At 48.5% G+C, this 138,246-nt stretch overlaps 9 protein-coding genes across 10 annotated transcripts in view; 4 read left to right on the top strand and 5 right to left on the bottom strand.

Annotated features, from left to right (window-relative positions):
* The window catches only part of VPS18 (VPS18 core subunit of CORVET and HOPS complexes), an 8,562-nt gene extending 756 nt beyond the window's left edge, over positions 1-7,806 (bottom strand). Inside the window, exons 1-5 of the mRNA XM_060096634.1 lie at positions 7,358-7,806; positions 6,214-6,355; positions 3,952-4,043; positions 1,946-3,816; positions 1-1,134 (exon numbers count right to left, since the gene is read on the bottom strand). The exon at positions 1-1,134 is cut by the window's left edge and continues 756 nt beyond it. Of these exons, the coding sequence (XP_059952617.1) occupies positions 409-1,134; positions 1,946-3,816; positions 3,952-4,043; positions 6,214-6,355; positions 7,358-7,448 (2,922 nt within the window). The 5' untranslated portion in view covers positions 7,449-7,806 and the 3' untranslated portion in view covers positions 1-408. The remainder of the gene's footprint in view (positions 1,135-1,945; positions 3,817-3,951; positions 4,044-6,213; positions 6,356-7,357) is intronic.
* Positions 7,807-28,803: 20,997 nt separating this feature from the next.
* On the top strand, positions 28,804-30,855 carry RHOV (ras homolog family member V). Its single transcript, XM_060096635.1, has 3 exons — positions 28,804-29,097; positions 29,296-29,354; positions 29,553-30,855. The coding sequence occupies exons 1-3, from the start codon at positions 28,890-28,892 to the stop codon at positions 29,994-29,996; spliced, it is 711 nt and encodes a 236-aa protein (XP_059952618.1). The 5' UTR covers positions 28,804-28,889; the 3' UTR covers positions 29,997-30,855.
* A 13,560-nt stretch (positions 30,856-44,415) lies between these two features.
* On the bottom strand, positions 44,416-54,050 carry SPINT1 (serine peptidase inhibitor, Kunitz type 1). The gene is made up of 10 exons (XM_060098304.1): positions 53,591-54,050; positions 48,021-48,148; positions 47,651-47,789; positions 47,371-47,541; positions 47,169-47,195; positions 46,704-46,829; positions 46,540-46,590; positions 45,335-45,505; positions 45,062-45,109; positions 44,416-44,627 (listed from the first exon to the last, which is right to left on the bottom strand). The coding sequence occupies exons 1-10, from the start codon at positions 54,048-54,050 to the stop codon at positions 44,416-44,418; spliced, it is 1,533 nt and encodes a 510-aa protein (XP_059954287.1).
* Positions 54,051-61,781: 7,731 nt separating this feature from the next.
* On the top strand, positions 61,782-62,294 carry LOC132489384 (large ribosomal subunit protein uL11-like). Its single transcript, XM_060098303.1, has one exon. It carries the CDS (start codon positions 61,797-61,799, stop codon positions 62,292-62,294), a length of 498 nt encoding a protein of 165 aa, XP_059954286.1. The 5' UTR covers positions 61,782-61,796.
* A 6,705-nt stretch (positions 62,295-68,999) lies between these two features.
* On the top strand, positions 69,000-77,009 carry PPP1R14D (protein phosphatase 1 regulatory inhibitor subunit 14D). Its single transcript, XM_060098301.1, has 4 exons — positions 69,000-69,248; positions 76,430-76,513; positions 76,717-76,749; positions 76,944-77,009. The coding sequence occupies exons 1-4, from the start codon at positions 69,000-69,002 to the stop codon at positions 77,007-77,009; spliced, it is 432 nt and encodes a 143-aa protein (XP_059954284.1).
* A 1,132-nt stretch (positions 77,010-78,141) lies between these two features.
* Positions 78,142-84,996, bottom strand: ZFYVE19 (zinc finger FYVE-type containing 19). The gene is made up of 11 exons (XM_060096624.1): positions 84,849-84,996; positions 83,250-83,371; positions 83,027-83,080; positions 82,524-82,642; positions 82,282-82,427; positions 81,826-81,934; positions 79,842-80,051; positions 79,330-79,409; positions 78,920-79,018; positions 78,657-78,784; positions 78,142-78,574 (listed from the first exon to the last, which is right to left on the bottom strand). Exons 1-11 carry the CDS (start codon positions 84,900-84,902, stop codon positions 78,496-78,498), a joined length of 1,200 nt encoding a protein of 399 aa, XP_059952607.1. The 5' UTR covers positions 84,903-84,996; the 3' UTR covers positions 78,142-78,495.
* Positions 84,997-85,155: 159 nt separating this feature from the next.
* DNAJC17 (DnaJ heat shock protein family (Hsp40) member C17) lies at positions 85,156-124,132 on the top strand. Of its 2 annotated transcripts, XM_060096625.1 has the most exons (12): positions 85,156-85,355; positions 113,468-113,537; positions 113,836-113,894; positions 114,120-114,207; positions 115,947-116,038; positions 116,279-116,375; positions 116,977-117,020; positions 117,446-117,523; positions 118,057-118,137; positions 118,240-118,401; positions 118,625-118,735; positions 123,935-124,132. In XM_060096625.1, exons 1-12 carry the CDS (start codon positions 85,278-85,280, stop codon positions 124,055-124,057), a joined length of 1,083 nt encoding a protein of 360 aa, XP_059952608.1. In that variant the 5' UTR covers positions 85,156-85,277; the 3' UTR covers positions 124,058-124,132. The 2 variants fall into 2 exon arrangements, with proteins under 2 accessions (XP_059952608.1, XP_059952609.1); XM_060096626.1 differs by lacking the exon at positions 118,240-118,401 and having other exon boundaries at positions 85,160-85,355; positions 123,935-124,131.
* C4H15orf62 (chromosome 4 C15orf62 homolog) lies at positions 120,406-123,984 on the bottom strand. Its single transcript, XM_060096627.1, has one exon. It carries the CDS (start codon positions 121,613-121,615, stop codon positions 121,088-121,090), a length of 528 nt encoding a protein of 175 aa, XP_059952610.1. The 5' UTR covers positions 121,616-123,984; the 3' UTR covers positions 120,406-121,087.
* A 1-nt stretch (position 124,133) lies between the features above and the next one.
* GCHFR (GTP cyclohydrolase I feedback regulator) lies at positions 124,134-128,065 on the bottom strand. The gene is made up of 3 exons (XM_060096628.1): positions 127,918-128,065; positions 126,046-126,140; positions 124,134-124,815 (listed from the first exon to the last, which is right to left on the bottom strand). Exons 1-3 carry the CDS (start codon positions 127,951-127,953, stop codon positions 124,692-124,694), a joined length of 255 nt encoding a protein of 84 aa, XP_059952611.1. The 5' UTR covers positions 127,954-128,065; the 3' UTR covers positions 124,134-124,691.
* Positions 128,066-138,246: the final 10,181 nt, after the last annotated feature.

Raw genomic sequence — 138,246 nt, 5'->3', positions numbered from 1 at the left:
AGGCCTTCTGAGGAAGAAGAGCCACAGAGTGAAAAGGAATAATGGTAGGTAGTGCTCCGGAAAGAGAACATGATGTGTGTGAGGAGGGAAAAGGAAGAAAGAGCTGTTAGACGCAGGGGGGATGGTAATGGGGTCAGAATTCTGACTTCTCCAGGCTAAGGCCCTCTGCTGGGAAGCAGGCTGACGGCCTGGCAAAACAGCAGCTCTAAGGCAGCCCTGAAGAACAGCACAGGCAGCTGGCAGAATGCACTCATAGCTCACCCCTCGAGGACAACAGCTATAATTCCGCTCCCCCCACCACAGTCCCAGCCCAGCAGCCTCCAGGAGACCAAGGACAGATGACGCTGTGGCCTTCCCAAGAAGGGACAGCCCCCAACTGCCTGCCCACCTATCGGGGTTGACACATTCCTACAACCAACTGAGGTGCTCCTCCTCGTAGCGCTGAGGGTCGATGAAGGGCCGGTCAATAGAGCGGATCATCAGCTCCCCACAGTACACGCACTCAGCGGCCACCAGTTCATCCAGGTCAGCCTTGAGCTGTTCCCGGCTGGGCCCCCCGGTGGCAGTGCCCCCCTCGGCCTCCTTAGCCCGGGCAGAGCCCTTGGCAGGGGGTGGAGCGGCGCCCAGCTTTCGCTGTAGCTCCTCGAGCCGAGCCTGCTTGTAGGCCGGCAGGCCAGGCCGCACGGCCTGCAGCAGGCAGTCAGCGTGGAACATGTGGCCACAGAGGAAGAGGTAAAAAGGGCGGTTGAGCAGGGGGAAGTCGCAGGTGGCACATTTGTCCTGGGGCTCCACGGTGCCATAGCGGCCCCGCAGCTCCTGCAGGTCTCGCCGGATGCGCTGGGCGCTGGCCGTGGCCTCTTCCATCTCCCGCTGCAGCTCTTGGATGTGGTGGTTGTAAGCCTTCAGCGAGCTGCAGATCGCCTCCTTGAAGTGGTCGATGGTGACGAAGTCAGGGAAGAAAGGCAGCACGTCCTCGATCTTGAGCAGGGGGCAGCTGGCCAGGCAGGCCATGGCCGTCTGCACATCCTCCTCCTCCTGCACCACATGCCGAGCAATCTTCAGCCACAGCTTCTTGCGCAGCTCCTCATCTTCCTCGGGCAGGTCAGCACACTGCTTGGCCAGGTCCACGTCCACCTGTGGGGAGGCTGAGAGCGTTAGGGTCAGGCCCCACTCAGGACAGGGTCTGTGGGAAAGACAGAGGCCCAGCACTCCTGGCAGCAAGTGAGACGGGGCTTCTCGGGGCTGGGAAGGAACCTGTCTCAGTAATGGGCCTGCCTCTGTCAGAGCTACGCAAAGGCTACTTATGATGGTGGGCCTGCAATTTTAGTGAATTTACAAATCACCTGGGGAGCATATCCAAAATACAGATTTCTGGGCCCCACCCACAGACATTTTGATTTAGTAAGTCCTGGGTTCAGACCCAGGAATTCCATTTCTTTTTTGGCCTCGCTGCGTGGCTTGCGGGATCTTAGTTCCCCGACCAGGGATCAAACCCACGCCCTTGGTAGTGAAAGTGCAGAGTCCTAACCACTGGACCGCCAGGGAATTCCCTCGAATTTTAAATAGCACTTCACACAATCCTACACAGGTGACAATTCATGATTTGAGCAATGCAACTCAGCACTTTCCCCTTCTGCAATTGTGGCTAGCAGGTATGCAGAACTTACCTGTGAGGGAAGTACTATAACATCATCCCCATTTTGCGTCTGAATAATCTGAGGCAAAGAGAGGTTCAGAAACCAGCCTGAGGTCACACAGCTTAGTAAGAGGCAGAACCAGAATTCAAACCCTGACTTGAGTCTGTGTTCTTAACCTCTATACTACAGTTCCTCTCTGGGAGAGAAGCCAGCACCCCCTAGCCACAGTGTCCCTCCGACCCTTCAGCACCTGAAGCTACTGCTCTCCAGGCCCCTCTCCTGGACAGGGTCAAGGCTCATTGGCTCACCTGCAGGGCCAGGTCCACAGCCTCCTCATACAGCTCCAGGACCTTGTAGACGTGGACGCAAGCATGGTGGTGGCCATGCTCAGCACAGAGCCGCAGCGCGTACTTGAGGTCATAATGCACCCGGTGCGGGCTGGCCCCGGCCTGCTCGAGGTAGGCCAGCAGCGAGGCTGGCTGGCCTCGGGCATAGAGCGACAGCAGGTAATTGTGAATGGCCTGCTCAGTCTCACCCAGCACGTTCACGCAGAACTCCATGTAGCGGATGGCCTGGCTCACCTGCTGGGCCTCGCCACCCTGGCTATAGTTCACCAGGGCAGGGATGAGCTGCCGGGCATCCAGCCGGCTGCCCAGCTCAATCCAGGCGTCCACCAGCTGGCGAGGGATGTGACGGATGAGGATGGGTGAGAACTTGTAGAAGAGCTGGGGGTCGCGGTGGCGGGCCAGCACGGCCAGGGCCTCCTCGTAGGCCTCATGCTGGCAGTGGTATGCCACCACGCGCTCGTAGTCCTGCATGATCACAGCGAAGTATACCATGTGCTCTGTGTCCCCGTGGCTGGCGAGCAGCTCGTGGATGGAGGCCCGGCTGGCGAAGAGCCACTCCTTGTGGCGGGGGCTGCTTAGGAAGGCGCGGAAACGCTCCCGGGTTTCCCGGTAGAGGTTCAGGGCCTCAGGGTCACCCTGCAGGGCCCCGAGTCGGCTCAGGTAAAGCTCTGTCAGCCAGGCAGTAAGCAGCGTGGCCTGGGTGCGCTCGGCAGGCTTCAAACTGGCCAGTTTTCGCTGCAGGAACTCGGCCAGCGCCTCTTCCTGGTGGGCCTCCAAGAACTTGAGGGCAATCTCCTCAAAGTAGCTCTGAGTCAGGGCGTAGCAGCGGGCACTCTCCAGGTAACGATGCTGGCGGAAGCAGAAGTCGGCCTCCCGGGCCAGGACCGTGTCCAGGCAGTCAGGCCGCTCTCGACAATACTCTTTGGCCAGGTCAAAGCGGTTCATGTCCAGGTAGGTGCGCCAGACATCCCGGGCCTCCCGCTGTACCTGGTAGCGGAAGACGGCCCGCTCGGTGTGGGCCCACAGGTGGCCCGTGGAGGAGTCCTTCACCATGTGCTTCAGCGGCCCAAACTTCTCCAGGAAGTGGTCCCGCAGCACCACCTGCCCCGTCAGCGTGCACACCGCCTCCACCCGGTCCGCCAGCAGCAGCAGGAAGTGGAACTGGGTCAGGACGATGGCCAGGGGTGGGCTGGCCCCAGGACCCACCCCCTCTGGGTACTCCCAGACCCGCTCCTCGCTCAGCAGGGAGTCGGGACGCCCGCAGTCCAACGAGCCATACAACACACCATCCCCCATCATCCAGGCGAAGGCCCGGGGCGCAGAGCGCAACTTGGGGGTGTAGAAGGCCAACTCACTGTAGCCCAGACTGCTGGGGAACTCACGGAATGGGGGTGGGTGGTCAGTGTAGGCAGCAAAGAGCCCCGAGAAGCCCTGGGCCTCAGCTCCCTCGGCTGCTCGGCCTATGAACTGGAAGAGGCGCTGGCGAGTGGTGGCGATGACAAAGCCACGCCCTTCAGGGCCCCGCTCCGCCTCGAGGGAGCACACAGGTGCTGGGCCCCCTTCTTCGTTTAGCACATACAACGGACGGAAGTAGAGATCCGGGGCAGGGCCGAAAAGCCCACCCTCGCTGGCCGAGAGCTCTGCTTCAAAGATCTGGCCTTGGGCAGTGCCGACCAGGATGGGGCCTGTGCTGCTCTCGGTACCCAGGGCCTTGTTCCAGCCCACACTCTCCACCAGCTGCCCCTTCCAGCGTGCCAGGGGCCGAACTTTCTGTCCATTACGGTTCACGTAGAGGACCTCAGTGCTGCTCAGAGCGATCAGCAGGTGAGAGCCTGGAGTGGGGGAGAGCATGGCACCCTAGAGGATGCTGCCATTCCCACCCTCAGATCCCACCCACCCAGGCAGTGACCTACCCTCAACACCCCCCACCCCCTACCCCCCCATCTCAGAACTCTACCACCACTTACCAGCAGGGTCCAGGAACATCTTGTGAACTTTGGCATCATCCTTGCGCCCCAGCTCCACGTGGTTGGGTTCATTGGCTTTGCCTAAGTCGATGCTGTTGGGACAAGAGTCACAGCCTCACTCCAGAGAAGGGCAGACCCTTCTGTTGAATCACAGACCTCTTTATAATCTGATGAAAGGCACAGCCTTTCTTCCCTGAAATCTACACAGACACACAAAATTCTGAATACAATCCCAAGGGAACTCTGAAACACACGTGGGGTCCTCCTTAAGAACGCTCGGCTCTGAGAACACCCCCACTTCATTCTGAGAAGTCACTAAGCAGAAGTCTTTTCCTTCTGCTCAACATACCTCCAGTGCATCTAGGAAGATAGGCAGGGGTATCCCAGAATGCTGGGGTAAAAAGGGAACAACCAGTAGTAGCTAATGCTTACTGAGCACTTTCTATATACCAAGCACCATGCCAAGAGCTTGAGCTAGTATGACCTCAATTAACCTTCACAATAACCTTGAGGGGTGCTCCCTTAAGATTATTTCCTATTTAAGGTATTTCCCTTACTAAAGTCTTTTCAAATTACATGCTCATTCTAACTAAAGAATCAATACAACAGTGTATGAAGAAAAAGTTAATGATTTTCTTCCCAAACTCCTATTATTCCCAACGGAAAAAAACTGATGTTAACATCTTTCTCCATGTTCATAATATAAACAAGCTTATTTTATCAGTTTTTACAAAAATAGTTTCACATTGTATACATGTGTGTGTATGCATATTAATTATAATTTGCTTTTCTCACTTAATGATATTTCATGAACATCCCACTGGGTCAACAGATACAGCTAACTCATTGTTTTAATAACTGCATAATATTCCCTTTTATGGGTGAACTATAACTTAATCATTTTCCTATTGATGGATATGCAGCTTGGGTCCAGTTTTTCCTACCACAAATACTGCTGGAATCAACATCCTTGTATCTATACCTTTGCAAACTGGTACTTTTCTTTCTATGGTATGTATTCCCCAAAGTGGGATTGCCAGGTCAAAGTTATAGATATTTCAGTGTTTAACAGACATTGCCAGATTATTTTTCCAAAAGATGGTGGCAATTTATACTCTTTCCAGCAATGTATGAGAGTCCATCTCTGTGTATCTTCACCAGCATCATATATTACTGTTTAAAATTTTTGCTAATCTGATAGGTTAAAAAAAATGGTATCTTACTGTGATTTTGATTTGCATTTCCCACAGGTTGAAAATTATTTTCAGATGTTTACTGGAAAATTTGGAGTTCCTCTTCTGTGAACTGCTTGTTTATCTTGTTTACCCTCCCTTTTCTACTGAACTGTCTTTTTTCGGTTTTTTTTTTGGCTGCACCTCACAGCTTATGGGATCTTAGTTCCCCAACCAGGGACTGAACCTGGGCCCCAGCAGTGAAAGCGTCGAGTTCTAACCACTGGGCCACAGGGAATTCCCTGGACTGTCTTTTTCTTATTAATTTCTAAGGGCTTTTTAAGGAACAGGAATGTAAATCTTCAGTCATATGTGGAAAAACATTATTTTCCCACCATCTTTTGTCCTGACCTGCTTCATATGCTTTTTTATTTTTATTTTGTCATAACAGCAATCACTACGTGGTCAAATCTATCTACCTTTTCCCTTGTGGATTCTGGATTTTCTAGCTTGAGTAAGAAGGTCTCTCTTCAGCCCAAGAACATAGAAATTTATTAAATATTCTTTTAATATTCACACTATTTTTTATATTCAAATAATTATTCCACTTAGAATTCATTTTTATGATACAGAGATTTAGCTGTGTTTCATCCCAGATGATTATTCTGGATAAACAATTTTGCTGACACCTTTGTCATATATTAGTTCCATTTACTTATACTATTTATTTCCAGTTTTATTGAGATATTTTATTTCCATTTATAGTGGATTTATTTCAGGACTCTAGACCGTTCCGCTTATCTACATGACTAACTTGTGGGTTGGTACTGTCTTTAACAGATGAAGGGACGTGTTCAGAAAGACTGGGTGACTTGCTCAAGATTCCATCCCTGTTAAGTGGGAGAGCTGAGCTCAGAGTCCAGGTCCACTATGCTACACTGGTTCTCTTTAGGAAGGGATAGGATATTTCCTGAAAATTCGAAATCCACTGTTTAACCTGCCCTGAGTGGAAAAACGGCCCGGTCAGTCAGTAGTTCCAAAATACCACCAATCCACTCCCTACTCCTAAACCTTTTGGGTCCTCACTTACCGGAGTAGTGTATCCTTGCCCAGGCTCATGCAGAGCTGATTGCAGGAGACGACAAGACTGGTGATACGCTCAGAAGGGGTAAAGTCAATGCGCTGCCTCGTGAAAATGGGCACTTCCTTCTCTAGCTGGGCATTCACATATCCTAGGTGAGGAGCCAAGGAAAGGTTAGCTATGGAACAGAGGGAGGAAGGGCAACATATTCCTCTCCACCCTCCCAACATATTGCTACCCCGGGACCTTGGTTAGCCAACACTTGAATACCAATATATCAAGCAGTTTGCTAATCACCGCTACATTAGTCCTAGGCTACATTAGGGGTTCTGGGCTCTTCCCACATCTCTGAAAGCAGTGAGGGGTTGATTCTTTGAACCCCTGGGATGCTGTTACACCATGATATACCTGCTCCCAGTGGTAATGGGGTCGGCGGGGAAGGGTTGGGTGTTCTCCCTTATCAATCTTTGGCCAAGCCATCCCAGCTCAAGTAAAGCAGTCTAGTTCCGCTCTCTCCCCTCCTCCTTGCCCATGCAATAATACTCTCAGTGAGTCTCCAGAAGAATGAGGGCGGAGGGATCCTTGGGGAATGCTTCCAATCAGTTGGTTAACAAACTGCTGCAAAAATTTCCCCTCAATGCCCAGCTGCACACAGCTCTAGCAAAAGCCTAAAGTACTTCATCTTCCCCTGTTCAGTGACAAAGTTCCCTCTAGGACCATCCCTCCTGCCCCTACGACACTCCCATTTCACCAGTTCTTTGCCCACTCTCTTCCTCTCACCTCCAGAAGGGGCCTGGTGGGGAAAACACTGAATCAGATGAAGCCTATTCTCATCTGAGCCTATTCTCATCTGAGCCTATTCTCAGTTTTCCCAACTGCGGCCCTCTAAGCAAGACACTTCCTTATCTGAGTCCCAGTTCCCTCTTAGAAGGACTCTAGTGGCAGGGCCTAGATCACGCGGCTGCTCTTGCTGCTCTTTCAATCTTCGACCATCCACCAGCTGGGGGCCATAAGAGCCTGAGGAGAATCAAGGGCCTAGACCCAGACTGCACGTCCAGGAGGTGAACCCGAGCTCCTGGAGCCACCCCCTCCGCTCCTCTCTTGCAGATGCCAGGAGAGCTAAGAGGTGCAGCGGCGCCCTCACTTCCCTTACCCGAGTGGGGGATGCCGACGCTGGGGCAGCCGGGCTGCAAGACGGCCGAGCGGGAGAGGGAGTCCTCGTATTCATCCAGGATAGACGCCATGGTGCCCGGCCTGTGGGTCCTCCGTCTTGGGCCCAGGGATTACAACAGGGCTCCCCCCAGGGACCCCCGTCTCCCCGGATTGGAAGCTGCGACCCCCCAGCCTCGACAGGGATCTGACAGATCCTGGCAAGCCGCCGCCGCCGCCGACTCCTCCTCTTTAAAATCCTGAGGATCTTCTCACTCTCGCCTTATAGATCGAGAAGACCGGAGAGCTCTCCCCCTTGAATCTGGCGCAGTACTGCACCCAACTCCCGCCCCCAGGAGATCACCGGCTCACCCTAGCCGATCTCAGGTGACTCCAACCTCGCCCGAGCAGCTCAGCTGACTCCCGCCCCCGGGACGCGCGCCTATAACGTAACTTCCGGGTTCTCAGAAGCCCACGTTTGCTCCAGCAGGAACTTCGCGAGGCCGGCCCCTGGGAGGTGCGGTGAGGACTGCGGCGGGAGGGCGGGGCCGGGGTGGTGGTGGTGTGGGGGGCTGGGCAAGGCCTATCCCGCTCTCGAGGGGAGTCGGGTGGGGGAGCGTTGCACATGTCCGAGCTGTAGACAAGCTGGGTAGTGGGCGGGCCCCGTTGAACACAAGCCCCTCCCTTCTGGACCCTACTGCGGTTCCAGGCTTTGACACCAGGAGGCAATCCCAGCTCTCTCAAACCCCCTTCCCCCACCCGCCCAGCACAATCCAGCCCCAGACAAGGAGCGGGTCCCCAGCACCTTTCAGGCCCAGACTTCCCTCCCTCAGAAGACTGCTCAGCCTCTCTGTCCAGCTCCCGCTCCCACCTTTTAAAACAGCCTGTTGGGGACTTCCCTGGTAGCGCAGTGGTTAAGAATCTGCCTGCCAAAGCAGGGGACACAGGTTCGATCCCTGGTCCGGCAAGATCCCACATGCCACGGAGCAACTAAGCCCATGCGCCACAACTACTGAGCCTGCCCTCTAGAGCCCGTGCTCTGCAACAAAGGAAGCCAACACAATAAGAAGCTTGCGCACTGCAAGGAAGAGTAGCCCCCACTTGCTGCAACTAGAGAAAGCCCGTGCACAGCAACGAAGACCCAGTGCTGCCAAAATTTTTTTTTAAATAAAATAAATAAAAATTTTGGGCCTCCCTGGTGGCGCAAGTGGTTGAGAGTCCGCCTGCCGATGCAGGGGATACGGGTTCGTGCCCCGGTCTGGGAGGATCCCATATGCCGCGGAGCGGCTGGGCCCGTGAGCCATGGCCGCTGGGCCTGCGCGTCCGGAGCCTGTGCTCCGCAACGGGGGAGGCCACAACAGTGAGAGGCCCGCATACCGCAAAAAAAAAAAAAAATAATAATAATAATAATAATAATAATAAAAATAAAAATAAATAAAAATTTAAAAAAAACAGCCCGTTGCCCTAGGTCCCCAAGAGAACCTCCCATTCTTCAATCTAATCGCCATCTTAATCCTACCTTCACAAGGCACTGACCTCTCTTCTCCCACATCCAGGGGCCCACCAGTTCCAGAAAGTGGCAGAGCTGGTGGCTTGGCCAGCAGGAAGCCATGCTTGTGACATGTACCCAGGAACATGGCCACAGCGCTGTGGGAGCACGCAGGAGCGGGTAAGAAATGCCTGAAAAGCCTGGCAGGAATGAGAGACAAGAGATGTTGGAGGCGGGTGGGGAATCCAGAGAGGCGGAACAGTGAGGGTTTGGGTGCAACTGCTGTTGGGTTTCCCTCTTCCACCGGCCTAGGCGACCCAGACGGAGTCTGTTCCCTTCTGGGGCCCATGGGTCTTGCTACCTTGCTAAAGTGAAGGCTCTAGGCCAGGGTCACCGGTGTCCTGGCTTTAACGGGTAGCCCAAGAGTAATGACTAAGCGCGCCTGCTGTATTCTCAAAAGCGTCCAGGTGTGCACCGTACATTGTGTGGTTATGCTTCTCTTGCCGAACTTTCCTGATAGGCGCAGAGGGCTGGACCCTCACCAGCCCTCACCGAAGGCTCTCTGGGCCTGCAGTGGCCCCGGCCTGGTTCGCCGTCCAACATAACTCCTCGCTGCTCCCGGGTCGGCTTCTCCCGCCCGAAACCTTCGGCCACGACGCGGCTGTACCGCCAGGGGCGCTGCGCGGCAGGCTAGGTCCCAAGAGGGAGGGTGCCCGAGCTGGGAGGTAGGGAGAAGGTTTCCGCCCTGGGAATAGTGATCCCAGCTTGGGAGCTGCTCGTGCTTAAGGCTCCACCCCAGATAACCTGCCGGCTGCATTTAGGGAAATACAAATAGGTCCAGACAGAGGTCAAATAACCAGAAATACCTTTGCTGAGTTACCCACGATGTGCCAAGCGCCACAGTAAGTTCCTAATATTCATTGTTATTTCCTCTTACCTTCACACTAATGCTGTGAAATAGGCACTGCTCTTTTCCCCACATTATGAAACCGGGAACTGAAATTCAGCATGGTGGAGCAATTTGTCCAAGGTCATGTGGCCAGGAAGTGGGGAAGCCAGGAGGCAATATTCAAATCCAAGCAGATGCCGAAGGGTTCACCACCACACTTTCCATGATGCCAGTACAAGCTGAGGGAAGGGGTATACAACTGGATCCTCAGGTCTGGACTGTGCAGAGAGAGTGTCCCCCTGCATGGAGTGGTTAGCATAGGAGGGGTGTCTCAGGGACACAGAATCCTTCCAGCCACCTCCTCACTGTCCCCAGAGTCTCCCTCTTGGTTCCACTGCTCTCTGAGATGTATGGGGTGGGGCCTAAGTGGGCCTTGCTTGCTACGGATTCAGTACATACTCTCTGTTGAGTTGATTACAGCAGTTTCCCCACACATACTCATTCTTTAATGTTAGGCTGGACTTTGGAGTAAGAGTCAGAGACCAGCCTTCTTATTCCTGCCCAGTCACTCAGTAGCTGTGACACTGTGTGCATTTGATGCTCTTAGCTTTGGTCTCCTCATCTACGGAAATAGATATAAGCATACCTAGTAGGTCTGTGTTGAAGAGTAAATGAGGTGATCTAAGTGAAAGCTCCTTGTGATAGCACAATCCAGCATAGAGCATGTGCTCAGTAAACTCTAAATGTGGCTTTAATCTGACAGTGGACTCTCAAGTCCACCTTCTCCATGAAGCCTCTCTGGACCACAACTTCTCCCTCATAACTGCTATGGCTTTCCTTGCATCTATCTTCACTGGCACCTAATTATGAAGCATGGGCATTTTGCTTTTACATAACAGAAGCTGACTGAGGGGAATAACTCAAAGATTCCTGAGCACCAGAATACAGAGATGCCTTAGGGAACTCACAGCTGGAGATACAGATCCACCAGCTCTGACCCCTCAAAACCCATGTGGTAGTTGCCATGAGACAGGTAAGGGCTGACTGCTGGGCCAGGGAGGGAGAAGACTGGTGTATGAAAGCTGATGAATTTGAGTTAAGACTTGAAGTGCGTGTATGATTTCCAAGGGTAAAAAAGGGAAAGCATTAAGCAGGCCTCAAGAAAACCAAGAGCAAAGACCTGCAGATAGTGTGATGTTGCAGGTGGGTGTGGGGGGAGCTGGAGCATTGGGAGTAGGGCAGTGGGAGAAATGGGACCGGTTGTAGCCACATTGTGAAAGCTATTGAATGGCCATCAGAAGGTTTTGACTGGGGATGAAACCATCTGATGTGGGTTCTGGAAAGATGGGTGGAGGCTTGGGTGGAGTCCACATCAGAGAGGATGAGCTCTGAGGAGACATTTCTGAGGAAGGGTCACTGTGCTCAGTGTCAAGTTAAACACTGGGGGACGGGAGGCCAGAGAGGAGGCCAGTGCAGGACTGCTCTTGAGACACCTGGCAGATGGTGCAGTAACAACTTTGGGAGGAGGAGGAGCTGGGGGTGGGGTGGGGGTGGAGCAGGGGTCACATGCTTGAGCTCAGTCTGGATGGTTGCGCTTGAGGCCCCTGCAGGTATTTACTCCAAGAGACCCAGCACCTGTGAGGCATTCACTAACTACTTGTTTATTAAACAACTGCATGAATGAACTTTCTCATGCTTCAGTTTCTAATCTGTAAAAGGAGAAAAATCTACCTTGTAGCATTGTATTATAGGATACTATGCAAGTCACTCTGTGCCTGCCTAAAGCTAGAAAATGCTCAATACAAGTTAACTATAGTAGTAATTGTTGACTGAATGAAGACTTGGACCAAAAGAAATGATTTAATTGACTTAAGAGAGTAATTAGTTTGTTTTTTCTTTTCATTGCAAAACAGTCTACATTCTTTTTTTTTTTTTTTTTTGGCCGTGGGGCATGTGGGATCTTAGTTCCCTGACCAGGGATTGAACCCGTGCCCCTGGAGTCCTAATCACTGGATCACCAGGGAATTCCCCCAAAATAGTCTACATTCTTTATTCTACTTCAGAGTATCTGAGACTGTTTCTGACTAGGAAGCCTTAGGCTGATAGTAGATCTGTTTTTTTTTTTTTTTTTTGAAGTATAGTCAATTTACAATGTTGTGTTAGTTTCAGGTGTACAGCAAAGTGATTCCGTTATACATATTTTTTTCTCAGATTCTTTTCCCATGTATTGAGTAGAGTTCCCTGTGCTATATAGTAGGTCCTTGTTGTTTATCTATTTAATACATAGTAGTGTGTATATGTTAATCCCAAATTCCTAATTTTTCCCTCCCCCTTACATTTCCCCTTTGGTAACCATAAATTTGTTTTCTATGCCTGTGAGTCTGTTTCTGTTTTGTAAGTAAGTTCATTTGTATCATTTTTTTTAGATTCCACATATAACTGGTATCATATGATACTTGTCTTTCTCTGATTTACTTCGCTTAGTATGATAATCTCTAGGTCCATCCATGTTGCTGCAAAGTAGTTTTTTTTTAATTTATTTCTGGCTGCGTTGGGTCTTCATTGCTGTGTGGGGGCTTCCTCTAGTTGTGGCGATAGGGGACTACACTTTGTTGCGGTGCGTGGTCTTCTTATTGCAGTGGCTTCTCTTGTTGTGGAGCACGGGCTCTAGAGCGCAGCCTCAGTAGTTGTGGCACACGGGCTTAGTTGCTCCACGGCATGTGAGATCCTCCCGGACCAGGGCTCGAACCCGTGTCCCCTGCATCGGCAGGTGGATTCTTAACCACTGCGCCACCAGGGAAGCCCAGTAATTAGTTTTTTAAAAAGAGATTTTGTTGTCGTCGTCGTTGTTGTTGTTGAGACTTTCTTTTTTTAGAACGGTTTTACATTTATAGAAAAAGTGAGAAGATAATGGAGAGTTTCCATAAACTTATAAACATCTTCCATTAGTATGGAACATTTGTTAAAATTCGTGAACCAAAACTGATACATTATTTTTAACTAAAGTCCATACTTTATTCAGATTTCCTTAGTTTTTACTTAATATCTTCTTTCTGTTCCAGTATCCCATCCAGGATATGACCTTGTATTTAGTCATCATGTCTCCTTAGGCTCCTCTTGACTGTGGCAGTTTTTCAGACTTTCCTTGTTTTAGGTGACCTTGACCATTTTGAGGAACACTGGGTAGGTAGGATGCTCTCTATTGGAATTTGTCTGATATCTTTTTTTCATGATTAGACTGGGGTTAAGGGGTTTTGAGAGGTAAAGTACCATTATCATCACATCATATCAAGGGTACATATCATCAACATGACTTATCACTGTTGATGTTGACCTTGATCCCCTGACTGGGGTTTGTCAGGTTTCTCCACTGTGAAGTTACTCTTCCCCTCCTTTCCAGACTGTACTCTTTGGAAGGAAGTTACTATGCACAGACGAGACTTAAGGAGTGGAGATTTATGCTCACTTGAGGGTGAAGTACAAATCATTTGGAATTCTTCTGTGTGGGAGATTTATGAGTTTGTTTATAAATTTAATTTTTTATTTTAATCATATATATGATTAAATATATGTATGTATATGTATATATATATATATATATAGAGAGAGAGAGAGAGAGAGAGAGAGAGAGAGAGCGCTGTAAGACTTATTAAGGAAACAGAGCAGTCCTTTGCCTCATACCCAGTTAAACTCCTCATCACGTCTGTTCTTTTTTTTTTTATTTTGCGGTATGTGGGCCTCTCACTGTTGTGGCCTCTCCCGTTGTGGAGCACAGGCTCCGGATACGCAGGCTCAGCAGCCATGGCTCACTGGCCCAGCCGCTCTGCGGTATGTGGGATTCTCCCAGACCGGGGCACGAACCCGTGTCCCCTGCATCGGCAGGCAGACTCTCAACCACTGCGCCACCAGAGAAGCCCATCACGTCTGTTCTTATCTCTCTGTGCTGATCTAAGGATATTCCCAAAATGCACCCCACCCCTCCAGACACCTGAGTATTTGGTTTTAGGTGTTTGCTCCCTCCGGACTGGCTTCTTCCCTGGTACCCCTCCCCTTGCCAGGATCAGGGCCCCTCCTGGGTGCTCCCTCAGCCCTCTGTGCTGATCACCCCACATTATGATCGCCCTGCATTACAACTGCCTAGTATAACTCCTCTCTCTCTCTCTTTCTCTCTCCCTCTCTTCTCCCCCGCCATCTCCCTCTCCTCTTCCTCCATCCCCTCCTTCCCCTCCCCCCTCTTCTTCCTCCCCCTCCCACTCTCTTCCCTTCCCTCCCCCTCCCTGGGCCAACTGTGTACAGTATAAGCTCGCTGAAGGCAGTGACAGGTGATTTGCAGACCCCCTCCTGCCACAGGGCTGGCACATTGTTGGCTTCTGCTAAAATATGCTGAAGGAAAGAAGGTCCTTGGCTCACTCAGAATACCTCTTTACAACCCTTTGTAAGAGGTAAATTTCTTCTTCTTCCTGTTTGATTCCCTTCCAGATGTTTCCAGATCTACCTAAAATAGTCCCAGTTCTCAAAAAGCCTTCTCCCCTCCCTGTTACTGTCATTCCTTCTCTCACTGAGTGGCAAAGCCCTGCCCAAGGTGTGTATAGACTCAGCCTGCCCTCTTTCTTCCCACCACCTTCCAGGGTTGTGAAGACCCCAGAGAAGCCACCGGGTGAGAGGGGATAGGATACTTTTTTCACCTCTCTAGGTGGGAAATGAAGGCATTCTCAGGTCAGTGGTCCTCACACTGGGGTTCACAGGTCCCAAGGAGAGCACACCAAATAGTTTTAAGGGAATAAGTGTCCAGAGTTTCCCTGGGCCAAAAGTGACCGGCAGGAGATGGCCCCTGGGAGCAAAGTCTTATCCCCTTCCATCTCCCCTGCTCCTAGCTCTTCAGAACAAAAGTGCACCACTCACCCACCAGGATGGTGAAGTGGAAACCACCCCACCCCATGGTACATTGCTTCAGGGCATAAAAATCTGCCAGGAGCCCAGCAAAGAGTCCACTGGAATTATTGTTGGTGTTCCCACAAAGAGAATAAAGACCAGGTGACAAGAAAACATCGAATGGTTTCTAATTCGCTAATTCGAATACGATTTGAGAACCTAATCAAGCTTTAGTTAACTGAAAAAAAAAATTGCTAACAAGGACTTCCCTGGTGGTACAGTGGTTAAGAATCCACCTGCCAATGCAGGGGACACAGGTTCGAACCCTGGTCCGGGAAGATCCCACATGCCGCGGAGCAACTAAGCCCGTGTGCTACAACTGAGCCTGCGCTCTAGAGCCCGCGAGCCACAACTACTGAGCCTGTGCTCTGGAGCCCGCGAGCCACAACTACTGAAGCCCGCGAGCCACAACTACTGAAGCCAGCGCACCTAGAGCCGGTGCTCCGTAACAAGAGAAGCCACCGCAACAAGAAGCCCACGCACCGCAATGAAGAGTAGCGCCCGCTAGCCACAACTAGAGAAAGCCCCACACGCAGCAACGAAGACCCAACACAGCCAAAATAAATAAAACATCATTAAAAATAATTGCTAATATTTTTGGCATATAATTTGGAAGGGAGTCAAATAATCAAGTAACATTGCTATACCAAACCTCCTTCCATTCCCGTCTAAAGATGTATGTGAACAAGGTTTCTCTGCACTTACATTAAACAAAACAAAACAAAAAAGTAAGAGAATTGATGCTGAACTTTGTCGCATTCAAGCATTCTATCCATGAATGCATAAACTGAAAACAAAACCAAAAGAGCCTGATGCATCTCATCAAAAAATGTATTTCTGGTATAATTTTACTTTTTATGTGTAACTATATCAAAATGTGTAATATATTTATGTTTTGATGAGTTAAATAATTATAATGATAATTTAATTCAAAAGAAAACAATGTTAAGACTTAGAGCCTCAAAGTCACCAGATATATAACATTATAATGTTAAAAAATGTATATACTAATTACACCCAATTAGGATAAGGTACCAATAAAACTTTCAATCATAACATACGTTACAGTAAGATTGGGAGCACTGAAAGAGAAAATAAATAACATAAACTTCCCAACTGTTAAAGTAGAGCTTGTTCACATTATTTTAAATGGATGTGTTAGAATATCAAACTCTTTTGGTATTTTAGATTCCAATGTGTATATGTAAAAGAATGAGGTCATAGTTTTATTTAAGCGTTACTATTCACAGTATGCTACAAGTGGCGTTCTCTGCAGCTATGTGGTCTTAAGATGAAAAGTTTTAGTTGTCAGTATCTACAGTTTTATACACTTCTAGGGAGTCTGGGAGTCTTGGTGGGGTGCATGCTTTGGACCAGCACCACCTCTCCAGGAGCCCCTCCCAGGCTGGCCGTTGCCTTCCCCACCAGCACCCTCCAGGGCTGTTTCTCCAGACCCCCTTCTTCTCGATATGGAAGCTAACTCAGCCAGATGCTGCTGAACAAGTCACCTGGCCCCTCTGAACTCCTCTCATTTCCTCAACTGTAAACGGTGAGGGTAGAACTAGACCATCTCTAACAGTCTGTAGTTCTCTGAAAGCCAAACCCTTCTCACAGTCCATTTAGAGACACTTGGGGACAGCACCCAGGGAATAATGGTTTTCAGGGCACTGCCTCCAAGCCAGTTTCTGTGCTCCTTATCTATCCCTTAGTCTAGGATACATTTCAAAAGATGCCTCAGCCAGGAAGCCTTCTCTGATTATGTGAAACCCAATAAAATCTAACAACCAGCCCTCATCCTGCCTCCAACCTTTTAGATCATAAGACCTGACACACTGTAAGTACTTGGGAAGTGCCTGCTGAGTTAATGCATGACTTGACACGTTAATGTGCATTTACATCATGCCGTCACACTGCATATGTCTGAATAACACTTGCCTCTGTACTCATCCACGTGGCCTCTTGCAGAAACTGTTTTCAAACTTTTAAAAGTAATGAGATTTTTACATTAAGAACAAGAGTAACAACACAACAACAACAGTAAAATACAAACTGTTCAAAAAGACCACCAATATGTAGTGTTGTGAGGCTGTGAAGCAACTGGAACCCATTGCTGGTGGGAATATAAAATGGTGTGACCACTCACAGCCACTTAACGTGCACTGACTTTATGACCCAGCAGTTCCATACCTGGGTATTTACCTGAGAGAAAGAAAACATATGTCCACGCAAAGATTTGGACACAAATGTCTATATATAGCAGCTTTATTCATAATAGCCCCAAACTGGAAACAACTCAAATGTCTATCAATAAGAGGGACTTCCCTGGTGGCGCAGTGGTTAAGAATCTGCCTGCCAATGCAGGGGACATGGGTTCGATCCCTGATCCGGGAAGATCCCACATGCTGCAGAGCAACTAAGCCCGTGCGCCACAACTACTGAAGCCCTCGTGCCTAGAACCCATGTCCTGCAACAAGAGAAGCCACTGCAATGAGAAGCCCGCACACAGCAATGAAAACCCAATACAGCCAAAAATAAATAAATAACTTTATTTTTAAAATGTCTATCAATAAGAGAATAAACAAATACTGGTACATCCATACAATGGAATACTATTCAGCAATAAAAAAAGAACAAACTAGCCTTACATACAAAAGCATGAATGAAACTCAAAAACGGGCTGAGTGTAAGAAGACAAGAGAGTACACAGAGCATGTTTCTGTTTATTTGAAATTCTAAAACAGGCAAAAACTAAACCTTAGCGACAGAAAGCTGATCAGTGTTTGCCTAGGACCTGGCATGGGGGTGGAGGATTGACTAGAAAGGAGCAAGAAGGAACTTTTTAGGGGAGATGGAAATGTTTTGTATATTGATTGTGGTGGTGTTGATTATGTAGGTGGGTACATTGGTCAAAACTCATTAAATTATACACTTAAAATGGGTGCATTTTAGATGTAAATTATATCTCAATAGAGTTGATTGTGATATCAAATTTTAAAAAGATCTCTGCCCACGGGACTTCCCTGGTGGTCCAGTGGGTAAGACTCTGCGCTTCCAGTGCAGGGGTCCTGGGATCAATCCCTGGTTGGGGAGCTAGATCCCACATGCATGCTGCACCTAAGAGAGTCTGCATGCGGCAACTAAGAGGAATTCCACATGCCACAACTAAGAGTCCACACACCGCAACTAAAGATCCCACATGCCACAACTAAGACCTGGTGCAACCAAGATAGACAGATAAATAAATAAATAAATATTTTTTAAAAAATTAAAATTAAAAAAATCAAAAGATCTCTGCCCAAATGTCAGAATGGATATTAGAGTTTATAAGACAAAAGATAATAAAACAATAGATAACATGCTTTGTAGCCCATAATTATTCTTTTTTTTAATATATTTTTAAAATTTGAAGTATAGTTGGTTTACAATATTGGGTTAGTTTCAGGTGTACAGCAAAGTGATTCAGTTATATATATATGTTTTCTTCAGATTATTTTCCATTATAGGTTATTATAAGATATTGAATATATTTCCCTGTGCTATACAGTAAATCCTTGTTGCTTATCTATTTTATGTGTAGTAGTTTGTATCTGCTAATCCCATACGCATAATTTATCCCTCCCCCCCTTTCTTTTTGGTAACTGTAAGTTTGTTTTCTGTGTCCATAAGTCTGTTTCTGTTTTGTATATAGATTCATTTGTACTATTTTTTAGATTCCACATATAAGTGATTCCATAATAATATTTGTCTTTGTCTGACTTACTTCACCAAGTATAATATTCTCTAGGTCCATCCATTTGCTGCTGCAAATGGCAATATTTCATTCTTTTTTATGGCTGAGTAATATTCCATTTTGTGTGCGTGTATGTGTGTGCGTGTGTGTGTATACATATATCTTGTCTTCCTAAACCATGTCCGTTGATGGTGTAGCCCATGACTCTTTTCTTTTTTTCAAGATTTATTTATTTATTTAGGCTGCGCTGGGTCTTAGTTGTGGCACACTTGATCTTCGTCTCGGCATGTGAACTCTTAGTTGTGGCATGCAGGCAGGATCTAGTTCCCCGACCAGGGATCAAACCTGGGCCCCCTGCATTGGGAGCACAGAGTCTTACCTGCTGGACCACCAGGAAAGTCCCCATAGCCCACCATTCTTAAGGGGAGGACTAAAAAGGGGGTCATGGTGGAGCGACAGACAGCGTTCTGCGATCCTGGCTCTGTCTTAGCCATGAGGCCTTGGGCAAGTCACTTAACTTTAATGGAGACTCAGTTCCCTCACCTATAAAGATAATAACAATACCAGTGTATTAGAATGATGACTCTTTGTGTTCCCTATCTGGGTCACAGAAGAAAAAATTCCGAATCTACCTTATCTGACAAATTTGTATTGTTCAGTCTCAGGTGGAGCCATGACTTCATCTGAAAAAACTTGCCCTGTCCCAGAGGAAGATAATTATAACACTAGTGCACCCTTGCAGAGCATTCTCTCTGTACCGGCACTATTCTGAGCATTCTCCATAATTCATTTAATCCTCACAGCATTCTATGAAGCAGGTACTATTTTAATCAATCCCATTTTACAGACAAGGAAACGGGGGCCCAGAAAAGACAACAGTTATTAAGGGACACAACCCAGATACCAACCCAGGTGCTTTGGCCCAGAGCCCATGCTCTTAAGCATCAAGCTATCTTGTCTCTTGTTAACAAAAGCATAATTTGCAATAAAGTCAGGGAAAGGAAGTTGGTTGAGAAATACTAGCTTATACAAACTTAAATGTGAACAGAACCCAGTACCTTTCTGTCAGCACTTTTACAAAAAATAGTGAAAGGTGATTTCATGTTGGTTTGGAAAATCCTGCTCTGTTTCTAGTTTCAATTGCTGTGGTCCTTCTGAAGAGCAGGCTGGGCCTACTAACAGGAGGAAAAAGAGATCTAGTTAGGGAGACCAGCCCTCCTGGGTTTAACACTGAAAGTTCTGCGTCCCAGGATACCCCCTAGTCCTGGTCACCCTAGGCTAGCTGTTCCCCAGTGAAATAACCCCGAAGGAAAAGAAAAGCTGTGATGTGACCTGGATTGGGCTCCTGCCTCCCTCTCCAGCTCATTTCTCACCACTCTCTTCCTCGGCCAGGCTGAGCTAGTTTTAGTTCCAAAATGGACCAGACTCTTTCCCTTCTGGGCCTGATTCCTGCTGTTTCTTCAGGCTGTTTCCAAGCCCTCTTTGCTTGGTTCACACTCACTCCAAACCCAACCAGACTGATGAAATTTAGCAGGTACACACCAATGTGGCCACACCAGTTGTTAAAATATCCACTTCCAGGACTTCCCTGGTGGTCCAGTGGTTAAGAATCTGCCTTCCAATGCAGGGGACGCAGGTTCGATCCCTGGTCAGGGAACGAAGATCCCACATGCATGCCACAGCTAAGTTCACGTGCTCTAGAGCCCATGTGCTGCAACGATGTGGCCAAAAAAAAAAAAAAAATCCACTTCCCTGAGTGTGCCCCTCCCCATCACTCTTCCCCAGGAGCCAGCCACTAAAGGGTTAATATCAGGCACACTAAAGATCTTCTAAAAAGCTGCTCCAGCACAAGGACTAGCATCTCTCTGCAGCCATACCAGTTGTTAAACAATGTAAATATCATCCCTGATTAAAACTATGTAAAATGCGAATTTATATAAGCAATGCCAAGAAGAGAATTTGGATGTCATTATTAATTGAATGCTTGTTTATTGGGTCCTCTTTTTGTAAAGTTGCTAATGTTCATAATGATCCTCCTCATCATCAAAGGAAAACACATATTCTAGGGTTAACCCCAGGAAGTTGAGTGGACCTCGGTGGTCTCAGGCCCCAACTTCTATTCAACAGGAGGCTTTGGGCCAGTGGAGCCAGTCTTTGAGGAGAAGTAACTGCGGATTTGGCTGAACCCAGGGCTTGGCCATTTGGACAAGTGCTTGTGACATCAGGGAAGGTGGGGCTGCCTGCTTATCAGTCTCTTTATCATTTGGCAAATCATGCCTCACCATTCATTTATTCATTCCACAAAGAGTTAATAAGCTCCTCCTAAGTGGGATGCCACTGGACTGGGGCAGTAAGAGCCAGAAGTTGTATGAGACCCTCCCTGTTCCCAGCTGCTTGAAGTATATGATATGCACACAGGAAACACATAATGTTCTCAAAGTGAGAAAAACAGACAATGAGTTTAGAGAAGGGAGGTTAATGTAGGCTAGAGCAAGGTGGGGAAAGAGATGAGGCCTGTTTTGTTCATCCACGTGCACTCAGCACTTCCCATAGTGCCTGCCCCACAGTGGGTTCGAAAAGAACCTCATGGAATGAAGGAATGAATGAGAACAAACTATTCATAATTCTGCCATTCAGAGGTAGTCATTGACATGTTGGTACATTTCCTCTTTTTTTCTAAATATACGACAAATATATTTTTTAATTTCAGTAACTTTTAAAATTTATTTATTTTTGGCTGTGTTGGGTCTTCATTGCTGTGCGTGGGCTTTCTCTAGTTGCGGTGAGCAGGGACTACTCTTCATTGCGGTGTGCGGGCTTCCCATTGCGGTGGCTTCTCTTGTTGCAGAGCATGGGCTCTAGGTGCACAGGCTTCAGTAGTTGTGGCTCACGGGCTCTAGAGCGCAGGCTCAGTAGTTGTGGCGCACGGGCTTAGTTGCTCCGCGGCATGTGGAATCTTCCCGGACCAGGGATTGAACCCGTGTCCCCTGCACTGGCAGGTGGATTCTTAACCACTGCGCCATCAGGAAAGCCCAGTAACTTTTTTTGGTGTAAAATAACATGTTCATTGTAGAAAAAGGAGAGAAAATGATGATAAAGCAACATAATATTAATTGCTAACATGTGTTTAGTGTTCATTATATATCAGGCTTCCTACCCAGTGGCAATGACTCTCCACATTTTGGTCTGTGTCCTTCATATAGGACTCTCTTTTATTCTAACTGTACACTTTTAAGAAAAATAACTGGGCTCAAACTGTTTATATAATTCTGTATCATTTAACATTATTTTTAACATTTTCCTACATCACTGGAAGTTCTCTTAAGGATTCTTTCAGTGGCTATTTATCCCATCCTGGGGGTGTACTGTAATTAGAGGCTGTGGGATGCCAGCAGGGACTTGTACAGTCTATCTAATGACAAATAGGGATTCACTATAGGTTTTTTAGTGGGAGGGTGACAGAATAAACTTGTCTTAGGAAGATTGAGCGCACTAGAAATGGGCAAAACAAAGCCAGGGAGGCAGGTAGGAGGTGATTCTTTGGGCAAGAGATGCCAAAAGGAAGAGGGGCGTCAAGTACTCCACGAAAAGGACTGAGGACAGAGGAGGATGGAGAGGAGGGAGTCCAAGTGCATTGGGAGGTTTGGAGACTATTCGTCTCCAACCCCTTCCAATTCACTAGCTTGAGAGAATTGTGCTGCGTGGTCAGAAATAAGGAAGTTAGAAGGGGAACTCTGTTAATTAAAGGAGAGGGGAGTTCTTTTACATGAACGTTTTTAGCTGGCAACTCCTGAAGGCAGTTAAAAAAAAAAAAGAAAAGAAAAAGAAAAAAAATACTGGCCAGGGCTTGAGTGCAAAGTCTGGGCAGGAAAGAGTTGTCTGAGGGGGGCAGTAGCAGTTGGGATCAGGTAGATGGAGACGGGGTGGAGAGAAAGACAGGGAGAAGCAAAGGCTAAGTAAGGCTGGATGCGGGCGAGTGGGCAGGGCAGGGCCGAAGCCCCAGAGGCAGCCTGATCCTAGAGACAGATGGCATGGAGGGGCTGGAGGGCTGACTAGCAATATCCTGTTCCCCTGGCACCAGGAGGCTGACTCAGCCCAGGCTGCTGACTTTGCCTCCAACTCTCTCCCAGGATACAAGTACACCAAGTAGAGAAAAACCCAATTAATTAACTGGAAAGCTTGGTGAGTGTGCCGTCTAATTACTGTGTTATCATCAGTATGTTGGTAAATAAGTAGTGTTCTTCCCAGGTTTATTGAAGTATGGTGGACAAAGAAATTAAGTGTTAGATATAAAATTCTTTTTCTTGCATCCTCGTTTTATTTCAAAGCTTTCTGACCTGCCCATTGAGTCTCTGGGCTCCTTCTGAGTAGCAGGCCTGATTTGGAGGCTTTGGAGTGGAGTATGCAGAAGAAATAGAAAAAGACTACATGAGGTGCATTTCACTCACAAAGAGCCTGTGCATTGAACTTTTTGAGTAAACTCTTTCTTTTTTGTTAATCCCTTTTTCAGCAATAGGAAAATCACTGTGGTGGGGTACGGGTAGATTTCTTTTGGTTTATTCTTATTGAGCTGAGGTTTGCTGTAGGTATTCCAATGTATGCAGTAATTTTAAATAAGATATGGGCTTCACAGAAATGCCTAAGAATTTGACCATACCTGAGTGTGAACCTGTGGATTGGTGGTTCTGGGACTGTCTGCCACTTACTAGCTTCTTTGATCTTGAGGCTAGTCCCCTAACTTCTCTGGGCCCCTGTATACTCCCCCCAACACCCCTCACACACCCCAGCAATTGCACTTGGGTATCATGTGAGGTAGGGCAAACTAAAGCACTTTTACAAGTCTAAAGCTCCATATACCTTGTGTTGGACACTTTGGAAACAAAATGTTATGACTGCCGTGATTCAATGTCAGGGCCACATTTTAGTTTTGTTTTTGTTTTGTTTTGTTTTTCCGCTAATTAAAACTATTTTATTAATCTTACACTCTCCCTAAGCTAGCTAATTTTTTTTAACTCAGGGCTTAGCTTTTTGGGTTTTTTTTGATACAGTTGACATACAATATCACGTCAGTTTCAGATGTACTACATAGTGATTTGACATTTGCATATGTTATGAAATGATCACCATAAGTCTAGTAACCATCTGTTGCCACACAGTTATTCCAATATTATTGACCATATTCCTTATGCTGTATATTATATCCTCATGGCTTATTTATTTTATAACTGGAGGTTTGTACCTCTTAATCCCCTCAGTATTTCACTCCCTGCCACCCTCCTCCCTTCTGGCATCCACCTGTTTGTTCTCAGTAATTATGACTCTCTTTTTATTTTTTTTTTGTTATTTTTTAAAATATTTATTTATGTATTTATTTATTTGGCTGCACTGGGTCTTAGCTGCGGCATGTGGGATCTAGTTTCCTGACCAGGGATCGAACCCGGGCCCCCTGCATTGGGAGTGTGGAGTCTTAGCCACTGGACTACCAGGGAAGTCCCTATTTTATTTCGTTTTGTTTTGTTTTTTAGATTCTACATATAAGTGAGGTCATATGGCATTTGTCTTTCTCTGTCTGACTTATTTCACTTAGCATAATACCCTGTAGATCCATCCATGTTGTGACAAATGGCAAGGTTTCATTTTTTTATGGCTGAGTAATATTCCTTTGTACGTATATACCATATCTTTATCCATTCATCTATCAGTGGACACTTAGGTGGTTTCCATATCTTGGCTACTGTAAATAATGCTGCAATGAACATTGGAGTGCATATATCTTTTTGAATTATTGTTTTTGTTTTCTTCAGGTAAATACCCAGAAGTGAAATTGCTGGATCATATGGTAGTTCTATTTTTAATTTTGGGGGGAACCTCCATACTGTTTTCCATAGTGGCTGCATCAGTTTACAGTCCAACTGATAATTCACAAGTATTCCCTTTTCTCCCCATTCTCACCAACGTTTGTTATTTGTCGTCTTTTTGATGATAGCCATTCTGACAATTGTGCTTTTAATTTGTATCTCCCTTATGATGAGTGATGTTGAGCATCTTTCCTTGTGCCTGTTAGCCGTCCATGTGGCTTCTTCAGAAAAATGTCTATTCAGGTCCTCTGCCCATTTTTTAATCGGGTTGATTTGTTTTGTTTTTTTTCTTCGTTGAATTGTATGAGTTCTTCGTATATTTTGGATATTAACCACTTATTGAATATATTGTTTGCAAATATATTCTCCCATTCAATAGCCTGTCTTTTTGTTTTGTTGATAGTTTCTTTCGATGTGCAAAAGCTTTTTAGTTCGATGTAGTCCCATTTGTTTATTTTTGCTTTTGTTTCCCTTTCCAGGAGACAGATCCAAAAAAAATATTACTAAGACCTATGTCAAAGAGCATACTGCCCATGTTTTCTTCTAGGAGTTTTATGGTTTTAGGTCTTATATTTAAGTCTTAATCCATTGTGCGTTTATTTTGTATATGGTGTGAGAAAGTAGTCCAGTTTGATTCTTTTGCATGTAGCTGTCCAGTGTTCCCAACAGCATTTTTGAAAAGCTTGTCTTTTCCCCATTGTATATTCTTGCCTCCTTTGTTGTAGATTGATTGTATAAGCAAGGGTTTATTTCTGGGCTCTATATACTCTGTTCCATTGATCTATGTGTCTCTTTTTGTTCCAGTACCATACTTTTCTTTATTCATTTTTTTTTAATTTTTAAAATTTATTTATCATTTATTTTGGGCTGTGTTGGGTCTTTGTTGCTGCGTGCGGGCTTTCTCTAGTTGCAGCGAGTGGGGCTACTCTTTGTTGTGGTGCGCGTGCTTCTCATTGCAGTGGCTTCTCTTGTTGTGGACCACAGGCTCCAGGCACGCGGGCCTCAGTAGTTGTGGCACAGGGGCTCAGTAGTTGTGGCTCACAGGCTCCAGAGCGCAGGCTCAGTAGTTGTGGCGCACAGGCTTAGTTGCTCTGCAGCATGTGGGATCTTCCTGGACCAGGGCTTGAACCCGTGTCTCCTGCATTGGCAGGTGGATTCTTAACCACTGCCCCACCAGTGAAGCTCAGTTTTTTTGTTTTTTTGTTTTTGTTTTTTGGTTTTTTTTTTTGCATTACGTGGGCTTCTCACTGCTGTGGCCTCTCCCGTTGCGGAGCACAGGCTCTGGACGCGCAGGCTCAGCGGCCATGGCTCACGGGCCTAGCCGCTCCGCGGCATGTGGGATCTTCCCAGACCGGGGCACGAACCTGTGTCCCCTGCATCGGCAGGTGGACTCTCAACCACTGCGCCACCAGGGAAGCCCCTGTTTTTTAATACACTTTATTTTGGAACAGTTTAGATTTACAGAAAAATTGAGAAGATAGCACAGGGTTTCCCTGTATCTCACACCCAGGTTCCCCCATTATAAATATCTTACATTGTATGGTATACATTTGTCACAATTAATGAACCAGCATTGGTATATTATTATTAACTAAAGTTCATATTTTATTCAGATTTCCTTGGTTTTTACCTAATGTCCTCTTTTTCTTCCAGGATCCCACCCAGGATACCACATTACATTTAATTGTCATGTATCCTTAGGCTCCTCTTGGCTGTGACAGTTTTTCAGACTTTCCTTGTTTTTGATGATCTTGACAGTTTTGAGGAGTACTGGGCCAGCATTTTGTAGAATGTCTCTCAGTTGGAACTTTTCCGATGTTTTTCTCATCATTAGGCTGGAGTTCTTCAGAGGTAAAATGTCATTCTCATCACATCACATCAAGGGTACATACTATCAACTTGACTTATCAATTTTGATCTTAATCTTGATCAGCTGCCTGAGGGAGCGTTTGTCAAGATTCTCCACTGTAAAGTTATTTTTTTCCCCACCCTTTTCAGACTGTCCTCTTTGCAAGGAAATCACTATGCACAGCCCACAGGAGTGCTGGTTTACACTCCTCCTTGAGGGTGGAGTATCTACATACATTATTTGGAATTCTTCACAGGAGATTTGGCTATTATCCCCCATTTATTTATGTATTCAATCATTTATATCAGAATAGACTTGCAGCTATTTATTTTATACTTTGGGTTATAATCCAATACTGGTTTATTTTGTCACTCCAATTGTCCCAGATCTGGCCTTTGGAAGCTCTTTCAGTTGTCCCCTGTGTCCTCTAACTTATCTCCACCTTCCTGTTGTTTTGTTTGTTTGTTTAGCACTTCCTTACTTTCTGTGCTACAAAATGTTCCGGGCTCATCTTGTATATTTCCTACTCCAATCCTAAAATCAATCATTTCTCCAAGGAGAAAGTCAAGGCGACGTTTCAGTCTTAGCAAATGTGTATCTGACTGGAAGTTGGGACAGACAATCCATCAGGTGGGCAGGAATAAGACTCAAGCCACCCTCGGGAGGGGACTCTCCCGCAGCAGCAGCCAGAATTACAAGCCCTTAGCTGAGAAATAGATGACTCACCAGCTCCCCAGGTTGTCTCCTCCCTCCCCCTCTTGCTGACAAGACTGTCCCTAAACCAGCTCTGACAGAACAACCTAGGTTAGAAAGTGTCCCCACCCAAGGGGCCAGTGAAGAATGGCCTGTTGCAGGCCAAGTTAGGGCTTTAACCATAACCAGCTGATACCTCCCCGCCATTTGTGTATTTGTGTATTATTTGTACCCCTTCTACCTGCAGAAAGAATTAAACAGGATTACCCTCAAAGTTCAGCTACAATAAAACTATTAAAGCTTGGGTAAAAGGACAAAAGTGCTGTGAAGAAGAGCATTTGTGTGTGTGTGTTGTGTTGGGTGTGTATGTGTGTGTGTGTGTTAATTTTGTCCCAGACACCTGGGCTGAGGCAACTTCCCCAGGTTCCCTGAATAACAGATTGCTAGCACCAGAAGGACTTTAAGAAATAAATATGCTTCACCTGGCATTTTATAGCTGAGATGGAGCAAGTGACTTCTCAGGAATCGCACAGCTAATGAGCTGAAGAACTAGGAATACTGGGACACGGCTCTTGATGTCTAGGTCTTTTCAAATCCCCATTCTTGCCTCCCTTTCCAGGAGAGCAAAAATAATAGCTTTTAGACCTCCTGGGTGATACAATGGCAAGACAACACTTTAAGGCTTCTTTCACTTGCTAGATGAATAAACTTATGTGGATGTGTCTGAGAAGTCATTGGGGGCTATAATTAGGGGTTATTAGCATCCCCAGACACTTGGACATAGGGAATGTAGGATGTAGACATTGGGATGCAGAAGTGGATACTGGGGATCCTACCATCTCCCCACAGTCAAGCTTTAAATGGTTAAATCAGCAATGTTCTAGTTGTCCTCAACTTTTGACCAACATTGGGGGGAAAAAAGAAAAATAAATAAAAACCAGGGGTCCTGAGACTTTTTTCAAGATATTTAGAGATTCTGACTTAGGGATTTTTATACTACCAACTGTTTGAGAAATTGGATTATCTCTTTTCTTTAATATTCACTGCCCTATCCGCCTCCCAACACTCTCCCTTCAACAACTCATGAATGAGGTGTTTTCAATGATCTTTGTGTAGGCTGAGATCTTTGTACAGGCTTGGAATTCAGAGAAAGGATTCTGGGCCTGGTGTCACTTGGTGTGGCTGCAATAAAGAGATGAAATTAGCATCAGGCTATTTTTCACTTGCTCTCTTGGTGACCTTCTTAGGGCTACCTGGGATATCAGGTCTCTGTCTGTAAACTCCTTCTAAGGCAAGGACATGGGTGGCCCAGAACAGCGTCAGGAAATAGGTAATTACTATGTGCTTTTGATGATGATGATGAAGATAATATTAGGACTTTGGGGATTTAGAAAATATTCAATTGGAGGACTGTCCTTGAAGATCCTCCCCAGCTAGCTTCTCCAGCACCCTGAGTTCCTTTAGAGGAGCAGAGTGAAGGTGTTTAAAGCCTGCCTTCAGGCTGAGTCTAGAGGAAGCTCTTCGGTGGAAGGGGGTCGTTACATTCCTGCCTGCTGAGTTCACGCCTGAGTTTATCTTCTGCCTCTTCATGATCTCCGTATTTAAAAAAAATAATTCATTAATTAATAAAATTATCCAGACTTTTTTATACTCGTACAAACATATGTCTAGTTTTTTGTTTTAATTTGAACAAAGGTTTAATTTGAACATGCTGCATTATGTGTTCTGCAATTTGCTTCTTCCTCCTAACAATAAATGCTGGATATCTTTCTCTGCCAAGATAGATCTGCCTCATTTGGGCGAGTCTTTGTCTTCGTACCTGTGTGATTTTCCGAGCTGCCTCTCTTCCTTGGGGTGTGAGAGATTGCCTGACCTTTTGCGGTGCGCTACAGAGGGAGGTCCTGGAGGAGGCCTGGAGGGTGGGCGGGGCCCGATGTGCACGGGATATGCAGATGAGGTAGGCGGGGCCCCCATATACCCGCGGGTAGCTGCCTGCAGTTGAGCCGGGTCTCGGCAGATTCAGTCAGAGGCAGCGTGCGGACCCTGCTTTACCAAGCACAGCGGAGCCTGGTCCCCGGCTGTCCCCGGAGCGGGCCATGCCCCCGCGGGAGCTAAGCGAGGCCGAGTCGTCCCCGCTCCGGGCCCCGACCCCTCCGTCGCGGCGGGGCAGCGCGTCCCCAGAGCTGGGCATCAAGTGCGTGCTGGTGGGAGACGGCGCCGTGGGCAAGAGCAGCCTCATCGTCAGCTACACCTGCAATGGGTACCCCGCGCGCTACCGGCCCACAGCGCTGGACACCTTCTCCGGTAATTTCAACGGCCCCGGCGGCCGCGTGGCCGGGGGTGGGGTTGTGCACCGGGGGCTGGGGCTGGCGCCGGCGCCGAGGCGCGAGTGCACGGAAACCGCCGGGGAGGCTGACGGGAGCAGGCCCCGAGGTGGCGCTGGTGAGGCCTGGTGGGATCCAGGACGCTCTAACTCAGACTTCCCCTGCCCCTCCTCTGCAGTGCAAGTCCTGGTTGACGGAGCCCCGGTGCGCATTGAGCTCTGGGACACAGCGGGACAGGTGAGAGGAGTCGGGAGCGGCCTCTGCTGGTCTGGGGTGAGGTGGGCTGGAGGCTGGGAGGACCCCAGATCCATCAGGAATGGAGAAGGCCTTGGGCCCTTAGTTACGAGTCTCAGTCTCCAACCTCAGGTGACAAGCGGATTCCCGCGTCCAGGGGCAGGGAATAAGCCTACTAATGGCCTGGCCTTTCCATCCCAGGAAGACTTTGATTGCCTTCGCTCCCTCTGCTACCCGGACACGGATGTCTTCCTGGCCTGCTTCAGTGTGGTGCAGCCCAGCTCCTTCCAAAACATCACAGAGAAATGGCTGCCAGAGATCCGCACTCACAACCCCCAGGCGCCCGTGCTGCTGGTGGGCACGCAGGCCGACCTGAGGGACGATGTCAATGTACTAATTCAGCTGGACCAGGGAGGCCGGAAAGGCCCCGTGCCTCAACCCCAGGCTCAGGGCCTGGCCGAGAAGATCCGGGCCTGCTGCTACCTGGAGTGCTCTGCCTTGACGCAGAAGAACTTGAAGGAGGTGTTTGACTTGGCCATTCTCAGTGCCATTGAGCACAAAGCCCGGCTGGAGAAGAAACTGAACGCCAAAGGTGTGCGCACCCTCTCCCGCTGCCGCTGGAAGAAGTTCTTCTGCTTTGTTTGAAGAGCTGTGGCAGCAAAATGATCAGTAGGCCAATGGCCACAGACTTCTAGAACCTGGGGCACGGGGCCTTTGAGGGACCTGCTGGCAGGACCAGGTCACCCCCATGGGACTCAGTTCCCATGTGAACACTGTGGCAACACAGCCTCCAACTGCCCACTCTTACTTGCCAGGGTGAGCCTAGGGCCTGGAGGAGGGAAGGCTCTGACTTGGATTTCTTTGGATTTCTCAAGTACAGAGAAATCCCAGTACTTTGATTTTCATGGCACGATCCTAACAGTGTCAGCTGCCCCCAGGCAGTTTGGGATCCAATACCCAGTTTCTTATCATGGGCCCTCAGGTCAATCTGGCTGAATTAGGACCACTCCTGGTGGTCCCCACCCGCTCCTTGGCACAGGGGTGAGGAAGAGCCTGGGAACAGCTGAGCATCTTGAAGGGCTGGAAGGCATCCGGCCCTGAACTGGAGAGAAGTTTAGGATGGATTGGGTAAGTCAGAGGTCAGTGAGAGATTAAGAGGGATCCGAAAGTTAAGGCTTGGAGCCTTGGGACTGGAGGCAGGCTGGGGAGGAGGAGGCAGATGAGAGGGCTAGGCTTGGAAGGAAGAAGAGCAGAGAAGTGGGGCAGCTGAGGAGCAAGGCTGCCACCTGGGCTGTCCTCAACCCCCAAGGCCAGGGAGGGTAGGGCTGGTCCCTGGGAAGAGCTGGGTCTCAGTGCTCCCTAGGCACTGCCCAAACTGGCTAGGCCAGAAGTGGGGCAGGAAGTGAGAGACAAGGCCCAGCAAGAGGAGGGGGAGGAGCTGCAAATTGGAGCCTGAAGGAAGAAGGGGCTTTCTCCCAGGTCACAACCTAGAAGATAAGGCAGTGCGGAGTCTGCAAATAAAGCCTTAAGTTTCTGAAGCTGCTGTCTCTGTGTCATTTCCTGCAGGAGTCAGCACATTAGTCCCTCAAAGCCCAACAGTTTGGATAGAGGCAGGTTGGGTACCAAAGGAATGAGGCTAGCTTGAAAGGTGTGGGCTGGACTAGATGGGACAGTGTGATGAGAACTGGACTGGGGGGGCGGGTTGGGGGCTCCCCGCTTGGGGCTTAGCTGGTTCCCAGGAAAGCTAGCGTGGGAAGCAGCCTGGAAACGGGTTTCCCCAGGTGTCAGCGCCAGAGCTGCTTTCCCATGACCTCACCAGGCGGGTGGTGCCCCTCCTCTCTACTCCTCCCTTCTAGAGCACTGCGCTCAGCGCTGGACTCTGGGGCAATCCTGAGCCTTCTAACCTTCCTGCTCTGATCCTTCCAACAGTCCACAGGGCCCAGGGTCTCAGGTTGGGGTGGCCCTCTGGTTCAGACCCTGAGCATGAAGGGACCCCCACGTACAGCTTAAACCTCAACCACTGGCCAAACTTCTCGGACTTGGGTTGGTTGGACCCAGTCTTCAGCCTTAGCACTCAAAGCCCACATAAGGACCCAGTGAAGGTCAGGATGCCAGTTGTCAACAACTTAAATAGAAGATTGGTCCCAGAAATCCTTTGAGAGTGAGCATTCATTGATTGAGGACTTGGAGAGAAGCAGGGATCCAGAGAACATTCCCTGGAATTGGAGCTGGAAGGAACTTTAATGGGCACATTTGCGGGGGTGGGGGGGCACCACTTTATTTTACCCATAAGAGAGGCTCAGAGAAAAATGGTAATATCGCAAGTGAGATATAATTACTAAGTGGCTACAAGAGCACTTTGCAAACTCCAGAGTAGGTACATGGGTAAGTGTTATTCGTGTGGAGAGGTATTTCCTGGGACACCTGGAACACCTGCTAGGCAACTAATGGGCCAGGTGAGCATCTGTCCCTGCGCAGCTCCCTCTGCAGGAAGTTGTGTATGTGAGAAAGAGCATGGCTGAGGGACAGAAATCCTAGCCAAGTGAAACCTCAGATAATCCCCAAGTTTAGTTTTAGCCAAGACTGTCCAACTTCTGTCCCACCTGGGCCCACCCCTCAGAACTCCAGCCACCTGCCTCCTTTTGTCCCTTTGCCCCCTCAGGTGGAGGTGCTGAGCTGCACCATTGCAGCCAGGTCTTGATGGGGGTCTCACACCCCTGCTCTGTGGCCTGCCGTTACCTCAACCCAGCCTGACACACTCCCTTCCTGGTTCAAGTTCAGGCTCTAGCATCAACCATGACCTTAGGCAATTTTTTTTTTCCTCCTCTGTGCCTCAGTTTCCTCATTTGCAAAATGAAACACTCGGGACTCTGGATTAGAGGTTTTCAAACTGCTCCAAGGGGACTTAGAGGTGCCATGGGTCAGGGGAGGAAGCCTCATCAGGTGATCTTTGGGCCCCCCCACCTCCAACTACTTCCCTAATTCTCTGATGGTACCAGCACATCCATGTCACTATGTCTCCTCTCCTGCTGGGTCACTGGGCCTTGTCAGCCTCGCTCCTACATCTCTGACACTGCTGCTTCCCATTCCAGTCCCCCTAGTGCTGCTTCCTTATCCTCTGGCACCTCCCTGACTCAAGACTGTTACCACCTCTCATTGCCTGCAATGAACTCCCAGCTTCTCATTTCAGCACTCAGGACCTCAAATCTGACACCAACCCGGACAAGGCCAGCTTGTCCCGGTGATCCCCACTCCCTGATCCCCAATAATTTTTTACTTCTGACTCCAAGCCTTTGCTTTTGCCAAATCCTCTAGAAAGTGCCCCCACCTCCCCCCACCCCTGCAGTTCCCCAGATGCCCTGTTTCTCCTTTAACCATCTTCCAATCAATACTCCCCTTCTCCAGGAACTGTATTACTGTTCGCACTGCTCTCTTGGCACGTTGAAGGGACACCGAATTTGGTCACTTGCTCAGGCTACATCTCTCCAGCTAAACAGACAGAGAAAAAGTCCCACTCATGCCCATGTGCTCACACAGGGTCTTGAGCTCAGGCAATGTTTGCTGCTGGCCATTAAGTGCCTAAGATAAAAAAGCCAAGCAGTGTGCCCTGTAGGGGATCCTGAGGATAAAGGTCATCTCCAGGTTTGTGTCACTGAGGCCTGAAGACAGCCCTAAAGAGCAATGGCTTGCTGGAAAGGCCCTCTGAGGCACGGGGGCCCAAGCCCGTGCAGAGCAAAAGGGATTTACCTCTGGTTCCAAAACCATTGTCTCATTCTGCTTCTGTTTCTCTCTATAATGTGGCCTCTCTCTACTTTTCTGGGACTGTTTTTACCTCTTTATCTCTCTTTCATTTGCCTCTTTTCCCCTGCTTTCTCTGCTCTTGAATCTAAATTTAAAGGAACATTGATTATATTAAATGGATAAAAGTGTATGTTTCTTACATATTCAGTCTTACATTAGTGCTTATTAATGTAAATTATTTTTAATATCTCTGTAACCAACTCTTAGCTGATTTTTTAAAATGTCTATTTTCTTTTTCTATAATAAATGCTTATAGAAAAATTGGAAAATCTGAAGAACTAGAAGATTGAAAATGTACTAATAGTCTTTTTTATTTTATTTACTTATTTTTGGCTGCATTGGGTCTTCATTGCTGCACGCGGGCGCAAGCTACTCTTTGTTGCAGTGCACGGGCTTCTCATTGCAGTGGCTTCTTTTGTTGCGGAGTACGGGCTCTAGAGCGCAGGCTCAGTAGTTGTGGTGCACGGGCTTAGTTGCTCCGCGGCATGTGGGATATTCCTGGACTAGGGCTTGAACTTGTGTCCCCTGAATTGGCAGGTAGATTCTTAACCACTGCGCCACCAGGGAAGCCCAGAAATAACATTTTGATGTACCTCCTTTCAGTCTTTTCTTCTATGCATATTTTTGAAATATTTCTTGTGATTATGCTGTATATACAATTTTGTATTTGGGGGTTTTGTTTGTTTGTTTGTTTGTTTTTAAATTAATTTATTTATTTGGCTGTGTTGGGTCTTCGTTTCTGTGCATGGGCTTTCTCTAGTTGCGGCGAGCAGGGGCCACTCTTCATCGCGGTACGCGGGCCTCTCACTGTCGCGGCCTCTCTTGTTGCGGAGCACAGGCTCCGGACGCGCAGGCTCAGTAGCTGTGGTTCACAGGCTTAGTTGCTCTGCGGCATGTGGGATCTTCCCAGATCAGGGATCAAACCCGTGTCCCCTGCATTGGCAGGCAGATTCCCAACCACTGCGCCACCAGGGAAGCCCCTGGGTTTTTGTTTGTTTGTTTGTTTAAAATTTTAACAGTTTTTTCATGTCATTATTAACTCTGAGCAGAATCTGTAACCATATATGTATGTTTGTTTACTATTTCACCCTGACCATAATTTCTTCAACTAGATCCCCATTTGGGGGCATTTAGGTTGTTTTCCTTTAAATAGCTTTTTTCTTTTATAAATGAGACTATATCCACAGTTGATTATTTTTTCCACCATGAATTGGTGACCATCTACAGAAAAAAATGTCCTTCATCTTTGGCCTGGAGACAGGGCCCCCATATAATCCCAAGTGGCACTTATGAGGGAACTTGAGTTTCTGTGTCTGTGTGACTCGTGGGGGGCTCTTTCTGTTGGTGCATGACTAGTAGATTGTGGGTATTCAATAAATACTAGCTGATGACAAGGTGTGTATATATGACATATTGGTGTTCATGTACACTCCTCTGTGTCCGTTTTTGCTCTTGTGTATTTCAAGTGGGTATTACCTTTGTGCAAACCTCTGAATGATTCCATATATGTGCAAGTCTGTGTATCCATGTCTGTAAATGTGCGTGTCTAGGTGAGATGTGTATAGCTCTGAACGTGTATGTCTGTGTAGCCACACAATGTCTGCCCTTAGGAGTGTGTATTATACACAACTCTATGTGTGTGTCTGCGTGTGTGAGTTGGTCTCTGTGCCTGTGGGTGCACATCTAGGTTGGACCTCGTTTCTTGGGGGCTGTATGTATATGTGTCTGTGTGTGCCCAGGTTCAGTTCTGTGTGAGTCTGTGTGAGGGGTCTCTCTCCACGTGCATCTTTGTCCTGGGCATGCGTGCTAGGCTGGTATGTAAGTGTGTGCACACCTGAGGGAGCTGGGCCTGGCTTGCTTTCCCCCTGGGAGCAGAGTGGTGCCCAGTGCAGAGGTGACACACCCTCTGAGCTCCTCATCTTCCTGGGAACCAGCCTGGGAGAGTGAGTGAGACCGAGAGCAATCTGCGTCAGGAGCACCGGCCCCTTTTGCAACCAGCCCAGGCCCCAGGCGGGAACCAGGCTCTCACAGGTCAGACCTGCCCACTGTGCCTGGCTGCCAGGAAACCCAGCTCCCAGCAGGGCTGCACTGTCAGCGCCCTCCTTGGGCCTGGGCCAAATCATCCAGTGAGCGGAACTCAGCCAGCCGAGGAGCCACATTAGTCACGCTATGGCAACAGTAGGGAGTGACTTCCCAGGCCTGGGCAGTGCTGGCTGTCCCAGGAAACCACTGCTTTCTGTCCCTGTACGTGGCAATGCTTAGGCAGCCTGGTCTCCTCCATTATTGCCTTCCATTCTTACAACCGAACTTCAAGATGGGCCAGACGGCTCTTAATAGCTCCAATTTTCAGATGAGGAGACTGAAGCACAGAGCCACACGACCAAGGTGAAGCAGATGGGGCTTGCACCTGGGTCCTGACCCTGGGTCCAGGCTTCTTTCTGGTGTGTCACCTGGGGGGTTCTGCCCCCTAGAATTAGATCTCTCAGAGGGCAGGGCTGGGAGGCATAGTTTAGGGGACAGATTAGGTTTTCCTAGGCTCAGGAGCGGGGCAGAGGGAGACAGGGCTGGAAGTGGGCTGTGAAGAGAGATGTTAGCATTGAACCAGCCCTGCCCTCCTAGTGAAATGTTCTCAAGGCTTCCTCCACTGAACAGCTTTGTCCCCTAATTGGGATGACAATGGAATTCATTGTCAGACTCAGGATGGTTTTGAGATTGTATGCGAACTCTATTAATAACCTGGGTTTATGGTCACCCTACACATAACCCCTCTGGAAGGCAGAGCCAGTCACTGACCTCCTTGACTGGCCAGCTCTGTGGCTTCCTTGACTCCTGCCTGCACCTATCTGCTTCTGTCCCCAGGTGTCCAGATGACTACCTGGCCCCTTGGCAGTGAGGGGCAGCAGGGGAGCCTTGGGCGCTGTGCTGCATAGGGATTCCCTGGGGCCCCTTGAATCTGGCAGAAAAGCAAGTAGCCTGACCCAAGATTAGTTTCTCCCTCAGATCTGTATTCTCTGTGACCATGTTCCACTGTCTCTGCCCATCCTCCATTCCCCACCCCCAGGACCCCACACCAGTTGGGGAGCGAGCAGAACCTGTCCTCAGAGGTCTCCCTCCTGGGATGGCGAGATCACTTTCCTGGTGAGACAGGGGACCCTCGATTCCTGAGGCTGTGTGCATTTTTCTCCCTATGGCACCATTCCACCCCTGCCCAACAGGCCATGTGCTCTGCTGACCACCCTACCTCCCATGGGTCTCCCTTTTTTAAAAAAAATATTTATTTATTTATTTATTTGGCTGCCCCGGGTCTTAGTTGCAGCACATGGGATCTTTGTTGCCACGTGCAGGATCTTTTAGCTGCGGCATGCAGGGTCTTAGTTTTGGCATGCGGGATCTAGTCCCCTGACCAGGGATGGGACCCAGGCCCCCTGCATGGGAGCATGGAGTCTTAACCACTGGACCATCCCTCCCACAGGTTCTCCTATTCCAGTCCTATCCCTGACTCACAGGGCAACTTTGGGCAAATTACTGCCTTCTTCCTTGTCTGAGTTTCTCCTGGTTCTGAAGTGGGGCTAGTACTCTCTGCCCCTCCCTGGCTCCCAGGGAGCCTGCAGGGATAAGCAAGATAATAGTGGGAACTGATTTTGAGGAAACTGTGAAGAGCCAAGAGAGAGGTATCAGCGCTGACCTGTGTTGACCTGGGTGTGGACCTCGGGATCCCAGCCTCCCGAGGTTTGGGAACAGCCCTGACAGCTTCTTGGCCTGGTTCCTGGCTCCTTTGTCCCACTTCCAGAGAAAGGACCGAAACTGAACCCAAGAGTCTGGTTGTCTGGAGAAGATGAGACATCAGAGCAAAAAGTCTGGGGCTCAGGCCTCCCAATCCACTCTGTCCCCAACCACTGGCTATGTGACTGTGGGCAAGTCACTGCCCCTCTCTGGGCCTCAACAGCTTGGCTCTGACAGCCTCCCCCAGCTGTGCATTCAGGGGGTCCTAGAGCCTGTAACCTGTAACCATAGTTTGGGGGTAGAAAGGATCTCGCCATCTAGTCCAAGTCCTTTGCTTTTCATAGACCACTATGGGGTTTCTGGGGGCCACAGACTAACCCTGGTTAACCTGAGGTCATAAACTGGTTGCAAAGAGGATCAAGCAAGAGAGGGTATGTGGGTCAGAGAAAATCCACTGGGAAGACAACCCCAAGTGAGCTGGTGGGGCAGCAATGTACTCCTTTGTACTCCGTCAGTGTTCCATTGTCACTGTACCTTCAGCCTCTCCCTCCAGGCCTGAAATGCAGCACGGGCCTCTCCTTACCCACAGCTCTCCTTCCCTTCCCCACTTCTACAACAGTCTCCAACCCGACTCTGCCCCCTGCCCCGCTAGGTTTCCACCTGGCTCCTCAACCATTCATGACGGTCAGCTGGCTCCTCATTCCCAGCATCCTCCTTTCCTGACCCTGGCAGGCTTTGAAACCCCTCGCCTTTGAGCCTCTCTCTTCCTGGGTCTCCCGCCGCCCCTCCGACTAATCCTCCTCTGCTTCCTCTTCCTCCAAGAAGAGCCTCTGTCCTCACTTTCTGCTCTCCTCTCTGGGTCCGCTCTCTCCCTCTTCCAGTAATCTCCCCACTCCTCCGTTTCACCCTCACATGGCTCGTTCCCTCCACCAGGCGCACATGCTCACCTCCAGAGTGTCGGGGGCCTCACCAGGATGCACCCACAGCTGGGACACAGAGCTAAGTGTGTGGCACAAAGACTACAAGACACGTGTGTTTTTGCCCTGTTCCTAGCCCTATTTTATGTTCCTTCTTCTTCTTCTTTTTTTAAATCTTGGTCCTACTTTATACTCAGGTTATCTCATAGTTTATAGAGTCTTTTAAACTGCCTTTAAATCCCTCCCCAGTAAGGCTAGGCAAAAGCAAACAAAAACTAAGTAACCCGCAATAAAATCAATAAAACTAGCCTCCATCTGGTACCTGATGATCCCTCACCTTCTGCCTGGTTCTCCTGAAGCTACCCCCCTCCCCTCAGCCCTGTTTCTATTGGTGGCACTGCCAGGCTCCCAGGACAGAAAACCTGAAGGCCCCACTGACTCAGCTTCTCCCTCTGCATGAGCCAGTCAGTCACCAGGTCTCAGAGCTTCTCCCTTCCCCAGAGCTTAGGATGCTCTCTCTCCTTTTCCAGCTCCATGGTCTCTAGCCCACCTGGGAGCCTCCTCGTCTGATGATCTGTTTCTTTCTGAAATAGATCTCAATACCTCTTCAAAAAACACCTTTTTCATATTACAAAAGCAATAAATATTTATTGTAGAAAATTTTCAAAATGCAGGTGAACAAAAGGAAGACAGTAAAAACCACCTGTAATTTTTTCTTTTTTTTTTTTTTTTTTAAGCGGTACACGGGCCTCTCACTGTTGTGGCCTCTCCCGTTGCAGAGCACAAGCTCCGGACGCGCAGGCTCAGCGGCCATGGCTCATGGGCACAGCCGCTCCACGGCACGTGGGATCCTCCCGGACCGGGGCACGAACCCGTGTCCCCTGCATCGGCAGGTGGACTCTCAACCACTTGCTCCACCAGAGAAGCCCAACCACCTGTAATTTTATCAATGACAAGAGAACACTGTGGACATTTGGGTAAATATCTTTTTCCAGTTTTGTGTAAAAAAAGTGGGTTTTTTTAGCCTCATGACAGGGGGCTTCTCAGTTTCCTTCCCAGTCTATTTTCTTGTTCTTCTTGGTTCTGGGCTCAGCTGATGGAACCCCAGGAGCCACTGCAGGTGGGGAAGGAGAGCCTGCGGGGGAGTCTGGGCCACTCCCAGGGCTGAAGCAGGCTTCCGGGTTTGGGGTTTCTAGGTGGTGCCATTGACCACAACCCTTGGTGTGGGGTGTGGGGGGAGCTGAGCAGTGCCTTCCCAGGCTTCAGTCTAGCTGCGGTGGTGGGGAAGGAAGCGGTCTTGTGCAATAGGGCAAACCACTCCTCATTCAGGTCTTTTTGTTTAAGTGGGCAGGGATGGGTTTGGGAGAAATAACCCAGTTTTTGTCCGTGTTTATTTGAACTGTTGGGACCAATAGGTTTTGAATAAAACTGCCTGGAGGGCCCAGGCAAGTACCTAATCTTGGGAGTGGCAGGGTGGATGGGGAGGGTTAGAGCCTGAGGCGCTCAAGAGGACCTAAGACCTAAACTGCTGTAGGAATGTGGGCCCCCATTGCCAGTCTCCCACGTTTTCACAAGAAGCTAGAGATATGGGATTTTAAAAAAATAAACTTTCCTGACTCTTTAAATGTTAGTAACTAATTAAAGAAGTTAAACCACTGTTTGGGTCACAGCCCAACTGGCTGCCAGCATGCAACCTTGCCAACTAGCCTTTACTGCACATCTACTGTGTACTTCACATAGGTTACTCTCCCTGATTTACTTGGTGTGGCTTCCTCTTCCTTCTCCTCTCCCTGTGTTGTGACCTCTAGTGATATGGCCTGTTTACCTCTATACTCCTTAAAGCCGAGTTTGGATTACCCCTTCCCCTGTCCCTCTGTTCAAATCCCCAAGTGCCCACCAAGGTGACCTCTACCTACCAGCCTCCCAGCTTTTCCTCTCAAGGCCTGAGACAAACTGAGCAGCTTGCTGGCCCCCAGTCAAAACAAGACCCATGATCTCCCCTGCCCAGCTTTTGCTCACTATGATTTTGCTATGCTTGGAACACCCACACCCACCTGCTCATCTCATTTTATACTTCCTTCATGAAGCCGTTTCTCAACCTCTTTCTTAATCTCCACGGCTTGATCAGCCTCTTTTTTTTATTTTTATTTTTTTTGCGGTACAGGGGCCTCTCACTGTTGTGGCCTCTCCCGTTGTGGAGCACAGGCTCCGGACACGCAGGCTCAGCGGCCATGGCTCACGGGCCTAGCCGCTCCGCAGCATGTGGGATCTTCCCAGACCGGGGCACGAACCGGTGTCCCCTGCATCGGCAGGCGGACTCCCAACCACTGCACCATCAGGGAAGCCCTGATCAGCCTCTTTTTTATTCAACAGCCATTTTTGAGATACCTTGTATGCACAAGCAGATCCTAGCACAGTTGATACTGAGATAAATAAGACCCAGTCCCCATCCCTGCCCCCGAGGAGCCTTGTCCCTATGAGGGTAGACTTATGCTAACATGGGTCATATGTATGCAGCAGAGCTGTGAGAGAATGGAGAGGGCAGCTATGAAACAGCCAAGGCTTTTTGAGCTGGATCACGAGGTAAGTAGGAACTTTCCAGGGGGTAAAGAGGCATTTGAGGTGGAGGCAACTGCCTGTGCAAAGAAAGGAGACATGACAGTTCTATTTATTTAGGCTGTGCCAGGTCTTTTTTAAAAAAATATTTATTTATTTGGCTGCGTCAGGTCTTAGTTGCAGCACGCTGGGTCTTTATTGCCGCGCGTGGGCTTCTCTCTAGTTGTGGTGCGCAGGCTCTAGAGCACTCGGGCTCAGTAGTTGCAGCACGCGGGTTCTGGAGTTGTGGTGTGCGGGGCTCTCTAGTTGTGACATGGGGGCTCCAGAGCACGCGGGCTCAGTAGTGTGGCACGCAGGCTCTCTAGGTGTGGCATGCAGGCTCTAGAGCATGCAGGCTTAGTTGCCCCACGCATGTGGGATCTTATTTCCCCGACCAGGGATCGAACCCGGGCCCCCTGCATTGGGAGCTCGGAGTCTCACCCACTGGACCACCAAGGAAGTCCTGGGAGGCATGAAAGTTCTGAGAAAGGGAGTCATTTGGCTGGGGATGGAGCAGAGAACAGCTGGGGACAGCTCAGTAGTTTGGGGACCATATTGTTTTGTTACAGTATTTGCATTCCTTCCGCCTGCACTCCAGAGTGTAAACTGCAGAACAGGCACTGCGTCTCAGCTTTTATTGCTCCACACCTGACACCTGCCTGGGACTGTGTACTCTGGATCCAACCCTTGCAGCAAAGACAGCGCCCAGCAGTGGTGAGCGCGCCCCCTAGCGGCTCCTCCGCGCTCCCACCTCCTGTCACCCAGCTGACTCAGCCCTGCCCTCCTCCCTCCCAGCAGCTCCTTCTAGGGAAGGCGCTTTGTCTGCCATCATCTCACTTCATCTCCACCTCTCCCTAAGAGGAGGATGCTCCCTTTGGTTCAACAAACACTTATTAAGCTTTTATTATGTGTTGACTACTCTTCTAGGCATTGGGATACAGAATTGACCTCAGCCCGGAAGTGCTCATAGAGAACCAAGGGATAATGAAGGTTGTTCCCAGTGCTGGGGAGACCAGAAGAGGAATAGAGCCCATTTCGAGCTTTGAAGGATGGATGAGTGGCTGGCAAGGTAGGAAGCAAAAATACTGTGTCTGGGAATTCCCTGGCGGTCCAGTGGTTAGGACTGTGCTCTCAGTGCCGAGGGCCTAGGTTCAATCCCTAGCTGGGGAACTAAAATCCCACAAGCTGCGTGTCTCAGCCAAAAAAAAAAAAAAAAAAAAAAAAAAAATACAGTGCCTGATGAAATAGGAATAGCCACAGCACCGTAACGGGACCCACCCCCTGCCATCTACTCAGTTTATTGAACTACTACCATTTACTAAGGTCGTAGAGGGGTGCTGGAGACCCAGAGATGACTTAAGATACCATCTGTGTTGGGCTTCCCTGGTGGTGCAGTGGTTGAGAGTCCGCCTGCCGATGCAGGGGATACAGGTTCGTGCCCCAGTCCGGGAGGATCCCACGTGCCGCGGAGTGGCTGGGCCCGTGAGCCGTGGTCGCTGAGCCTGCGCGTCCGAAGCCTGTGCTCCGCAACGGGAGAGGCCACAACAGTGAGAGGCCTGCGTACCACAAAAAAAAAAAAAAAAAAAGATACCATCTTTGTCTCCAGGAGCCCACAACCCAGTGGGAAGACAGATAGGTAAATGGAAAGGAAAAGGGGGTGCTCTGTGCTGAAGGTCCTGTTAGCAGACACAGGGATGTAGAGTAGGGAGTACCCCCAGCCGTGTGTATGCAGGAGGATGCGAAAGGGGGAGGTGGTCCAGGCTGAGTACAACAGGTACTAGAACACAAAGGTGTGAGAAAGTTACCCATCAAAAGGAGGCCCATCCTGTGCTGCTAAGGTTCTGCTTCTTGATCTGAGGGCTTGGCTCCTGGGTGTGTTCAGTTACAGAAATTCATTGAGCCGTGCACTTAGGACTCAAATATGGACATTCACCTAGGTTGCCCTTCAATCCTTTAAAAGTAGCTCCCAACCTCTCCCACTGCCGTTTGATTTTTCTGTATAGCATTTATCACAATTTAAAAGTGTCTCTTTTGTAAGGCTAGACCCTGGAGCCATAATGTAAGGGTTTAAATCAGTCCTCCGGTACCAGCTCTAGGACCTTAGGAACTGAACTTTGCTGAGTCAGTTTCCTCACCTGTAAAATGAGGATAATAATAGTACCTTCATCCCAGGGTTGTGTGCTGAGGCAATCACTTGAGATATGTAAAGCACTTACATAGTACTTCCTATGTGCTTATCTTACAAAACCAAATTTCTAATGACTGGCGGTGCCTGGCACATAGGAGCTCAATAAATAATTTGTTGAATAAATGAAGAAATGGGGGCTTCCCGGCTGGTCCAGCAGTTAAGACTCTGTGCCTTGAGTGTAGGGGGCGCAGGTTAGATCCCCCGGTTGGGGAACTAAGATCCCCCATGTCATGTGATGCGGCCAAAAAAAAAAAAAAATTGTTAAAAAAGAAAATGGGGCTTCCCTGGTGGCGCAGTGGTTGAGAGTCCGCCTGCCGATGCAGGGGACACGGGTTCGTGCCCCTATCCTGGAAGATCCCACATGCCGCGGAGCGGCTGGGCCCGTGGGCCATGGCCGCGGAGCCTGTGTGTCCGGAGCCTGTGCTCCGCAACGGGAGAGGCCACAGCAGTGAGAGGCCCGCGTACAGCAAAAAAAAAAAAAAAAAAAAAAAGAAAATGAAGAGATGAATTAAAGGGATGATTTTTTCTTTTTTTTGGGGGGGGCACCAAGAGGCAGGTAGCCCAAACACATGCAGGGGTGTGGGTTGGAGAGAAGCAACTCAGCTAAAGGCTCCTTCCTCCTCTGCTCCTCAGAGACTGGGGAGCGACTACACTCCGGTAAAGCAGAGGCTTCTGTGGGTGGCCGCGTGGGACCCCTGCACCCACACCAAAGGGAGCAGAGATAAGAACCAGGGTCCAGGGGACTTCCCTGGCGGTCCAGTGTTTAGGGCTCCGTGCTTCCACTGCAGGGGGCCAGGGTTCCATCCCTGGTCAGGGAGCTAAGATTCCCAAATGCCGCAGAAAAAAAAGAACAAGGGTTCAAGCCTATGCACCCCCCCCCCCCCCCGCCAACTACACTGCAGGCTCAAACCCGGAAGAAACATTGCTCCGTGGCCTCCCTAGGCCCCCTATTCCCATGGCCCTTTCTCCCCTCCCCACCCCCTGGCGGTCAGACTTGGCACGAGAAGGGTGGGAGAACCCACCCTCAGGGGCTGGGGCTAGGAGTTTCGGGAAGGGCGGGAAAACCTGCTAAACAGGGTGACCAAAGCCTGAACCGGTAGGACGGGGCAGTCCCATCTCCCCCCTGCAGCTCTGTCCGTCTCCTGGCCCACAGAGCAGAGGCAGGAGACTCACAGGACAAATCACTTTATTACACTGTGGGTGGGCTGGGGCCGGTGGGAAGTAGGGGAGCAGCAGGGCCCTGGGGGTGCCGAGGATCTGGCTGTGTGTGCCAGGCCAGGTTGGGGCTCACTCCGCAGGGAAGGGGAATAGGCGGCAGCGGCCACTTTCCACTCCTCTCACCCACCCGCCATGGCATTAAATAAACAGAAAGCAGCTCTGTACAACACAGAATATACAGGGATGTCCTCCCCCGCACCCCAGCCCTGGACTTTGCAGGGTGGGAGGGGCAGCTCTGGAGGACGGAGTTGGGGCCTCCAGCCTCTGATGCCACCGCAGGCCTCTTCCCAAAGTCGTGGGACGGGGGCAGGCAGCTCTGAACAGGAAGCAAAATTCCAACTTCCTCTGAAGTCCTAGGCAGACGGGTCCAACCATGTGTGGGACTCCTGGCTCAGAGATTTTCTGCTCCTTGCAGACCCTTGAGCTTTCTCAGGAACAAGTAGCCTGAGCTTAGCTGAGACACCGCCAAGAGGGTCTGGAGCCCTGGCCCTGGAGGCAGATCGGCCTGGGAAACAGGCTGGAGGAGTCTGGTCCCAAAGTCTTCCTCAGCCCAGGCCTCCACCTTGGCAAGGAGGAAGCAGGGCCAGGTGAGAACTGGCGAGAGCCCTCTAGGGCCTCAGGCTCAGAGGGGTCGGGTTGTTTGGTAGTAGACCAGATGCTCCATGTCCTCGGTGGTGGATACCTTGGAGCTGGTGGGGGTAGAGGGTGGGGGGTGGTGGTGGCGGTGTCTGTGGAAGCCCTTCCTCTGGTTCTTGAAGAAGCAGTAACCCAGGATGGCTACCACCACCACGATGCAGGTGCCCAGGAGCACTGCAATGGCCACCTCCACGGAGCCTGGAGGAAGAAGGAGGCGAATGAGATGCTCCCAGGGCCTGCTCAGTTCTGACGCCCACCCCCACTCTGTATGGAAGGGACGAGGCAAATGGATGCCGGGCGTGGAAGGCCCTCAGGCATGTGAGCAGCTCAACCAGCTCCATTGGGAGCTCGGTGGGAGGGATTCTGATGGGCTTCGGGTCTCAGCTCCAGGTTGCTCTGCTTGCAGGTAGTGTGGGGAAAGGCCCAGGGTGCTGACGGCACACACACCTGGCATGCACTTTTATGCTTCTCTCCCTTGCCCCTGGCAGATATCACTATTGATCGTGGCACTCTGTCCCTTTAGCCAACCTCGGGATCCTTCTCAACACTGGCTTAGGCAGGCACAACCAATTGTGTGAGTTGATCCTTGAGTTGATACCTACTCAGTGGTGACGGGGCAGATGGGGGCTTACCTGTGTTGGGAATGGGGCTTTCCCGCCGCAGACCAAACACATCCTTCTCTACAAAATGATCAGGGCGGGGGTCGTGGAGAGACAAGTCAATACAAAGGGTTCAAAGACACAGCTGCTCTTCAGCAGTGCCCCAGACCCAATGCCATCCTTTTCCACCCCTACTCCGGGTGCTCTGAGGACGAGGTGTGACCAGCCCAGGCCTTGGGACTGAGCCAAATGCTCTAGCTAAAACCTTTCCCCTCCCCATCTTCTGCCCCCCACTGCCCTGCTCACTGGAGATGCCACGACAGGACTCAAGGCACTGCTCCTCATCCTCAAAGTTGTTCTTGTTGCCATAGCAACCGCCATAGGTAAAGCGGGCGCAGTGTTCAGTGAACGGGTTGTAGTACCAGCGGGGGATGCTCTCCAAGCAGAGGCCTGTGTCTGGCAGGTCCACGCAGTGGCCTGGGGGGTAAGGAGCAGGCAAATGGGTGAGTGTCCACGGGGCCTCCCTGCCACCACCAGGCTCCACATCGTTGCTGCCCACCACCTCCTGACCCTCCTCCCCATGTTGAGGATGGCTGTGACTCAATGAGGGCCTGGGGGCCCCAGAAATATCTGGCCCATCTAAAGTGCTGCAAGGAAGATAAATACAGGAGAGTAAGCTTAGGCCCAGAATCACCCTAGACTGACTCATATCATTATTTTTCTATTTTCTTTCAGCATTCCCAATTCTATCAAGGTCTTGGATTTCTGTCTAGCACTGGATAGTCTGCCTTTTAACAAAGGCTAAGGGTCTGAGCCTTGGCAGACAACAATGTCCGGCTAAAATTTATTACCACGTTTTATTATACTTATTTTATTTATTCTTTTAAAATAAATTTATTTATTTATTTATTTTTATTTTTGGCTCCGTTGGGTCTTCGTTGCTGTGCGTGGGCTTACTCTAGTTGCGGTGAGCCGGGGCTACTCTTCGTTGCGGTGTGTGGGCTTCTCATTGTGGTGGCTTCTCTTGTTGTGGAGCACAGGCTCTAGGCGCATGGGCTCTAGAGCGCAGGCTCAGTAGTTGTGGCGGACGGGCGTAGTTGCTCCGCGGCATGTGGGATCTTCCCGAACCAGGGATTGAACCCATGTCCCCTACATTGGCAGGCAGATTCTTAACCACTGCGCCACCAGGGAAGTCCCTGTTATACTTATTTTAATAGTCTCAGATCGTGGCGTATAATAGTGGCTTTTCATTTACGGTAGTGACATGAAATTTCCTTTTTAATACATTAAGTTAAATCAATAACATCTCAGTGATATGTAGGCATGGCTAAATTTCTGAACGTGTTAAGAGGATGTATGATGCTTGGGAAACATAGAAGGAAAGTCCAGGACACCCCCCACCCAGCTTTCTGCCCACAGCCTGGTACACACAGCAGGCCTTTGGCCCATTGATGGGATGAGTGAGGATAGCAGTGACAGCCCTGACCCAGGGGACCTGGGCAGGAGCTCACCTTTGTCCCTGGGGAAATGGATCCTCTGGAGTTTATCGAAGCCTCTGGTATCTGCAAAGATGAAAGATCAGAGGCGCAGACCTGACAAGGGTCTCCAGAGGTGTGGGGTGAGTGGTCTGGACCTCCCTTGCTGTGCCCACCACCCTCCATCCGCCAGGCCTCACATTTTTCACAGGTGGCCTCATCTGAGGCGTCAGGGCAGTCGGGGGTGTCATCACACTCCAGGAAGCTGTCGATGCAGCAGCCATCACTGCAGCGGAACTTGTTGGAGTGACAGGTGCCAGAGCACACTAGGTGGGGGTGGGACGGGGTGGACGGTGAGGTCAGACTCAAGCAGCGGCCAGCAAATACCAAGAGTCCATCATCTACCTGGCCCTCTCTACCCCAAGGTGGCATCATGACACAACCCCGGTTCCCTTTCCACCCCTGTCCCTTATACCCTCCTACACACAAAACGGGCAAAAGCTGATAGGAGGATCCTGGGCTGCAAGGGCTGGGGCACTCGAGGGCCTTCATCCTGATGGTAGGAATAGGTTGTTGGGCCAGGGCAGTGTGGTCAGGGGCCTGGACTTGACAGAGGCTGGAGAGCTGGCAGGGGTGAGGGGAATAGGGACAGGAGCAAAGCCCACCTGGATGATGCCTTTCCACTGAGGGGCCTGGGAGAGAAAAACAGAGAAGTGAGAGGAGGCAGGGCCAGGCCCCAGCAGGGATGAGCTGATAGGGGGCCCGAGGACGGGGGATTCCCACGCCCACCTCCCTGACCCATGACGAGAGAACACCTACCCTGGGGGAATGTCACCTGAGCCCCGACACTGCTTCACAAAGGCCCACCTTGCACGTTGCGGCAGGCGAGCTCGCACTCTTCTTCCCAAAGGTAGTTGTTCTTGTTGCCCAGACAACCTCCATAAACGAAACTCTTGCAGATCCGCTCTGTGGGGTCGTAGTACCAGCGGGGGAAGGAACCACGGCAGCGGCCCACCTTGCTGGATGCGAGGCAATATTCTGGGGGAAGGAAAGCTGGTGAGGGAGCTCCGAGGGCCAATCAACAGAGCCGGAGCAGGGTGCAGGGGGTGGGTGAGTCCTGGGTCTGCCTCCCCACCCACTTCCTCACCTTCTGTCTGCTTGGGGGACAGCACGGTGACTGTGATGTTGGACGTGCTCTCTGGCTGGTCTGAACCGGCCACCGTCAGCTGGAACAGGTAGCTGCCTTCCTTGAGTCCCCACAGCTCCACCTGGTCTGGATCATTCCTCTAAACACAGGAGTGGCCATCAGGCTGGGACCTCTTGATGCCCCTGGTTGGCCCCAGGTCCTCCCAGTCAGCCCCCCTGCCCCACTGCGGGGAGCCGAGGGACTTGGTATTAAATGGATCCTCAGCTTCTATCCACCCCACCCCATCTGGAGCCGCAGTTTGGCCTATGGCCCCAGAAAGGGGGCCCTGGAGAGCTGAGGTGGGGGTCAGGGAGCCAGCCCAGCATCGCACCTCTACCCTGACGTCTGTGTCACCCTGCAGTAGGTGCCAGTCTGTGTTCTCCACACCCTTCAGCACCAGGGGTTCCTGTGGCTGTACCTTCAAGTCTGTGCCTTCCCAGGCCTTGGGGATCCGGGACCCTGGGGGGAAGGTGAGATAAGGTCAACTCTCACTGAATGGACAGGATCTCTCCTGGAGTGGGGGGCTGGTGCCTTATGGGTCGCAACTAGACCAACCTAGGACTCGGCAGCCTGCCTGAGTCAGATGCGATTTCACAACTAAACCATCTTCTTGCCCTCTGTTTAGATATATTATACTTAAGACATTTTTATGTTGTAAAACCAACTTTCTGAAGCAAATAACTAAACAGCATTGCCATCTGATCCCATTTAGGAGAAAAAGAAAAAAATATATATCTATATATATCAATATACATATACAATATATATATACACTATATATATATATCAATATATGCACGTATATTTGGAAGGGGGACTTTTCTTGTTTTCTACAATAAGCAGGTACTTGTGCTAATTGCTTTAAAAAGTTAAGAGTAACGGGGCTTCCCTGGTGGCGCAGTGGTTGGGAGTCTGCCTGCCAATGCAGGGGACACGGGTTCGAGCCCTGGTCTGGGAGGATCCCACATGCCACAGAGCAACTAAGCCCATGAGCCACAACTACTGGGCCTGCGCGTCTGGAGCCTGTGCTCCGCAGCGGGAGAGGCCACAACAGTGAGCGGCCCGCGCACCACGGTGAAGAGTGGCGCCCGTTCGCCGCAACTGGAGAAAACCCTCGCACAGAAACAAAGACCCAACACAGCCATAAATAAATAAACAAGAACAACAACAAAAAAAGTTAAGAGTAACGATACTTTTGAAAAGCCAAATAAGTCAATGTGTAATTAACACCATCACCCCTCGCTCTGCAACCCATATCACTGCTAAGAAGCCCATCCGGACAGAGACCTTGAGCAGAGCCCCGGGCAGCACCACGTCAAGCCCTGGTGTCCCACGATGATTGGCACAGGAGCAGGATGCCTCTGCCACCTCAGACAGACTCTGCCTCCAGTTACAAGGGGACGCAAGGCAACCATGCCCTCCCCCCAACCAGGGTCTTCAGAGCAAGTGTGGCCCTGCTGACACCTTGAGTTTGGACTTCTGGCCTCCAGAACTGTGAGACAGTACATTTCTAGTGTCTTCAGTCACCCAGGGTGTAGTAACATGGCACAGCAGCCCTAGGAAATGGACACACTGCCCTTGAGGGTACTACGGTCCAGTTAGGCAGGCAAGACCCAACAACAGGAAGCAAAATGGGAGAAAGACCCAACAAGATGAAGGGCTGTGTGGTACATGTACAAGAAAAGGAAGTGGATGTTTGGAGAAGGGAAAGACCACAGCAAGCTAGAGGAAAAAGGCAAGGCTTTGTGAAGAAGGGAGAAAGGATTTTTTGATCCTTTTGTTTTTATTTGTTTGGTTGTGGGGAAGAATGTTCTGTGTTGTTGATGACAGCAGAAAACATGATGAGCCAAAGCAAGGAGTCGGGAATTTGCAAGACTGGTTAGGTGGACCTTGAGGAGACCGGCTGGGCTGGATAGATCCTGCCACAACTGCATTCTCGCCCCTCTTTCCAGATGAGCAAATTGACACCAGAGAGGTTAAATGACTTGCCCAGGGTCGCTCAGTTTCAAAACGGCAGAGCTGGGGTTTGAACCCTGGTCTGATTCATGCTCTCTCCAAAACATCAAAACACCATGCTGCAGGCCATATGTGCTTAGAAATGTGATTTTTTTTTTTTTTTTTTTTTTTTTGCTGTATGCGGGCCTCTCACTGCTGTGGCCTCTCCCGTTGCGGAGCACAGGCTCCGGACACACAGGCTCCGCGGCCATGGCTCGGGGGCCCAGCCGCTCCGCGGCATGTGGGATCTTCCGGGATCGGGGCACGAACCCGTGTCCCCTGCATCGGCAGGCGGACTCTCAACCACTGCGCCACCAGGGAAGCCCAGAAATGTGATTTTTAAAATAATCTTTATAATCTTTGGGTTTTGTTTTTGTTTTTAACTTAGGTAATACATGTACATGATGAAATATGCAAAAAATACAAAAGAGTAGTGAGAATTAAGTCCCCGATTCTTAAACCCCCAGGTTCCTCTCTCCAGAGGCATTCTCAATGACTAGTTTGGGTGTGTGTGTATGTGTGAGTATCGAGAGAGTGTATAGAATATTCACAAGCATGCTAGTTCTTCATCTTACTTTTCCCTTAATATATACTGGAAATCAGTCATAGCAATATATAAAGAACTTCTTCTTCTTCCTTTTTTTTGTTGTTGCATAGTACTTATTGTATGAATGCACCAAAATTTACAACACATTTAACCAGTCCATCAGTCTCTCTTGATGTAGGTCCTTCTTTCCTCCCTCCCTCCTTCCTTCCTTTTCTCCTTTCCTCCCTCCCTCCCTCCCTACTAAGAACTAACCCTTGCTACCTCAGGGTTTATTATTATGATGAAAACAGCACCACAGTACCCAATTATAGGATGTGTTGACAGACACTGAGATTGTTTCCATTTCTTTGCTCTTATAAACAATGGTACAGTGACTGATTGCCTGGTAAGTTGTTTTACACATGTTTAAGCATAGCCGCAAGATGAGTTCCTGCAAGTGGAGTCGTGTTGAGGTTATGTGCATTTACACTTTGGGTGGGTATTGCCCAACTGCCCTCCACAGAGGCTCTGCAGAGGGTTACATCAAGTGTAAGAGTTCAAAGAAGAGACGGTAAAGAGATAAGAACAGCTGGTAGGAGGCTAAGTCACAGAGATTCTTCTTTGATGAGGCAGAGAAAGCAGAGCAAGCAGAGCCAACAGGGAACTCTCAGAGGGTGGTCCCAGAGGTGAGAAGACCAGGGCACACAGTGACAACAAAGGGATGGGAGGGGAGAACTTCCACAGAGGAACACATCAAATGGTGCAGAGGGCTACGGAAATGAGAAAAAGGAAGCTCGGTTGAGGGGAAATAAGACCAGGAGAGCAGGAAAGTACCTGTTTGGAACCAAGCCCCAGCCCAGTGGCTTAAGGGCCCAACAGGTGCCATCCCCAGGCCCTGAGGTGAGAGGCCAAGCCAAGGGGGCAGTGAGCTGGGAGGAGCCCATTCCTCCCTCCTTGCATTTTTCAGAAAGTAATCAGCAGTCGCAAAGGGGAAAGAAGACAGACTACTTGGCAGTCTACTAGCAGAAAGACAGGCTAGCACCACTGGCCCCCAGGGTGGAAGTGGCAAGCTGAGTGGCATGGCAGACCTTGGGCCAAATCAGCAACGTCCACCCACACACAGCTGGTCCTCTCCAAGCCCCAGCCCCCAGGAGCAAGGGGCAGATGCCCTGCCCCACCACTCCCTTTATCCCACCCCCAAGAGAGCAAAGGGCCAGAGTAGCAATAAAGCCAGCCCCTCCCCCAGCTGCCAGGCCTCAGGACTCTCAAGGGAAACACAGACTCCACCTTCTAAGCCACTCCTCCAACGGAAAGAGGGGGAAGGGGAGAGGAGGAAAGAGCAGGGTGCTCAGGAGGTCCCAGCAATCTGGACTGGACTGGACTGGCCTGGCCATAGGCAGGAAAGGGGGAACAGATCAACCCACCCTGGGGAGGATTCTCCCCAGTAAATCAAAGGTTTTAGAAGCCCTGAGCACTTGCCCACCTTGCCTGCCTTGGTCTACCCCAGCCTAGCCTCCAGGATGCCACAGTGGCTTGACCCTCTTTGTACCCTCTTTGTACTTCCAACCTCTCTAATGGGACTCAGCTGAGAATGGACTCCTTGACATGCACATGGCATCACCCACTCCCCAAAATGCTGCGGTGCCCTGAAATGGCCTGGGGCCCACACTAAGTCCAAGCTCTACCCAGCTCCCCACAGGTCCCAGGAAATCCCCACTCCATCCTGTCTTGTGCCAACCAGGCCAGTCGGGGTGGGGAGGTTTCCAGATGAGGAAGGCCCCATCCAGCTCAGCTTCCTGACCAGACCCCAGAGTTTCAGGCGCTAGCCCTACAGTGAGGGGTCCTGGCAGAGCAGGGAGGGCAGGCAGCTCAGGTCACTTAGAGTCATCACCACCTACACTCTGCTGCTTCCTTGTGGAACAGGCTCAGGCCCTGGCCCAGTGGGACTCAGTGGCGCAGCCTGGCCCAGAGACAGTGTCCCCCTCCTGGAATCTCCACCCTACCTCTCCACAGAGATCCAGAGCTATTGGAAGGATAGGGAGAAGAGGAAAGGCTGGAGAGGAAAGTCCCTTTTCTACTTTCCAGAACTGAGACCACCCAGCTCCAGTCCAACCCTGGCCCCTGGGCTTCCCAGTCTCTGGTTCTGTTGTCCACTGAGCTGTCCTGGATCAGAGACAGGTTTCTACCAGAAAGGTGGTCTTGTGTGAGGAACAGCACAGGACTTTTGGAGGTCCTGCCGGGGGTTGAGTCCCAGGTCTCCCATTTGTGGGCAGTGTTATCCTGGGCAAATTATTTAACATGGGAGTCAGTTTCCTAATCTAAAAGTGGGATGACTACTAATAGCACCCTTTTCAGAGGTGGTTGTCATGATGCCTAAGTGAGAGGCTGAGTGGCATAGCAATCAGCAAACCGTAGAGAGCTAACAGAGGTTATCAGAGTGAGCCATCCCTGCCCCGGAGCCCCACCTGGCCAGAACAGCAGGTGGAGAGAATGGGGAATGAAGGTCTCTGGAGGGGCCCTGATCCCAGCTAACTGCTCAGTCCCGGGAGGAAAGAGAAGGAGCCCTGGGCCCGACTTTGCCCTTATTCTGGAAGTAAACAAGGTGAGCAGACAGCTTGGTTACCAGATCCTGAGCAGGGAGAGCCCTGCCTGTCTTACACACACACACACACACACACACACACACACTTGCCTGGACAGCTGACATCCCTTCCCTACCAGGTATAAATACCAGTGGGCTGACTCACCCAGCAACCCTCCTCACCCCCACCCCAGAGGCTCTAGGCTACTGCGCCCTCAGTACCGCCCCCCCCCCCAGTTGGGTCACCCCCAGACTGGGCTTGTTCTTTAGACTCTGGGGGCCTGGCAGTTTCCCCCAGACCACCAAAAAATCAGCTCGTGGGGGGAGGAATACAGAGAGATGCTATAACCAATCCCAAGCCCAGCAGTGGAGAAGGAACCTATCCTTCACCAGGTTCATTTGCCAGGGCACCAAGTTGCCTAGGACAGTGCTCCGCCAAGGCGCCAGGCGTATCTTCTATCTATCTAGTCACCAGGTGGCCTCCAGACAGCTAACTCCCTGACTTGGCCTATTGGGGCCAGAAGTGAGAATCCGGAGAAGCTGCATCCCCTCTTGTACACACATCCTTGAGCACCAACCCACTCAACATCCTGAATTCAGGAGCCAGTCTGGGCTCTAGGGTGTCAGCCCTCCCCACTCCTGTAGCCTGTCCTTTATTTACTGTTTGTACCGCCTACTTCTAAGAAGGAGTTGGGGTCGAATGGGACTCTCCTCCTAACTGCGTTCTGATGCCTCGCGCAAGACTCCATAACCAGTCCCTTCTCTGAGTCTCCCCGAATCCTGGCACCCTCGTCCTTACCTCCGAAGCCCTGGGTCCGCAGCTCGAGGTAGGAGCGGTAAACCTCCCGCGTGAGGTAGTTGATGAAGCCCTCCCTGGGCGCGAACTTGCACACGAAGTTCTGCTCGTAGAGGCAGTTGATGAGGAAGCAGGAGGCGATGGCGTCCTCCCCGCCGTCGGGCTGCAACTCCACCAGCGCCAGATTGCAGTCGTTGGAGCTGCAGCAGACGTGCACGCAGTCCCGGCCGCGACGCACGGTGAGGGAGCGCAGGAAGGTGGCGCCGTTTCTCACCGAGGCGTCGGTGTCGAGCACGAAGGCAGGCACCCCGGGGGTAAAGCGGTCCAGGCAGTTGTCGGCCGTGAGCAGACCGGGGGGCACGGGCGGCGGCCCGGCCTCGGTGCCCAGGAGGCCGAGCAAGCAAAGGAGCCACGCGGCGACCGCTGGGATGCGGACCTGGGAGAGGCGGGCCCCGGCCATCATCCCCCCAGGGACCGTCGCCCTCCTCCCCACGGGGGTCACCTTCACAGTGCGGGCCCCTGAGCTCCGAGGGTGATAGCGACCTGAGAGAGGGGAGGGGACGGAGGAGGAGACACCGGATCAGCCGGGAGACTTCAAGGTAGGCGGGCGGGCCGGGAGGAAGTGAAGGGGAGGACCGGGAAGCACCGAGAACCCCGGGAGTGAAGAGGGCACGCGGGCCCGGCCCTCCCACGCACACTCCGGTGACCCGACCGCCCGACGGACGGCCAGACGGACGTCTGAAGAGCTCACGTACCCGGACACACGCACGAGCAGAGAACAAAGGGCCAAACATGCTCAGAACCCGCTTCACCTCCTCCTCGCTCACCTCGGCCCTGGTTACCTGCTCAGGTGAGTGGGGTGGGGCCGGGCCAGCCGAGGTTCCGGTCCCGGCTTCCTGCGCGGCTCGGGCCGCAGCTTCCGCCCCGGTGTCCGGTGCGCTGGGGATGGGCCACCTCCTCCCCCCTAGTTTCTGGTGAAACTGAGTCAGCGCGGCCGGGGCGGGGCGGACATTAACCCCAGCGCCGCCGGCTCCGCCCACGCCCGGTGCGCCTGTCCAGCCCCAGCTTCCGGACCACCTATCCGCATCCCCGAGATCCCCGACCTTTCTCTCTCAGCCTGGTGCCCAAAGGGGCTCAGAGGCCAGGGCGCCCTGCCCCGGGCCGCTGGATCCACCGAGTTCAGCCTCGCGGGGTTCCCCGCACCCCAGAAGTACACCCCTATTCCCGGAGGCCCGGACAGGTCAGGAGGACGCTTCAGCGAAGTCAGGCACCCGAGGGTGGGTCGGGCGCTCTGGGGCGGCTGCCTCCGGCCTCCCTTTCCGGTCCGGGCCGGCATTCCCAGACCCAGGCCTGAGGCGCTTGGGAAGGGGCTGGCGGAGAAGAACTGGGGGAAAGCCCTATGCAAAAGATCTCGCTGTCGTCAGCCCTCGGGAAATCATTTCCATCTTGTGTCAGGAAACTGTGGCTACACCTTTGGTAACTGGAATCCAGGATGCCTGCTCCATTGTCATCACCTTTGCCAGCTCCGGAAGCCCTCCTCTCTGTCAGAGTGAGAAACAGGAGATTTCCAGTGGCCAGGCTTCCCTGCTTGATCTGCAATGGTTCCTTTTGGTTTGAGGCCCTTCCTCATCGTGTACTAATGTTTACATTCGGGTCACTGTCGGAGCTGAGTCCCTGTTAGTCTCCTTGGTAGGTTGATCCCTTCTCTGCAGAATCCCTCTCCTCTCTCACCAGGTGGGGTGCTCCTGGTCAGGAGCTGGCTGCTTTCTTCCAGTGAAATAACATCCTTGGAAGCTAGAAATGCCAGCTTACCAAAGTAGCTGAGTTAATGACCTTCACAGAGCCATGGACTCCTTGAAGCCAGGCTCATTGCATTTCCTGAGAGAACTCCTCCTCCTAAAGTCCATTCTTTATTATTTATTTATTTTATTTTTGGCTGTGTTGGGTCTTCGTTGCTGCACGCGGGCTTTCTTTAGTTGCGGCGGGCAGGAGCTACTCTTCCTTGTGGTGCGTGGGCTTCTCATTGCGGTGGCCTCTCCTGTTGTGGAGCATGGGCTCTAGGTGCGCGGGCTTCAGTAGTTGTGGCTCACAGGCTCAGTAGTTGTGGCTTGCGGGCTTAGCTGCTCCGTGGCATGTGGGATTTTCCCGGACCAGGGCTTGAACCCGTGTCCCCTGCATTGGCAGGCGGATTCTTAACCACTGCACCACCAGGGAAGCCCCTAAAGTCCATTCTAGATTGGTCCTATTAATGCTTTCCCCCAAAGGAGATTCCACACCTTCTCATGATGACTTAACAAACCCCAGCCCAATGGGAACGGTCTTCCTACTTTCTTATCTAGAGCAGCTTTACCTACTAGGTCCTGTAGCCAACCCTTCAATCATTTTCCTGGCTAAACTGCAACATTCCCTAGCTGCCCACATTATGAGTGTTGGGGGTGGGAATCTGAGGTCTGTCTCCCCTTCTCTGGATTTTCTGGGTTTTTCCACTGCCCCAGGCACAGTGGGGAACATAGAGCAATGATGGTACACCATGAATGAAGCATATGATTGTGCAGTTACTGGAAAGAAAGGATTTTGTTGAGATTTGATTCCTACCTCCTTCAATACCTTATGTATACAAGAATCCTAACACAGGAGACTGTTACCTTATGGTAATATTACTACAGATTAATCATTACTTCCATTACACCATTACACATTACTTCCATTCCATCATATACACCATTACAAAAACCTACATCTGTCAAGCCCTGACAATGCCCAAACCCTATGTATTTCCCACTCATTGCCCCATATACTCAAAACAAACCAAGAAAGTAGGTACTATTTTTATTCCCCTTTTACAGATGAGCAAACAGGCTCAGACATGTGAATGAACTTGTCAGGTCACGTGGCAGTTAGGTGGCAGAGCCGGGATTGGAGTCCAGGAAGGCCGAGTCTGTTGCTTCAGCACCTAAACACTGCTTTACTGCACTTACAATTCTGACTTCAGCTGGAAATTCCACCCTCACCTCAGATTCAACTTGCCTGAAACACAAACTTTCAAGTGATGATCAGCCCCCATTTGAGATGCTTGCTGTGTGCCAGACACTTGACATCTGTGATCTCTGATTCCCACAACAGCTGTGAGAATAGTTTCTGCTTTGCAGAGAGGCTCACTAAACTCCATCAAGGTCACGCAGTGAAGAGTGGGAGGCAAGACTGTGTAGGGGTTCAGCCTGTGGGCTTCAGACTCAAGACTACTGGGTTTAACTCTTTCATCTGCCACTTACTATCCGTTGTAGACTTTGGCAACTTATTTAGCCCCTCTGTGCCTTAGCTTCCTTGTATATGAAGTGGGGCTTCACAGGATTAGTATGAGGGTTAAATGAGTTAATACAGATAAAACATTTGACACCTGAAAAAAGTGACAGAGCCAGAATTTTATCTCAAGTCTCTCTGACATAAAAAACTACACTTTTCTCACTACCTTATGCTGCTTCTTACATCCAGAAGACAAAACCTACACACGAGGGGAAAAAAGACTAAGATAGTCCACCAAAGTGGTGAAAGTGATGGCATTTGAATGATGGGAATTCGAAGTAACATTTTCTTCTTCCTAGCTTAAAAATTATTTCCGGGGCTTCCCTGGTGGTGCAGTGGTTGAGAGTCCGCCTGCTGATGCAGGGGACACGGGTTCGTGCCCCGGTCTGGAAAGATCCCACATGCCGTGGAGCGGCTGGGCCCGTGAGCCATGGCCACTGAGCCTGCACGTCCAGAGCCCGTGCTCCACAACGGGAGAGGCCACAAGAGTGAGAGACCCGTGTACCGCAAAAAAAAAAAAAAAAATTATTTCCGAAATTTCCTTTAGTGAGCATGGAATGCTTCCATGGTGAAGAGAAAACTACATCATCACAACCTCCACGTTGATCATATTTAGCCCCAAAATGCTTCTGTCTCCATATTCTCTCCTGATCTCACTGTCCCAGTCACTTTGGAGTCATCTGTGGCCCCTGCCTTTTCTTTTTTTAAAAAAATAATTTATCTATTTTATTTATTTTTGGCTGCGTTTGGTCTTCATTGGTGCGCGTGGGCCTCCTCCAGTTGTGGAGAGTGTGGGCTACTCTTGTGGTAGCACATGCTTATTGTGGTGGCTTCTCTTGTTGCAGAGCACGGGCTGTAGGCTCATGGAGTTCAGTAGTTGTGGCACGTGGGCTCAGTAGTCGTGGCACACGGGCTCGCCCCAGACCAGGGCTAGAACCCATCTCTCCTGCATTGGCAGGCAGATTCTTAACTACTGTGCCACCAGGGAAGCCCCAGGGAAGAGCCAATTTTGATTCCATGTTGGATTTGTTTCTTTGAATTTAACCTTTGCTTTTCATTGTTTTTGTTATTATAATCATACATAATGGCCTGCCTTAGGGAACCCTGCCCCTGTCCCTGAATGTTAAAGTGCCTTTGTTCAGCTCACAGGGAGACAGTCTGACCCTGCCCACCTGTGAATGGCTGCAAAGAAGAAGTTAACACATCCCCTCCCTGATGCAGGCCACAGGAGGAGATGTTTTGCAAGCCTTTTTACTTTACTTCCTCACCTCCTCCCCCTCTCTGTTCTATAAAAGAAACTGGCATCCAGACCCAGATTAGATGGTTTTTTGGGCTCCTGATTTATTGGCCTGTTGTTTGGCGAGCAGAGTGAGCTTGGACTCGGTAACACTCCAGCCCTGCCTTCATCTGTCCTTCACCTGTTCAGATCCTCAGTGACCCCCAAGACCCTCTTTAGCAGTGTGTACAGAACCAGCTATCCTCTGGATGGATTCATAAAGTTTGGTTTGTGGAGAGGTAGAGAGTGTCAGAGGTACTGGGACCTTAGTTAAAGCCCTTCACCTTACATATAGGAAACTGAGGCCCAGAGATATGTCCTTGATTTGTTCAGAGACACAGAGGTAGTATGTGGCAGAGGCCACCTCCAGACTTCAGGTCTCTTGAATGCCATCTTGGGTCCTTTCTGTGATTCTGACCTGACTTCCTGCAAAGCATTTCCAGATGATATTGTTTTCTAATTGTACATTGCAGGCCCAAGGAGTGCTGTCTGGGTAAGTTATCTCTTTTGTTAGACCACGTGGCTCACTCCCTCTCTATGAACTTAGGAAAGAGAAAGCCAGGGTTTATGCTACAGGTTTCCTTCATATTTGCCATACCACCAGTACCAACCACTGACCTTAGGAGTGGGTGTTTTGGTGAGAACATTCAGTCCTTAACACCACTACTAGAAAAGAAACACTGAGTGTCTTGTCTTGGATGGTGGTCTGGTGGTTTCTGTAAGTAGGTATAATGGATTGTCTACAAAGATGGCTATCAAAGATGGTAGACAGGACCTCACCTTCCCTGTAAGTGCATGCTGCTCCTCCCACCAAGAGGTGACATCTGTCTTTCCCCTCCCTTTGAATCCGTAATTTGCTTTGACCAGTAGGACAGAGCAGAAGTGGTGCCACATGACTTTCAGGCCTCAGCCTTGCGGCTGGCATTTTCCCCTCTTAGAACCAGTTGTGATGTAAAGAAGTTTGACTACCCTGAGGAAGAGAGAGGCCACCGGAAGAGAGCAAGACCCTGGAGGATGAGAGACTGTGAAGGGAGAGAGAGGGATCTGGCTATCTCACAGTCACCTCAGCTGACTAGCTTCGTGAAGCTATCCTGCATCCTTAGCCCCAGTCGACTCGTCCCAACAGAGATTAGCTACATCTGTGAAGCCCTGCTCAAGTTGCAGAATTGTGGGCAAATGTGTTTGTTTTAAGCCTTTAAATTTTGGTGTGATTTCGTAAGCAGTTAGGTTAGCGGGTCCCTGGAGAAGGAGAATCAGGAATGGCATTCTTGACATAAGAGAATCCATTTTGGGGGAAGTCCCTGGCAGTGCAGTGGTTAGGATTCTGGGCTTTCACTGCCGGGGGCCTCAGTTCGATCCCTGGTCGGGAACTAAGATCCCACAAGCTGAGCTACGAGGACAAATTTTTAAAAAAAGAGAGAAGCCATTTTGTGATCTAAGCCTGGCCACAATGCTTGCCCTCAAACAGGTCTCAGTAACAAGGATCTTGAGGGAACAAAGGAATGTCAGAACAGAGAAGGCAGTCAAACAATAGTGCAGTGATAAAGCAGAGTCCTAGTTCCTCCTCAAGGGATATATTCAATACATAATTATATGTCTGTGAGTTCAGCAGGAACTAACGCCCCCACCCAGGTGGAGGACGGAATGATGATGTCGACCCTCCTGACTTCAATCCACCAAGACTTGGACTCTGTCAACCTTTGCCATAATTCTATGCTGAATTCTCCTCTGCTCAAACCTCTTCATGAATATGCATGTACCCTTAGCTCAGAACTTCCACAGTTTTGCTGTTCAGTGAGAGGCTGCTTTGGGAAAGATCCCTGGTGTTCTCCTTACTTGCTGCAAGTAATAATGAATCCTTCCTTTTCCCAGTCTTTGGCTTGATCGTATCTGTTGGCTCAACACCCACCAAGAGGCGAATCCAGTTTTTGGCTAACTGTTTTGCGGCAATAATAACTGAAACAGAAGGATAATATATTTACAAAACAAATTTTAGTTTTAATTATCTAATGATTATAAATAAATAAATTTTATAAATTTGAGTTTTAATGATCTAAATAAAAGCCTTCTAATTCCCTTGATAATGCAGAGTCAAGGGTTTTTTTGTTTTTTTTCTATTTTTGGCTGTGTTGGGTCTTTGTTGCTGTGCGCTGTGTGCAGGCTTTCTCTAGTTGCGGTGAGCAGGAGCTACTCTTCGTTGCGGTGTGCGGGCTTCTCATTGCAGTGGCTTCTCTTGTTGCGGAGCACATGCTCTAGGTGTGTGGGCTTCAGTAGTTGTGGCAGGTGGGCTCAGTAGTTGTGCCTTGTGGGCTCTAGAGCGCAGGCTCAGTAGTTGTGGCTCACGGGCTTTGTTGCTCTGTGGCACATGGGACCTTCCCGGACCAGGGCTCGAACCCGTGTCCCCTGCATTGGCAGGCAGATTCCCAACCACTGCGCCACCAGGGAAGCCCAAGGATTTTTTTTTTTATATATAATTTTCTCCTTTAAATTTGTCCTGCGTCTGGCATGTAGTACAAGATTGATTGATTGATTGATTGATTGATTTATGGCTGTGTTGGGTCTTTGTTTCTGTGCGAGGGCTTTCTCTAGTTGGGGCGAGCGGGGGGCCACTCTTCATCACGGTGCGTGGGCCTCTCACTGTCGCGGCCTCTCTTGTTGCAGAGCACAAGCTCCAGAAGCGCAGGCTCAGTAGTTGTGGCTCACGGGCCTAGTTGCTCCGCGGCATGTGGGATCCTCCCAGACCAGGGCTCGAACCCGTGTCCCCTGCATTGGCAGGCAGATTCTTAACCACTGTGCCACCAGGGAAGCCCACCCAAGGATTTCTGATAAGGAATTTTGGGGAAAATAATGACCCTTGAAGTATTTTTCAAGGCGAGGCTGCTGTCACTGGTTCAATCTTTATGTAAAGGAGACAAGGCCCCTCAGATACTGCTGCAGCCCTAAAAGGGGAATTTTTTTTTTTTTGGTCACTCCTTGAAGCTTGTGGGATCTTAGTTCCCCAACCAGGGATAAAACCCAGGCTCTTGGTAGTGAAAGCAGAGTCCTAACCACTGAACTGCCAGGGAATTCCCTCAAAGGGGAATTTTTGAAGAATTCTGCTAATGTCCAAAATGCTCATGGGACTTCCCTGGTGGTCCAGCGGTTAAGACTACTTGCTCCCAAGGCAGGGGGCCCGGGTTCGATTCCTGGTCGTGGGACTAAAATCCCACATACTGCAACTAAGCTCATGCACCACAGCTAGAGAAGCCCATGTGCTGCAATGAAGGCCCAGAGCAGCAAATAAATAAATAAATAAATAAATTTTAAAAAAGTGGAATAGCTGCTTGGGAAATTAAAAAAATAAATGCTCACAATATTTCAGCGTGTTTGATAGCCTCTAAATGGTCACCAATTGTCCACACCTGCTGGTATTCATGCTGTTGTGTGTGTAATCTCCTCCCCTTCAGCATGGCTGGACCTAGTGATTGGCTTCTGATGAATAGAATACAGCAAAAGTCATGGGATATCACATCCTAGATTAGGTTACAAAAAGACTGTGACTTGCTTTTGGCTCTTGGATCGGAGGAGACCAAGGTGCAACTTTCTTCAGTTGTCCGGAATCCGGGTTCATCTGACACCCCTGCCTCCACCATGCCGCCTAAGTTTGACCCCAGCGAGATCAAAGTCGTGTACCTGAGGTGCACCTGTGGGGCAGTCGGTGCCACGTCTGCCCTGGCCCCCAAGATCGGCCCCTTGGGTCTGTCTCCAAAAAAAGTTGGTGATGACATCACAAAGGCAACTGGTGATTGGAAGGGTTTGAGGATTACAGTGAAGCTGACCATTCAGAACCGACAGGCCCAGATTGAGGTGATACCTTCTGCCTCTGCCCTGATCATCAAAGCCCTCAAGGAATCACCAAGAGAAGGGAAGAAGCAGAAAAACATTAAGCACAGTGGAAACATGACTTTTGATGAGATTGTCAACATTGCCCGACAGATGTGGCATCAATCTTTAGCTAGAGAACTCTCTGGAACCATTAAAGAGATCTTGGGGGCCACCCAGTCTGTGGGCTGCAATGTTGATGGCCACCACCTTCATGATATCATAGATGACATCCACAGTGGTGCGGTGGAATGCCCAGATAGTTAAGCACTGCAAAGAAAAATAATAAAGGGTTATTTGACAACCAAAAAAAAAAAAGACTGTGACTTCCATCTTGCCTACCGCCCCGCCCCTCAGTACCCTGGCTCTTGTGGAAACCAGCGGCCATTTGGTGAGTAGCCCTCTAGAGAGCTCCACATGGCAGGGAACAGATGTCTGGCCAACAGCCCTGGCCTGCATCTGGCTTGCACCCTTCTGAGAATCCCTGAGCCAGAAGAGCCAGCTAAGCCACCAACTTAAACAGTGATATAATAAATGCCTACTGTTTTAAGCTGATCAATTTGGGGATAATTTGTTACACAGCAATATAAAACTAACATATTCATTAACTAAAAAAATTAGGATATCAAACTATAAACAGTTTATTTGGTACAACCTTTCAGGGAGCTAATATGGCCATAACATCAAATTCCCCTACAAGTTCACACTTCCTTTGTCCTTGTAGTTCTGCCTCTAGAAAATCCGCTAAAGTGTGGGAGGGGAAAGTGGGGGTGGGAAGCATGCGATGCTAAAAAAAGGAATAGTTACAAGGATGTTCAGAGCAGCAATATTTATAATGGCAAAAAAATTGGTAGCAATCTATATATCTAATAGCAGGGGATTGAGTAACTAGATCATGGAATTACCTCTAACAGAACAGGTTGGAAAGTATTAGTGAGTCTTGAAAGCAAAGTGACTTGCCGTCAGCACTTGAAAAACTAAAGGTAAGTTTTGCTTCATAAGACATTTTCATTTCGTGTCTGTATGCATGTGTGTCATGAGGTTAAATGAATTTCTTACTCTTGAGTCATGGGCAAATTTTGAGAAACTCTGCAGTGTTGAAAAAAGATGTGTATAGGGCTTCCCTGGTGGCGCAGTGGTTGAGAGTCCACCTGCCGGGGTTCGTTCCCCGGTCCGGGAAGATCCCACATGCCGCGGAGCGGCTGGGCCCGTGAGCCATGGCCGCTGAGCCTGCACATCCAGAGCCTGTGCTCCGCAGCGGGAGAGGCCACAACAGTGAGAGGCCCGCGTACCGCCAAAAAAAAAAAAAAAAAAAAGATGTGTATAAAATTACTTAATGACACAAAAAGTATTCAAAATATGTTACAAAATAGCACACATATGTTACAAAATGATCCAATTTTGTGAAAGTCCAAAATAAGTAAATCTATATAAAAAGTAGAAAATACACCAAGCATATCGTTTATACTTCTTATATCTATATTTTAGAATTTTCTACAATGAACATATCTTTTTAAAATCTTTTTTTTATTGAAGTATTGATAGTTTTTTTTTTAACATTTTATTTATTTATTTATTTGGTTGGTTGGGCCGGGTCTTAGTTATGGCAAGTGAGCTCCTTAGTTGCAGCTTGCCAGCTCCTTAGTTGTGGCATGCAAACTCTTAGTTGCGGCATGCACGTGGGAGCTATTTCCCTGACCAGGGATCGAACCTGGGCCTCCTGCACTGGGAGCGTGGAACCTTAACCAATGTGCCACCGGGGAAGTTCCGATAGGTTTTTTTTTTTTAATATTTATTTGGTGCTTCCCTGGTGGCACAGTGGTTGAGAATCTGCCTGCCAACGCAGGGGACACAGGTTAGATCCCTGGTCGGGGAAGATACCACATGCTGCAGAGCAACTAAGCCTGTGCGCCACAACTACTGAGCCTGCATGCCACAACTACTGAAGCCCACGTGCCTAGAGCCCGTGCTCTGCAACAAGAGAAGTCACTGCAATGAGAAGCCCGCGCACCACGACAGAGTAGCGCCTGCTCACTGCAACTAGAGAAAGCCTGCGTGCAGCAACAAAGACCCAACTCAGCCAAAAATAAATAAATAAAATAAATCAATTTAAAAATATATATATTTATTTGGCTGCAGTAGGGTCTTTGTTGCAGTGCATGGGTTCTTCGTTGTGGTGCACAGGCTTCTCTAGTTGTGGCGCGTGGACTCTCTAGTTGTGCCGAGTAGGTTCTAGAGTGCACAGGCTTAGTTGACCCGCAGCATGTGGGATCTTAGTTCCCTGACCAGGTATTGAACCTGCAGTGTCCCCTGCATTGGAAGGTGGATTCTTAACCACTGGACCACTAGGGAAGTCCCTAAAGTATAGTTGATAGTTGATTTACAATGTTGTGTTAATTTCTGCTGTACAGCAAAGTGACTCAGTTATACACATATATACATTCTTTTTTATATTCTTTTCCATTATGGTTTGTCCCAGGATATTGAATATAGTTTCCTGTGCTATACAGTGGGATCTTGTTGTTTATCCATTCTATATGTAATAGTTTGCATCTACTCACCCCAAACTCCCAGTCCATCTCTCTCCCACCCCCACTTCCCCTTGGCAACCACAAGTCTGTTATATCTGTGAGTCTGTTTCTGTTAAACTTATTTCTTGAATAATAATGATAGTAGTTTTTAAAGTTTTCTAAAAATTATGTATTATATATCATTTCCTCAACTATGTTAAATATATATGCATAGCCTGGTGGTGCAGTGGTTAAGAATCCGCCTGCCAATGCAGGGGACATGGGTTCGAGCCCTGGTCCGGGAAGATCCCACATGCCGCGGAGCAACTAAGCCAGTGAGCCACAACTACTGAGCCTGCACTCTAGAGCTCGCGAGCCACAACTACTGAAGCCCGCATGCTGCAACTACTGAAGCCCATGCTCCTAGAGCCTGTGCTCCACAACAAGAGAAGCCACCGCAATGAGAAGCCTGTGCACCGAAATGAGAAGCCTGTGCACCCCTGCTCGCCGCAACTAGAGAAAGCCTGCGTGCGGCAACAAAGACCCAAAGCAGCCAAAAATAAATAAAAATTTTTTAAAAATCATTAAAAAAAAAGAGAGAGAGAATAGAAAGAAACTTGCCAGAATGCTAGCAGTGGTGGTTTGGTGTGGCAGGATTATGGGAATTTTTTAATGTTTTAGAAAATTTAGAAATGTTTCTAAAATGAACATGCTTTTCTTTTATTATAAAAATTTTTAAGAACTTACCTGGTGGTCCAGTGGTTAAGACTTCTGCTGCAGGAGGCACGGGTTTGATACCTGGTGGGGGAACTAAGATCTCACATGCTACATGGCGTGGCTGAAAAATTAAAAAACAAAAATAAAAACAAAAATCCTGTCTAGGGCCTCCCTGGTGGCGCAGTGGTTAAGAGTCCGCCTGCCGATGCAGGGGATACGGGTTCGTGCCCCGGTCTGGGAGGATCCCATATGCCGCGGAGCGGCTGGGCCCGTGAGCCATGGCCGCTGGGCCTGCGCATCCGGAGCCTGTGCTCCGCAACGGGAGAGGCCACAACAGTGAGAGGCCCGCATACCGCAAAAAAAAAAAAAAAAAAAAAAAAAAATCCTGTCTAGTTCTGATGAGGTCTGCCTGCTGCTTATTTTATCCCACCACTGGACCCAGGCCAGGCCAGGAGAGCAGGGCAGACACCCTTGCCTCTGCCCAGGCCTGCACCCTCTTTATTTCCCCACCATGATATGACCCTGTGGTCCTGGTGGTTTTTCTTTACATCTTATCTTGAAACTTGAGTTCCCTTCTCTTGGGCAAACTTAATGATGAATAGTGACACTCGCAGGTTAGTGCTGAGACGGAAGAATGTAAATAAGGAGGCTTACACTATAAATAATGGGCATAATTCATTTGTGTACCATCGAGCTTCACTGGGTCCATGTTGTGTGCTCGTGCAGAATCTCACCAACCCCTAGTTTACAGATGAGGAAATATGCTCAGAGAGGCCCCATGCATGAACCTGTCTGTGTTCCTGTGCAGGCATTCATGAAGTTTGCATATTCCAATCCATTGCCAAGTTCTGTTAAATATTACCCCCTAAATAGCTCTCCAATGTGTCCACCTCTCACTATCACCAGCGCTACCTCCCCCAGTCAAGCCCTACAGTAATGACCTCCCAACTGACCTCCAGGACTTCTGTGCCCTCTGATCCTCTCTGTATTCAATAGCTAAGGCGATATTTTGGAAATTTAAATCTGAACTCGTCAGTCTACCCAACCACCCTTGCTTAAGATTTTGCAGTTATTCCCAATGCTTTTAGGATAGAGACAAAACTCCTTAACATGGTTGACAGGGCCCTATGTAGATACCTCCGCCCCATCTGCCTCATGGCTCGCTTTTGCTTCCCTCATCTCTTTGTTCCATCTCCATTGACCTTCTCTAGTCCCCTGTACTCACCCTCTTTCTCCTGTCCCAGGGCCTTTGCATATGCTGTGCCTTCTGCCAATTCCACTCCTGCTGGCCCCTGTACCTAGTTAACCCCTACTATATCTCCTCTTACCTTTTCTTCAGATCATTAAATACAGTTGCAGTTTTACATTTATTTGATTAGTTGTTTAATGTTTGTTTATTTTTACACTAGACTGTAAGTTCCATGAAAACAGAGACTGTGTCTTTTTTGGATCACCAATACCCAGTACTGAGTATAATACTTGGCCTACAAGAAAAGCTCATAAAATCTTTGTTAAATGAATGAGTTAATGAATGAACAAAACCCATAGACTCTTCTGATCTGGTTCCTTTTCTTGAAAGGTCTCCCAAATGCTTCAGAAGACAGAAACAGAAGAGGGAGGGAACAGCCATAATAATGCCTATCACAGAATGTAACAGGTCATCAAGGTAAGAGCTGAGTCTACAGGCTGTATTTTAGAGGCCTCCCTACCCCCTTCTTATTGCCACCTTCTTCCAAAGAGGACCAGGAAGGAAGCCACTGCAGAGAAATTCCAGGGCCAGCCTTTGATGGACAGAGCCTCACCAGGAAGGCAGGGAGGATGAGAAGGCAAAGAAAGGAAGGAAAGGGATGTCTATTGAGAAGGGACTCTGTTTTAGATATCAGGCTGAATGTTTACATACATCATCTCATTTAATCCTCTCCAAAACCCCATTTTGCAGATGAGAAAACAGACTCAGGTTGTGAAACTTGAGGGTTATTAAACAAATGTAGGGCAAAGCTGGTTTGAACTGGGGTCTGTCAGCCTTCCTCTGAAGCCTGGGCTTTTTCAGGCTACCATCCTGGCCTCCAGCCCTCAAACATCTCCCTCACCCTGTTAACTTAGGGCCTAAAATTTCATCATTAAAGACTCATCCATTGGCTTGTGTCTAACACTCTCTTTTAGGAGTCAGTGTATGAAGTTGATACTTTGGAAACAGAAACTCAGCATCATAAAGGCAACCACTACAAGACCTAAAAAGAAATACATAAAAGAAAAAAAAAGAAATACATAAACAAAAATTAGAATGTGCAAAGGAAAGGGGATGAGGGAGCATGAGTGAGGGAGTTAAATCTCTCATCGTTCATACTGAGGAGAGAAGAGATACTGTCTAAAATGGACAAATTTATGATATTACACAAAGGGATAATGGTGGTCTCAGGAGAACTAAAAGCAGAAGCTGTTGGTTGGGTCCCTCTAGGGAGTGGAACTGGGGAGAAGAGAGACACTTCATTTGTCCTTCTGAGCTGTTCATTAAAAAAAAAAAAATTATAGTAGTATTCTGTTGTGTAACTTTTCTAAAAAGTTTTGAAATTTTTGTTACAAAAGATTAAACAAACAAAAACACCCTTTATTTATTTATTTTGTAATTTATTTATTTTTGGCTGCGTTGGGTCTTCGTTGCTGTGCGCGGGCTTTCTCTAGTTGCGGCGAGCGGCGGCTACTCTTTGTTGCAGTGTGTGGACTTATTGCAGTGGCTTCTCTTGTTACGGAGCATGGGCTCTAGGCAAGTGAGCTTCAGTAGTTGTGACACATGGAGTCAGTAGTTGTGGCACGCGGGCTTAGTTGCTCCGCGGCATGTGGGATCTTCCTGGACCAGAGCTCAAACCCGTGTCCCCTGCCTTGGCAGGCGGATTCTTAACCACTGCGCCACCAGGGAAGTCCAAAAACACCCTTCCTGTAGAATGCAAGTAGGCCTGGAAGTAATAGTCCTTGACACCTGGGTAAATGTTAGGTCTGCAGGGTTCCTCTGCATCAGGAAGGACGTGAGTCAGGGGAGGGTCATGTGATGATAAACATAGCTTCCTAAGCAGTTGCCCCTGGGGAATGGGCTTGGGAGACGAGCTCACCTTTGCAAACACACAGGGCCAGGGTAGTGCCTCTTCCCTCACATCCCTAAAGGCAGCTCACACTCAGACGCAGGAGGATACTGACCCCATTAGGGCCAGAGATAACCACCCCTCTAATTATCCCTGAGGCGACTCTGCCATCAGCAGCACCACTCTGAGCAGGAGCCCTTGCCAGCCAGGGACCCCACTCCTGCAGGAGCCATGTGACTGCAGCTTCTGGGGGCCCAGGTGGATCTAGGCCAGGAAAGTGGGATGCTGAGGGCTCTCAGGTGAGTATGACTCAGGTCAGAGCCCCGCCCCCCTCAGGACCCAAGGGCCTCTTCCTCCTCCGGAGGCATGGCATCCTCTTGACCTTTGCTTGGTATATCACTCGGTCCCAGCAACTGCAGAAAGGGAGGCCGGGGCACGGCTCAGGAGTGCCACTCACCAGCAGCCAGGAGCCAAAAGACTGGCATTCCCGGCACTAGACAAAAGCCTGTTGATCTTTGACCACCACCACTCCAGGAGCCTTGGCCCTCCCTCCTGCCTGCCTTCCTTTCTTCCCTGCTGGCCTCGCCCTCTGTTCTGTCTCCTCATTCCCTGGCTCTCTTGCTCTGACTGGCAGTTTTTCCCAGCTCCTTGACCAAACCAATCCTTCCATGCTGTCTTCAAGCCCTGCTTCCTGCACATCTCCCAACCCGGACAACGAGAATCCAAGTAAGAAGGTCCAGTGGGCTTCTGGGAGGAGGAGGACGTCATCCACAGACTCAAAGTCCCAGTCCGACCCCTCCAAAGCGCCCAGGTCCCGGAAACTCAGCCGGCTGACGGTGAAGTATGACCTGGGGCAGCTCCAGAGCTGGCTGGAGATGGAGCAGTGGGTGGACGCCCAGGTTCAGGATCTCTTCCAGGTGGGTAAGACACCGCGGGCCGGGGGACCGGGAGAGAGCCTGCTCTGAGGCCTCAGGAGGAGCTGGAGGGCGGATGAGAGATGCTCCCATGGAGATAACGTTTTTCCCCACAGGTGAAGCATGGGTTTGCAGTCCTGAAATCTGCCTCCCTCTGGTCTGGGCTCTGCCTCTCACTCTCTACATAATCTGGGGCAGGTCTTTTAACATCCCTGAGACTTAGTTTCCTAATCTATGAAATGGGGCTATCAATGCCTGTCGTATCCCTTTCGTAGGACTTTTTGAGGCTCAGATGAGATAGTAGAGGAGTTATTTTTCTTTATTTTATGTCTTTATTTACTTTCAACCTTTACTTTCAACACATACACGTCTAGAGCAACATTGTTCATTCCTGTAGCTGCCAGCCATGTGTAGCTATTTAACTTTAAACTGATGAAAATTAAAAGTTCAGTTCTTCAGTCACACTAGCCACATTTCAAGTGCCCCATACATCCAGGTGGCTAGTGGCTACCAAGTTGCCAGCACAGATACAGAACATTTCCATCTCAGAACAGATAGTGCTGGACTAGGATGTCAAAGTGACCAATAGTGAATGCTAATACCAGCGCCTGACCTAGCCTTGGCCCTGGCTCTGACTGACTCCCCTCAACCCCACCCTAGGAGAGTAGCCCTTTTTTTTTTTTTTTTTGCCTAGATACCTCCTAATCGGGATCCTAGTGTAGTAACAAATGCTGCTCCAACAACAAGAATAACATTTTGAGCACTTAACTCTGCACTAGGCACAGTGCCCAGCACCTGACTTGTGTTATTTCATTCAACCCTCCCCACAAGTCCATTAGGTAGGTATGGTTTACTGTGGAGGAAATGGAGGCTTAGAAATGTTGAGTAACTAGCCCAAGGTCACATCACTAGGGAGCTCAGGGACCAGGAGCTGCAGCTGCGGCTCTGCCTGTAGCGCTTGAGTGTTTATTCAAGCTGCTAGTGGTTCTCCACACCTGAAGTACTTCAGTAATAATCTGATGCCCCAGCTGCATTTCAACTGAATTTCAATCTACTAGGGTGGGGCCCAGGCACTGGTCTTTTTTATAAGGTCCACTGCTGATTGTAGCGTTTGGCTGGCGAGAACCACGCACCAAGCCAGAGACCAGAGTCCTCCTTGTCCACATGCCATGGTCCTTGTTTCTCTCCTTCCTTACTCAGGTCCTGTCTTTTCTTTTGGGGGCAGCAAGGGCTTGTGATTCTTCCAGGTAAGAGCTGTGTCAGTGGTCCTGTGGTTGGGGGAGGGGAAGAGTGATGCATGTGGCCCAGGCTGTCTTGTGAGTCTCACTGTGTCATGTGTTGGTTTGGTCCAGGTGTTGACGGCAGCATCCTGGGCCACTCACAGAGGGGAGAGAGATGCCCTAGAACTGGGAACAGGAGAGGCAAACCTTCTCGGCCTATGTGTACTCTCATCTTGCAGGACATCTCCACTGCCCTTCATTCCTGCCAGCACCCTCCCTCAGGGCAAGGATCAAGGCAGGGGAAAAGCTATAAAATAATGAGCTCATAACATTGGAAAACAGGACATGTGGGAGGACCTCTCCCAGGCAATGACTGTAATAAAATACCTGGTCTACAGTTGTCATGGCAATTGTCCAAAGGTGCCAGGTGGCAGTTCCTCTTCTAATCCCTGCCCTTTTCAGCAGGAAGCAGGCAAGTGGCTGGGGAAGCCTCAGGTGGCTGGTCATCTTGGGCAGAGGTTGAGGCAACCCAGTCTCCAGGCTTACCCTGCCTCAGTTCTTCCTGCATAGAGCCCCTCTCCACCCACTGGGACTCCCCACCACATGCCCACCTTGGGTAGCACCACTGGGAATGGTTCCAGGAGTGGGTTGTGTCACTATTTGTTTAGTTTAGTTTAGTGGAACCCAACCTTCCTTTGTTGGAGGACCCCACCTCTTCTCACTGGGTGTGCAGCCTGCTTTAGGGTCTTGTGAGAAGCCAAGTCTGGGTTCAACAAAACAAACTGACTTGGGGGCCTGGAGCTCCTGTTTTCCAGAAATGGAGTGTGGATTTGGCTTCTAAGCAGGGACTTAAACACTCATGAGTTTCTACTGTTTTAAGGAGACTCTTGTTTAACAATATGCCCCCCTTTTGTTACCATCCCCTATTTACTGTCTCCTTTACAAGGCTCCTTAAAGGATCTGTACCAACTCAGAGGCTTTACTTACTATTTCCTTTCCTATCACCATTCAAACCACTGGATTCTGACTTCTGTTCCCACCACTCTATTGAGACCTCTTGGCAAAGTCACCAATCACCACCTTGGGGCTAAATCTAGTGTACACATCAGCAGGGGACACTGTTGACCACCCCAGAGTTTTGAAACATTCCTTTCCTATAGCTTACATGATACCATGCATTTTGATGCAGCCCTTTTGATGTGATGGCATTTTAAGAAACAATCTATTGAACTTACAACTTTAAAAATGTATTATCAGGAATTCCCTGGTGGTCCAGAGGTTAGGACTCGGAGCTTTCACTGCCATGGGCCCAGGGTCGATCCCTGGTCAGGGAACTAAGATCCCGCAAGCAGTGAGGCCAAAGGAAAAAAAAATAGTATATAGTATATATATAGTAAATAGTATATATATATATGTGTGTGTGTGTGTGTGTGTGTGTGTGTATCTATATATATATATATATATATATATATATACACTTATATATATATGGTCAATGAAATGTGAAACAAACATTTATTAGCTCATCTCTGAACTTTCCTCGATTGCTGGTTTCTATGGCAGAGAGATCAGGAGTAAGGGGACAGAGTATGGCGTGGAGCGGAGAAAGGGGTCAAATCAGGCAGCATCTGTCAGGAAACCACCACACGTAATACAGAGTCACAAGATGACCATACTTGTTCACCCCGGTCAGAGTTGTTTGATATATCTGCTCATTTTCTGAGAATTCAAAAAATACTTGAGGGAAAGAATATTTTGGATTGTGATTTGAGACCATATTCTCAATACCAGACTGCAGTGACAATCTGACTCTCAGTGATATACATACCCTATGTTCAATATACGTATAGTTAATGTCAAATGATATAAAATGGTTTAGAGAGCAGGACTAATCCTTTTTTAGAGGTGGAGTTCTAATCATTAGAATGTATTTTTATTATTTGGCCCCAGCATCCACCTTCTGGGATTCCAATTACACGTATGTTAGACCACTTGATATGGTCCTACAGGTCACCAAAGCTCTATGCTGTTCTTTTCTTTTCTACCAGTTTTTTTCTCTCCATGCTTCATTTTGGCTAGTTTCTTTTGCTATTTCTTCAAGTTTAAATGGTATTTTTTTTCTGTAGTGTCAAATATGCTGTTAATTCCATTCAGTAAGATTTTTCTTTAAAATATTTTACTTTTCACCTCTAGATGCTTCACTTGGTTCTTTCTCATGTCTTCCATTTCTCTCATTACTAGGTTCATGTTTTCCTCATTTGCTAATTCCATCATCTCTGTCATATCTGATCTGCTTCTATTAATTGATTTTTTTCTCCTGCTTATAGGTCACATGTCCTGCTTCTTGGCATGATTAGTAATTTTTTTAATAGATTTATTTTTAATTAATTAATTTATTGGCTGCACTGGGTCTTCCGTTGCTGTGCGCGGGCTTTCTTTAGTTGCAGTGAGTGGGGCCTACTCTTCGTTGCGGTGTGCAGGCTTCTCATTGTGGTGGCTTCTCTTGTTGTGGAGCACAGGCTCTAGGTGCACAGGCTTCAGTAGTTGTGGCACACGGGCTTCAGTAGTTATGGCTCGCGGGCTCTAGAGCGCAAGCACAGTAGTTGTGACACACAGGCTTAGTTGCTCCACGGTATGTGGGATCTTCCCGGACCAGGGATTGAACCCATGTCCCCTGCATTGGCAGGTGGATTCTTAACCACTGCGCCACCAGGGAAGCCCTGTGACTAGTGATTTTTGATTGGATGCTGGACATTGTGAATTTTACGTTGTTGGATTTTTTTCTTCCTTTAAAGTGTGGACTTTGTTCTAGGATGCAGTTTAGCTACTTGTGGTTCAGTTTGATCCTTCTGAAGCTTGTTTTTAAGTTCTGTTGGGGTGAGTATAGAGCAGCCTTTAATCTAGGAAATAATTTACCCCCCAAGTAAAGCAGGGCCCTCCTGAGGTCTCTCCTGAATTCCTGTGTGATCGGTGATGACTGTCCACTCTGACTGAGTGGAAATTGATTTGTGTCAGTCCTCTGTGAGGTCTGGGAAGTGTTCATCTCTGTGCCCACAGTGCCTCAGAGTACCTGGCTTTGTGAAATTTTACCCTGTGAATGTGTATCTAGTGTTCAGCAAAGACTCAGAAGAACCCTTATGCAGATTTCTGGAGGTCTCTTTCTTCATAACTCCCTCCTCTGCAGAACTCTGGCAACTTCCAGCCACCTCAACCCCGAATTCTGGTATCTGTCATATCAATTTAGTATGACCACTGTGCTCTGATTGGGATCTCCCTCTCTGCTCGGGATCTCCCTCTCTGCTCTGTGGTCTGGAAATTGCCTCCAGGAAGAAATCCAGGACAATTATAGAATTTACCTCTTTCATTTCCTTTCTTTCCCAGGTAGTGCTGAGTTACCTGTTGTGTGAAGTCTGAAAACACTTTTCATATATTTTTGTCCAGTTTTCTAGTTACTTATGTTGAGAGAATAAATCCAGTCCCTGTTACTCCATCATCAGAAGTATAAACATCTTGTTAACTCCTATTCAGCCTTCAGGTCTCAGATTAGAGGTCACCTCTTCCTGGAAGCCTTCCTAAACCCCAGGCTTGGTTAGGTTCCCCTTCCATGTGCTTCCATAGTGTCTCATCAGAGTGCTTATTGCCCTGTATTATAACTGCCATTTGACTTGTCTGTATCCCTCAGGAGACTATAAACTTTTCAAGGGCAAGATCATGTCTGTCTGTCTTTGCTCTTATGGCCCCATCACAATGCTTGGTGCATAGCATGCTCTCAATAAATATGCATTTAATGAATGAATGCTAAATCAGATGCGCTAGAAACCAAGGAAGCAAAGGGGAAAGTCTAGAGTTTAGGGTGAAAGAAGTAAGTTAGAACCCTAGCACTGTTTATTTTTAAAATGGTATAGAAGGACCAAAACTGTTAACAGTGGTTACCCATTGGCAGTGGAAGGAATGAGAGGGAGAGGCATCTTTTCTCTTTCTTTCTTTTCTTTTTTTAAAAAAATATTTTAAAATTAATTAATTAATTAATTTATGGCTGCGTTGGGTCTTTGTTGCTATGCGTGGGCTTTCATTGTGGTGGCTTCTTTCTTCGCGGAGCACAGGCTCCAGGTGCACGGGCCGCAGTAGTTGTGGCTTGCGGGCTCTAGAGTGCAGGCTCAGTAGTTGGGGCACACGGGCTTAGCCACTCCACAGCATGTGGCCTCTTTCCTGACCAGGGCTTGAACCTGTGTCCGCTGCATTGGCAGGCAGATTCTTAACCACTGAGCCACCAGGGAAGCCCTTTCTTTCTTTTCTAAATCAACTTTACTGAAGTCTAATGGCAGACAACAAAATTTGCCTGTTTTTGAAGTGTACATTTGAATGTACTTTGCCATATATAACCACTACCCCATCAAGATATGGAACATTTCCACCATCCAAAATGTTCTTCAAATAGCACTTACTTGTTTTTGTTTTTTTTTAAACAGAGAGGGAATTTTTTTTAAAACAAGTTTATTTTATTATTTGTTATTTATTATTATTTATTTGGCCATACCATGTGGCATGTGGGATCTTAGTTTACCAACCATGGATCAAACCTGTGTGCCCTGCAATGGAAGCATGGTGTCTTAACCACTGGACCGCCAGGAAGTCCCAGCACTTACTTTTTTTAAAAAAATTAATTAATTAACTTATTTTGGCTGCGTTGGGTCTTCGTTGCCGCACATGGGCTTTCGCTAGTTGTGGTGAGGGGGCTACTCTTTGTTGTGGTGCACGGGCTTCTCACTGTGTTGGCTTCTCTTGTTGCATAGCACAGGCTCTAGGCACGCAGGCCTCAGTAGTTGTGATGCACGGGCTCAGTAGTTGTGGATCGTGGGCTCTAGAGCACAGGCTCAGTAGTTGTGACTCACAGGCTTAGTTGCTCCGTGGCATGTGGGATCTTCCTGGACCAGGGCTCGAACCCGTGTCCCCCGCGTTGGCAGGCGGATCTTTAACTACTGCGCCACCAGGGACGACCCTTATTTTGGAACATTTATAATCTATAACAGAAACCCTGTACCCGCTAGTGGTCACACCCCATTCCCCACCACCACCACTCGCAACATTAGGCAACCACTAATCCAATTTGTGTCTCTATAGATTTACTTATTCTGGACATTTCATACACATTGAATCATATAATATGAAGCCTTTTGTAACTGGCTTCTTTCACTAACATGTTTTCAAGGTAAATCCATGTTGTGGCATGAATCACTACTTTGTTCCTTCTTATTGCTGAAAAATATTGTATGGTTATGTCATATTTTATTTATCCATTCACCAGTTGATGGACATTTGAATATGAATAATGCTGCTGTGAACATTCACATGGACATATGTGGATGTATGTTTTCACTTCTCTTGGAAATAGACCTAGGAGTGGAATTGTTGGGTCAGATGATAACTCTATATTTAACATTTTAAGGAACTGCCAAATTATTTTCCGAAGCATCTGCACCATTTTGCATCCCTACTAACAATGTTTATAACTATTGAAATGAAACAGATACTCTTTTTTTTTTTTTTTTTGCGGTACGCAGGCCTCTCACTGTTGTGGCCTCTCCCGTTGCGGAGCACAGGCTCCGGACGCGCAGGCCCAGCGGCCATGGCTCACGGGCCCAGCCGCTCCACGGCATGTGGGATCTTCCCAGACCGGGACACGAACCCGTGTCCCCTGCATCGGTAGGCGGACTCTCAACCACTGTGCCACCAGGGAAGCCCCAAACAGATACTCTTTTTAAAGAACCCTAGACTGTTTCAGGTAGAACATAGTAGTTATTCAGTAACTGTTGAATAAAAGGATGAATGGGGTGGTTGGAGTAAGGTGAGGAGAGGAACTGAACATGGGAAATAGAGTGGGAGATGGGTGAACCCCTGACAGTTAACTGTCACCCCAGCACCAGCTAGCCAGGCTCCTCTGAGCCCCGTGTGATTCCCAAACAGGATCAACCAACTCCTTCTGAACCTGAGATCGACCTGGAGGCTCTCATGGAACTATCCACAGAGGAACAGAAGACTCATTTGGAGGTAGAATGGGGGGCCAGGCCCCAGGCCCAGCGCTTGGGGGATGAAAGCTGGGCTTGGACCAAGGGGAGCCCAAGAACCCAGGTTCTGCCTCCCCATCTGTGTGGAGAGAACCAATTCAGAGCGGAGAATTCCTGGGAGACTGACTGGGGACTCGTGACAAAGTGCTGTGGCTCGGGGACCCACTCTCTGCTTTATTCCACCAGGCTATTCTCCAAAACTGCCCCCGCCCCACAGAGGTAAGTGATGCTCTGTTAGTCTGGGGGTAAGAGAAGGCCCAGTGGGACGGCAGCTAGCGAAGAGGAAAGCTTGGTCCTGGGTCCTTCTCCCCTTCCCTGACTCTGAAGCAATGGGGTCAGGTGGAGACTAGGGAGAGCCGTGTGGTGGGTGGGTGTGACCTCATGCCTTCACCTCACCCGTGTTTCTTTCTCAGCCTTTTATCTCTGAGCTGCTCAGTCAACTCAAGAAACTTCGGAGACTCAGTCGGCCTCAGAAATAAGCCTTGTGAGACTACCTTCATCAGCTTCAGCACTGCCAGGTCTGCCCTGAACCCCTGGATCCTAGGCTGAGAGGGAAACGGCTCCTTGGGACACAGACAAGGAACATAGAGAGTGAGGAGGGACATTTGGACACCCCTGTCTATGTGCAGTCACAGCTAATTCCTGTCAGCTGGGCTTTCTGGGAGTGAGTCATGGCTATGGCCCAGTGCTTTCCTCGGCAGCCGAGTGAATAAAACCTTGAGGAGCCCCAGCTGAATGGAGTGTGGAGCATATCTGTGCTGAGGGATGGAGGAGGGAGGGGCTGAAGTGTTATACCATAAGGCCAGCATCCTGAGTCACTAGGCTGTATCCACATACCTCACCCATCTGTCCATCCGTCCATCCATCCACCCAGGGCTTGAGAATTCAAAGATAAAGGTCACAGTTCTGCGTCAGAGAAATCACCATCAAGCAAGGCCTGGAGGCCAAGCAGAAGGCACTCGGCTAAGAGGCACAGCATCCTGACATCACCAATAGGAACCCAAGTGGCAAAGACCCATAGGAGAGGTAACAGGAAAAGAACTAGCTGGGTTTGGGGGCCTCAGGGAAAGCTAATCCCTCTTCCCTCACGAAATGATTCAGGAGACCTCAGGCTGAGGACTCTTTCTTGAACCAGCTCCAAGCCAGAGGCAGAAAGGGAAAAAGCAGGGGCTAAGCAGAGGGGTGTAAAGGGTATAGGCTCAGAAGCCAGGAATCAGGTCAGAAGGAAGTTGGTGGGAACAGGCACTGGGTCTGAATGGCACGTGGGTCGGGAGAGGAGCCCTGGAGGTGGCATCCTTTTGGAGTAAGGCAGGAAGCAGGGTATGCATTCACTGCTTGTGCATGCAGTGTTTGAGTATGGTGGGGCCTAGGGGCTAAGCTGGGCTGCCCAGAGCAGGATGCACAGTTCAGTTCAGTAGTATGAATATTCATGCCTACTGCGTATGAGGCCTCCAGGATGGGTGGCACTGTTCCTGCCTGCAGAAGCTTGCAGGATGGCTCAAGCCTTTTCCTCACTCTACAGGACTGGACTTAACAGCCTACTCTGCTCTTGCCACCTCTCCAAGGCCTAGGCTCAGGGCCCACAGGGTTCTATAGATAAAAGATGCTGGGTCCAATGAATCAACATACTTTATTAAACGCTCTAAGTGCCAGTGGAGGGCCCTGGACCGCTGAGCAAGTTTCAGGGCTCCTCCTTGGATTCAGGCTGGTCTTTCCCCATCATGCCTCTCACTCCTAGTCCAGACTTCAATGCTGGAGGCTCCAGACTTCTGCCTTCCCTCTGGCTCCTCCAGTCATCGTCTCCAATGGAGAATCCTTCCTCCTTCCAGGGACGGAGGCTCAGGAAAGGGCGCATTCATAAGCAGTCTAGCCTGACATGTTCTCCCATCAGATGCCCTGGAGGGCGCCCCAGCTTGCGTGACTGCCTGTAGGATGGCCTTCCCGGAAGGACCAGGGTTCGTTCCCTCAGTGCTCTCGGCTTTTATGCTGGCGGTGGTAGGCAGATGTCTGGTGCTCTTTAAGTTCAAAAGCATCATGGCCTTCCCTGTGGAGCATAGATAGAGGTCAGGGATCACAGGCGGCCCCACAACTCTCCCAGCCCCAAAGAACATTCCACCTGCACCCACCGGAAGCAGCGGACACAGTAGAGGTCTCCGTCACAGCTAGCACAGCGCAGGGTGGCATCCTCATTGCAGATGCAGCACCAGGGGAGCTCCTCTTCCTCAGCCTCAGGCCTGGCGGCCACGGCCTGAACCTTTGGAGACCAGGGAGGAATGGGGGACATAAGGTACCCGATGGGGTCTGGGAGGGCGGCTGGAGGAACAGTCGGCCAGGCAGGGAGGGAGGCTGTGGTGGCGGCCAGGGGATCTGTGTCTGGGGTTTTCCTCACCTCAGGCTCTGCCCTGCAGGATTGGGCTTGGGGTCGGAGAGTTGGCTCTGCAGGGATGTTAAAGCCACTTGCCTCATCCAGGGCAGCTTCTTCAGTGAGCTGTGGACAGGGCGAAGAGGTACAGCTCCCCACTCCAGGCAGCCCCACCAACACACAGTATTTCTGTGCTCTGTGGCCTTAGCTCTCAACCCATCTTCCTTTATGTTGTCTGTGGCTGCTGATACCCCATCTCAAGGGCCCAGGGACAGGTCTGTGTCACAGAGGCAGGCGGGCCCAGCTAGAACAGGAGCTGCACAGTGACTAGCCATCGAGCCCCAGAACGGAGGCGGAGTGAATGGGGTCAGGTGGGTGGTGGGGCAGTGTGGCAGGGACAGGACAAGGGGTGGTCGGGTGGGTAAGGCGGGGCCAACCTGCTGAAGGACTCTCTGGATGGCTGTCTCCTCATCCTCTTCGTCATCACTGTCTGGAAGGCGGTAGTCCTGTAGGGTCACTTGAAGAGGGAGAGACGGGAGCAGGGGAAGAGGAGTGAGGTTGAGAGCTCACCTGAGTGGCTGTACTTCTGCCCCCAGCAGAGGTTTGGTTTCCAGTGGCACGTGTTCCAGAACTGAGCAGCCTTTGCAGCCACTCTGATCAGACCCTGCCCCACCATGCCGGGCTGGAGGGCATGAACAGAAGGCTCCGTACCTGAAGGGACCCAGGGTCCCCTGCCCCCCGATGGCTGCCACTTGTTCCTCATCCACTGCTTTGCCCCAGCACCTTCCTCGTGGTTCTGGGTGGAGCTCGATAGACCCCTGGGCACAGGGACCCCCAGCCCCTGACTCAGCCTGGCAGGGAGTACCGCCACTGTGCAGTTTGGCCTGAGGGTGAGAGTGGGGAGGACTGCCCAGTGGACAGGAATGAGGGGCTGCTCCCCAGCCTCTACCTCTATCGGGGTCGCGTCCCTGCAGCACGGCCAGGCGCTTGGCGAGGGCCAGGATCCGCTCCTGCCTTGTGTTCTCCTCCCGAAGCGTGACTGCTGCTTCAGCCAGCAGCCGCCTCTTCTCCTCCTCCAGGGACCAGGTGGCCTGTCCCTTGCAGCTGGTGCTCTGGGCCCCTGGGCCGCCCTGGTTGAGGTCGTTCTGGATAGAGGCAGCTGGAAAGAGTGATGCATTCAGGGAGGCAGACATTTCAGGATCTCTCATCAGAAACCACTGAGCCCGTTTCTCAACGTTTTAAAAAACCCCACAGATTATCAGCTTTTTGTTCAACAATAGCTCCTGTGGTTTATATTACAAATAAAATTAGTATTTCCTCCATTATCCCAAATGTAAAAAACTAGTAATCTTAGACATTTCTTTTTCAATTATATCCATCCCCACCCACCTGATATTTTAACATGCTGCCCCATGGTATGAGAATCACTGCCCAAAAGGAGCAGGATATGGGGAGGTCAAGGTCCAGCCAGGCTCTCTGCCTTACGGGCTGGAATCAGCATTTCCAGGGAGCAGCGCAGAGAGGACATGAGGGAAGCTAAGGTCTTGAACATCACTAGGCAGGAAGAATTTTACCAGAGTGGGTGTGGCTCTGACATGGTCCCCTTTAGCTCAGAGTTTCAGAGTAAGATGTTTGAAGTCAGACAGCTTTGGGTTCAAGTCCCAGCTTTGCTACTTAATAGCTGTGTGACCTTGGTCAAGTTCCTTAAGCTCACCAGGCCTCATTTATCAAATACGGATAATAACGTTTATTATAGGATTACTGAGGATATTCAGTGAGATTGTATCTCTAAAGCAGGGTTTCTTAATCTTGGTTCTATTGACATTTTGGACAGGATACAGGCATACCTTGTTTTATTGAGCTTCAGTTTATTGCGCTTCGCAGATATTGCCTTTTTTTTTTTTTTTTTTTTACAAATTGAAGGTTTGTGGCAGCCCTATGTTGTCAGATGATGGTTAGCAATTTTTAGCAATAAAATATTTTAAATTAAGGTATGTACATTGTTTTTCTAAACACGCTATTGTACACTTAATAGACTACAGTATCGTGTACATAATTTTTACATGCACCAAAAATTTGTGTGACTCACTTTATTGCAGTGGTATTCAACTGAACCTGCAATATCTCTGAGGCATGCCTGTAATTCTTTGTTGCGGGGTTGTCCTGTGTATGTACGATGTTTAGCAGCATCCTTAGCCTCTGCTCACTAGATGCCAGTGGTACCTTATGAGTTGTGACACCCAAAAAGTCTGCAGACATTGCCAAATGGGCCCTGGAGGGAAAATCATCCATGGTTGAGAACCACTGCTTTGAAGATTTTGAACAGCAGTGTCCAAAATAATTTTTTAAGATGATGGGATCATTCCATATCATGGTCTGTATTTGTGCTGTCCAAGATTGTAGCCATGAGCCACTTGTGGCTATGGAGCACTTGAAATGTGGCTGGTACCATTGAGGAACTGAACCTTAAATTTTATTTAATTTCAACTAAACGTAAATAGCCTCTTCCTCCTCTTTATCATCATCATCATTGTTGTAGAGAACACACTAAGCATTTACTATGAGCCAGGCAGGGTCCTAAGCACTACTGGCTTAGCTCATTTCCTCATGACTTCCCTGTGAGGTAGGTTTTACCACACATTCCTCCATTTTACAGATGAGGAAAGTGAGACTTAGGTCAAGTAACGTGCCGAGGGTCACACAGCTAGTAAGTGGTAGAAAAGGGAATCACTGTCTGAGCCTAAATCCCGCACGCTTATCCACTAGGCTTACACTGGCTCCCACTGGAGTAAACACTCAATAAATGGTAGCCTTTGTAATGTTGACTATTCTCTGATTGATATTCGCCTCCCAGAGCGTGGGCAGCAGAGCCTCTCCCACCTGGGGAAAGAGTCGGGGGGCAGGTCCCTGGGGGAGCCAGGTGGAGAAGATACCTGGGCCTCCTCGTTCCCAGCTCTCATCAATAGCCACCTCCGCTGCTAGCTCTGTCAGCAGATCCTGTGCCTGCTGGGCCTGGGTCCTGGTGTCTGGTGGCTGATGTGCCTGCTCAGAGGAGGGAACCTCAGTGGGGAGCAGCGTAGGCAGGAAGCCGCACCATAAGGCTCAGAACAGTTTAGGTCAGGGGTGGATGCTGAGGAGTTCCCAAAGCTCAGGGAAAGGGGACAATTCCAGAGCCCACGTAATCAAGTAGGTCTGGCAGTCCCCAGCAGGACCAAGGGGCCACTCTTTCCTGCCCCACCCAATCCTGCTGCCTGTCCCTGGTTCCTTGGTCTGGCAGCAGGCCTCAGGAGCAGGAGGTACTCCTGCAAAGTATCTAAGCATACACGTATCTGGGCTTCTGCTGGGTCCTCGTCCCAGGACCTCCATCCCTCCAAAGCCACAGCACTCACCAGCTGAGGGGTCTGAGAAGGTGGAACTCTGCCCTGCAGTGCAGCAAACCGTGCCTCCATCTCCTGGGTGGAAGGGATGGAACCCTGGGGTGCATCCCTCAGTGCAACTAGCCTGGCTTCTAACTCCGCCTGCGAGGGCACTGACTCTACAATTGGCATAGAGAAGGCTTGTAAGATCCAGAGGAATCCTAGTCCCACGAGCCCTGAATAGTGTCTTTTCCACCCTGTCTGCCCCCACTCACTGGGCTTGTTCTCCTGGCGGAGCCGTGCTAGGCGCTCAGCAATGATTTGGTCTTGCTGGGTCAGTCCATGGCTCTGGGGAGTGTTGCGCTTCTGCTTGGCTTCCAAGGCTGCCACACGCCTAGCAGGATATGAGATAGAGGCTCTTAAAGAATGCAGAAGGGAGGGGTGAAGGCACTCACTGTTTCCCATTCAAATCATTTCTAGGCAGCTAGGGAGGCCTCCAACAGACAATTTTCTGTGGCGCTTGCTCATGTCACCCTGCAGCCCAACCCAGCTGACCGACGGGAGAGTCCAGATGAGAGGGCGAGGTCTACCAAGAATCTTTTCTGGGGAAAGGACTGATGAGCTGCTTTCTGAGCCCAAGAGGGCAGTCAGGAGCCTGAGAGGTAGATATTTTCCTGATCCTGTGCTCATCTGATCTGTAGGCTGGGAAGAGACTCCTACCCTATGGCTCCCTTGTCCTTTCCCCATCCCCATTTGTCTCTGTCCCTTCAGCACTTACTTCTTATAGTTCTGAGGTGGTGACCACTTGGAGGCATTGGCAGGAGCAGATCCTCTATAGAGAAGAAATCTGGTGTCAGAAGTCACCTGCCATCTGCCTATCAGTGTCCCCCACCCCAAACACTTCCTGGGCTGACCTCTAGACATACAGCACAAGGCTGTGAGGCCTGGCCATCTGCCTGCTGCCATGCTTGGATGAACCCTCGACCATATTGGCTTCTCACCTGGTCAGAACCTCATGGCACTGCTTGCAGACTTTCTGTTGGGTGTTTCCAGCCCGAGGAACCACTGCACTGAAGCTAAGGCAGCCGGAACAGAAGGCCCGGCCACAGTTCTTACAGCCGTACTACAAGAAACATGAAGCAAGGGGTCTACCTCTCACCTGCCCCTGCAGGCTCCTCCCTGGGACTCTCCGAACACACACAGAGAGCAAAGTATCTAAGTTGTGACCAGCTGCTGGGAGGAGGATGAGGAGTGGGGCCCCTAAGGACTGGGGAGAGACAGGGGTGGAGGATAAAGCGACTCCTTGGTCTCCAGTCTTCTATTCAAATCTCGTAAAGCTTCATGCAAAATTCCCATGCTTTCTACTCTGTCTTCAATTCACTGACACTGGAGTGTAAAAGACAAATAGACAAAACCCCATGCTTCAGGTCACTGACTCTTCAAAAAGGAGAAACAGTGCAGAGCCCATGCCTTCTCTGCTCTAGCAGAGATGAAAGGAGGCTTGACTCAGGATGGGATGGTAACAGTAGCCTCCATTTATTAATCATTTACTGTGTGCCAGGCACTAAACTCAGCACTTAACTTTCATCAGCTGATTTAATCCTCACAATTTATACACACTATCTTACTTAATCCTGATGACCACCATTATTATTCCTATTTTAAACGGGGTCAGAGAGATTACATGACTTGCCCAAACCAAGGTCACCCCATGAATGACAGCAGAGCTCAAATTTGGATCCTGACCACTTTGACTCCAAAACCCAGGTTTCTGAGTGCTACATGGATCGGCTTCCCTACCTGCTATTCATTCATCCTATCTGGTTCCTATCTCCTGGTCACAACTGAGGCTGAGGAAGCCTGCAGTTTACCAGGGAAACTTGGCAGGTCTGGCCTGAGGACAAGTGAGACTTTGCCATGGTGCTCTGGGGCAGGAGAAAGGGCGGTAATCTAACTCAAGAAACCGGGGAAGGGCATGCTGCTTGCTGGTGACGGTTTCAGAGCAGAGAGAGTAAAGGGCATGGTGTGATGGAGAGTAGGCTGTGGAGAAGCAGGGTGGAGGGAAGGAAACAGCCGGATCCTATACTTGGCAGACAGAAAAGCCTAGATTTCCAAAAATGACAGGAGCCCAATTTACAGTTTATGGGGAACTCTCACCTCCAGCACCTCACTGGACCCTCACACCAACCCCGAAAGCGAGGGGGTGTTAGCCCCACTTTATAGAAATGGAAACTGAGGCTCAGTGACTTCATCAAAACCACACAGCTGGGGCCTCCCTGGTGGCGCAAGTGGTTAAGAGTCCGCCTGCCGATGTAGGGGATACGGGTTCGTGCCCCGGTCTGGGAGGATCCCATATGCCGCGGAGCGGCTGGGCCCGTGAGCCATGGCCGCTGGGCCTGCGCATCCGGAGCCTGTGCTCCGCAACGGGAGAGGCCACAACAGTGAGAGGCCCACATACCGCAAAAAGAAAAAAAAAAAAAAAAAAAACCACACAGCTGGAGAGGGCCCGTAAAAACAAACGTGCGGACTGCAAGTCCTGTGCATTTCCCTCTACTCCGCGTCCTCCCCAGCCCTCTAGCCCCCGGGGAGAGAAGACTCGCCTCCTTCTTGAAGAGGGTGAACTTGACAGCGCAGCCGTAGCACCTACTCTCCATCGTGGTTGCCGGCCCGGCGCGGCAAGGTCGGCGGAGCTGAGCTCTTGCTGCTCATATCCAGGATGCCTTGCACCTTCACCCAGCCCCGCCGTTACTCTCCACGCCCACTCGCGCGGGCCAACCAAGGCCTCCGACAGAAGAATCACTACAGTCACCTCAGCCCGAGAGCATCAGCAGCGGACGCGAGGGCTACTGGGAGTCGTAGTTCATTCACTAAGTGCCCGCTTTCCTCAGAGGCAGTAAAGCCTAGTTCAGATCACGACATTTCCCAGGGGGGTAAGCGCCTTCATCAGGCTTGGGATCGATAGTCCCCGGGAAGCCCCACACGCTTAGGCTCTTGGGAGTTGTAGTGCTAATCCAGTCAGGGTTGGAAACATGGCGGTGACCAAGGAGCTCTTACAGATGGACCTGTACGCGTTATTAGGTATCGAGGAGAAGGCGACGGACAAAGAGGTGAGAACTGGGGCGAGAAGGGCCGATCCCGAGCGACCTGGCGGGCTTTCCCGTCTTGGCGCCTCGCCCGAGGCTGGCGCCACCAGCTTTCCACATTCGGCCGGGCCCTGAGTGGGGAACGAGGGGCGGCCCGACGGCCTCAGGTGGGTTCCCAGACCTTTCCTGAATGGTCTCAGGGCCTCACGAGGAAAAGGGGGCACGAGAGGGAGTCTCCTAGCGCGGAACTGTACTGTGCTCTCCCCGTGGCCCTTGTCTAGAAGAGGCCGCGGGTGAGCCTGTGAGACAACCCTAGCCTACTTCCTGCGCCTGCGCAGTGTCAGCCTCCGATTCCGCTTCTATCTAAACTGTGGCTGGGGGAGCTTCATTGTCTCTCTCTTGCAGGCTGATTTAACTCTGCTTAGAGCCTAGGGCGGAAGAAAGGCCAGGTCTCAAGGCTCCTCCATTCCTTTTTCATACCCTCCGTGGCAGTGTGACCTATGACTCTGCCATCTCTATTTTCTTTTTACATCCCAGCCCTTTGACTCTTTTCAAGTAGCAGATGCTCAGGTGTTGCCCTCTCACCATGTGCTAGTGGGCCAAAAGCAGGAGGATCAGAAGGATAAGGCAGGGCTTCCCTGGTGGCGCGGTGGTTGGGCGTCCGCCTGCCGATGCAGGGGACGTGAGTTCGTGCCCCGGTCCGGGAGGATCCCACATGCCGCGGAGCGGCTGGTCCCGTGGGCCATGGCCGCTGAGCCTGCGCGTCCGGAGCCTGTGCTCCGCAGCGGGAGAGGCCGCGGCAGTGAGAGGCCCGCGTACCACAAAACAAACAAACAAATAAACAAAAACAGAAGGATGAGGCAGATGACCTAGAGTTTCGCAGGAAGGCGTTGATAGATGTGTCAGGGAGTGGGACACTGCTCATACTTTCCCCTGGATTATGGTGGTAGCTGTAGCAGTGTAGGAAGGGGAGGCAGATAAGTCACCAGATGGAAATTAATGCCTGCAGATGCCCCTGTACCTCCAGGCTGCTCTGCTCATCGGCTGAGCTTGTGAGAAGAGGAAGCTCTGGGGCAGAAAAGCAGGGAGACCCATAGGGCCCTTGAGGAGGGATACTGTCAGCTTGTACGGAACTGTTCCCTGTAGCTGCAGCTGAAATCAGAAGTGGGCCATGGGGATGTATACACAGCACCAAAAGCATCTGTTACACCTATCTCAAGTCTTAAATTTTCACTATTAATAATTCCTAACACCTATATAATACTATGTGCTGGACACTATTCTAAGTGTTCTACATTTGTAAATTGTTTAATTAGTACTTCGTTAATAGTGAGAAATTACTTTGGACACTTCACACCAGATCTAGCCAGTGTGTTGGAACCTCGAAGTTGAGAACTCCTGAGGAAGGCAATTATGAGCCACTGATGTGTATATTAATCAGAGAAGTGACATAATCAGATTTTTTTTTTTTTTTTTTTTTTTTTTTTTTTTTTTTGCGGTAAGCGGGCCTTTCACTGTTGTGGCCTCTCTCGTTGCGGAGCACAGGCTCCGGACGCGCAGGCTCAGCGGCCATGACTCACGGGCCCAGCCGCTCCGTGGCATGTGGGATCTTCCCGGACTGGGGCACGAACCCGTGTCCCCTGCATCGGCAGGCGGACTCTCAACCACTGCGCCACCAGGGAAGCCCGACATAATCAGATTTTAAAGAAAATATTCAACATCAGTGTGCAGAAATGACACAAGTAGGGAGTGGGTAGAGGAGCTGCCACTAGGGGGTCAGGTGGGGCTGTTGTCTAGGCAAGAGGCCAAGGTCTAAGCAGTACAGTGAGGTTGGAATTCAGTTTTCACTCAGGTGAGATAAGGGATAGGTGAGAAGACTTCTTTTTTTAAGAATTTTAAAAATATTTATTTATTTTATTTATTTTTTTGGCTGCGTTGGGTCTGAGTTGTGGCATGCGAGGTCTTCGTTGAGGCGTGTGGGATCTTTCGTTGAGGCGCGCGGGCTTTCTCTCTAGTTGTGGTGTTCGGGTTTTCTCTCTCTAGTTGTGGTGCGCGGGGTCCAGAGTGCATGGGCTCTGTAGTTGCAACTTGTTGAGGTGCGCGAGCTCAGTAGTCGTGATGCGTGGGCTTTGCTGCCCCGCGGCATATGGGATCTTAGTTCCCTGACCAGGGGTCGAACCCGCGTCCCTTGCATTGGAAGGTGGATTTTTTACCACTGGACCACCAGGGAAGTCCCCTGGAATCATTCTTGATACCTCCCTATCCTCTCACTCTTGGATCTAGTCCATCACCAGGTCCTAATGAATTCACTTCTCAAATAATCTCCAAACCTGTTCATTAATCTCTGTCTCCACCACCACCGCTCCAGCCCAAATGCCCATCAACTTCCATCTGAATGATTAGAGTGGCCTGCCAACTCATTTCCCTGCTTCCAGTCTATTCTATTCCACTCTGTTGCACTCCTCCAATCTGTTCTACTCACGGAAAATGGAATAATCTTGGTGCTCCTTTAAAACCCTATTGCACTTTTAATAAAACATGCAATAGAATTTCTTACCCCTTCTTACATGCTTTTCCCTCTGCCGAGAACGCTCTTCCTCCCCTTCTGTTAACCTGGGTTACTTTTACTTGGCTTTCAGAACTCAGCTTAAATGGCACTTCCTCAGAGAGGCCTTGCCTATTGTTCTTTCATAGCAGCCACTTCTCCTTTCCAGCACTTATATCAGTTTGCAAGTATATATTCATTTGTGTGATTATTTATCTCATGCCTTACTCCCCTCTGTACTCTTAGCTCTGAGGAGCAGGTCTGGTCCATTCACTTCTGTAGCAGCCCCTTCCTGGTGACTGGCACAGAGTAGGCTCTCAATAAATATTTGTTGAATGAAGGAAGTAGCAGCGAAGAGCCCACTGGAACAACTTGGCATGAGAATCAGGAGATCTGGGGACTCATTCAGAGCCTGACTTTCCTCAAATGTAAAATGAGGGAGTTGGGCAAACTATGACTTCAGGGGTCAAATGGCCCATGACCTGGTTTTTTAATGAGCCATGAGCTGAGAATGCTTTTTCATGTTAAAACAATTGTAAAAAAAACAACCACAACTCAACAACAAAAAACCGAATAACTCAGTTAAAAAATAGGCAAAGGACTTGAATAGACATTTCTTCAAAGAAGATATATAAATGACCAATAAATACATGAAAAGACACTCAATACCACTGGTCATTAGATAAACGCAATGAAAACCACAGTGAGATACCACTTCATACCCGTTAGGATGGCTATTAAAGAAAAACAAAAACAGAAAGTTACTAGTGTTGGTGAGGATGTGGAGAAATTAGAACCCTTGTACATTGCTTGTAGTGCAGCTGCTGTGGAAAACAGTATGACAATTCCTCAAAAAATTAAACATAGAATTACCATATGATCCAGCAATTTCACTTCTGGGTATATACTCAAAAGAAATGAAAGTAGGGACTCAAACAGATATTTGTTTTTTATTTATTTTATTTACTTTTGGCTGTGTTGGGTCTTCGTTGCTGCACACGGACTCTCTCTAGTTGTGGAGAGCGGGGGCTACTGTTCGCTGCGGTGTGTGGACTTCTCACCGCGGTGGCTTCTCTTGTTGCAGAGCACGGGCTCTAGGCACACAGGCTCAGTAGTTGTGGTTCGCGGGCTCTGGAGCGCAGGCTCAGTAGTTGTGGCGCACGGGCTTAGTTGCTCTGCGGCATGTGGGATCTTCCCGGCCCAGGGATCAAACATGCGTCCTCTGCATTGGCAAGCGGATTCTTAACCACTGCATCACCAGGGAAGTCCCTCAGACAGATATTTGTACACCCATGTTCATAGTGGCATAATTCACAATAGCCAAAAGGTGGGAGCAACCAAAGTGGCCATCAACAAATGAATGGTTAAACAAAATGCCGTATATACATACAATGGAATATTATTCATCCTTGAAAAGGAAGGACATTCTGACACATGCTACAATATGGATGAAACTTGAGGGTATGATGTTGAGTGAAATAAGCTAGTCACAAATGGACAAGTATTAAATGGTTCCTCTTGTACAAGATTCCTAAGAGTAGTCAGATTCACAGAGACAAAGTAGAATGGTAGTTTCCGGGGGCAGGAGAGTGAGTGTGGAATGAGGAGTTAGTGTTTAAATGGTACAGAGTTTCAGCTTTACAAGATGAAAAAAGTCCTGGAGACTTATGGCGGTAATGGTTGCACAATATTAATGTACTTAATGTCATAGAACTATACACTTAAAAACGGTTAAAATGGTAACTTTTAATATATATTTTATTTTATATATGTTTTACAGTAAAAACAACCAACCAAAACAGAATAAAAACAAAGAAGAACATATGTCATGGGAATTTAGAGAGTCAGCAAGTCCCAAAGGTAGACGTTTTTGTTCCCCATCCAGCCCTAAGGGAGACAGGTGGGGCAAGGTATCATTTTCTTGTAGGAAAGCTTTGAGTTGAGGACCCAGGTTTGGTGTGGAAGTGCTCTGCGGGAGAGGATAACGCCCCAGGAATCCAATCTCCTCCTAGAATCTCAGGCAGTAAGCCCCAGATTCTTATGTGCTAATGCACATGTGCCTGTGTGCATGTATGTGCACACACACACAGGACAGGGCCAGGCCCTAGAGCCTGCCAAGATGAAGAGTAGGTCATGGATTAATGCCACTTGCAAACCTTGAAGAGATTCTGAATTAATCTCAGGGATTATTTAGGTGACTGCAGTGGCCTTCTAATCCTTTTCCTAGTTCTGTTCTTGCCCCCTTGAGCCTCTTCGCACAGCAGCCAGAGTGAGCCTTTAGATGGTAAATCAGATTGTGTTACCTCTGCTCCCAGCTCCCCACGGGCTTCTCATCAGTCTTAGAATGAAGCCTGAAGGCCCTCCCTGGCCCTTGGGGCCCTCAATGCCTCTTTTGCATGTTCCCTACCACTCTTCCCTTGCTCACCGGGCTCCAGCCACATCAGTCCTATAATTTTTTTTTAATTGTGGTGAAATCTACATAACATAAAATTTTCCATTTAAACCTTTTTTTTAGTGTACAATTCAGTGGCATTAAGTACATTTACATTGATATGCAACCATCACCACTATCCATCTCCAGAACTTTTCCATCATCCCAAACTGAAGTTCCATACCTTTAAACGTTAACTCCCTATTCTCTTCTCCCCTCAGCTCCTGGTAACTACTATTTTACCTTTCTTCTCTACGAACTTGACTATTTTATGTACCTCATATAAATGAACATGCAAATATATAGTATTTGTTTTTTTATATCTGGCTTATTTCACTTAATGTAATGTTTTCAGGTTTCATCCATTTTGTTTAATGGATCAGAATTTCCTTCCTTTTTAAGGCTGAATAATATTCCACCATATGTATATACATATTCTGTTTATCTACTCATCTTTTGATGGACATTTGGGTTGTTTCAACCTTTTAAATGTTGTGAATGGTACTATTAGGAACATGAGTGTATGAATATCTGTTCGAGTCCTGCTTTCAGTTCTTTTGGGTATATATCCCACAGTGTAATTGCTGGATCATATGGTAATTCTATGTTTAATGTTTTGAGGAACTGCCATACTGCCTTCCACAGCAGCTGCACCATTGCGCATTGCTACAAGAAATGCTCAGTCGTTCCAATTTCTCCACATTCTTCCCACCACTTGTTATTTTCAGTGTTTTGGATAATAACCATCCTAATGGATATGAAAGAGGCCTCCAGTGGTACTTTTTCAAACTCACCTAACACATTACTGCTTCAGGGCCTTTGCATTTGCTAGTCCTCCTGTTTAGAACATCTCTTTCCTGGTAGTTGTATATCTCACTCCCACACCTTATTCAGATTTCCATTCAAATATCACCCCCTACCCTCTCAAAGGCTTTCAGAAGTCGTACATCTAATTACTACATATTGTATTACATGCCCATTTGCTGACCATTGGTCTCCCCCATTAGAATGTAAAAAATCCAGGAAGGAAGAGACTTACTCTTTTTTGTTTACTGCTATGTCTCTAACACCTAGAACAATGCCTGGCCCTTGATAGGTGTTCAATCAATCCTTGTTGAATGATTGAATATGTATTATTACTTTCTTATGCAGTCATACTTTGTGGCAAAGTGAAATTACTAGACCAGTCAAATATATTTACCAAAAGTAAATGTATTTAAAAGCTTTTTCAAAATTGTCTTTCAGAAAAGTGGTGCCATTTTATACTCCCACTGGGTAGGCAGGAGATCGCCCCATCTCTCAGCTGGCAGCTCCCATCCTGGCTCTCGAAAACAGCACGCTGTGTGCTCAGTGCCTTGCACACACACACACACACACACACACACACACATACAGAGCAGGTCCCACAGTTCATTAAATCAAACTTTACAGTGTTCTCCCTGCCTCTTTTGTTTTTCTTTCTCTTTCTTCATCTGTGTTTTCGAGGAGGGTAGAAACATTTCCCACAAACACCATTCGATTCCACAGACTTTTAAGTGCCTACCTACTGTGTGCCTGTCGCAGAGCCTGGCGCTAGGGATACAAATGTGAAGAGAGCAGTTCCTGGAGGGTCACCCCATCGTGTCTGTTTCCAGCCTCTCTGTCTCTTGCTTTTGTGGTCCATCATTTTGAAATGCAGAGGTCAAAGTTGATCATTCTAGAAGGTGATGCTTTCTAATCAGATGGTGATTTCCTAGAGAGTGTAACTCATGCAGAAAATGACAGCTTTTATAACTAATCTTAACAAGTAAGGCCAAGAGTCGTTGTTTGTTATATCTACCGTGTGTTGAGAATGGATGGAAATCATAATACAGAGCCTTGAGCAATGTTGGGAATTCTAAATGTGCCTTTATAATCATCTTTGTACTTATCACCAGTGACAGTTAAGAAAGTGGACTTTAGAGGCAGACTGCCTGGATATTGTCTCCATGACTTACCTAGTTTGTGACCTTGAGCAAATATTTAACCTCTGTGTGCCTTGGCTTCCATGTCTGCGAAATGGGAATGGTGGCAGTCCCTCTTCGCCGGCATTGTTATGAGGCTCAGACCAGGCAAAGCACTTGGCAAGGCACTTGGCACAGACTCACTACAAGTTCCCTCATGCTGTTATCATGGTTGCTTCACCTTCCTTACACTGTAAGTGCTAATGTCCAATGCACATCTCCCAAACTCATGTCTAAGTTTGCCCTCCACTCCTCACACCTTCTCACTCATTCCAGTCCTAATAGACCAGTGCTGATTCACCTCACACTACACCAGTGATTCTCGACCAAGGCAGTGGTCAGGGTAGAAAGGAGGTGAGGCATCAGGTAGAACAAAATTGAGGATCAGCAGAGTTCACTATTCAGTTCGAATCTACAAATGAATGGAGTATGTACCATGGACAAGGGACTGTGTAGGCATGGTGGGACTTCAGAGCTGAAGAGGACATCACTTCTGCTTTCTGACAGCTCACACAATATAGTAAACCATGAATTTTGAGGTAGAGTGAAAGAGGTGGAATAAAAGTATATAAGGAAAATGCTGTCAGAATAAAGAAGACAAGATTCATATGATTGGCAGGATCATGGAAGACTTCCCCTGAGGAGGTGTTTTTGTGCAAGACCTTGAGAGGAGAAAAGAATATATCACAGCAGGGTTAAAAGGGATCATCATGGTCATTTACTCTCTTCATTTTATAGACAGGAGGATGGAGGTCCAAAGAGGCTATGGAACTTGCTGAGATCACCCAGTGAGTGAGTGTTGGTCAGACTGGAGCCCCAGTTTAATATTCCTTCCACTGCTCTGCAGTTGACATGTGAATTTCTCTCCTGTCTATAGCAGCCTTGCCTTTCATTTGAAGCCCTTTGAAGGGTACATAACTCTCTGTATCTTGGCAGGTATTACTTGTTGAAGCTTGAAAATGCATTTTGATCAACTGTTTGAAGACTAAAGTTTTAAATGTATTTACCAGGAGAACTACCATGGAAACTTAATATTGACCTTTTCAGTTTATATTTTATTATTGCTTTAAGGAAAAGGCTGTGTTTTACCTGTTTGCTAGCTAATACCTTTATTTATTTATTTTTTAAAAGGAACTTTATTTTTATTTATTTATTTTTGGCTGCATTGGGTCTCCGTTGCTGTGTGGGCTTTCTCTAGTTGTGGCCAGCGGGGGCTACTCTTCGTTGCGGTGTGTGGGCTTCTCACTGCGGTGGCTTCGCTTGTTGCGGAGCACGGTCTCTAGGCACACGGGCTTCAGTAGTTGTGGCTCGCGAGCTCTACAGCGCAGGCTCAGTAGATGTGATGCACGGGCTTAGTTGCTGCGCGGCATGTGGGATCTTCCCGGATCAGGGCTCAAACCCGTGTCCCCTGCATTGGCAGGAGGATTTTTTTTTTTTTTTTTGCGGTACGCGGGCCTCTCACTGTTGTGGCCTCTCCCGTTGTGGAGCACAGGCTCCAGACGCTCAGGCTCAGAGGCCATGGCTCACGGACCTAGCCGCTCCGCGGCTTGTGGGATCCTCCCGGACCGGGGCACGAACCCGCGTCCCCTGCATCGGCAGGCGGACTCTCAACCACTGCGCCACCAAGGAAGCCCGGCAGGAGGATTCTTAACCACTGTGCTGCCACCAGGGAAGCCCTAATACCTTTATTTAAATCACTTATTTCTGTTATACCCTAGAATGTGATACATTGACATTGTTTCTTACAGATTTAAAAGGAATAAGTTTTGGGGCTTCCCTGGTGGCGCAGTGGTTGAGAGTCCGCCTGCCGATGCAGGGGATGCGGGTTCGTGCCCTGATCCGGGAAGATCCCACGTGCCGCAGAGCGGCTGGGCCCGTGAGCCATGGCCTCTGAGCCTGTGTGTCCGGAGCCTGTGCTCCGCAACGGGAGAGGCCACAACAGTGAGAGGCCCGCGTACTGCAAAAAAAAAAAAAAAAAGGAATAAGTTTTTGAGGACAGAGAAGGACTTGAAGGAATGGCATGAAGGGGTAGAAGTCAAAGTGCCTGGCATGACAAGGAAGAGGACATTGCCTAGGGTCTGTTGAGGGTGTGGCAGGAGTTGAATCTGAAAAATGTGGTGTCTCTGGGCCTCTAGGCCCTAGGGTGGTTGGACTTGATTCTGTGGGCATCTGGGGGCCATTTCTGGATTTGAGGTGAGCCTGACTCAGTCCACTGTCTCCAATGGGAGCCTTTCTCAAAGCCTCTTACCTCCAGACCAGGCACTGAGGCCTCAGGGTTGGGCAGTGAGCCTGGTTTCACTTGACAGCTGTCGTTCATTCACCAAGGGCCTGACCAGCGCTGGGTGGGACCAGGAGCCAGGCCTCCAAGTCCTCTCTGTATCTCTCTGATGGTTAACTCATTCCTGGGTTTGTCTGTCTGGCTGAAACTCTGAATTTTTGAAATTACTCGGCTGACTGTTAAGTCAAAAGGAATGATTCATTTGTGTTGTAAGCTGTAAGCTATTCATTAGCATTCAAGATAATACCTCACATTTACATGACACCAAAGTGCTTTCACATAAATTATCTCATTTGATGTGATCTTCAAAACAAGCCCGTGAGGACTTCTCTGGTGGCGCAGTGGTTAAGAATCCGCCTACCAATGCAGGGCACATGGGCTCAAGCCTTGGCCCTGGAAGATCCCACATGCCACGGAGCAACTAAGCCCGTGCACCACAACTACTGAGCTGGCGCTCTAGAGCCTGCTCGCCACAACTACTGAGCCTGCGTGCTGCAACTACTGAAGCCCACGCGCCTAGAGCCTGTGCTCTGCAACAAGAGAAGCCACCTCAATGAGAAGCCTGCACACCGCAACAAAGAGTAACCCCCACTCACCACAGCTAGAGAAAGCCCATGTGCAGCAACAAAGACCCATCCCAGCCAAAAATAAATAACTAAATAAAATATCAGAAAAAAAAGAATACATAACAATTCTATAACTTAAAAAAAAAACAAAACAAGAGTGTGGGGCTTCCCTGGTGGTGCAGTGGTTAAGAATCTGCCTGCCAATGCAGGGAACACGGGGTCCCGCCCTGGTCCGGGAAGATCCCACATGCTGTGGAGCAGCTAAGCCCGTGCGCCACAACTACTGAGCCTGCGCTCTAGAGCCTGTTAGCCACAACTACTGACCCCGTGTGCCACAACTACTGACCTCGTGTGCCACAACTACTGAAGCCCACGCGCCTAGAGCCTGTGCTCCGCAGCAAGAGAAGCCACTGCAGTGAGAAGCCCACACACGGCAACAAAGAGTAGCCCCCGCTCGCCGCAACTAGAGAAAGCCTGCATGCAGCAACGAAGACCCAACGCAGCCAAAAATAAATTAATTAATTAAAAAAAAAAACACAGGAGTGTGAGGTACACAAGGACTATTAGCTCCAATTTATAGATGGGAAGACTGACACTGACAGAGTTTGATTTGCCCAGCATAAGGTGGCTAGTAAATGCAGAGCGCCTGCCCAAACCTGCATTTTCTACTCCTATTTCAGAGCTGTTTTCCATGACCCACACCTCAGGAGTAATTAGGGTAACAAGAGATGGGTCTGCGGGCCCCAGAAAGCCTTGTGTTCCCATCTGTGACACAGATAGAGATTTGACTCTGTGAATAAAGCTGAACGACCTGGGTGAGCTCGAAGGGTATTAAGCCGACCCGGACAACTTGAGGAAGTATGTTAAAATTTGTGTTAAAACTACCACAGTGGAGTTTTCATTTCAGCTAAGGTAGAATTCAAAATATTCTCCATTTTCATAGCTGCTTTCCCTATTTTTGCTGTTCCTGAATACTGTTATTTGGTTATTATGATTATTTTTTAAATTGACTCACTTCTTTTTACTAATATAATTTGTTTATAAAGGAAACCAGTGTGTTAAGGGGAAAGAAGAATGAGATGTAGGGAGTACCAGGGCCCAGAGAGAAAGAGTTCTGCACCTGAGCAGAGGAGAGTGGCTTTGGGAGTAGGGACCCAGGTCTCCAGGGGTTAAGAGTGACAGCAGGCTGTGGGGAGAGGTGAGGGGCCGCCAGACCCAGGGTATCTGACAGATCTGAGGGGTGGGAATCTCCAACCTGATAGAAGAATGCAGGTGAGGATTTTGGAGTCTGATCATGATGTAAGCCTGCATAGGGTAAGGGTGGGAGGGAGAGGCGGGGCCTGAGAGAAGGGGGCATCGGAGGAGGAGGAGGGCTGTAGACTGTGTTCCCGGTGGATAGCTGGCTTGGGGAAGTGGGCTGAGAAGGAGGGCAGGGAAGGGGTTGAGGCCCAGGAAGGGATACTGGGAGTGCTAAAGGGGGACCCAGAGGTGAGAGCCCAAGGGGTGCGAGAACCAGAAGAGTGACCTCAGGAATGGGCTGGGGATCCAGATCCTTTAGGGTGCATAGGGGCAACATATGGGGAGAAGCAGCCCAGGCCCTGTGCATGGTCTCAGTTGGTTCAGGCTGCACAGGTCACTGTCCTGAGTCTGGACTGTGGGCCGTGGTTAGCAGACTACAAGAGATGTTGGTGTGAGGTCCGGGTGTCCCCAGCATCTCGTTACCACCAGCAGGCCCACGTTTTGGGAATGTTGAACTAAGGGTGCTGGTCTGAGGGGTGGCTGGTACCCTGCTTGCTCAGAGCCTTTGGAGCAGTCTGGTTTCTGCAGGAATTTGGGAATTTCTATGTAGTGCTGTTGCAGTGTGGACCACAGGCTGTAAGGAATGAAAGTGGCCAATCTTTTAGGCAGAGGGGACTTCCAGGTAAGTGCCTAGAGCTCTGTGGTTTACTTCCTGCCTATGACATCAGGCAGTCACATAACCTCTGGTGTTGTGGCTAGTACAGGGTTGGGGAACTGTCTGCCTCCCCCAGGCTTAGAGAGAAATTACTGCCCAGGCCTAGATTACTGACTGTTCCCATTCTTGGAACTGGGCCTCTAATGGCTTCCCAGCTGATTCACTGGCATGGTTTGTTCACTCAGTACCTGTTGTCACATAGAGTGACCTCCCTGTGTGTCCTCGTATCTGAGTCTGACCTACGAGTCTGGCTTTTGAGAACTGGGCTTAATTACTTGTACTGCTTACCTGGCTCCAAGTTTTATTATAAGAAAGGATAGCAGCCTTTTAAAAAATAATGATCTCTTCTATGTAGGGCACCTTTCTTTTAAGTTTAATGATGGCTATTTTATATTTATTGGACCCCTTAGTGCTTGGCTTTTTTGTGTGAGTCAGGAGTTCATTCCTTATAAGAGGTGAAACTGAAGGCAGGTGGATTGTCAGAGGCCCTGTTGTGTGCCTAGTGCCAAGCAGTGGAGATGGTGGGAGACCCAGCTCCAGGCTCCTTTCCCTGCTCTGGGCTCAGGTTGCTGTGAGTGGCAAAACCAGTTATGGAGCCCCGGGAAGGGCTGGGTGGGTGGCTGCTAATTCATGACTCATTATTCCCCTCTGTGATGTGGGCTCTGGGGGGGTAACATTTAGTTCCCACTGCGGTTCTCTTATCAGTCTGCTATAGTGATTTCTTCCCTTTTCCAGGCTTAGTTTCTCAAAAGGAAGTGTTAGCAGGTAGAAGGGGAAATTATGAAATAGCGTGGGAAGGTCTTCTAGGGTTGGTGCAGCACCCACTTCCTTCTGCTCTTCAATAGGCCTGAAGTAATTGACATAGTTGAGGCTTCCTAATTGTGTTTGTTTGAGAACAAATGGACGTGCTCCCCTTTCATTCAATAGATATTTACTGTGTGCCTACTGAATACCAGGTGCTGTCCAGTGCACAGTTCTGGCCCCTGGGGATAGGCAAAACTCCCTGCCCCCTAAAGCACATTCCCTTTGTTCATAAGAACCCCCATAATTTCCTGTACCTGTATACCCTCATTTGAGGCACAATCATAACCAGTTTATCTGTTTTTCCAGACCATACCAGAAAAGAAACAGCAGATTATAAGCACTTCCAGAGACAGGCTGGCATCTGGCACAGTCTAGTAGAGGCTGACTGGGGAGGAGATAGAGAAACTATAAAAAGAGTAGAATTTAAGATCATTACCACCTAAGGAAGCGTAGGGAAAGCCTGACTCTGCCCTCAGTAGCATCTGAACATGTACTGTTCAGTAGTTTCTGTTCTGAATGATGATCCTGAGATATGGAAGACAGATTAAATTCAAGTAGTGTCCTAGGATGGGGAAAGGGAGTAATATTTTTGAAAGACATCAGGAGGAAGACTACACTTTTGCAAATTGGAGTTTAAAGTCCTCATGGAGCTTATGTTCATCTGAGATCTCTGTTATTCTGGGGCTGAGCCTTGGAGACAGCCTGGTCCTCTGAAAAACCATGGTCTGGGCAGGGGGTATTGGGTGAGAAGCCCCTCAACTGTTACCTAGCTCTTTTCTGTGAAGTCTCAGGAAATGCAAATGAATGTTTCCAAGTGCTAGGGAAACCTGGGGACTTAGGAGAAGCCTATAGGTAAGGAAGGAAAACTGCAAGTGTTAAGACAATTCAGTAGCTTTTGGCACCTTCCAGTGGCTGCTTCAACCTTGCCTAGGTGTCCCAGCACTTGCAGACTCGGTTTCATAGAGGAGCTGCCAACCCGAATGCCTGGGATTAGATGGTCCTGTCTTTCTCTCACATCATTACATGTAGGGTCCTTCTATTTCTTTGTTCTTCTGAAAGTTCCTCTTCCTTCCCAACTTACCATAGTTAAGAAAAATATTGTTGTATCTTTTTGCCCTGAATCCAGCCTCTTGAGCTGCTAATAAGGTAGAATATTTTGTAATAAGCAATATTGACACGGAAGCTTTTCAAAGGCCTGCTGTAGGAGAGTTGTGTTTACATGATGAGAAATTCTTCAGGCACCAGTCACTCCAGGAGGGCTGGGCAAAGCTGGGAGTCCTATTTGTAACACAAAACACCAAACTCCAGGCCAACCGGTTCAAAGTCAGAACTGGCCTTCGAGGCTAAAACCCAGCAGTGGCCCTTGCCCAGGGCAGGTTTAGCAGCTAACCATAGTAATAACTAGTTAATCAGGACAGACACAGTTGGCCAGCATTCTTAGGCCAGCTGGGTTTTGGTTCATGGCCACTCTGGAAGATCTCAGGCTACCTACCTGTACCCCCTACACTTTGTGAAAGTAGTTCAGAGCCCCTGGGGGCTAACCAAGGATAGAATTTTAGAACTGCCCCCAGCAGACCTGAAACCAGCCTTGTACACCTCAAGAATTCATACTGGACTCACCTGGGCCCATTGTGGACCCATGTCCATCCCTGGAGTTCCTGTCAGGTTGGCATTGTCCTGGGCTGGTGTCACAGTTTACCTCCCTCCCAGGAGTGGATAAACAAGAGGTTTGGACCTTATATTGAGTGCCTGGTTTTTGTTAGGTACTTCACATGGGTTATTTTCTTTAATCCTCACAACAGCCCTACGTGTAGGGGATACTTCCCATACTTCATAGTTGAAGAACCTAAGGCTGAGTGAGATCCAGTAATTTGCCCAAGGTCACACAAGTAATATGCGGAAGATTCAAAATTTGAAAACACATGTTAGACTCCAGAGCCTTCTTTCTTTCAGTGAACCATGCTACTTCCTAGCTTAGAATAGTTGAAAGAAGCTCAACATCCTTGGTTTTTTGCTTTTTGTTTTTTTATTTTTTAATTTTTAAAAATAAATTTATTTATTATTTATTTTTGGCTGTGTTGGGTCTTTGTTGCTGCACACGGGCTTTCTCTTGTTGGGGCGAGTGGGGGCTACTCTTCGTTGTGGTGTGCGGGCTCCTCATTGCTGTGGCTTCTCTTGTTGCGGAGCACAGGCTCTAGGTGCTGGGGCTTCAGTAGTTGTGGCACACGGGCTTCAGTAGTTGTGGCTCATGGGCCCTAGAGCACAGGCTCAGTAGTTGTGGTGCATGAGCTTAGTTGCTCCACGGCACGTGGGATCTTCCTGGACCAGGGTTCGAACCCATGTCCCCTGCATTGGCAGGCGGATTCTTACCCACTGTGCCACCAGGGAAGTCCCCTGTTTTTCTAGATATAATTGACATATAACATATTAGTTTCAGGTATACAACATAATGATTCGATATGTTTGATGTATATATTGTGAAATGATCAGCACAATAAGTCTAAGTAAATTACACCCATCACTGTACATAGTTAAAATTTGTTTTTTCTTGTGATAAGAACTTTTAAGATCTACTCTCTTAGTAACTTTCAAATAAACAGTACAGTATTAACTGTAGTTGCCATGCTGTACATTACATCCCTATGGCTTATTTATTTTATAACTGGGAGTCTGTACATTTTGACATTTTGCTCCCCCCACCCTCCCCCAACTGCCTGCCTCTAGCAACCACCAATCTGTTCTCTGTATCTATGAGTTGTTTCTTGTTTGTTTGTTTTTTAGATTCCACATGTAAATAAGATCATATGATATTTGTCTTTCTCTGTCTGACTCATTTCACTCAGCATAATGCCCTCAAGGTCCATCCATATTGTCTAATGGAAAGATTTCCTTTTTTATGGCTGAATGAGTATATCTATCTATCTGTGTGTGTATGTGTGTGTGTGTGTATATGTATAATCTCACATCTTCTTTATCCATTCATCCATCAGTAGACACTTAGGTTGTTTCCATGTCTTAGCTACTGTAAATAATGCTGCATTGAACATGGGGGTGCATTATATTTTCAAGTTAGTGTTTTCATTTCTTTTGGATAAATACCCAGAAGTGGAATTGCTGGATCATTTGGTAGTTCTATTTTTTATTTTAAAATATTTATTTATTTAGGCCATGCCGTGTGGCTTGTGGGATCTTAGTTCTGTGACCAGGGATCCATCCAGGCCGTTGGCAGTGAAGGTTCAGAGTTCTAACCACTGGACTGTCAGGGAATTCCCAGTAGTTCTATTTTTAATTTTTTGAGGAACCTCTATACAGTTTTTCATAGTGGCTCCACTAATAGTGCACGTGAGTTCCCTGTTCTCCACATCCTTACCAACACTTATTCTTGTCTTTTTGATAATAGCTGTTCTAACAGGTATAAGGTAGTATCTTATTGTGGTTTTGATTTGCATTTGCCTGGTGGATAGTGATGTTGAGCACCTTCTCATGTACCTGTTGGCCATCTGTATATCTTCTTTGGAAAAATGTCTGTTCAGATCCTCTGCCCATTTATTAATCAGATTGGGTTTTTTGTTGTTTGTTTGTTTGTAGGTTTTTTGTTTTGGGGGTTTTTTGTTTGTTTGTTTGCTGTTGAATTGTATGCGTTCTTTATATATTTTGGATATTAACCCCTTATCAGATATATGATTTGCATATATTTTCTCCCATCCCATAGTTTGCCTTTTCATTTTGTTGATGGTTTCCTTTGCTGTGCAGAAGCTTTTTAGTTTGATGTAGTCCCCACTTGTTTATTTTTTGCTTTTGTTGCTTTTGCTTTTGCTCTCAAATCCAAAAAAAAAATCATTGCCAGGACCAATGTTAAGGAGTTTACTCCCTACGTTTTCATTTCGGAGTTTTATAATTTCAGGTCTTACATTCAAGTGTTTAATCCATTTTGAGTTAATTTTTGTGTATGGTGTAAGTTAGCAATCCAGTTTCATTCTTTTGCATTTGGCAAAATGGGGAATGCAGTTTCCCCAACACCATTGTTTATTTTTTAAAATTTTATTGGGGAAAATTTTTTTATTAGAGTATAGCTGATTTACAATGTTGTGTTAGTTTCAGGTGTACAGCAAAGTGATTCAGTTATACATATACATATATTCATTCTTTTTCAGATATTCTTTACCCATATAGGTTATTACAGAATACTGAGTAGAGTTCCCTGTGCTATACAGTAGGTCCTTGTTGGTTATCTATTTCATATACAGCAGTGTGTGTATGTTAATCCCAAGCTCCTAATTTATCCCTCCCCTCCCTGCAACACCATTTATTGAAGAGACTGTTCTTTTCCCATTGCATATTCTTGGCTTCTTTGTCCTTTCCCCATTACATAGTCTTGGCTCCTTCGTTGTAAATTAATTGACAGTATATGTGGGTTTATTTCTGGGCTATTCTGTTCCATTGATCAAGGTGTCTGTTTCTATGCCAATACCATACAGTTTTGATTACTGTAACTTTGTAAATAGTTTGAAATCAGGACATGTGATGCCTCTAGCTTTGTTCTTCTTTCTCAAGATTGCTTTGCCTATTTGGGGTCTTTTGTGGGTCCACACAAATTTTAGGATTTTTTTTTTCCTGTGAAAATGCCATTAGAATTTTGACAGGGATTGCATTGAATCCATAGATTGCTTTGGGTAGTAAAGACATTTAAACAATATTAATTCTTCCACACCATGCACATGGAATATCTTTCCTCTTATTTGGTCTTCTTCAACTTCTTTAATCATTGTCTTTTTGTTTTCAGTGTACAGATCTTTCACCTCCTTGGCTAAATTTATTTTTAGGTATTTTATTCTTTTTGATGAAATTGTAAATGGGATTGTTTTCTTAATTTCTCTTTCTGATAATCCATTGTTAGTGCCTAGAAATGCAAGAGACTTTTGTGTATTGATTTTGTATCCTGCCACTTTACTGAATTCTTTTATTCTAACAGTTTTTTCGGTGGACTCTTTAAGGGTTTTCTATATATATAATATGTCATCTGCAAATAATGACAGTTTTACTTCTTTCTTTTTGATTTGGATGCCTTTTATTTCTTTTCCTTGCCTAATTGCTCTGGCTAGGACTTCCAGTATTATGGTAAATGAAAGAGGGTAGAGTAGGCGTCCTTGTCTTGTTCCTGATTCTTAGAGGAAAAGCTTTTCACCATGGAGCATGATATTAATTGTGGACTTGTCATATATGGCTTTTATTAAGTTGAAGTATATTCCCTCTATACCCACTTTGTTGAGAGTTTTTATAAATGGATGTTGAATTTTGTCAAATGCCTTTTCTGCATCTCTTGAGATGATTATAAGATGTTTATCTTTCATTTTGTTAATATAGTGTTTCACATTAATTGATTTGTGGATGTTGAACTGTCCTTGCATCCCTAGCATAAATCCCACTTGATCATTGTGTGTGATCCTTCAATGTACATATTATTGTTTAATTCTGTTTGCTAATATTTTGTTGCCAATTTTTGCATCAGTGTTCATCAGGGGTGTTGGCCTATCATTTTCTTTTCTTGTGGCATCCTTGTCTGGTTTTGGTATTAGGGCAATAATGCTGGCCTTGCAAAGGTAGTTTGGAAATGTGTCCTCCTCTTCTATTCTTTGCAAGAGTGAGAAGGATTAGTATTAATTCTTCTTTATTTTTTTTTAAACTTGTAAAAATTTATTTAAACAAAATTTTTTTTTAATTTTAATTTTTAAATTTTTGGCTGTGTTTGGTCTTCATTGCTGTGCGCGGGCTTTCTTTAGTTGTGGTGAGTGGGGGCTACTCTTCGTTGCGGTGTGTGGGCTTCTCACTGAGGTAGCTTCTCTTGTGGAACACAGGCTCTAGGCACACAGGCTTCAGTAGTTGTGGCATACGGGCTCAGTAGTTGTGGCTCGCGGGCTCTAGAGCACAGGCTCAGTAGTTGTGATGCACGGGCTTAGCTGCTCTGCGGCATGTGGGATCTTCCTGGACCAGAGATTGAACCCATGTCCCCTGCATTGGCAGGCGGATTCTTAACCACTGCGCCACCAGGGAAGTCCCTAATTCTTCTTTAAATGTTTGGTAGAATTCACCAGTGAAGCTGTCTGGTCCTGAACTTTTGTTTATTGGGAGATTTTTATTTACTGATTCAATCTCCTTACTGGCAATTGGTCTGTTGAGATTTTATGTTTCTTCATTATTCAGTCTTGGTAGGTTGTATGTTTCTGTGAATTTATCCATTTCTTCTAGGTTGTCCAATTTTTTGGCATATAATTGTTCAGAGTAGTCTCATGATCCTTTGTATTTCTGTGATATCAGTTATAATGGCTCATCTTTCATTTCTGATTTTATTTATTTGAGTCCTCTCTTTTTTCTTGGGGAGTCTAGCTAAAAGTTCATCTGTCTTGTTATCTTTTCAAAAAAAAACAGATCTTGCTTTCATTGATCTTTCTTTGAACCATTGGTTGTTTGGTAGCATGTTGTTTAATCTCCACATATTTGAATTTTCCAGTTCTCTTCTTGTAATTGATTTCTAGTTTCATGCCATTGTGGTCAGAAAAGATGCTCGATATGATTGCAGTCTTCTTAACTTCATTGACTTGTTTTGTGGCCTAATATGTGATCTGTCCTGAAGAATGTTCCATGTGTGCTTAAGAAGAATGTGTATTCTGTTGCTTTTCTTTTCTTTTAATTTATTTATTTTATTTATTTATTTTTGACTGCATTGGGTCTTTGTTGCTGTGTGCAGGCTTCCTCTAGTTGCGGCGAGTGGGAGCTACTCTTTGTTGTGGTGCATGGGCTTCTCATTGCAGTGGCTTCTCTTGTTGCAGAGCACGGGCTCTAGGCATGCAGGCTTCAGTAGTTGTAGCATTCAGGCTCAGTAGTTTTGGCTCATGCGCTCTAGAGTGCAGGCTCAGTAGTTGTGGCACATGGGCTTAGTTGCTCCATGGCATGTGGGATCTTCCCGGACCAGGGCTCAAACCTGTGTCTCCTGCATTGGCAGGTGGATTCTTAACCACTATGCCACCAGGGAAGCCCCTTCTGTTGCTTTTGGGTGGAGTGTTATATATATGTCTGTTAAGTCCATCTGAACTAATGTGTCATTTAGGGCCGATGTTTCCTTATTGATATGCTGTCTGGATGATCTATCCATTGACAAAAGAGGGGTATTAAAGTCCTCTACTATCATTGTATTGCTGTCTATTCTTCCCTTTAGGCCTGTTAATATTTGCTTTATATATTTCGGTGCTACTGTGTTGCGTGCATAAATATTTACAAATGTTATATCCTCTTGATGGGTTGACTCCTTTATCATTATGTAATGACCTTCTTTGCCTCTTATTACAGTCTTTGTCTTAAAGCCTATTTTGTCTGATATAAGTATAGCTGCCCCAGCTTTTTTTGGTTTTCATTTGCATGAAATATCTTTTTCCATCCTTCACTTTCAGTCTGTGTGTGTCCTTACATCTGAAGTGAGTCTCTTGTAGGCAGCATATAGATGGGTCTTGGGTTTTGTTTGTTTGTTTTTGGCTGCATCGGATCTTAGCTGTGGCACGCAGGATCTTCATTGAGGCATGCAGGATCTTTCATTGCAGCGTGCAGCCTTTTTGTAGTAGTGCATGGGCTTCTCTGTAGTTGTGGCATGTGGATTTTCTCTTCTCTAGTTGTGGCGTGCAGGCTCCAGGGCAGGTGGGCTCTGTAGTTGTGGCACGCAGGCTCTGGTTGAGGCACATAAGCTCAGTAGTTGTGGCACTTGGGCTTAGTTGCCCGGCAGCATGTGAGATCTTAGTTCCCTGACCAGGGATTGAACCTGCATCCCCTGCATTGTAAGGCAGATTCTTTACCACTGGACCACCAGGGAAGTCCCAGCCACTCTGTCTTTCGATTGGAGAATTTAATTATTATTTTTTTTAACAGTGTTTTTCTTGATGTGAAAAGTAATACAAGCTCATTGTGAAAAGTAAATGTCAACTATAACCCTCTCTTTCAGGTATATTTTTATATTTTCCTCTGGCGGGGGTGAACTCCCTTCTTGGCCTTCTCTGACACCACCCTGGCAAAGGTTTGGGGTGCTTTGTTACAGCTGGTAAGGGTGGAAGTCTAGACTCCCTATTTGGCCTTTGATGGCATGGGTGGGGTGGTAGCCACAGTTTTTTCTATGGTGTATGGCTAGAGTAGAGCAACTATTGTCTGAAATAACGATTGCATGGGTTTTCATTGAATGAATTTTCAGTATCATAATGAACGCCTCCTTATGTCACAATTTCCTCCTTTGTAAAATGAGGATGATAATAATTTCTACCTCATAGGGATGTGTTAAGAGTTAAGTAAGTTATTGTAAGTAAAGCACTTCAGACAGCTTGCTGTGTGGTAAGTACTAGCTACCATTTTTGTCGTTTTTTAATGTAGATGATTTCTGACTTTCTCTTTTATAAATAGTGCTATAAATGAACAGCAATGTTTATAAATACTGTATAAATTTCTAAGTATTTCTTTAGAATAGGCTCTTAGGAGAGGCCTTGCTGAATCAAAGGGTCTGCACTTTTCAAAGCTTCCTGATATATAGCGCCCGATTGCTTTCCAGAATCATTGTGTTGGGAATTCCCTGGTAGTCCAGTGGTAGGGCTCCGTGTTTCTGCTGCAGGGGGCATGGGTTCGATCCCTGGTCAGGGAACTAAGATCCCGCAAGCCATGCAGTACAGCCCAAAAAAAAAAAGAAAAACCAAGCTCATGGTGTCAATTTACATATTCACCACAAAGCCACCAACATTAAATACCATCCTTTTTTTCCTTGTTGTCAACTGAGAGGTGAAAAGGGCTTAATTTTTGTGTGTGAGGCTGAAATTTTTTCATGTTTTTGTTTGTTTGTTTGTTTTGCGGTACGCGGGCCTCTCACTGTTGTGGCCTCTCCCGCTGTGGAGCACAGGCTGCGGACGCGCAGGCTCAGCGGCCGTGGCTCATGGGCCTAGCCACTCTGCAGCATGTGGGATCTTCCCGAACCGGGGCATGAACCCGTGTCCCCTGCATCGGCAGGCGGACTCTCAACCACTGCGCCACCAGGGAAGCCCTCATTTTTTTTTTAACCATGATTTTATTTTTAAATTTTATTTACTTATTATTTATTTATTTATTTAGGCTGCATTGGGTCTTTGTTGCTGTGCGTGGGCTTTCTCTAGTTGCGGCGAGCAGGGGCTACTCTTCATTGTGGTGCATGGGCTTCTAATTGAGGTGGTTTCTCTTGTTGCAGAGCACAGACCCTATAGGCGTGTGGGCTTCAGTAGTTGTGGCACGCAGGCTCAGTAGTTGTGGAGCATAGGCTTAGTTGCTCCGCAGCATGTGGGATCTTCCCGGACCCAGGATCGAACTTGTGTCCCCTGCATTGGCAGGCGGATTCTTAACCACTGCGCCACCAGGGAAGTCCCTCATGTTTTTCTTTTTAATTATTTTTTATTGGAGTATAGTTGTTTTACAATGTTGTGTTAGTTTCTTGCTGTACAGCAAATTGAATCAGTCATACATATACATATATCCACTCTTTTTTAGATTTCCTTCCCATTTAGGTCGCCACAGAGCATTGAGTAGAGTTCCCTGTGCTACACAGTAGGTTCTCATTAGTTATCTGTTTTATACGTAGTAGTGTATATATGTCAGTCTCAATCTCCCAATTCATCCCACCCTTCCTTTCCCCACTTGGTAACCATAAGTTTATTCCCTACATCTGTGACTCTATTTCTGCTTTGCAAATAAATTCATCCCTACCATTTTTCTAGATTCCACATACAAGTGATGTTATACAATATTTGTTTTTCTCTTTCTGACTTACTTCAGTATATATGACAATCTCTAGGTCCATCCACATCTCTGCAAATGGCACTATTTCATTCCTTTTATGGCTGAGTAATATTCCATTGTATATATGTACCACATCTTCTTTAGCTGTTCCTCTGTTGATGCACATTTAGGTTGCTTCTGTGTCCTGGCTATTGTAAATAGTGCTTCAGTGAACATCGGGGTGCATGCATCCTTTCGAATTATGGTTTTCTCTGCATATATGCCTAGGAGTGGGATTGCTGGGTCATGTGGTAGCTCTATTTTTAGTTTTTTAAGGAGCCTCCATATTGTTCTTCATAGTGGTTGTACCAATTTACATTCCCACCAACAGTGTAGGAGGGTTCCCTTTTCTCCACACCCTCTCCAGTATTTATTGTTTGTAGATTTTTTTATAATGGCCATTTTGACCAATGTGAGGTGATACCTGATTGTAGTTTTGACTTGCATTTCTCTAATAACTAGTGATGCTGAGCATTTTTTCATGTGTTTGTTGGCTATCTGTATGTCTTCTTTGGAGAAATGTCTATTTAGGTCTTCTGCCCGTTTTTTGATTGGGTCATTTGTTTTTTTGATATTGAGCTGCATGAGCTGTTTGTATATTTTGGAGATTAGTCCCATGTCAGTTGCTTCGTTTGCAAATATTTTCTCCCATTCTGAGGGTTTTCTTTTCATTTTGTTTATTGTTTCCTTTGCTGTGCACATTTTTCATGTTATTAACCATTTATATTCTATGAATTGTTTCTTCATGTTCCTTCTGTTTTCTTGTAGTTTGTCTTTTTCTTGCCTGTCTTTTTCTGCATGATTTCTTTGCATAGTGAAGACTGTGTTGTGTGTCATATTAAATGCAGATACTTCTCTCTTATCATTTCCCTCATCTTTTAATTTTGTCTATGATTTTTTACTTAGAGAAATTAAAATTTTTTCATTTGTAAATCCATTCATTTTGTGTAAGTATGCATGTGTGTGTGCATGCATGTGTGATTCCTTCCCTTGTTTTAATGCTTAGGAATTTCTTCCCCATCCTAAAAGCAGATTAAAAGTCCCATCATTTTCTTTCTTTAGGTTCTTTTAGTTTCTTTTTTTGTATTTAGTTTTTTTATCTCTCTGGAATTATTTTGGTATATGGTTTGAGATGAAGAGCCAAAACCTTTTTTTTCCACTCAGTGTATTGGATTTTAGTAATACTTTTTACTATACATTGAATTTTTACATTTATTACTATTTGTTTTTTGGCCATGCTTATATGTTCCATTAATCTTGCCTTTGTGCTTTACGATAAACTTTGATTAGCTCACAGAGAACTTTGAGGTTCAAGTTCTTTGGGCTTGGAGACCCCAAATGCCTCCTCAGTCATTCATCCTGGTTCATTACTTTTGAACTCAGAAGGCTCTCCACATCTGGCCCTGCTCATATGCACTATGGGGCTTTTCCTTCTAATTGTTCTACTCTCTGTTTTATGAATCACACATACCTTATGAATCACGTTAACTTTCTTGTGCTTTCAGTATCATACCTGAGTTAACTTTAATCTTTTTCTCCTCTTCTTGGCCCAGTTTGCATTTCTTTGCCTACATGTATGCTCTCATTCCCTAGCATTTCTTTACCCCAAGTTTGTGCGTTACCTTGTTGGTATGAATTTATTCTTTTCCTGGTTTTCTTCTATTACTTTTCTTTGGTTGAATTTTTTTTTTAATTAACCAAAATATTCTTTGACAAAAACATTATTTTTATTCCCATGTTTTATTGCAACCATGTCTCTCCTTTTTCATGTCTTTTTCTGTTCTCAGTACTTATTCCTCAGTAAAGGAAAACATATTTCTTCTCTAAGCTTGTCTGGGGCTTGAAGAGAAGTTGGGCTCTTCCACATCCTCTGTCTTGAATGCCCTTTCTGGCCCTGCTTGGAGAACTGTTACTCACCTTTCAGATCCAGCTCAGATATTGCCTCCTCTGTGAGGCCCTCAGGGCTAAAATTAGCCACTCTTTTCTCTTTGTTTCCATTCTTAGGGACTTCTCTTACAGGCATCTTACAACCTCAGTGTAATTCATTGTTTTCATAGCCATCTTCCTTGCTAAGCAGTGTCCTTTCTCTTCGGTGTCAGGGAAATTCCTGATTTTCCTCTGTATCCCTGGCTCCAGCTCAGCCCCTCCATATCCTAGCTGCTCCATGAGTGGACCTGGGAGGTGGGGTAGATTCGGTGCTGTACTGAAGGGCTCTCGGAGAGCTCCCCTCCTACCCTCCTACCCTTAAATATTCCTCTCTAAAAATGAATACCAGCCTGCCCTTGACCTTCTGGCCTCACCTCTCCCCCTACTCTTGAGACTGGTAAATTTTTCCAATAGGTTCTTGAAACACAGAATGTTCAACCCCTTACGCCTTTAAAGGGTGATTTGGAAATGGAGGCCCAGTCAGGCCTTGAGGAAATAGGGGTCCAGGATACATCAAGTTGATTGGGGCAGTTGTGTTTGGTTGTAGATGTTGGGAGTGTGGGAGGCTGGAGGGGTGGGGGTAAGATGGGGGTCCACCCAGACAGGGAGTGAGGTGACCTAGGTCCAGTTGTACTATTGCTTTAAATAAAGTCTGATGAGACTGTTAAAGACATATGTCAAAGGAACACATTCTGGAAAGAGAATTGATAAGGAAGCAAATTAATATATGTAGAGTATTTCCCATTATTATATAATTAGTTTTTTGTTTGAACAGTTTTGTTTTCCTGTTTAAGTGAAAAAAAAACACACCAATCTTCTGATATAGAACATCTAAAACGAATTATAAAACACAAAACAAGGGCTTCCCCAGTGGCGCAGTGGTTGAGAGTCCGCCTGCCGATGCGGGGGACGTGGGTTTGTGCCCCGGTCCGGGAAGATCCCGCGTGCCGCGGAGCGGCTGGGCCCGTGAGCCACGGCCACTGAGCCTGTGCGTTCGGAGCCTGTGCTCTGCAATGAGAGAGGCCACAGCAGTGAGAGGCCCGCATACCCCCCAAAAAACAAAAAAACCCACAAAACAATATTTAATATCATTCCTTTAGAATAAAAATCTGTAAAGTATTCTTTAAAAAAAGAAAAGAAAATGAAGAATGTACTACTACCCAGCACCCCCATGCTGCTTTTATTTTTCTTTCGTGCTATTCCTTCTTAGCTCCTCTCTCCCTTTTACTGTCCCTCTTAGGTTTACAAAAAAGAACATGTAACTCTTTAAAAGAGCCCCATGATATAAAAGAAACCATCTTCCACAAAATCCTCCAATATCAGTAGTGCATGCCTGCTAATCCTGGTCCTGGGGAAGCTCATTCCGAGGGCGGTGTTACAAATTGAGGCAATAGACACCCTCTTCTCCCTTCCTCTTCCTCTCAACCAGTTCAGAGAAAGGGCCTGGGGTCAGAGAGAGAGAGAGGTGGGGGTGGAGAGGCAGAAACAAGACCCCAAAGACCCCAAAATAAGACCCCAAATCATTTGTTGGAATGATCAAGGGGGAAGGTTTAGAAGGACACCCACCATCCAGTTAACACTGGAACCTTGGAGAGAAGGCTGGGGAAATGGGGAAAGAACATTAGCTTTTTAGCTCTCTCTTTATATATTTTTTGTATTGTTTTACTTTTTTTTTTTTTTTTTTTTTGCGGTACGTGGGCCTCTCACTGTTGTGGCCTCTCCCGTTGCGGAGCACAGGCTCCGGACGCGCAGGCTCAGCGGCCATGGCTCATGGGCCCAGCCGCTCCGCGGCATGTGGGATCTTCCCGGACCGGGGCACGAACCCGTGTCCCCTGCATAGGCAGGTGTACTCTCAACCACTGCGCCACCGGGGAAGCCCTGTTTTACTTTTTGAAAAAACAAATAAAGGACCCTTAAATATAAAGAATATATAATAAAGGCTTGGTTTAAAATAAAAAGAAATAAGGCCCTGGGCATAATGGAGAAAGGAAAAGAAAGTGTAAAAGGGAGAAAAGATGAATGATAAGGTGCCTAAAGAGTAAAGATGACATTCCAAGTGTGATACTATATATAAAACTATCACCTCCCCTTCCCTTATTATTATTTTTTAATAGTGAAAAAGCTATATTTTGTTATTGTTGTCATTTCTTTTTAATGGTGAAGACCTAAGTTGGGGTGGGAGGTGAACATAGGTGGGCAGTTGGGAAGGCTGGGGAGCAGGGAAGCACATCTATACCCACTCTGCTCAAAGCCTGTCCTGGGAGTGGTTCCTGCTTCCTCAGGCTCAGCCAGGAGAGCTAGATGGGCTTGATTGCCCTGGCAGGTGAAGGTGTGGTTCTAGCCGTGGCCCAGCAGGTGGCAGCACACCCCAGAGGTCCTGGGCTAGGTGGCTCCTGGCCCTCCTTAGCTCTGGAGGTGGGAGTGGAGTTAGGCACCTGCCCACAGGCCCTTCCCTGGGGGTGCTGGCTGCTTGCCTCCGAAGCCCCTTATTTAGTACACTTTGGATAGAAGTGTTTATTGGTTCCCTCTCGGAAGCCTGGGAAGCCAGTCTTCTTAGCTACTGGTAGAGGTTCTGGTCTAGAGGCTCCTCCTCCCAGGAGGTTTGAGCAGTAGGTAAGGTGTGCAGGCAGAACTGAGAGCAAGGCCTCAGGAAGCAGAGGGTAGCTTCTGGGATTTTGTGCTGTGCTTTCCCTTATGTGTGGGGAATATATAAAAGAGAATCTTGGTGGCTATGTTTGCTTATTTTTACTAATATAAGAAATAAAACATTTTCTTTTTAATACAGAGAGGTGCAAAAATAAAAGCTAAAAAAGGACCATAGCCTCGCCACCAAGATAACCCCTGTTATCAATAAAAAAGATAATAAAGTAAGACTTGTTTAAGGTTTGAAAATTTGAACTACAGAAAAGTATAAAATGAGAAGTAAATGTTTCCTTCTCCTCCACTTTCAGCTTCTTTCCAAAGGAAACCACAAGTTTCATATGATTGCTTTGAGGAAAGAAGAGAAAACAAGGGCTGTGCACATGCCCGAGTGTCTCTAATTATTTACATTTCTTTTATTTTCTTGTTTATTTTCAACCCCAAAATGATCATTGTATATACTAAGCCTTGTTTTTTTTCATGCACCATACCTTGAAGATATTTCTTTCTTTTTTTTAAGTTGAGGTATAATTGGCACATTTTGTACAACATAATGATTTGCTATTTGTTACCATACATTGTTATGATTTTTTTTCTTGTGATGAGGACTTGAAGATCTTTCTACATACAGACTTCTGTCTATGGTAATTTTTTTAATGGGTTTCTCTGTTGTTGGAGATTTTGGTTGGCTCCACTTTGGGGCTAATATAAACTATGTTTTAGTGGACATCCTTGCATATTTATTTTGGCATGCTTCTACAAGTCCAAATTCCAGAGTAAGTCAAAGGAAAGTACATTTTAAGTTTTGATGGCTAAATTTCCCTCCAGAAAGGTTGCCCTGGTTTACATTACATTACACCATGAGTGTGTGAGAGTGCCTGTTTCCGGGTGGCTATAGGGACATCTGCCCCCTGCCAGGAGCCCTCTGACATCCACAGTGGTAAGATTGGGTGCTCAGCAGGAAGCAGGCCCAGCCCCTCTGCTGCAGGGCAGTGGTCAGCTCCCTCCACGGCCTTTGCCTCCACTGCAGGTCTCCTCTGTGGTTGTGAGGTGACTGTTTCAGTGTGGTAGCCTTTCTTTTAGCGATGGAGAGCACTCCCTGGATTTCCCTTAGCACTTTAACAATGTTTTCCTTTCCGTCCTGGGGTGAGAGAGTAAATAACCAAATCTTGACTCTTCCAGGTGAAGAAGGCATATAGGCAGAAGGCCCTCTCCTGCCACCCAGACAAAAATCCGGATAATCCCAGAGCAGGTGAGCCTCTCCTAGGCATGGGGAGAAGGAGGCCAACCCACCTGGGTGTGGTGTGAGTGCCATGGGAGGCCAACGCACACAGCCTGGCTTTGGGCGCTGGGCCCCAAGGCTGCACTTCGCATGTTAGGAGCATCTGGTCAATTGCTGATGCGCTCACCCTTCCTTGCTAGTCCATCACCTGCTGCTGTCTGCTTTTCTAGCAGCCTGTGGCTTCTTTGAGGTGCTCTTTTGAGGGAGCACACCATCATCAAGTCTAACTTTACTTTTCTCCTCTCTCTTTTTTGATCCCTATGTTTAGCTGAACTCTTCCATCAGCTTTCTCAGGCCTTGGAGGTACTGACCGATGCTGCTGCCAGGGTAAGCTCATCCTTCTCTATCTAAATTACTCCATATTTATAGACCACTGTGTGCTTCATCCTCTATACTTGGCCATGCGTCACAGTCCTTGCTGTCCTAGCCTGGAGACCCTGTCACCAGACTGCCTCCTGATGGCTCTAGGGCTAGCGGCAGGGCCGGGGAGGTGGCTGGGCTCTGTGTGTGTTCCCTGGCTGACTGCTCCTCTGTGTTCCTTTCTTCTGCCAGGCTGCATATGACAAAGTCAGGAAAGCCAAGAAGCAGGCAGCAGAGAGGACCCAGAAACTTGATGAGAGAAGGAAGAAAGTGAAGCTTGGTAGGTGACATTGTGGTGCTGGTAGCCTGCAGTTTCCCTGGACCGCTTTCCTGCAGCTCCCCAACCTTTCCTCCTGCAGCTTCAGTTCCAGCAACTCAGAGCTTTGTGGCCCCGGCTCTGGACAGAACCCTGTTCTCAGGGGTGGCTCCTAAAGGACAGTCTTAGGAATAATACCAGTGACTAGGTGTGCTATTAGCTAAGCACTGTGACAGATGTTTTACTGCCTCCTTTAATTATTACAACTATCCAAGGAGCTGGGTGTTACGAAACCCACTTTTTATAGACAAAAGAGGCTAAGGCACCAAAAGGATAAGAACTTGCTGGAGCCAGGATTTGAACCCACACGGCATGAGTACAGTCAGCATCCTTGTTGGCCATGCCGTCCTGGATCTTTCTCATTCATCCCAGCTCTGCACAGAGCTTTCACTCTGTGAAATCCTCTCAGAAGGATCCAAAGAGATCCAGGCGTTCGTCTTTTAAAAAACAGCTTTATTGACATATATTTTGTATATCATATCGTCCACCCATTTCAAGTGAACAATTCAGTGATTTTTAGTAAATTTACCAAATGGTGCAACTATGACTCTAAATCAATTTTAGAACATTTTCATCACCCCCATAAGATTGGTCCAAGCATTCTTTACTCGATTTTTCTCCCCTTCCTCTTGCCTGCTTCACATCCATATATTTATTACGTACATATACCATCCCAGTACATCCATCAAAAACAAACAAACCTGAAGAGTTTAGGTAAGTAAAGTGAACAGAAAACAAAGCGGTGAGTCCCAGACCTTAAAGAAGCATTTGTCACAGCAGCTGGCCTGGGACAGGGCCACAAGCAGGTTTCTCTTGGAAGGTGGGAAGGCTCCAGGACCTGGGTTGATGTTCTTGCATGGAGGCCGCCATCCCTGTAGGAGCCGTTGTAGCCGGGTCCACAGTGAGGCTTGGTAAATGTGAGTTGAGGCGGGAGGTAGAAGATTCCGTCGTGAGACTTCCCTGGTGGTGCGGTGGTTAAGAATCCGTCTGCCAGTGCAGGGGACAAGGGTTCAATCCCTAGTCCAGGAAGATCCCACATGCTGCGGAGCAACAAAGTCTGTGCGTTACAACTACTGAGCCTGCGCTCTAGAGCCCGCGTGCTGCAACTACTGAAGCCCACACGCCTAGATCCCGTGCTCCACAACAAGAGAAGCCACCGCAATGAGAAGCCCACGCACTGCAACGAAGAGTAGCCCCTGCTCACCACAGCTAGAGAAAGCCTGCTCGCAGCAACGAAGACCCAATGCAGCCAAAAAAAAAAAAAAGAAGATTCTGTGGGAACTCAAGCTCAGTGGTGGGAAGAGCATCAAAGCCATGGCAAGGTCGCAGGTCAGGCTGTGGTGCTGAACCACAGGAACAGAGGCCAGGGGCTCCACCCACTGGCAGCCCTGACCCGTGGCCCTGGGCTGCTGACATAAGCACCCACCCACACCTTGTTCACTGTTTGGAGAACCAGCTTGGTCAGCGTGAGCTGCTTTAACTTTCCAGACCCCGGCCACTCAGCTGGATCCTATTCTCTTCCTTGTTAAGACTTTTCTCAATGGAGATTAATTTGGGAACACATGGGCATTGAGGGAGGGGTCAGAGTTATTGTATAGGTTCATGCTGTGTGAGATTTTGGGGAAGCAGCCAGAGCCTGGTAGGCTGGGGCCATGTAGAAGCTGCTTAGACCAGACATTGGGTCATTCAACCCTCGTTCGTAGACCTGGAGGCCCGGGAGCGGCAGGCCCACGCCCACGGCAGCGACGAGGAGGAGGAGGAGGAGAGCCGGAGCACTGGGACACTAGAGCAAGAGGTGAGCGTCCAGGCACTGCGGCCATCTGCAGGGGGAGGAGGCTGGTGGAGCAAAGGGGCTGCCGTGGCTGGAGAGGGCATGCCATTTCCACTTTCTTCTGTGGGATCTGGATAATCTGTCCCACCTGCAGGTTGCTGAGCCTAGCTTGCAGGTGGAATGTCCCAGGGACCTTTGCAAGGTGAGCCAACCTGGAATTGGATCTGCACAGAACTGTCACCCTCCCCAACTCCCACTCTGCAGATCAGACGCCTGCGAGAAGAGGGTTCCCGGCAGCTGAAGGAGCAGCAGAGGGTGATCCAGGAGCAGATACGCCAGGAACGGGAACAGAGGTTGAGAGGTGAGAGTCCGTCCCCCAAACCTGCCTCCCCCTCTGAGGCAGCTCTTGATGCCCAGAGTGGCCACACTGGCTGCTCAGGGAAGTTGTTCTGGAAGCTTCCACCTGCTGGAACCCCCTGGGCACCCCACTTGGACACATGCCACCTGTCTCTTCATACCAGTTCTCTGAGGCCTATTGGATTTTCACTCTACTTGAGATGTCCTGGCCCCATTTATCTTGGTCCCAAGCAGGGCTGGCTCTGTTTTGGAGCAGATCACCAGGGCGGGGCGGGGACGGCTCTGGGGCACTTTGTTTCAGTACAATTGTGTGGTCTGTACTTCTGCCTTCTGCCCCCCGTAGGTGTTCATAGCCCTTCGTTGGCAGAGTGCTGACCATGGCCTTCAGCAGGCAGCTGGGCAGCTGTCCCAATGTGACAGCTCCTCAGGGTTGGGGTGGGATTGCCTCTACTTGCCCTACCAGGCTCCACAGCAGGGCGGGGCAAATACTCCTTGGTCAGGAGTGATCTTTTCTAGGTCCTTTGGCCCTGGGCTGTGTCTCCTTTGGGAGAGAGAACCTCTGACTCCATCATATTCTACCTTGTTAATTTTCCTAAATTTTCTAGGAATGGCAGAAAATCCTGAAAGCAAAGGAACCCCCAAGCTAAAGGTGAGCCCTGCGGATCTACGGGCCACCTCACACCATCTCCTCTCAGCAGAACAGATGCTTCCATGGGCTCATGTGCTTCTGGCGGGGACGCTGGATCTCTGGGAGCCACACCACTACCCACATCCCATCCTTCCATCTTCCCACTGCCTGGGCAACAGGATAGCCTCTCAGAGCTGGCCATGAAAGGCTGCAGGGCAGCCCTCCCTGAGGCCCTGGAAGGAGAGCATCTTATAGGGCTGGAAGCGTAGCTGTGGGTGAGCAGGCCACCTGCCTGTCTGTTTTCAAGGGGGATGCATTTTGCGGGGTGCTCCCTAGATTGCCAGTGCTTTGAAGGGGGGTGTCTGCTCAGACTGTAAAGCTCAGGTGCAGGGTCTGGTTCTGTTGAGGTCAGTGTTTAATGGTGACACCCACTGCTGTCTTTTCAGCTCAAGTGGAAGAGCAAGAAGGAGGCCAACTCACAGGACAGCTATTCCAGAGATGTCCTTCTGCGGCTTTTTCAAAAGGTCTGCCCTGCTGACTTCCCCCTAACCCATCATCTCAGGCCCCACCTCAGCCCAAACCCCAGGATCTCCAGGCCTAACCTTCCTTCCCATCTCTACCTGCCTTTTTTTCTGTGTCATAGACCTTCTCCCCAGGCCACGGCCCTCCAGTCACTCATGTTGCCATGTGCCCCCTCCCTTGCCATCCTTAGAAGCAAAAGGCTTGGCTGCGTGTGTGGGGCGAGAGGAGGCTGTTGTCTGGCACCAAAGCCCCATCCTCCTCACCTCCTTCAGTTGCTGAGGCAGCTGTGCGTCTCTGCCTGTCTAAATTCCCACGTCTGCCAAGCTCTCCTTTGCTGTCCTCTGCATTCCCAAGGGGCGGGGGAACCTTTCTTTCCCATCTCTGATCTCCCCTTTCTGGGAACCTAGCAATGAGAGGTTATACCCCGGCTAAAAATGGCCTAGTGGCCTCTGGGTGGCCCAGGCTTGTCTCTGGTTGTGAGCTGGGCCATCCTGAAGGCTGAGCCATGCTTACCGGGACCCCCTTATCCTCACAGTACGGAGAGGTGCTCAACCTGGTACTGTCCAGTAAGAAGGCAGGCACCGCTGTGGTGGAGTTTGCGACCATCAAGGCTGCGGTGAGTGCTATGTGGGGCTTTGGGGGCTACCGACAGCCCTGCCATTCCAGGGGAGGAATCCAGTTCTGTGGGCCCTCTGAGCTTAGGTGTCCACGCTCCCAGGGGATCTCTGGACCAGCTCAGAGCCAAGATTTCCCAGAGCCCGTCCAGCTCCCAGGAGTAGAGGCACAGCGAGTGAAGGGATGGACAGGAGAATATTCCGGGGATGGCTTCATTTCCTGCTGCCTGGCTCCACACCCTCCACCTTCCCCAGCACGCCTCCAGGTTGGAGCCCTCGCACTGCCTTCTCCCCTTCCCCCACTCCCCAGTCAGAAAGCTCACGTGGCGCACAAGGAAGGTCAGAGCTTCAGCACACCACTGTATGAAGTTTGCTGTGCTTTGCCTGGAGGATGAGAGCGCTGGTTCTGGTTTTTTCTGTGGGGGTAGAGAGAGCCGCTTTGTAGCCGACTGGAGTGATGGGACCAGGACCGGATGCTGTATTTGACAGGAGCTGGCTGTCCAGAATGAAGTGGGCCTAGTCGATAACCCTCTGAAGATTTCCTGGTTGGAGGGACGGCCCCAGAGCACAATGGGCCCTAACCACCCAGGACTGTCCCAGGTAAGGAGCCAGGCCTCACGCAGCTGGGCCTGCTCAGGCTTCGGGGTGCCTCTTCCTGTTTGGGCTCTTCTCAGGGCCCTTTCCTCGCAAATCCCAGTCATCAGGAATATGGAGAGGTTGGCAGGTCCACCAGTCCAAGCAGGAGGACTGTGATTCCTTGCTGATCCCCTTTCCTCTCTGAGTGCCAGCGGGGCCCACCCTATGCAGACCTCTTAAACCTTATTTTCCATGTTCTGGTCCCCTTTGGGGTCTCTCATCATCACCCAAAGGCATTGTCCTGGCCTGCGGGTCGTTTGGTTGCAGTGTGAAGCATTTGGCGCTGGGATGACCTGGTGCTTCAGGGAAGGGGCCAGTGATGAGGGTGCCTGCTTCCTTCCCCAGCTTCCTTCCAGGTGTGTCCATGGCTGTCCCAGATGGGGACCTAATGTCAAGAGGCAATATCTCCTCTTTAGAAATAACACTGGCTACCCTGCCGACACTGAGGTGCTGCCTGGTGCCCGACTTGTGGTAAAGCACGCACTTGAGCTGACACACGCCCAACACCGGCTCTTAGTCCTCGCGGCTCCACGAAGGCTTATGTTCCACTCCCCACCACACACGTATACACACACACAGCCCTGGTCACACTTGCCCCCACTTCGGTGGGACAAGAGCTCTCTCTCCCTTCTCTGAAGTGCCCGGGGGTCTGTGTGAGAGCCTCAGGCTGATGTGTTCCAACCCCTCTGCAGGGAAGAATGCCCCTCCGCGGGTCAGCAAGGGCTCCGCTCCCATTGCCTCAGGCACCCCACCATCACACCCCTCACCTGGCCGTGAGGATGGGGAGCTCTCTGGAGCGTGTCCCAGACCCTGGACAGAGGAGGCAAAGGACCTGGTCTGAGCTTGACTCGGGACCCTTCTTTAGAGACCGTTTCCCCATGGTTAAGGCCCAGCATTTCAGAGCCCCAGACGGCACTCCACAGGCTGTGTTACAAAGAGCTTTCTTTATCACCACCCCACGGGGGCTTTCAGTTCAGTACAGCCACACAAGAGGAGGGAAGGGGGAGGCCACAGGTTTGGGTCGTGGAGGCTGTGTATCCAGGCTTCCCTCCCCCTCTGCCACACCTGGAAAGGCCTGGGGTGTCAGAAGCTCATGCGGCCAACGGGGCTCTGGCTCCAAGTCTTCTGGCCAGGCCTCAGGGTGGGGTCGTAGCCCCGTTGTCAGAGGTTTTGAGCAAAGCAAAGTTCCTCAGTCCCGGTGAGGATTCTGGAGACCAGCGTGCCTCTTCATTGTAACAGCTCTGAGCTTCGTGTCTGTCCCCGATCCAGTCCTCCCTCCCATATGCTCATGGGCGCAGGAAGGAGGGAAACCTGCCACTGTTTTTTGTTGCATTTCCCAAGGGCTCCCGTCACTAATAATTCTGGGAATTCCCCACAGCCCCCTTTCGCAAGCTGTCTGTGCCTGGCATTCCCTAGAGCCTCCTTCCTTGGGCACCAGGGAGTGCTCGTGCTCCGGGCAGCTGTACTGGCACTTTGAGTCTCTCATGCCCCCTTTTTGCTAGTGATTTGTTTGGCGTTTTTCCAGAGTTAAACTGTGTATCTCTACCCGCCTCACTCTTCCTACTCTGTCAGCCCCTCCCTTCCCTTGCAGGCCCCATATGCTTCCCCCTTCCCCCCACCAGGCCCCAGGCCATGGTCTAGGCCTGTGCTGCCCAGTAGAACTTTCTCCAGTGATGTTACCGTTCACTCTGCGCTGTCCAGTGTGGTAGCCGTTAGTCATATGTGGCTGTTGAGCACCTGAAATGTGGCTAGTGTGACTGAGGGCTGAATTTTTAATTGTATTTAATTTCAGTTAAACAACCACGTGCAGCTAGTGGCTACCATACTGTACAAGGTCACGCCTGTTTCATCCCTCTCCCCTTAGGTCTCCCACTTTCCTCTCCAGCCTGGATTGGACCACTTTTGCCCAGACCTGTCCTATAACCTCGTTCTGTTGACAGTGGCTTCAGAGGAAGCTGGCGCAGGGCACCCATCTGTCGTGCCCAGTCTGCGCGTCCTCCACTCCCGGACTCACCCCTTATGCCTCCCTCCCTGTCTGCTGGCCTCTGCCTGGTCCCTGTGGTTGCAGGCGTGGCCTCCCTTTCCCAGCCTAGCTAGCTGCCTTCAGGGCTCCTGCCAGCAGGTGGCCCTCACATTTCCAGCTTGCCTCTGTACCTCTGTCCTTCCACTCTGGGGTGACTCAGAGAACTGTTCAGGACCCAGAGGGAAGGCAGGGACCTGGATTCCTATCCCTACCTTAATCCACGACTGTCCCCTCCTTTTCTGGGTCCCCAGGCTTCTGGCTCTTTCACCCACCTCTGCCCACCCTCCCCCCATTCAGAAGCTGGGCTCACTGGGAAATTGCTCCCTCAGCATCTGTAGAACTTCCTCAAGAAGTGAAATCCCCAGGTCCACTTTGAAGGAGAAGAAGGGATCACTGAGGTCCGGAGCAGGTGTCCTCTGGCAGGGGGGCGTGTCCAAAAGGTCCTCGTCAGAGTATTGGTGGAGGGCGTCTGCCAGGGAGAGCGCGGAGGGCAGGGTGGCTGAGTAGGTTGCGGCGTAGGTAGATGGGGACTCCAGGATGTTGGGGCAGCTGGCGCTCTCTCGGTAGAGGCGCGGGGGTTTGGGCGGGGCCAGCAGGGTGGCCCGGGGCTGCTCGTCCCCCCACAGTGGCAGGCGCCGGCCATCTGGCCTCCCTCGCAGCTCCCGGACGACCTCGCGGTTGCTGTACTCCTCGTGGTCCCCTCCAGCGGTGCTGGCCTGGCTGAGCACGCTGCCCTGTCGCCGCAGTCTCCGCGGCCGCCGCAGGCTCAGCCGCTTGAAGAAGGAGGCGCTGCGGAAGGAGCCTTTCCGCCAGATCTCCATGGGGCCCCGGGGAGCCAGCAGACAAGCCTGGTACCTCAGAAGCCCGGTTCAAGGGCAGCTGGGGGCCATCTGGTCCCGCTGGAAGTGAACGGCGAGAATCAGGGAGGCAGCCTTCGCTGGCAGAAGCAGAGGCCTCCGGGTTTCTGCCCAGCAGGGACCTTCGGCCGCGTGTCCAGGAGAGCCGAAGAAGCTGAGAGTTCCTGGCGACCGGAGTTTCCCAGAGGGACAGGAGTGGCCTGGTTACTTGATAGGGCAGTGGAAAAACCCCAGGAGGAAGAAACGGCACTCCGCTCCGTGGGGCCGGAGCGAGGGCAGCTGCGGCGCGACCCGAGGTGGCTCCTCGCCCTCTCCTGGCCCTGCGGGGGCCGGCCTCTCCGCTGCTGGCTCCCAGACTGATTAGTGGCTCGGCTGTTTGTGCCAGTGTGTGGCGGTGGAGACGTGTTGTTGTTGTCCTCGGCTGACTCAGTCAGGTGGGAGGCTGGTCTCATGCTCTGAGGTAATTGCAGCATCCGCAGGCAGGGACTGGGGCAGCGGCAACGCCCCAGGGCACCGGGGAGCCTAACATTCCTCTGGGGACCGTCTGGGGCAGCCCTGCTTTGTGTGTCACCACGCTGCCGCCTCTTCCTCCACAGCCCAATGCCCTGCGCCCTCGCGGGCAGGCCTGGCGCCCCAGCCCCCGTGGGTGTGGGGTGAGGAGCTCCGGGAGGTGGGAGCCGACTGCTGGGGAAGGAAGAGGCATGTCGCTGGTGTGGGTGACTCAGCCCTGGGGCCCCGGTGACCAGCCCTCATTAGCACAGCCTGCAGGGATGGGGGGAAGGAAGGAGGCAGAGGGTGTGTTAACAGGGAGCAGCCCTGTGCCTATAAAGGGCTGGCTCCTCCCAGGGCCAGGCTCGGGGCGTGCCGAGGGTGACTTCAGGTTTTCTCAGCAGAGCAGCATTACCTTGGCGGGGGGTGGGGAGAATTGCCCTCCCCTTGGCCTGACAGCAAGCCTGGCTGCTCCATTTCCTCAGCCTTCCTCGATTTTCCCACATAGCCTCAGGGCAGGAAAGGACATTTGAGAGCCAGTGTCCTGCCTTCCTGTGGGGCTGCCTGGGCCTCATTTGGGGTCCTGCCTCTGGGGAAGGGGCTGGGTCAAGGCTAGGAGGTGGGCCTGGCTGGGAGGGCAATTCTCTTAGGAGCCGCGGAGGCCTGGGAGAGAGGAGGAGGCTTGGGGCTGTCGGGAAGGGCAGGGGGATCTGGGCTGGGTAACACTTCCTGGTTCTGTACACCCCTGACTCCAAACCAGTTGGCCAGGGCCTGGCATCTTAACCCCAGCCACTCCCTTCTAATTCCCTGGGTCACTGACCACCGAACTTTTTTCCTGGCCCGTTCCACGAAGGTGCATCAGCTTGGGGTACTGCGAAACAGGCCTCAGCAGCTCTCTACTGTGAAGCCCCCCTGGCCTGGCTCCCTTCTGTGCCAACTCTGGTGGGCTTCATACTTCTTCACGCAGCTTCAGCTGCGCGGAGGAAGTGGTTAAAGTGCCACTACAGACCTTATCAGGGCACGGCGTTGGTGGCGCAGGGCTCTCCTGTAGAGCTGCCTCTCCACGCCACAGCCTTGGCCCACTGAGGTGGTCGTTTATTATCCTTTTGATTATGAAAATACTGCACCGTTCAGTCCCCCACACTGTGCGGGCAAGATCATAAAAGAAACAGCCACGGGCCCTGCCCTCCAGGAGCCCTGGTGTGTATTTTTAGGAGGCAAGCTGGCCTCATGCTTGTTTCTCTCTCCTAGGGTGGGGCTGAGTGAGGCTTTGTCTACGGCAGGGCTCCCTGTGCATCCTCAGCAGGAGCCAGACCACAGGGAGGGTGGGCAGCTGGGAGGGGTCAGCGCTCTCACCTCCACCTGGCAGAGTGGAGTGTATTTCTGCGCCTCTGACAACCCCCCTTCACTGGTAACTTGTGAGAAGCAGAAGCCATGGGGTGGAGGAAATGAAGGGAGATGAGGGCCTGGCTAGAGCATGAGGAAGTGATTCACCTGAGCTGACTGTAGATGTGAAGGGCCTGGGAAAGGGGAGGCGGGGTGAGGTCATAGCTGCTTGAGATGGGCTGAAGGGGAGCCAGCTGAGAAGCTGGCCTGGGGCCAAAGGCCTGCTTACTCTGAAGGAACATGGGTGAGTTGGGATTGCAGGATGTTCCAGGGTCCTTCCCTTCCTGGGCATCCTCCCTCCTTGACTCTTGGCGGCGGCTCTGCCTAGGCCTTGTCCTCCGAGGCTGGAATCCGTGGGGCTGTGCCCCGCCGCCCTGACACCTCCGTGTCCTCCCTCTGTCCCCGCAGGGTTCGGTGCGGTCTGAGAGGGACTATGAGAGCCTCGTCATGATGCGCATGCGCCAGGCAGCTGAGAGGCAGCAGCTGATCGCCCAGATGCAGCAGGAGGACCAGGCGGGGCGGCCCACGTAGCCTCCTGCCTCCAGCCCTCCCATCCCACAGCCCTTTGCTTAAACGTCACCAATAAACTTTTTTTTTTTTTTTTTTAAAGAGACTACCTCTGCTGCATACATAGGTGTAGGGTGTGGGCCTGCCCAAGCGTGGCCCTGGTTTCTGGCCTCTGCCTCGGAGGGCTCCACCCAGGCCTGGCTCTCCCTCCCAGGGAGGCGCTCCACACGGTGAGAGTCAGTGGCCAGCAGGGCAGAGGAGGAGCCCCTCATCACAGCCCATTCCTGGCTTGGACTCGCTACGCGGGACCCACGTGCCCAGTCCTGGAGCCATGCTCCGCGGGGGCACCCAGCTCCCTGCCAGGGGCAGCCTGGCTCTTGCCAGCTCCTCAGCCTGCCACAGAACACGGCCTCCCCCGGGGCCCGTGCCAGGCCTGAAGCTGGAGGGGCAGCTGGGGGCACCAGGGCCAGGGGCCCTGCCCCCCTACTGGCTGAGGCAGGTTTCAGAGAAGGCCGTCCATTGCCCAGTGGTGCTGGGCCGAGGAAAATGACGCCTTGGGAAGAATGGGCAGGGCGGTGAGTGAGGCGGGGTCCTGGGGGCGGGGCCCATGGCAACCACTCCAGAGAAGGGGCGACTGCGGCTCCTCAGCGTGGGAGGGTCACTCCTTGTGCAGGCACCACACCAACGTCTGGCCCACCCCTGTCATGCTCAGCACACGGAAGCCCCTGCGCTCCAGCTTGTCAAGGACTATTCGAGGAGGGTCATTGACGTAGTACTCACAACTGCGAAGAGAAGGAGGGTGGCGTGAGGGAGTACACAGCACAGCCCCGTGTACCAAGCTAGTATCTGCTGCAGACTAGGCCTGGTCAGGAGTACTCCTAACAGGGACTGACGTTTGCTGGGTGCCTTCTGGGTGCCAGGGTGAGTACACATTCCCTGCCCCTCATCTACTAAGCTCTTTGCATCATCTCATTTATTCCTCCCAACAACCTAAGGAAGGTACTGTTATTGTTCCCATTTTATAAGTGAGAAAAGAGAGGAGTAAAGCAGCTTTCCCAATGTCATCCAGAGAGTAGAACCGGCATGAGTCTGACAACAGCTCCATGTGCCCTGGGCCACTGCCCATTCAGCAGGAGCGGCCTGCTCTCCCTGGGACCCTCCCCCAGGCCTCTGCCCCCTTGCTGCCTGGCTGTCCTGCAGTCGTGGAGCAATAAGTTTGGCCCCCAAGAGCTCCTGGCTCTGAGTGCCACTCCCTAGGATGGAGAATGCTTGGTTTCCCTTCTTTCAGGGTTAATTGATTCTGAAGGGCCATCAGGTAGATAAAGGGCTGAAGCCCCAGACTGGGCATCTGAGAGACAAAAGCCTTATGGCAAAGGGATGGGGTTGGCTTCTGCCCTCCAACCCTGACCAGGGGGCTACGGCCAGCTCGCCTCCTCTTTCCCTTCTAACTGGGGTGCACTCCGGTGACCCTTCTCAGGAGTTTGAGCCTGTGTAGCCAGAGTTCTCCCTGCCTATGGCAGGAAGGGGTGAGGGGCAGAAAAGGAAGCATCAATCACTGTTTAGACTTGGGGCTGGTGTGAAGGATGCCAAGGGAGGTGGCTAAGTCCCCAGGCAGTAGCTGAACTGGAAGCAGGACCCAGGCTCCCTTCTCCCTGTTTCTAGGGCTGAGCTTTGTTGCTTAGCCATCTCTTCAAGACAGAAGTCTTTCTCTGTGCTTGTCTTTGCCTTGATGGGATCCAGTTTAGAGATGAGAGGGCAGGGCAAGGAGCAGTCCACTTGCAGAGTCCTATACTCATGGAACCAGACTCTGTCCTGGGACTTTGTCCAGGGGCTCCCTTGTGAAGGGAGGGCCAGTGGGAAAGCTCTCAGAGAAAGCCTACAGAGGACAGATCCCCAGGATGCAGGCAGAGGGGTCCTGAGGCTAGGCAGTGGCATTGTCCTGTTGTGTAAAAGGAACAGAGACAGGTCTAGGGGCTGGCAAGGAGAAGATCCTTAGGAATGCTACTACTTACAAGTTGTTTCCCAGGACGCTTCTTTTTGAGGCCCCCAGATGCCGCATCAGTTCTGGATCGGAGTGCTCATCGCCCACCATGGTGGGGCCCACCTCCTGCAAGGTAAGTCACATTGGCTGCTTGGCTGGCTGCCAGGTAGAGGTGAGTGGTCTCGCCTCTCCTTCCTCCCCCGCCTGCTGGCTCTGAGCCCGCTTCAGTTAAAGACTGGAGGGAGAGGAAAGGAATCTTGGGGGCTAAACACAAGCTGGGAAGGGGTGGAGTCCATCAGTGATCAGGCTGAGCCATGTGGGGCCTCCCTGCACCCTCTAGGCCGGGCTGGGCAATGCCCAACTACTGGCACCTTCATGCCAGGCACCACTGCCTATATCTGTGTATCAGAATCACCTGGAGAACAGAGAAATGAGAACATATGTCCACACAAAAACTTGCACACGAATGTTCACAGTAGCATTATTCATAATAACCAGAAAGTGGAAACAACCTAAATGTTTGTCAGCTGATCAGTGGATAAATAAAATGTGGTATAGCCATTCAATGGAATTTTATTTGACAATAAAAAGGAACGAGTATTGATGTGTGCTACAATATGGATGAACCTTGAAAACATCACGTAAGTCAAAGAGGCCAAAGACCACATATTACAACGAAAAGTAGACGGGTGGTTACCTAGGGCTGAGGGGCCCGGGGGAAATGAGGAGTGACTGCTAAGGACAGGGTATGGGTACAGGGTTTCTTTTTAAGGTGATAGAAATGTTCTAAAATCGCCTATGGTGATGGATGCACCACTCTGAGCAAGCTAAAAAACAAAAACAAAAAAACCCCCCATCACCATTGTATTGTACACTTTGGTGAATTCTGTGGTGATATGTATTATAACAATGGAACTGTTATTTTTTTAAATTGCTTGAGGAGCACTGAATTCCCAAGCCCCAGGCTTCCAGAGTGATTCCGGAGGTCTGGGAAGGGGTCCAGGAGTCTACATTTTAACAACTGCACAGCTGACTGGTTCTTAAACCACTGTCCTGTGGCACTGCCGAGACCTCTCCTGCCCAGTGGTGAGCCCATCTGTTATTTCCTGCATCCCAAGGGAGCTGTGTACCCTCTGATGGATCACCCAAGCACTGGGGAGTGGGAAAGGGCAGAGGAGCATCCTGCTACCCAGGTTGGGGACCCGGTCATATTATTCTGAAGCCAAATGGGGACTCATGGAGCAACCAGCACCTTCTTTTTGCAGAGGAAACTGCGCCCAGGGAAAGGGGCGTGGTTTCTGACTGTTGAACGGTGTTCTCCCATCTCTAACCCCATGGGCTGTCTCGGGTTCTTTCTTCTCTTCCTTTTCTAAGGTCTCAGGAGAGCTCTTCCTGGAAGTGCCTAAGGGTGCAGCTAGTGGGCCACTCGGCACAGGGGTCTTGGCGTCTTAGCACATCCTTTAACAAACCTCTCTCCCTCAGGTTAGTCCACTCCCACTCCCCACTCCCTGGCAGAGTGGCTCTGTGTGGGGCAGTGGGTGCTGCACATGTGAGACCAGGACTTCCTGGGTCCCTCCCGAAGGCTCCGACCTCCCGCAGGCAGGTAGGACCGGAGCCACAGGCGCCCGGAGCTCGCTGGGTGGTGGGGACGCACTCACCTGGCCCCCTTCGCGGCGCTGGAGTCGCCGGGCCGCCAGAGCTCTCTGAGTCCCTGGATCCAGGCTGAGTCCAAGACCCAACCTCCCTCCCGGCCCAGGGGGGCGTGTTCCGGGCGGCTTCCGGGTCCGGCCACGCGCGGGCGTCGCCCGGGAGGGAGGCGCCAAGATGCGGTCTGCAGCGCCCCCCCCCACCCCCCTGATCCGGGCCGAACGCCAACTCCCAGGGATGGCCAGCGGGTACTCACCATGCGGATCTGGGTGCTGATGAGCAGGTAGGGCATGGTGCGCGCGTCCCGGTCAGGATCTCTCCCTAGACTTTGGGCCCGGCGCAGACGCCAGCCCCTCGGGCTCCGTAACTGCGACCGGCCTCTTGGAGTCCAGTTACTCCTGCTCTGGCCTCCGGCTGCGCCAATCCAGCAGCTCCTGGCCCGTTACCGCCTCGGCCGGCCAATCGGGAGCTGGCGCCCGTGACACGCCCCGGAGCTCGGCGATTCGAGACCCGCCCCCAGCGCTAGGGCAGCGTCCTGGGACCCTTGGTGCCCGCCGCCGCTTCCGCGGGTCGTCCGGCGGCGAGGCGGGGTCTGTGTTGGGCGCGGGGGGGCCGGGGTGCCGCTCCCCCAGTCCTGGACCGGAGACCGGGGTGGCCCGCCGGGCTCTGCTGGCTGCGGCCGGCCGTGGCGCCCTGCGCTCGTGTTGACTTTGCGCCCTGTTACTGCAACACCTTCAGTAACAGGTTCCAAAGTCCTCCTGGTCCCCGCCCCCTCCCCTGTGAAGCAGAGCAGGGTGCAAACGGCTACCCCACTGAGGCCTCCCAAGCTCCTGCCCACCCCACCCAGGGACGCCTCTAAAATGTTTAGCGGATCCCCACTTCCCGGCCCCAAGACACGTTCTCCAGAGATTCCTTCAGCGCGCGGGAGACAGGCAGGAGACCCCTCGGGTGCACTGAGCTTTCCCGCCTTCCCGACCGTAATTCCTAGTACAGCGGCGGAACCGTGCATTTCTGTAGCCTTGTAGGTAAATCTGTAAAGGAACTGAGCGCTTGGCTGAGTGCCAGGCCTGGAGAGACTTAAACCAACGGAATCTGGCCATCGGTTCAGAGAGCTTCCGGCGAAGCTGGAGAGACTCAGCGCACATGTAAGAGCTCGCAAGGCAACACCTGGGGGCAAAAGAAACTTCCGCGCACCAGCCACCAAAGAGAGTGCAGCGAGTTCACCTCCACGCGTCCACGCCTTCATCTGAATGTATCAAAGTCTGACAACTCAACATTCTTTATCTGCCTTGCTGTGACTGGTTCTTTAAAAAGAAAGCAAGACAGTGGGATGAATTGGGAGACTGGGACTGACATACATACATTAATATGTATAAAATAGATAACTAACAAGAACCTGCTGTATAGCACAGGGAATTCCAATGTACAGTAGAAACTAACACAACATTGTAGAACAACTATACCCCAATAAAAAAAATAAAAAAATAAAATACTTGGAGCAAAAAAAAAAAGAAAAAGAAAAAGAAAGCAAGACAAAGCCAGCTTGTAACCTTCCCTCCCAGGCTCTTGAAAAATCTTCACTTCACTGAAGGGCACGCTCTGTGCCTCCAGCACTTTGACCCATGTGGAGAAAGGTATAAGGGAAATAGGAAGTTGTAATCCTAAAGGATCCTTACTGGTCTAATTTATTTTTCTGTATTCTCTATCCCTATCCTCAACCTCCAGGACTAACAGTTTAGCTAGAGAGATAAGACATGTTCAAGATTAACAAAGGATTTGTTAAACTGACAAACGATTAATGCCCAGGACATATAAAGAACTCTTACAAATTAGGGAGAAAAAGATAAATCAATAGAAGAAACATGGGCAAATGACTCAGGCACTTTTCAAAAGAGAGAGTGGAAATGGCCAATAAACTTATAACATGATGTTCAATATCATTAGAAATCCCAGAAATGCATATTAAACCAGTGAGATACTGCTTTACAGATTTGCAAAAAATAAAAATGTGTAAGCATCATGTATTGGTGAAGATGTCTAACAACTGAAACATTACTGTTGGGATTGCAATTGTTATGACTGATACAATCACCTTGGAAAACAATTCGTCATCGTCTAGTAAAGCTTAAGACATGCATCACTGTGACCCACCAAACCTCTCCTAGATAAACCTAGGAGAACTCACTGACCGCGTCAGGATACACACACAAGAATATTTTTTTAAAAAAGAAAGAAAGAATATTCATAATAGCACTGTTTGTAACTAGCAAAAAACTGGAAACAGTCTTTATGGCCAACAAAAGTGGAGTTTTTGGTTGATTCATACAATGGAAACTATAGCAACGAAAATGCTGAATGAAAAAGCAAATCTTGGAAAAATACAGAATAATTCTATTTATCTAAAGCTCACAAACATGCAAAATTAAACAATATATGGTTCGGAGATAAAGACATGCGTGGTGAGATTAAAAAGAAAAGGAAATGATAAATGTAATATTCAGGGTAGTGGTTACCTCTGAGAAAAGGAAAAGGGATGGAGTGGAGACAGACATGCAGGGTTTTGTTTTTTGATTGGAGTATAATTGCTTTACAATGTTGTGTTAGTTTCTGCTGCACAGTGAAGTGAATCAGCCATACGCATACACACATCCCCTCCCTCTTGGACCTCCCTCCCCCGGCATCCCACCCAAGTAGGCCATCACAGAGCACCGTGCTGAGCTGCCTGTGCTATATAGCAGGTTCCCACTAGCTATCTATTTTACACATGGTAGTGTATTTATGTCAATCCTAATCTTCCAATTCATCCCACCCTCCCCTTCCCCACCCTCCGTGTCCACACGTCCTTTCTGTTCCTGCTCTGTAAATAGGTTCATCTGTACCATTTTTCTAGATTCCACATATATGCGTTAATATATATTTGTTTTTCTCTTTCTGACTTACTTCACTCTGTATGACAGACTCTAGGTCCATCCACATCTCTACAAATTACTCAATTTCATTTCTTTCTATGGCTGAGTAGTATACCATTATATATATGTACCACATCTTCTTTATCCATTCATCTGTCAATGCACACTTACGTTGCTTCTGTGTCCTGGCTATTGTAAATAGAGCTCCAATGAACATTAGGGTGCATGTGTCTTTTTGAATTATGGTTTTCTCAGGGTATATGCCCAGTACTGGGATTGCTGGGTCGTATGGTAGTTCTATTTTTAGTTTTTTAAGGAACCTCCATACTGTTCTCCACAGTGGCTGTAACAACTTATATTCCTACCAACAGTGTAAGAGGGTTCCCTTTTCTCCACACACTCTCCAGCATTTATTGTTTGTAGGGTTTTTTTTTCATAAATGAGTGTTTATATTCAAACAATATAATTGCTTATACAGAAAACTCAAGATAAACTCAGTGTACAAGAATACAGGTACAAAAATTACAGAATTATTTATAATAGCAAAAAGAAATTTAGAAACAACTTACATAATACCAAAAGGTATTTGCTAACTACAATCATAATAAACTCACTCATTAGACAATTATACATTATTGAAAATTAAATATGGATGCTTTTCCTAATCTTGAGCAAAAAATAAATAAGTTGATGAAGGATTCAAATAGTATGCTCCCATGTATATAAAATGGAAAAATATGAAAATTGACACATTTTTTGTTGATATGTACATGTGTAATAAACTTATGAAGTCATGAATGGGAACATAAAAAACAAAATTCAGGGCAGTGGTTACATCTAGGAGGCGGTATAGAGAGTAAGGATGGTGAGATCATGGAAGGTTACCCAGGGACCTTAAATAGTACTGGTACTGTTTTAGTTCATAATCTGGGTAGTGGGTACACAAGTGTTTTTTTGTTTTGTTTTGGTTTTGTTTTTTTTTGCAGTACACGGGCCTCTCACTGTTGTGGCCTCTCCCGTTGCGGAGCACAGACTCCGGACGCGCAGGCTCAGCAGCCATGGCTCACAGGCCCAGCCACTCCACGGCATGTGGGATCTTCCCGGACCGGGACGTGAACCCGTGTCCTCTGCATCGGCAGGTGGACTCTCAACCACTGCGCCACCAGGGAAGCCCAACACAGGTTTTTATTATATTTTTATGGCACCATTTTATGTTTGAAATAGTTCATAAGAGAGCCTTCCCTACAATTCCAGCCTTTTTGGTGAGATTTACAAGGGCTGCAAATATTCTCACGCTCTGGGTGTCTTCTGAGCTGATCTTATCAACATCTCTTCCCCAAATCTCTTTGGCAAGTGTCCTCAAATCTTGTTCATCTCAAGTCTCTGATCATTTGAGGAGAAGAGACATTAGGTACAGTCTGTGATTTGGTGTCAATTAATACAATGGACCATGCCTCCTTTCTTTCTCATGCCACCTTGTGATTCCAGGACGCTTGTATTCTGGTAAGGGAGAAACAAAATATAAATTTGTTTTGGATTCAGAGCTTAAACATTATTCTGTAGGACAGCACTCCAAACTCTAAAAGTCATTCCCTGCTGTTTCCTAAATTGGGTCTTCAGTTGTCCAGTTTATCATTCATTTTATAAGAGCAGCTGCTTCTGTGTTATAGGCCAGTGAATTCCATAGGCAACAGTCCACGTTTCACTTTTTTAGGAAAAGCTTTAGCCATTGTTTTGGAGTGCATCATTGGGCATTAAAGTAATTTGTAAATTTGCAGACAAGCAGGGATATCATATGCAAATTCAGAATAAAGTTCATGCCTGTGTAGGTATCACAGCCTCACAATGATGGAAGGAAGCCACAAATAGTCATCCTTCTCCACATAGCTGGCTGGTTTGCAGTACCAGGGAAGATACACAGTATTGGGCTCTGCTGTTGGCAGTTTGGGCCCTCAGGCGTTGTATTAACCAGATCATATTGGTTGGGGGAAGTCCATGTGATTCAGCCCATGAATGACCTTCATCTTATACATTAGATTCTCTTTGTTCATGAACCCATTGCACAAACAGCAGATGGTTAGGGATGTTCTCAACATCTGTAGAATGGGCCATTCTGTCCATTTGATTATTGAGATTCCTCTGCTCTGAATAACCTTTGGTGAGACTTTGCATGGGATAGATTTCATCTTCCACCCCTGTGCCCATTCTGAGAGGTCTATTTGCATAGCTCTTCTGCAGAAATCCTTGTCATCAATCATCTAATCTTATTCTTTTGAAATTCCTGAGCATCAAGCAATGCCCATGAATCTTGTTTGTAGATTTTTTGATGATGGCCATTTAGACTGGTGTGAGGTGATACCTCACTATAGTTTTGATTTGTATTTCTCTAATAATTAGTGTTGTTGAGCATATTTTCATGTGCCTCTCGGCCATCTGTATATCTTCTTTGCTGAACTGTCTATTGAGGTCTTCTGCCCATTTTTTCATTGGGTTGTTAGTTTTTTTTATATTAAGCTGCATGAGCTGTTTATATATTTTGGAGATTAATCCTTTCTTTTGCTTCGTTTGCAAATATTTTCTCCCATTCTGTGGGTTGTCTTTTCGTCTTGTTTATGGTTTCCTTTGCTGTGCAAAAGCCTTTAAGTTTCATTAGGTCCCATTTGTTTATTTTTGTTTTTATTTTCATTACTCTAGGAGGTGGGTCATAAAAGATTTTGCTGTGATTTATGTCAAAGAGTGTTTTTCCTGTGTTTTCCTCTAAGAGTTTTATGGTGTCTGGTCTTACATTTGGTCTTTTTTAAAATTTTATTTATTTATTTATTTTTGGCTGCATTGGGTCTTTGTTGCTACATGCGGGCTTTCTCTAGTTGCAGTGAGTAGGGGCTACTCTTCATTGCGGTGCATGGGCTTCTCACTGCAGTGGCTTCTCTTGCTGTGGAGCACGGGCTCTAGGTGTGTGGGCTTCAGTAGTTGTGGCTCAGCAGCTCCAGAGTGAAGGCTCAGCAGTTGTGGCGCATGGGCCCAGTTGCTCTGTGGCATGTGGGATCTTCCCGGACCAGGGATTGAACTTGTGTCCCCTGCATTGGCAGGCGGATTCTCAACCACTGTGCCACCAGGGAAATCCCTACATTTAGGTCTTTAATCCATTTTGAGTTCATTTTTGAGTATAGTGTTAGGTAGTGTTCTAATTTCATTATTTTACATGTAGTTGCCCAGTTTTCCCAGCACCATTTATTGAAGAGACTGTCTTGTCTCCATTGTATATTCTTGCCTCCTTTGTCATAGATTAGGTGACCATAGGTACGTGGGTTTATCTCTGGGCTTTCTATCCTGTACCATTGATTTATATTTCTGTTTTTGTGCCAGTACCATATTGTCTTGATTACTGTAGCTTTGTAGTATAGTCTGAAGCCAGGGAGCCTGATTCCTCCAGCTCTGTTTTTCTTTCTCAAGATTGCTTTGGCTATTCGGGGTCTTTTGTGTTTCCATACAAATTGTAAAATTTTTTGTTCTAATTCTGTGAAAAATGCCATTGGTAATTTGATAGGGATTGCATTGAACTTGTATATTGCTTTGGGTAGAATAGTCATTTTCACAATATTGGTCCTTCCAATCCAGGAGCATGGTATCTCTCCATCTGTTTGTGTCATCTTTGATTTCTTTCATCAGTGTTTTATAGTTTTCTGAGTACAGGTCTTTTGCCTCCTTAGGTAGTTTTATTCCTAGGTATTTCATTCTTTTTGTTGCGATGGTAAGTGGGATTGTTTCCTTAATTTCTCTTTCTGATATTTGGTTGTTAATGTATAGGAATGCAAGAGATTTCTGTGCATTAATTTTGTATCCTGCAACCTTACCCAATTCATTGATTAGTTCTAGTAGTTTTCTGGTGGCATCTTTAGGATTTTCTATGTATGGTATCATGTCATCTGCAAACAGTGAGTTTTACTTTTTCTATCCCAATATGTATTCCTTTTATTTCTTTTTCTTCTCTGATTGCCATGGCTAGGACTTCCAATACTATGTTGAATAGTAGTGGCGAGAGTGGACATTCTTGTCTTGTTCCTGATCTTAGAGGAAATGCTTTCAGTTTTTCACCATTGAGAATGAATTTTGTTGTGGGTTTGTTGTATGTGGCCTTTATTATGTTGAGGTAGGTTCCCTCTATGCCCACTTTCTAGAGAGTTTTTATTATAAATTGGTGTTGAATTTTGTCAAAAGCTTTTTCTGCATCTGTTGAGATGATCATATGGTTTTTATTCTTTTTAAAATTATTTATTTATTTATTTTTGGCTGCATTGGGTTATCGTTGCTGCACGTGGGCTTTCTCTAGTTGTGGCGAGCGGGGGCTCCTCTTCATTGGGTGCGTGGGCTTATCTCACTGAGGTGGCTTCTCTTGTTGTGGAGCACGGGCTCTAGGTGCGCAGGCCTCAGTAGTTGTGGCGTGCGGTCTCAGAAGTTGCAGCTCGCGGGCTCTAGAGCACAGGCTCAGTAGTTGTAGCACACGGGCTTAGTTGCTCCGCAGCAACTAATGTGGCTTCTTCCCAGACCAGGGCTCGAACCCGTCTCCCCTGCATTGGCAGGCGGACTCCAAACCACTGCGCCACCAGGGAAGCCCCTGGTTTTTATTCTTTAATTTGTGAATATGGTAAACAGACCAATCACAGGTAATGAAATTGAAACTGTAATTAAAAATCTTCCAGCAAACAAAAGTCCAGGGCCAGATGGCTTCACAGGCGAATTCTATCGAAATTTAGAAAAGAGTTAACACCTATCCTTCTCAAACTCTTCCAAAAAATTTCAGAGGGAGGAACACTCCCAAACTCGTTCTGCAAGGCCACCATCACCCTGATACCAAAACCAGACAAAGGTATCATAAAAAAAGAAAATTACAGACCAATATCACTGATGAACATAGACACAAAAATCCCCAACAAAATACTAGCAAACAGAATCCAACAACACATTAAGAAGATCATACACCATGATCAAGTGGGATTTATCCCAGGGATGCAAGGATTCTTCAATATACGCAAAACAATGAACGCAGGGCTCTTAAAAGACAAAAATGATGTTCTGTTTCTTACACTAGGATGGGGGTGCAAAGTGTTATAAATGTACTCAATTTTTATACATGTATTATAAGTATTGTAGCTATTAAATATTTTATAAGAACAATTTTTTTAAAAGTGTCAAGCGTATTAGAGGTTAGACACAAGAGGTAAGGCCACCATCCCAAGGCATATGTCGCCTCTCTTGAAAGAACTAGGTACATAAGACTCTCGTGTTCTGGGCAGAGAGCAGGACAGGGGTTTGGGGTCTGCTCCACTCTCTTCTCTCAGGCTGGGCCGTTGAGGGGTGGGGAGGAGACAGGAGGGCACTGCCTATCTCAGACTGCCAGGGATTTATTACATTTGCAAAACTGGTCTGCAGATGCAGCATAAGATAGAGCGCTCCATCCAGAATCACCCAGCCCACGGCTGATTCCCCTGGCAGACGCATGCACACCAGATAACATCTCTAATATCCAGGAGGAAATGAATTCCCCTACTTGGTTTTCCCATCTGGCCTCGCCCCTTGCCGCAATCAGTTTATCTGGCAGATCTCCCTTCCTTGTAAAAAGAGGAGAAATTGTTCTTCTACAACTCAGCTTTCATTATGAAAATGAAACTGTGCCCACAGTGTTAACAGAGGTTTGTGACTAGCAGAAATTCTTCAGCCGGTTTTACAGAACAACAGATAAGGAACAGCTTGTTAAAAACCCCTCTGCTTGTAAACTACCATCACTGATTAAGCTAGCTTTAATTTGTTTTTTTCCTCTCTTTAATTTCATACCCTCCAGGCATCGCATAGCCTGGGTAATATATCACAAGACTCCTTAACCACCCCTACAGATAACACTTCTGAAGTATGGGTCGCTATAGTAACAGGGGCTTAAGTTGTTTTTTCAGAACTTTGAATCAGCTCTTGGTCAGTTCAATCTGGCTAAGACTGGTTGGGACCACTGACCCTAAAGCTGGGCCCTCACAGGTGTCCAGTGAACAACCTTTTGACATAAGAGGGCCAAAAGTCCACTCTCAGATCACACTAAGCCCCTCCATTTTTGAACATGCATCCCATGAAGAAGCATATAATCCAGATACGCCTGCGCAAAACACCACTTACCTCACCTTTCCCTACCTCTAATCACCTTTCCCCACCTCTAATCACCTTTCCCCATGCCTAAGTCTACACTACTTCTTTATCCCATAAATAGCTCAAGCCTTCAGAGAGGCGGATCTGAGATTTGTTCTCCCGTCTCCTGGCTTGGCTGCCTTGTGAATAAATTATTTTTCTGCCGCAAACCTCTGTGTCTCAGCATTTGGCTTGCCACACGTTGCGCAAACAAACCTGGTTTGGTAACAAAAGCATTGTCAGTGTGGCAGGGGCTGGATATTGGTCATTTCTTATTTTCTTCTTTTCTCCATTCAACTTTTATGGATGGCTTTTGCATTAGAGCTCTGCTAGGCATAGGGGATGAATCAGGCATGAACTCTATCCTGGAAGAGTGAGCAGCCCAGTGGGGTAGACAGACTAGAAAGCAAATAATCATGGAACCAAGTGTAATAGAGGTAAACAAGCCTCAAGAGCAAAGAAAGATAAAAAGATTAATTCCACTAAGATGGTGGTCTGGGAAAGTTTCCCAGAGGAAACGGGTTTTTATTCCCTCTAAAGTTAATATTTTTTCTTATTAGAAAAGAAATACATGCTTATTTCAGAAAAATGAGGAAAAATATGGAAAAGATATTAAAAACATTCCTTTCTCACCACCAAGACAACATAGTAATCTCTTAGTGTATCACAAGAGGTACTAATCAAACCGAGTCCTTAAAAATGAGCAGGAGGTATTGGTAAAGTTCTATTCCTTAGGCGGTGGGATGGGTACCTCATTGCTTTTCAGTGATTCATTGCAATGTACCTATGCATCAAATGTACTTTTTAATTATTAATTAATTAATTATTTTTTGGCTGTGTTGGGTCTTCACTGCTCCGTGGGTCTTCACTGCTCCGTGTGAGCTTTCTCTAGTTGCGGTGAGCGGGGGCTACTCTTTGTTGCGGTGCACGGGCTTCTCATTGTAGTGGCTTCTCTTGTTGCAGAGCACGGGCTCTAGGCACGCGGGCTTCAGTAGTTGTGGCACACGGCCTTAGTTGCTCTGTGGCATGTGGGATCTTAGTTCCCTGACCAGGGCTTGAACCCACGTCCCCTGCATTGGCAGGTGGATTCTTAACCATTGCGCCACCAGGGAAGTCCTCAAGTGTCTCTTAAATGTGTAAAATATCTCACAATTAAAAAGTGAATAAATAATATCTAGTCAAGGATTTGGGAAGGACTGGTCTAGATATTTCAGCTCCCACTAAACTAAAATTTAACTTTTAGGGAATGCTGATGATAAAATTGGAACCATAGTGCACAAAATCATGTCTTTTTAGTTTCTAAAATTACAAGTTGCATAAAATCACAGGAGTAAAATAGAATTATAGAAGGAAATATGGGCCACAGGTAGGTAGAAAAAAATGATTAACACAGATTAAAAACAACAAACAAAAAAACCTGAAATGGTATCTGAACCAATTTAAGCAATCAGAGAACCCAAGTTTCAGCCTCAGCTAAATGTTAAAAAATGTTATCATTAGAGGAA

Source organism: Mesoplodon densirostris, chromosome 4, assembly GCF_025265405.1.
Source record: "Mesoplodon densirostris isolate mMesDen1 chromosome 4, mMesDen1 primary haplotype, whole genome shotgun sequence".
Lineage (NCBI taxonomy): Eukaryota > Metazoa > Chordata > Mammalia > Artiodactyla > Ziphiidae > Mesoplodon > Mesoplodon densirostris.
The sequence above is the reverse complement of the archived record's forward strand: the minus strand, read 5'-3'. Positions and strand labels throughout refer to the sequence as shown.

What these genes read in the sequence shown, in the direction of transcription:
- RHOV (XM_060096635.1), top strand. Translation starts at nt 28,890, where the DNA reads ATGCCCCCGCGGGAGCTAAGCGAGGCCGAGTCGTCCCCGCTCCGGGCC. An exon ending in AGCGCTGGACACCTTCTCCG is followed by an intron (nt 29,098 to 29,295) that starts GTAATTTCAACG and finishes CCTCCTCTGCAG; the next exon opens with TGCAAGTCCTGGTTGACGGA. An exon ending in TCTGGGACACAGCGGGACAG is followed by an intron (nt 29,355 to 29,552) that starts GTGAGAGGAGTC and finishes TTTCCATCCCAG; the next exon opens with GAAGACTTTGATTGCCTTCG.
- SPINT1 (XM_060098304.1), bottom strand. Translation starts at nt 54,050, where the DNA reads ATGATGGCCGGGGCCCGCCTCTCCCAGGTCCGCATCCCAGCGGTCGCC. An exon ending in GTCCCCCAAGCAGACAGAAG is followed by an intron (nt 47,542 to 47,650) that starts GTGAGGAAGTGG and finishes TCCTTCCCCCAG; the next exon opens with AATATTGCCTCGCATCCAGC. An exon ending in GTCCTGTCGTGGCATCTCCA is followed by an intron (nt 45,110 to 45,334) that starts GTGAGCAGGGCA and finishes ATCATTTTGTAG; the next exon opens with AGAAGGATGTGTTTGGTCTG.
- LOC132489384 (XM_060098303.1), top strand. Translation starts at nt 61,797, where the DNA reads ATGCCGCCTAAGTTTGACCCCAGCGAGATCAAAGTCGTGTACCTGAGG.
- PPP1R14D (XM_060098301.1), top strand. Translation starts at nt 69,000, where the DNA reads ATGCTGTCTTCAAGCCCTGCTTCCTGCACATCTCCCAACCCGGACAAC. An exon ending in AACAGAAGACTCATTTGGAG is followed by an intron (nt 76,514 to 76,716) that starts GTAGAATGGGGG and finishes TTATTCCACCAG; the next exon opens with GCTATTCTCCAAAACTGCCC. An exon ending in ACTGCCCCCGCCCCACAGAG is followed by an intron (nt 76,750 to 76,943) that starts GTAAGTGATGCT and finishes TTTCTTTCTCAG; the next exon opens with CCTTTTATCTCTGAGCTGCT.
- ZFYVE19 (XM_060096624.1), bottom strand. Translation starts at nt 84,902, where the DNA reads ATGGAGAGTAGGTGCTACGGCTGCGCTGTCAAGTTCACCCTCTTCAAG. An exon ending in CCACCTCAGAACTATAAGAA is followed by an intron (nt 82,643 to 83,026) that starts GTAAGTGCTGAA and finishes ATATCCTGCTAG; the next exon opens with GCGTGTGGCAGCCTTGGAAG. An exon ending in TACTGTGTCCGCTGCTTCCG is followed by an intron (nt 78,575 to 78,656) that starts GTGGGTGCAGGT and finishes TATGCTCCACAG; the next exon opens with GGAAGGCCATGATGCTTTTG.
- DNAJC17 (XM_060096625.1), top strand. Translation starts at nt 85,278, where the DNA reads ATGGCGGTGACCAAGGAGCTCTTACAGATGGACCTGTACGCGTTATTA. An exon ending in AAGGAAGAAAGTGAAGCTTG is followed by an intron (nt 114,208 to 115,946) that starts GTAGGTGACATT and finishes CCTCGTTCGTAG; the next exon opens with ACCTGGAGGCCCGGGAGCGG. An exon ending in CTTCCCCAGCACGCCTCCAG is followed by an intron (nt 118,402 to 118,624) that starts GTTGGAGCCCTC and finishes TGTATTTGACAG; the next exon opens with GAGCTGGCTGTCCAGAATGA.
- C4H15orf62 (XM_060096627.1), bottom strand. Translation starts at nt 121,615, where the DNA reads ATGGAGATCTGGCGGAAAGGCTCCTTCCGCAGCGCCTCCTTCTTCAAG.
- GCHFR (XM_060096628.1), bottom strand. Translation starts at nt 127,953, where the DNA reads ATGCCCTACCTGCTCATCAGCACCCAGATCCGCATG. An exon ending in TCAGCACCCAGATCCGCATG is followed by an intron (nt 126,141 to 127,917) that starts GTGAGTACCCGC and finishes CTTACCTTGCAG; the next exon opens with GAGGTGGGCCCCACCATGGT. An exon ending in AGCGTCCTGGGAAACAACTT is followed by an intron (nt 124,816 to 126,045) that starts GTAAGTAGTAGC and finishes TTCTCTTCGCAG; the next exon opens with TTGTGAGTACTACGTCAATG.